The 144,179-nt window shown below is 41.0% G+C and overlaps 5 protein-coding genes and 2 pseudogenes across 13 annotated transcripts; 1 reads left to right on the forward strand and 6 right to left on the reverse strand.

Moving 5' to 3' along the window:
- Positions 1 to 26,049: 26,049 nt before the first annotated feature.
- On the reverse strand, positions 26,050 to 34,773 carry LOC103714506 (annotated as a pseudogene).
- Positions 34,774 to 37,930: 3,157 nt separating this feature from the next.
- LOC120112574 lies at positions 37,931 to 39,277 on the reverse strand. Its single transcript, XM_039132156.1, has one exon. It carries the CDS (start codon positions 39,275 to 39,277, stop codon positions 37,931 to 37,933), a length of 1,347 nt encoding a protein of 448 aa, XP_038988084.1.
- Positions 39,278 to 44,057: 4,780 nt separating this feature from the next.
- Positions 44,058 to 46,479, reverse strand: LOC103724248 (agamous-like MADS-box protein AGL61). The gene has a single exon (XM_008815445.4). The coding sequence runs from the start codon at positions 45,028 to 45,030 to the stop codon at positions 44,212 to 44,214; it is 819 nt and encodes a 272-aa protein (XP_008813667.2). The 5' UTR covers positions 45,031 to 46,479; the 3' UTR covers positions 44,058 to 44,211.
- An 83-nt stretch (positions 46,480 to 46,562) lies between these two features.
- On the reverse strand, positions 46,563 to 87,183 carry LOC103724243 (nuclear pore complex protein NUP1-like). Of its 8 annotated transcripts, none has more exons than XM_008815442.4 (11): positions 86,814 to 87,182; positions 74,665 to 74,711; positions 67,195 to 67,346; positions 66,387 to 66,648; positions 64,457 to 64,753; positions 64,218 to 64,304; positions 60,910 to 61,668; positions 60,351 to 60,790; positions 48,089 to 48,765; positions 47,759 to 47,896; positions 46,563 to 47,659 (listed from the first exon to the last, which is right to left on the reverse strand). In XM_008815442.4, the coding sequence occupies exons 1-11, from the start codon at positions 87,076 to 87,078 to the stop codon at positions 46,983 to 46,985; spliced, it is 3,801 nt and encodes a 1,266-aa protein (XP_008813664.2). In that variant the 5' UTR covers positions 87,079 to 87,182; the 3' UTR covers positions 46,563 to 46,982. The 8 variants fall into 8 exon arrangements, with proteins under 8 accessions (XP_008813664.2, XP_026656224.2, XP_038987965.1 ...); XM_026800423.2 differs by having other exon boundaries at positions 48,029 to 48,765; XM_039132037.1 differs by having other exon boundaries at positions 46,563 to 48,028; positions 48,125 to 48,765; positions 86,814 to 87,183.
- On the forward strand, positions 48,751 to 54,586 carry LOC120112497. Of its 2 annotated transcripts, none has more exons than XR_005514153.1 (2): positions 48,751 to 54,158; positions 54,235 to 54,586. XR_005514153.1 is itself a non-coding variant. In XM_039132038.1 (2 exons), the coding sequence occupies exons 1-2, from the start codon at positions 53,909 to 53,911 to the stop codon at positions 54,519 to 54,521; spliced, it is 537 nt and encodes a 178-aa protein (XP_038987966.1). In that variant the 5' UTR covers positions 52,112 to 53,908; the 3' UTR covers positions 54,522 to 54,586. The 2 variants fall into 2 exon arrangements, 1 of the variants encoding a protein (XP_038987966.1); XM_039132038.1 differs by having other exon boundaries at positions 52,112 to 54,158.
- LOC120112498 lies at positions 78,800 to 86,807 on the reverse strand (annotated as a pseudogene).
- Positions 87,184 to 89,109: 1,926 nt separating the features above from the next.
- On the reverse strand, positions 89,110 to 89,551 carry LOC120112607 (copper transporter 3-like). Its single transcript, XM_039132188.1, has one exon. It carries the CDS (start codon positions 89,509 to 89,511, stop codon positions 89,125 to 89,127), a length of 387 nt encoding a protein of 128 aa, XP_038988116.1. The 5' UTR covers positions 89,512 to 89,551; the 3' UTR covers positions 89,110 to 89,124.
- Positions 89,552 to 144,179: the final 54,628 nt, after the last annotated feature.

Raw genomic sequence — 144,179 nt, forward strand, 5'->3', positions numbered from 1 at the left:
ATATGCAATGGTTCATTTTCCATTTTTCAGAAGATCAAAAGGAGTTTTCATAAAAAATAGATCTAATAGAAATCATATGTATGACAAGCAGTGATGATAGCTTTTAAAAATTATTTAAGTAGATGACTATCATACACAATTGTCTTTTTCATTTCTTCAAGAATTCTATTAACCCTATTTTACTTAAGGTGTCCTTGGTGCTGAAATAATTAATTTCTGTATAAACTTTATCAGGATTTTGGTTTTCAACACTGTGCCATGATACCTTCACAGTTTGGAAACCTTTATCATTTGAAACACTTTTACAAGATTTAGCAAATACAGAAAATATTTCAATTTTATTTGCCAAGAACAAATCCAATGTAAGCTTTTGAAAACTTAGTGATGGAAACAACATCTTTAGATTTAGAAATTGATTCTTGTTTGTTTCCTTAGTTAACATGCATAGCAAACTTTGACCTTTCAGAAGATAATCTAAGTAAGGCAATGGCAAGGTCTTTTGAGATTAAGTACATACTAGCATGAGTTGATTTTATATGCCAAAGATGGTTTCTTTAATCTTGGTATTCATAGTGCATATATTCAAAAGCATACCAAGTACACATTATCATATCTTTGATCAATAAACAATAATGCCATGGATAAAAACTCTCAATCAAGCATATAGAGAATTCATAGAGTTATTCTTAATAAATTGATTAATCATTTAGCAACTTATCCAATAGTGAGTAAAGCATAGTATAAAATGAAGTGATTTGATTATATTTCCAAAAGTATTTTTTATATCACAAAATTGATCAATACTTGCAATTCAGATTTTAATCAAATACTAAAGCAAAATAATGATGAGATGCAAGGATTACTGATTTCATTATTATTATTTTTTTTTATTTAAAATTACTTTTCATAAGTATATTTTAAGTTTCATTTTTGACGTGTGTCTAGAGCACCCATTTGTATGAAAGTTCTATTTGTTCCATGTGTATCTTGGTACACCTATGTCTACATCCTCATAATTTCATTTTGGGTACCCAAGCTTGCTTGGGTCCTTGAGAGTTAGGACATATGGTTCCTTTTGGAACCCAAATCTGTTTAATAGTAATAACTTTACCATTTGATTTAATTGTGTTAGAACGATGGAAAAAGTTGTTATGCCCATTCTTTTCATGTTTGAAATAAGTTATCTTATTTAATGGTTTGCTTGATGCATTAATAACCTTTTTCTCTAGAGATTTATTGTTAAGTAAAGGAGTCAAGCCAAGTTTTGATTTATCATAAGCAACATATTGGCTTTCAAACATCAATTTTAATCGTTCTGAACTTACAGTGAATTTGTTAATAAGAGATTTTGATTGGTTAATTTCTTCACTTAAGTTTTGATTTTCTTTAATTAAATTCTGATTTTTCTGAATCAATTGTTCTGAATTTAACCTTAAGCTTTCATTTTCAGAATTCAGTTTGTCATATATTTTAGCAATAGAATTTCTTTCTTTTGAGATTTCCAGATTTAGCTTTTTAAGATTTTTATTTTTGATAGCTAATTTTCTACATTCATCATACAAATCATGAAGAGCATTTAATAGTTCATCATAAGAATATTCTTCATAAAATTTATTTGGTGTAAAATTAGATTCAGATTCTACTTTATCTTCTAATGCCATAAAACATAAGTTAGTTACCTCTTGTAGTTCATTGTTGCTTCTAGCTTTCAATTTTTTGCTTGACTCTTCTTGGTCAAGGCTTTCTTGCTTTTTATCTCTTTCTTCCTTTCTTCTTGCTTCCTCTTCTTCTTTGTCTTTAGGAAGCTTTTGAATCTTTCGGTGTTCGGAAATGGATCCTTGTTTCCATCACCGTACTCTTTATTTTTTGAACTAATCTGCCTCTGAGTCGACTCGGGCCTTGTTGGAGTCGACTCGGCTATTGTGGAGGATTCTGCAATCTCATTGTTAGTACGCAATTGAAGCACATGTGAGCTAATTTGAGATTTGTCATAAATAATTGTTAAAGTATCCCAGATTTCTTTAGCAGATAAGCATGCAGAAATCTTATGAAATATGGATTCATGGATAGCACAATAAAGAAAGTTCATAGCATTAGCATTCAATTATGCTAAGTCTTTTTCATTGACATTTTGAGAAAGTGTGTGAGGTCCATTTATAATAATATTCCACATTTTATAGTTTTGTGATTGAACAAAAATTTTCATTCTAGCTTTCCATTGAATATAGTAAGTTCCATCAAACAGTGGAGGTCTGTTTATGGAAAGTCCCTCGGCAAATAATATGTTATGTGGGGTTGTCATAATCTTTAGCTCTAGTCGGTTAAGACTATAATCAATAGAAGAGCACCTGCTCTGATACCACTTGTTGCCCAGTGGATACAACCCAAGAGGGGGGGTGAATTGGGTCTTTTAAAACTTTTAGGCTACTTCTAACACTTTTCAATTAATTATGCTAAGTTGTATAGATGCACAGTGGAATTTAAACTTAGCAACAGTTTGATTTATTGAGTGAGACTTGATTAAGTAAATTGAATATGCTTGCAACTAAAGGATGCGCGGATAAGAGTTAAGCAAGCAATTTATCTAAGTAAGTAAGTGAGCAAGTTAGACAATCACAAACACAACAAACATATAATGGTTCAGTGCACCCCAGCACCTACATCCACTCCCCAAGACCTCTTGGGAATTTCACTATAATCCTCCAGATTACAGTCCGGTAGTTTTGCGAGTGCACTACCCAACTCGTTGTTTTACACCGGGCTAACAACGAACCCTACAATCCGGTAGTTTTTCGAGTGAACTACCCAACTCGTTGTTTTACCCCGGGATAACAACGAACCCTACAATCCAGTAGTTTTTCGAGTGAACTACCCAACTCGTTGTTTTACCCCGGGCTAACAACGAACCCTACAATCCGGTAGTTTTTCGAGGGAACTACCCAACTCGTTGTTTTACCCCGGGCTAACAACGAACCCTACAATCCGGTAGTTTTTCGAGTGAACTACCCAACTCGTTGTTTTACCCCGGGCTAACAACGAACCCTAAAACCCCCAATTTAACCTAGGCTTGGGACGCCTTTCCCTTGTTCCAAGTCCCTTGACTGGAACAAGCACAATGTTAGAAGAGTTTTACAAACAATTGGAAAGCTCTAAATAAGCAAATATGACAATGATAAACAATAGAACCCGAAAGAATCCTTTTGCCGTTGGAAGCGTGGGAAATGGTGATTCTTCCGATGTGGATCGCGTAAGTTTGAGTGTGAGCTTTGAATGCACGAGCGGAAGAGAGTAGTTGAGTTTGAAATCACTTGAGAAGCTTGAAAGCACTTGATTTCTTCACTTGAATGCACTAACTCCCTTGAACCTCTTTTTCTTTCTTCTCTCTTGAATGATTTTGCTTTGAGTTGGTTTGAAGTTGTTGAGAAGCACTTAAGAGGTCCCTTTTATAGCCCAAAAAGCAAATATAGCCGTTAGACACAAAGATATGACCGTTTGAAATTCAAATCTACCTGAAAAAGTTGTCAGTCGCGTCCCAGGCGCTCCGGGGACGTCTCCGCGCTTTACGGGGACGTCTCCGCTTGTTTGCGCTTTTTGCATGGGGACGACTCCGCTGCTTCGGGGACGACTCCGCGCTCCGGGGACGTCTCCGCGCTTTACGGGGACGTCTCCGCTTGTTTGCGCTTTTTGCATGGGGACGACTCCGCTGCTTCGGGGACGACTCCGCCGTTATATCTCCGAAAAATAGGTCTTCTGGAATTCTCTGAGAGAGTCGACTCCGCTTTTTCAGGGGACGTCTCCGGACGTGCCAGTTCTTTCTGTTTGTGCCAGAGACGTCTCTGAGACAACCCGGAGACGTCTCGGCTGTCCCTGATCTGTTTTCTTCAGCTCAAAAATTCTTCAATAAATTCTTGAAAAATATGAGAACTTGCCTAGACATTTCTTAACAATACTCTTAATTAACCAATTAAAATCCTCAAATAACTTGTTAAGATAAAGGAAATTATGCTCTAGTGTTTTGTATTCATCAAAATCCATTAGAGGGTCAACAAAACCAATATCTAAAATTGGATCGAGTGGTGATGCCTCTCGTAAATTTATGGATCATCAGCATAGTCATGAGGCATATCAGCTTACCCATCTAACCAAGCAATGTTGTAGTTTTGTACGTTCATCCCATAAGGAACACATGTCGGGTTATAAGTACTCTCGGATCTCTTACTGAAGCTCTAGCTCTGAGATGTGTCTTCTGGCTAATAATACAGTTGTGGAAAGGCCCATCCGAATATGCCAGTTGGTCTATAAAAAGGATATCGTGTTATACTATATTAATTATAGAAGATACCAGTTAACTTACATATGTCACTTAATTTAACTTACCTCTTCTAGACATGGGATCACGACTTCTAATTTCGCTCTATCTTATAAATCACATTACGCAGAGTGGCTAGAAGTTTGTCATCCTAGGTACGCTGTACTGAAATCGAGAGTTCAAGTAGTATGCTGCACATAGAGTTCATTATTGTCTTAGTAAAATTGCTTACTTGAGCAACCTAATTTTTAATGTTCTTACTTATTTGCTAGATGCAAGTTGCTACCTATATGGTAGTCCCACCGCCACTCAATTATGTTGATATACTCGTGGGCATGCATCGGATCTGCCTCCATGATCTGAGTTTTTGCCCTCTCCATCATATAATACAGGAAGCCCATTTGGGGTTACCTCTTGCTGTCCATGGAACAAAGCACTTCAAACAATGGTTTGATAGCCTTCACTATCATAGTGGCCCGCTGCTAGAAGTTTGCCTAGTCACCAAGTTTACGATGCTGCTCCTTGCAGTGTCGACCTCGAATATCTACTCTTTTGCCACTCGGAACTCACAAACATATGACATAGGGCTACTTTCTTCTCAAAAAAGCTACCAAGTATAACGTAGTTAGTAGCAAATCATATGACTTCTGGTCTCAAAATGTCTCCTCCTACATATCTCCTTATTAGTAAAAGGACTAACGTATGGTTATAAATATACCTGGTGATGGTTTGGGCTATCTCCACTATCTGCTACACTTTACAAATCTTTGCAATGTATAGTGGAAATGGCAGATCTATAGTACATATTATCTGCCACATTTACTGAAATGTGGCTAAAATGGAATCAAGATCCAATAACTTACCACATATTTTTCTTCTTATCCTTCTTTAGCATTGAGTCAATCGTCTACTGCTTCGAATCTCTGTTGGGAAGACATGTAGATCTCAATCATGGATTGCTGCTTCTGATGGAATCTCTCTAGATGACTTCTTTTTGCTACTAAAAGCTCCTAGCATAGATGCAATATAGCCACCACCTCTGCTGATGCCCTTCCTCACTGAGGAGGTCATCTTCAACTCTGGATCTGCCCTGTTGCTCATAGAACCGAAGTCTGACTTGTAGTACAAAAGCGCAAATTAAGCCTTACGCCTGGCCACCTCATCCTAGTGGCACTGATCATCCAGGCTCGCCTGCATGGTAGCCTGGATCTGTGCCTCCTCATCAGCTGGAGTAGATGTCTTCTCTGACTTTCTAGAGTGATAGAAAGGTGGCTCTGTCGTTCGGCTGTCCAACTCTACCTTCTTTTTGGCAACCCTTTTCTTTACTACTCTGAAATCAGCAAAGTGCTTCTTCATCAGTTATCGAACCTCCTATGTGCATTTCCGACATATATATATGTCGGAGTAACCACCAGCTAAGTGCTCCTTCAACTTGGCTACCCCTCCTCCTTTAAACTATGTGTTGCACTAGTTACACTTCCAATAGTGCCGATCCGAGAGCATTTGCCTATGATCGCATCCAATATCACACTCTCGGTCCTTCTTTTTTCTTGGTAGCTCTATTCCTACAGATTTATCAAGTACATTTGTTTATCAATTATTTAAAGATAATAAAATTTTATTATGATGAAGATAATTTTTTTACTTCAAAAAATATATCTGATGTATCTAATACATAATGCTAATTTTGCATATTTTTTTTATTTTTTATATATTTTTCAATAATTTTTAAAATTAAAAATATGTTTAAATATTATAAATTCAGAAAAATAAGATTTCTATCTTAAAATTATTTCTGAATTATGTAATACATATTGCTAATTTTCATAATTTTTAGTATTATTTATATATTTATAATTATTACTTAAATTTAACAATCATATTTAAATATTAATATTTTAAGAAAATAATTTAGATTACATCTATATAAAATCCAATAATGGATGTTATATATATTTTTCTAACTCCTTAGGCATGCAACAAAAGCTACTTATTTCTTAATTATTATCAAATTTTAGTCTAGACCTCTATGCACATGATCGCATTGAAACTTGAATAAATAGACACCAAATATTTTTATAGAGAGTAGGTTACATACCCCTAAATATATTTCTTTTTTTATTTTTTTATTTTTATTAATTTTATAAAAAAATTTATTTTTAATTTAAAAATATATTTTAAATTTTTAAAAATTATATATAATTCAAAAATTAAAATTTTTATGTCATCATATAGATCGTCTATTGATCTACAATATATAATAAAATTGAGCCCAAATTAAAACTTTTGGCATGATTTCTTTTTATTTTGTAATTTTTGAGTTATTTTTTGAAGTCCAAAAAAATTAAGGAAATGAGATGGGAGAGAGAAAGTACACCTGATTTTGGCTTGAATCTTCCTTCTGAGTTGCTAAATCGACGAGTTTTTTGATTGTTTGGAAAGAGAAAGCAGTGAAAATCCCTCCACCACTTTCATTTGCTACTGGAAAGGCCTTCTCGGGCCTTTCCAGCAACAATCTGATGCTTTAAAAGTATCATATTAGTCCACAGTGACAACTTAGTTTAGAATCAGATTGACTCGGTGCAAACTGACTAGCAATATGATGCTTTAAAAGCGTCAGATTAGTCCATATGACAACCAAGTTTGGAACCGAATTGACTCAGTGCAAACTAGCCAGTTCACACCAAGTCTGCACCGAACCGATTGGTTCCGTCTAGTTCGGACCCTTTGCGATCAGTTTGGAATCGGTTTTGGCCAGTTCGGTAAGGGTTCCAACTAATATAAGGCCGGAATCGAAAATAGAAGGCGAAGCGATTCGGTTTCGTACCGAGTTGGCTTGGCACTGCTCGAATCGGGTAATTCAGCCTGGTTTGGCAAACTCTATGCGTGACTAGCGGTTATGATCTTGAATCAATTCAGCTTGGTTAGGAGTAGTCAGATGTATCTTTGCCTTCGGGAGGGAACGAAAGTTGTTCCACCTACAAACCGCGAGGAGGGTTTGTGATTGGTCAGCTGAGGAGGGTGAGGATGATAGTGTTATTTTGATGATTAACAAGCAATTATCTAGAGTATGCTATAAGTTAAATTGATACTTCATTTATAAGTTCATTACTCTCAGTATATTTGGTTAATTGAAAATAGATACATGACCTTGTTCATTTGAATGAATCTAACCTTGAGAATGCAGCAAAGTGTGGATTGAGTCGACCCAAAGGTTGATTGGGTCAACCCCGGCACATCAAGAAATCATTTGGCACACTCCTGCAAAAATGGCACAAATGAACAGTGAGTTGGGTCGACCCAAGGTAAGCATGAGTCGACCCAACCTTGAAGAACCTCAAAAACATAACTGAAGAATGCTCTCTGGATTTACTGAGAGGGTCGACCCAAACAGTGGTTGAGTCGACCCAAGCTTGAGTCGACCCAAACCCTGAGAGGGTCGACCCAAAGGCAAGACAGAAAGACAGACAGAAATTGGTTCTCTGGAATTACTGAGAGGGTCGACCCAAGAAGAGGTTGAGTCGACCCAAGTGGACTTTGAGTCGACCCAAAGAATGGTTGGGTCGACCCATGGGAAGGAAGGCTGAAATTGAGGTTTCTGTGGTTTCTGAGAGGGTCGACCCAAGGAATGTTTGAGTCGACCCAAGGCAAAGTTGGGTCGACCCAAGGACAGGTTGAGCCGACCCAAACACGGGCTGAACAGTAACGGCTAGTTCTGCAGATGTACTTTTTGTCCTTCCCAAGGTCAGTAACGGCTAGTTTTTGAATTCTAACCATTGGGGCTTGACCAAAGAAGGTGGGAAGCTATTTAAAGGGGCACTATTCATCAGAGAGAATAACTTTTGAGTTGAATATCAAAGAGTACCCAAGAATACAAAAGTGCCCTAATCTTCTTCATCAAGAGCTTCATTCAAGAATCAAAGAAAGGGATTGAGCAGATTCAAAGAGGCATCAAGAGCTCCATCCCCTTTAAAGAGTGAAGCATCCTTGACAAAGAAGAGCAAAGCGACTTCAAAGCGATAAATACTTTCTAACTCTTCCTTGTAGCTTATATTGTTTCATATGCTCATTTAGGAGTTTGAATCTTTCCTTTTGTTAATTAAACACTTTGTAAAGGTTCGTTGGTGAGCCCGCAAAACCAACAAAGGTTTTTGGTGAATCCGGAAAACCAAAGTGTAAAGGTTAGTTGGTGAGCCCGCAAAACCAACAAAGGTTTTTGGTGAACCCGGAAAACCAAGTGTATAGGTTCGTTGGTGAGCCCGTAAAACCAACAAAGGTTTTTGGATTGTGAGCCCGGAAAACAATCCAACTGTAATCCGCGGGATTATAGTGAATTTCCCAAGGGGACGCTTGGGGAGTGGATGTAGGTGCTAAGGAGAGCACCGAACCACTATATATTGTTGTGTTTGTGTTGTGCTTGTGTTTTCATTTACTCTTGCATCATCTTCTACTCTTGTGTTAGTTTAACTCACTCAAATAGCTTAAGAAAGCATCCACCGCACTTAATTAAGAAAACGTTTAAAGCATCAAAAAAAGAAGAAGAAACCAATTCACCCCCCCCCCCCTTGGCTTGTCACCTTGGGCAACAAGTGGTATCAGAGCGAGGTGCTCTAATAGTGCTCATTGATCTAACAATCAAGAGTTAAAGATCATGACAACCCAAGTGGGATGTGCAATGAGTGAGGGGCAATCCACAAATAGACCACCTCTATTTAATGGCACAAACTACACATATTGGAAAGCTAGAATGAGGATATTCATTCAAGCTTCGGACTATGAACTGTGGCAAATCATCACTAGAGGACCTCACATACCCACACTTAACATAGATGGCACTATCATACCCAAACCAGAAATGGATTGGAATGAAAGTGATAGAAGATTAGCACAGTTAAATGCAAAAGCTGTAAATACACTTTACTGCTCTTTAGATGTAAATGAATTTAATAGAATATCCACTTGCACCACCGCCAAAGAAATTTGGGATAGACTTGAGGTCACACATGAAGGGACCAATCAAGTTAAGGAGTCCAAGATAAACATATTAGTACACAAGTATGAACTGTTTAAAATGGAATCTACTGAGTCCATAACTGATATGTTTACTCGTTTTACTGATATTATAAATGGGCTTAAAAGTTTAGGAAAAGTCTTATTCTAACTCTGATTTGGTGCGTAAAATTCTCAGGTCTCTACCAAGGAATTGGGAGGCCAAGGTAACCGCTATTCAAGAGGCAAAGGACCTCAACACACTGCAGTTAGAGGAGCTCCTAGGATCTCTCATGACCCATGAGTTGACAATGAGGCAAAATTCAGAAGATGAGGTCAAGAGAAGAAAACCCATTGCCCTAAAGACTACCACCCCTAGACAACAAACTGAATCGGAAGATTCAGATGATGATGAAGATATTGATGAAGAAGGGATGGCAGTGCTTGGGAGAAAATTCAGAAGATTCATGAGAGGTAAGAATAAGTTCCATAAAAAGAAACCCTTTCTTAAAGGTAACTCAAGCAAAGAAAAGGTTAAGGATAAGGAAAAAGAAAAGGAGACTCCCATTTGCTATGAGTGTAACAAACCCGGGCATTATAAGATAGATTGCCCAGATTTGAAAAGGATGGCAAGAAAGTTGAAAAAGAAGAATTTTATGGCCGATTGGAGTGAAAGTGAGGAATCAAGTTCGGAGGACGAAGATCATCAAGACACGGCCCAAATATGTCATATGGCCAATGACGATGAGGTAGATTCTGAACTTGACTGTGATTTTACTGTTGATGAATTGCATGATGCATTCTTAGAACTCATGGAAGAACATAAGAAAGTAATTAATAAAAATAAAGCTCTAAAAGAAGAAAATCAATCTCTCATTAAAGATAAGATAAAACTGTCTCATAACTATGAAACATTAAGTAGGAAACTTGAAAATGAAACCAAAAATCTAATTGCTGAAAATGTCAAGCTAAAAGAAGATGCTGAAAAATATAAGTCTTTGGTAGAAAGATTTACTCTTAGTTCTACCAAATTAAACTTGATTCTTGATAGCCAAAAAGCTGTATATGATAAGGCCGGTTTAGGGTATAGAACAAATAGGAAACAAAAACTCTTAAAGAATATTTTTGTAAAAGCTAAAAGGGAAATTATTACTTGTTATTGTTGTAATAAGATAGGACATAGAGCATATGAATGTAATTTTAGAAAGTCTAGTCAAAACAGATCAAGTAATAATCAAAAGATAAAATTCAAGAAAGTTTGGGTTCCAAAAGGAACATGGAGTACTAACCCTAAAGGACCCAACTTAGCTTGGGTACCTTAAGGTTCTTCTTGATCTTGATTGCAGGTGTGTCTTGCAGCTGATAAAATGGAAAAATGATGGTATCTAGATAGTGGCTGTTCAAGACACATGACCGGTGACGAAGATCGATTTGTCACTTTGGAACCAAAGAAAGGTGGAGTAGTGACCTATGGAGACAATGGTAAAGGGTATATCATTGGAAAGGGTAAAATTTTCATTGCTCCATCTATTTTTATAGAAAATGTTTTATTAGTTAAGGGTTTGAAACATAACCTTCTTAGCATAAGTCAATTTTGTGATAAAGGATTTAAAGTTACATTTGAAGCATCTGTATGCATAATCACAAATCCTAAAGATAATAGCATTGTACTTGTAGGACAAAGGCAAAGAAATATTTACTTAGTAGATCTTCATGAGTTAGGCAAGAAAAATGGTTTATGCTTAATTACTAATGAAGAAAAGAAAATTGAAACTAGTTGGCTTTGGCATCGAAGATTAGGACATGCTAGTATGGAATTAATATCAAAACTAGTTAAGAAGGAATTAATAAAGGATGTGCCAAAATTGATTTTTGAAAAGGACAAAATATGTGGACCATGTTCATTGGGAAAACAAACTAAGTCATCTTTCAAATCGAAAAACGTAGTATCAACAACTAGACCATTTGAACTCATACACATGGATTTATTTGGACCTACTAGAACTACAAGTCTAGGAGGAAAGAAATATGGACTAGTTATTGTTGATGATTTTTCAAGGTATACATGGGTTTCATTTTTGGCACATAAGAATGAAGCATTTTCAGAATTTTTGAAACTATATAATAAAATCATAAATGAAAAGAAACTCACCTTAGTAGCCATTCGAAGTGATCATGGTACTGAATTTGAAAATCAACACTTCGAGGAATTTTGCACTAAAAATGGAATATCACATCAATTTTCAGCACCTAGAACGCCTCAACAAAATGGGGTTGTTGAAAGGAAAAAATAGGACATTGGCAGAAATGGCACGCACAATGTTGTGCGAGTCAAATCTTCCAAAGTACTTTTGGGCTGAAGCTATAAACACCTCTTGCCATATTCTAAATCGAGTTTTAATACGACCTATAACTAAGAAAACTCCTTATGAACTTTGGAAGAATAAGAAACCAACTGCAAAATATTTTAAAGTGTTTGGATGTAGATGTTTTATCTTAAATAATGGCAAGGAGGACTTAAGTAAATTTGATGCCAAGTCAGATGAAGGTATCTTCTTAGGATACTCCACATCTAGCAAGGCATACAGAGTATTCAACAAAAGAACCTTAGTAGTAGAAGAGTCAGTCAATATTATATTTGATGAGTCTGATAGTGAGTTTGCTAGGAAAGAAAATACTATTGATGATGATACAGGAATTATCGACTTTGAAAAGTTGAAAATTGATGACGTGCCAAATCAAGATAAGGGAGATGATTGCGTGCCACCACAACCCCAAGACGTGCCAAAAGAATGGAGGTATGCACATGGACATCCTAAAGATTTAATCATTGGTGATCCATCTCAAGGGGTAAGAACTCGATCATCTCTTAGAAATTTAAATGATTATCTTGCTTTTGTTTCACAATTAGAACCTAAAACTTATGAAGAGGCTGAAAAAGATACTAACTGGATAAATGCCATGCAAGAGGAATTAAATCAATTTAAAAGAAGTAATGTATGGACATTAACTGAAAGACCAAAGCATAATTCAGTAATTAGAACAAAATGGGTATTTAGAAATAAATTAGATGAAAATGGATTAGTTATAAGGAATAAGGCTAGACTTGTAGCTAAGGAATACAATCAAGAAGAAGGAATAGATTTTGATGAGACATTTGCTCCTGTAGCTAGATTAGAGGCTATTAGATTGCTTCTGGCATTTGCATGTTTCATGGATTTTAAATTATATCAAATGGATGTGAAGAGTGCATTCTTAAATGGTATTATTGAGGAGGAAGTATATGTAGAACAACCTCCAGAATTTGAAAATCATGAATTGCCAAATCATGTGTTTAAACTACATAAGGCATTATATGGATTAAAGCAAGCACCTAGGGCTTGGTATGATCGACTAAGTAAATTTCTGCTTGAAAATGATTTTTGTAGAGGAAATGTAGATAAAACTTTATTCATCAAAAGAAAGGACAAAAATCTATTAGTGGTGCAAATATATGTAGATGACATAATCTTTGGTGCCACTAATGATACTCTATGCAAAGAATTCGCTGATTTAATGCATGGAGAATTTGAGATGAGTTTGATGGGAGAACTAAGCTTCTTTCTAGGATTACAAATCAAACAAACCAAAGAAGGCATTTTCATTCATCAAACTAAGTATACAAAGGAAATACTGAAGAAGTTTGGGAATGAAAATCATAAGGAAATTGACACTCCAATGAATCCTACTAGTAAGCTAGACAAAGATGAAAAAGGGAAAAGTGTTGATATTAAGCTCTATAGAGGACTAATTGGATCCTTGCTCTATCTTACTGCTAGTAGACCCGACATTGTATTTAGTGTAGGGATATGTGCTAGATACCAATCGGATCCTAAGGAGTCACATTTAAGTGCTGTTAAGAGAATCCTTAGATACTTAAGAGGAACTACCACCATTGGATTATGGTACTCGAGAGACTCCTGTCTAGATTTGCTTGCATATTCAGATGCTGACTTTGCTGGATGCAAGTTAGATAGGAAGAGCACAAGTGGCACATGTCAATTCTTAGGAAAATAACTTAGTATCATGGTTTAGTAAGAAGCAGAACTCAGTGGCACTGTCCACAGCTGAAGCTGAATACATAGCTGCTGGTAGTTGTTGTGCTCAAGTATTATGGCTCAAGCAACAACTAGAGGACTATGGAGTCAAACTAGATAATATTCCTATTAAGTGTGATAATACTAGTGCTATCAATCTCACTAAAAATCCAGTTCAGCACTCTAAAGCCAAACACATAGAAATAAGGTACCATTTTATTAGGGATCATGTGCAAAATGGAAATGTATGTATTGAGCATATATGCACGGAAAAACAATTGGCCGACATATTTACCAAACCATTGAGTGAAGATAGATTCTGTATGCTCAGGAGGGAATTAGGCATATGTGATCCTTTTTATTAAAGAAATATAAAAGGGAGATAGTAGTCTCATGATACATTCCTCTAATTTCAAAAATTCCATGAAACATGAGTCAAATTTGTTATCTATAGATTTCTTACTCATGTATCATTGTTCCATAAAGAGTTTATAAGGATTGGAAGCAAGGAAAACTTTTTAGAAGCAAAAAGGAAGAGAAAAGAATGGACCAATTTCTGCACATGGGTCGACCCAACCCAGAACATGGGTCGACCCAACGTTGAGTCGACCCAAGAAAAATCTTGAGTCGACCCAACGTCGGGACCCCACTGTTAAAAGGGGGCCCGAGAGCACATCTAGGGCACTGTTTGCCCTTTGTCTTCTTCCGAAAAACCTACTCCCCACTCTCCAATCTCCACTAAACTCCTCCAAACAGTAGATTTCCTAAAGATCTAGGAGAAATGGGACCCAAACGAGCCGTGGCCAAGAGATCCGGAAGAGTGACTCGGATCCAACGGGAGGAAAGGCAACCTACCGAACCATCTCCCGTGTCTCCACGACGTGAGGCACGTGCGGAGGCCCCTCCTCCTCCTTCCCCCTCAGTGATTCTTGCTAGATTTGCGGGGAGGCCGGTTACAACGGGGAAGAAGGATCCATTCCGAGTTTTTCAATCAAGAAGGGTTTCGATTTTGGGAATGGATCCAAAGACAAGGTTGGGAGTATCTTTGCTCCCTAGATGTGGTCATCTACCCCGGGTTGGTACAAGAGTTCTATGCCTTCCTCAAGACTGGTATGGGAGGGCTTGTTTCAGAAGTTCGAGGGGTTCGGATCCATGTATCCGAGGAGAGCTTGAGTGATTTACTACATCTACCCTGCATAGGAGCCACTCCGGAGAGGCCAGAAGACAAAATGAGAGCTCTGCAATTGATCATGGAAAACGAGAACTTCGATTTTTCTCAGAAGGTAATAGCTAGTTCTCTTTCCGCTGAGATGAGGTTATTGCTCAATATGATAAATAGGATTTTATTTCCGAAGACCGGGAGATTTGATCTCATCTCAGAGCGAGATCTAGCAGTTATGGAGTGCATGATTCGAGGGACTCCTCTAAATCTTTCCGGCTATGATATTAAGGCAGATGAGGAAGGTGATGTGCAGCAACAGGGTATCACTACCTTATGGTATGATACTCACTTTGATATTTAGACAGCACGGTTTACCTCTCGAGGAGGAGGCATCCAAGAGTCTGCATCACACTGACACGTACACTGCACGGACACTTATACGCATGGGATATGAGAAAGTGAACGGGCAGTGGATTCACACAGGTGCAGGCATTCAGGGTGAGGCACCAGAGGGAGATGCACCAGAGGATGAGGATGAGGAGCCTATGGATCATCCTACTGTACCCTCAGAGGCTGGACCATCGTCATCCGCTTCTCCGACAGATACGGATGACTTCTGGAGCAGGATGACAGAGCTCATGACAGCTCAGGCGAGGACTATTACTGACGGGCTCACGAGCCGATTGGACGCCCGGTTGGATGTCATGTCTGCTGAGATCAGTGATCTGAGGCAGCAGATAGGAGCACTCCGGAGAGAGAGAGAGACACATGGACCATCTGTGCCACAGGCTGCTGAGTCAGAGATATCGGCATAGAGTCATCCAGCTCGTCGTGCTCCACGCCAGACACAGTCTCACCAGGCTCGACCTCCCCTCGCCACGTATGCTAGGAGGATGAGGACTAGATCCCAGCCATTAGATTCTCCCTAGGCTAATCTTAGCGTCTATGTTTAGAGCCTAGGCTAGATATCTAGTTCTCACATGTATCTTGCTTTTCTCCTATGTATCTTGTTTTTATCTTATGTATCTTTAAATCTTGATTAAGGAACATTGAATCTGTCTTTGTTTTTGACATGAATGTATGAAAATGTTCCTATTTTGATCAATGAAGTTTGAAGTTTATTATTTATTGCATCTTTTCCCAAATATATATTTTTGATGATAACAAAAAGGGGGAGAAGAAAAGAAAGAGTATTTAAGAAAAGAAAGAGTATTCAATTTAAGTAAAGAAAGAGTATTTTATTTAAGAAGTAAAGAAAGAGTATTAATTTTGGAAGAAGTAAAGAAATATAACAAAAAGGGGAGAAATAAAGATAAAAGTTATGTAAAGAAAAGAGAAATAAATGGGCAAACAAATTGAAAATCATATAAGAAAGCTTATACATCTAAGGGGGAGCAATTTGTAACAATGAAATTGACTAAATCAAAAATTTCCATCAAAGCTCAGAATTTGGCACGCACCTCTCGCACCCCGATACATAACCTGAAACTCAGAGTTTATCTCCAATTTTTGAAGTTTCATTGCTAATGAATTATAAATGAAAGGGGAAGCAATTCAAAAAGTCAAATTGGCAACATTTGAATGATATAGGGGGAGATTTCACAAGTATATATGAAAAGCTGAAATTCAGCAATTTAATCCCTTTTATAAACTGATTTTAAAGACAAGTATCAATAGACTTATACTCTTTATTTTGTAATCATCAAAAAGGGGGAGATTGAGGATGATAGTGTTATTTTGATGATTAACAAGCAATTATCTAGAGTATGCTATAAGTTAAATTGATACTTCATTTATAAGTTCATTACTCTCAGTATATTTGGTTAATTGAAAATAGATACATGACCTTGTTCATTTGAATGAATCTAACCTTGAGAATGCAGCAAAGTGTGGATTGAGTCGACCCAAAGGTTGATTGGGTCAACCCCGGCACATCAAGAAATCATTTGGCACACTCCTGCAAAAATGGCACAAATGAACAGTGAGTTGGGTCGACCCAAGGTAAGCATGAGTCGACCCAACCTTGAAGAACCTCAAAAACATAACTGAAGAATGCTCTCTGGATTTACTGAGAGGGTCGACCCAAACAGTGGTTGAGTCGACCCAAGCTTGAGTCGACCCAAACCCTGAGAGGGTCGACCCAAAGGCAAGACAGAAAGACAGACAGAAATTGGTTCTCTGGAATTACTGAGAGGGTCGACCCAAGAAGAGGTTGAGTCGACCCAAGTGGACTTTGAGTCGACCCAAAGAATGGTTGGGTCGACCCATGGGAAGGAAGGCTGAAATTGAGGTTTCTGAGAGGGTCGACCCAAGGAATGTTTGAGTCGACCCAAGGCAAAGTTGGGTCGACCCAAGGACAGGTTGAGCCGACCCAAACACGGGCTGAACAGTAACGGCTAGTTCTGCAGATGTACTTTTTGTCCTTCCCAAGGTCAGTAACGGCTAGTTTTTGAATTCTAACCATTGGGGCTTGACCAAAGAAGGTGGGAAGCTATTTAAAGGGGCACTATTCATCAGAGAGAATAACTTTTGAGTTGAATATCAAAGAGTACCCAAGAATACAAAAGTGCCCTAATCTTCTTCATCAAGAGCTTCATTCAAGAATCAAAGAAAGGGATTGAACAGATTCAAAGAGGCATCAAGAGCTCCATCCCCTTTAAAGAGTGAAGCATCCTTGACAAAGAAGAGCAAAGCGACTTCAAAGCGATAAATACTTTCTAACTCTTCCTTGTAGCTTATATTGTTTCATATGCTCATTTAGGAGTTTAAATCTTTCCTTTTGTTAATTAAACACTTTGTAAAGGTTCGTTGGTGAGCCCGCAAAACCAACAAAGGTTTTTGGTGAATCCGGAAAACCAAAGTGTAAAGGTTAGTTGGTGAGCCCGCAAAACCAACAAAGGTTTTTGGTGAACCCGGAAAACCAAGTGTATAGGTTCGTTGGTGAGCCCGTAAAACCAACAAAGGTTTTTGGATTGTGAGCCCGGAAAACAATCCAACTGTAATCCGCGGGATTATAGTGAATTCCCAAGGGGACGCTTGGGGAGTGGATGTAGGTGCTAAGGAGAGCACCGAACCACTATATATTGTTGTGTTTGTGTTGTGCTTGTGTTTTCATTTACTCTTGCATCATCTTCTACTCTTGCGTTAGTTTAACTCACTCAAATAGCTTAAGAAAGCATCCACCGCACTTAATTAAGAAAACGTTTAAAGCATCAAAAAAAGAAGAAGAAACCAATTCACCCCCCCCTCTTGGCTTGTCACCTTGGGCAACAGAGGGCAATCTCCACGTGCTGAGTCAATGGTGCTGACATCAAACTGGGCTATGATGGCGATTACTTTCTCAAAGTGGATTTTCATAACATAGGCTTCCCACTAATCTACAAATTTTTTTCTTGATAGACTGAGAGTAGAAGGGGACAAGATTGAGCTGGTGAGCAAAAAAGTTAGGAGCATAATGCTCGATTCGAGGTCGAGACCAAAGTTGTTGATCCTCAAGGGCTATCGAGCCTTGCTCTATTGTACCTATCCAAAGTAGAGATTGAAGTTGTCGATCCTTAGGGGCCATTGGGCCCTTTTGGTGGGCCAATGGGCTTTTATCCTCGGTCCTTGGTGATGTCTAGTCGAGGTGGACTATAGTCCATCCGAGGTTGGGCATCGATCCTCTATGGTGGCTAACAGACCTATGATTGGTTGGGTTCATATGGAGAAATAACACCTAGGTGATCATATTGGATGTGCCTCCTTGCATCTAAGCCTACACTAACCTAAACTTTTCAAACAGAGGATACTTACCTTCAAGGTCTGTAGTTCTCGTGAAACGTGTATGGCCCATAGTATTTTATCTCTTTGGGCTAATCTTTGGAGAGAAACTAAAATACAATTTTATTAATGCTTAGTAATAAAGGACAAAAAATCCAATGTCATGAATCTTTCTAAATATGTACCATGAGAATGTTAGAGTTTTCATATTCGAGGGGCTAGTACACCTTCGAGCTTCTTGAGCTCGATTATTTGGCATGAGTTTCTCTTGCTTTGTGGCTTTATCCTCTCATAGGATTGGTTCTTCAGCCTGGACTATCTGATCATTGTTGAAGGGATGGATCTCTCGGTGATGAGTCCTCTAGAGATAGTGGCAATTATCATAGCAAGTGGCCAATTCTCATCCTGCCCTTCATAAGTTTGCCTGTCCCAATCGGTGTTCTTCTGATCGTCCACGTATCGGCTAAGGTACCCTTGTTGGATGAGGGTTTCGGTATCCTCTTTCAGCTATAGTTACTCCTCGGTGTCGCGCCCATACTCTTTATGGAACTAGAAGTACTTGCACATGTCCCTCTTCTTGGCAGGAGTTCTCATCTTTGAAGGCCAGCGTAGATAGCCCTCATCCTACATCTCCATCAAGATTTGTGTCCTTGAAGCATTGAGAGGGTTGTACCTCTTGATCCTCCAACGTGGACTCCAAGATAGCATGGCACTTCTTTCTTCTCAGCCATACTTTCTCCTCATGGCTATTGCACTTCTTGCTACTTTTTTTTATTGTCTCTCTTTGAGTAGCTATGGCTTCCTCAGCACAGATGTATTTATTTGCTCGGGATAGAAGCTCAGCCAAGTCCTTGAAAGGCCTCTTCTCTAGCAAAAAGCTGAAGTGAGAGCTCTTCATCCTGTTTATCGTTGTGGCTACTACGATGGAGTGATCAGCTTGAACTAGCTGATACATGGCTTCGGGGGGCCTCATCTTTCCTCTGCTTGACGGCTAATAGGTTGGTTGAAGTCTTCCTCCACCTCCTATTGTTAATGAAGTGGCTGGTCGAAGAAGCTAATTAAGCCTGATTGAAGGCTTGAATACCAGAGTCAAGTGGCTTTCCTTAGAGTAGTTGGGAAAGCCCAACATATCTTGGCATCATTGGCTTCTAGGAGGAGCACGAAAGCTTTGAAGCTCTCAAGATGGTCCACCAAATCTATGATACCATTATAGTGCTCAAACTATAGCATCTTGAATTTCTTCAGAAGAGGTTCCTCTATGATTGATTTGGTGAAAGGAGGCTCACTCATCATCTCCAGATCATCTCTTGCTTCGGCCTTCTACCCTGCAGGGCCTTAATCTAGTTGTGTATCTCCTTGATCTTGCAGTGGGGGTTAGTGTTGGGAATTGTGCCATGAAAGACAATCATCAGCCTATTAATGATTGAATTGTATATGAATTAATGAAATTAATAAAAGTTATTTGGCAATGTTTTATTACATATTTTGCATCTTCGTGAACTCAAGTAATGTAATGAAGTCCTTAGGACTCTATTAAACGATAAAGGAGGATTTATCTACAAGTTCTTAAACTAGTTTGCGACCAAACGATATGCTATCACTAGGACAATAGCATTATCAAAAATAGGTCGTTGTGTGCCATATACGTTGATTCTTCTCTTAACCAAAAAGTGTAGAGACACTGATATGTCACACAGGTGAAGTGGGGGTTAATGTTGGGAATTATGCCATGAAAGACAATCGTCAGCCTATTGATGATTGAATTGTATATAAATTAATGATATTAATAAAAGTTATTTGGTAATGTTTCATTACATATTTTGCATCTTCGTGAACTCAAGTAATGTAATGAAGTCCTTAGAACTCTATTAAACGATAAAGGAGGATTTATCTACAAGTTCTTAAACTAGTTCACGACTAAACGATATGCTATCACTAGGACGATAGTATTATCAAGAATAGGTCGTTGTGTGCCATATACATTGGTTCCTCTTAACCAAGAAGTGTAGAGACACTGATATGTTACACTGGTGAAGTGTAGGAGTACACTTCACTGAACATGATCAATTCTGGAATGTTCTGCTGTCAAGAGATGATCCGAGTGGATATGGGTATAAGTATCCCTCAGACCTGAGATCACCACGGTGACTTGTAAGCAACTCACTATACTTTAGTACCAGACTATCTGAATTTCTAATTCAGTGATGGAAGGCTACTGGGTGTAGTCAAGTACCTGCGAAGTCAGTGCGTGAGTCAAGATGGAATTGACCCCTCCTAGGGACAGGAGATAATGCCCTTAGGTTCAATTTAGCAAAACCTTGCCCAGGGTAATCCTTATGAGGAGTCACAGATTTGTAAAGTTGAAACACATTTTGGATGCACTGATTAAAGAGTTGACAGAACTCTGGAGTCATCCTAGGCATTTGGAGTCATAGGGATTAATTATACGGTAACCATAGTCCAAGAGTTTCAGAATATTGCTTTATAATTATTTGGCCTATCTGAACATCGGGTACCATTGCTAGATGGTCACTTCAATTAGTACAGAAAGTCGTTTTAGTACTACCGGCTTAGGTTCGAACCTATGAGGTCACACACATAGAAGTTTCTAGGTTGATCAAATGGCTGATCGACGATTAAGAATCGTCTAGGGGTACATCGGTCAATTCGATTGACAAATTATCCTAAGTAAAAGTTGCAGTAAAATAATTATTGAATTATTGAAGGATTAATTAGCAATTATATTGCTAATGAACTCAATTGATTGAATGATTAAGCTTAGGTTAAGCAAAATTGAATAAGATTCAATTTGGGCTACATCAGGATTTGACCTAATTGGATTGGGTTCGATCCGAGTTGATTAGGCTCGACCCAATTAATCGAACTTGACCCAATTTTGGGCTTGACCCGAGCCTATTAAAAGTCCTTATTTGATAAGGATTTTAAGTTCAAAAATTCAGAAATTGATAAGAAGAACAATTCCTAAATTTTAGGATCCTAGCTTTCTTTCTTGGAGAAGGAAGATACCTTATCTTTATCCCTAAAATTAGTGGTGCCTATCTTCTTTATTTTTAGCCAATTTTTGGCATGAGGAAAGAAGAGGCGTGGGGCTATTTTTCAGAAAAAATATGGCGCCTCAAATCTTCCTAAAGAGATTGGAATCAAATCCCTAATTTGTAGGGACTGCATGGCACATGAAGCAAGGTAGTGTGCGGCTGAAGTTTGAGGCGCATGAATCCCCTAATTTTTAGGGATTCGTGGCACAAAATTAAAAGAGGATTTGTTCATCTCTTAGCTACCGATTCAATAGAATTTTTTAGGAATTTTATCAACCAAATTCGCTGGCCAAAATAGGTGTGAGGCGTGGGGGGTCTTTTGGCTATAGAAAGACCCCCACGCCTAGGGTTTAAATGATATGGTCTTTAGAAAGGATTCTAAATTCTGAAAAATTTCTGAGAGCCAGCCGCCTTCTCTCCTCCTTCTTCTCCTTCATCTCTATCCTTATCTTCTTGAAGAAGAATCAAAAGTTGAATGCTTCGAAGGAGAAAAATTCAGCCACTGTAGCATTTCTGTACGAGCTAGCACTCCTGCAGTTGTGGATCATCCTAGAACTTCACGTGGATTATCCGTAGAGGCCGGGCACGTGTCCGGCTACAGAAGGTGATCAAGGCATCATCAAAGTCCTCAAAGCAAAAAAGTATTAGATATCATCTTATTAGAAATTAGGATTAGAAATCAACTAGGTTGCTGAAATTCTACGTGACTACATGTTAGACATAGAATCATGCATACTTGTTTAGGATAAATATTTTGATGGTGTGCGTGCAGAGGGCTAAGCATGAATTTCAGAAAATTTTTATGCGGAACGAACGGGTTAAACATTTTAATCCAAAACATGCTTGATATTTTAGATATTTTGACTCTGGTACCAATCGAAGACAGTCTTCAACTGCACATCACATGTGGCGCGGGCTCAGTCCCAATACATAGGGTTACACCCGCGCGTGCCTATCAAAGCACTCATCATATGAGCCCCCGGGTGGAGAGCCACGCTTCATCACACGATCACGCGTGAGAGTTTTCGAGAATCGGATAGTCTCCACTAATCCTTTGCTTTGACACCAAATATCACAAAGCCCTCAGATTCCGAGGATTGTGTGATTCAAATAAATATGCATAAATCACAACTTCTTGTGATTTGAAGATTGAGATCATATCTCAACCGTAAAAGAGATCAGATCTCTTACCTTTAGAAGGGGGTTCCTTCAAGGATGCTTCGCAGCCGCACAAGCGTCCGACCTCGATGAATCGTCCACGCGAAGCTCCGGAATGATCAGCTTCCCGGAGAGTGCTAGCTCGCAGGGAGGTAGAAGGTTGGCTGAAAGGGAGAAGAAGGAAGAAGATGGACCTTCACAGCTCAAGAACTCCTTCTTGGGCTTTCACCTTTAGAGCTTCTCTCTCCTCTCACTCTCTTTCTCTGGTGCTCTTGATCTTTCAGAACAAGAATGAGGGGTGGCCTATTTATAGGCCAAGAAGAGGGTGAGGTGTTCCCATGAGGTGTTCGATGAGGTGTCCTGCCAGGACACATATCACACATGCAAGAAAAAGAGGTGTCCTGCTCCGCCATGTGTCACGCATGTAAAGGGGTGAGGTGGCCTGAAGGGCGATGTCATGGATGACCTCATGAGGCAGATGAGGTTATGGATGACATCAGGAGGAGTGTGAGGTGTCCAGGCCCGCCACATGTCACACATGCAAGCAAAAGAGGTGTCCTGCTCCGCCACATGTCACGCATGCAAGCAAAAGAGGTGTCCTGCTCCACCACGTGTCACGCATGCAAGTAAAAGAGGTGTCCTGCTCCGCCACATGTCATGCATGCAAAGGAGTGAGGTGGCCTGGAGGGCGATCGGGGTGTGGATCCCACATACAGTATGTGGGTCCCACCTAAGCAGGACATGGGTCCCACATACAGTATGTGGGTCCCACTTAGGCAGGACGTGGGTCCCACATCCAGTATATGGGTCCCACATAGGGAAGGAAGTCCTAGTCATACTAGGATCATAATTGATTTTAATCCAATTTGACTCAAGCCAAATCTGATTTGGTTGGGGGCAAATTAGATATTTTTACCAAACCAATTTTGGTGTCAATTACGGTTTTACCAATTTCAAATCATATTTGAATTTGGTCAAGCTCAATCTCTATTACTCAATCAAATTGAGTCTAATCAGTGATCCAATCACCAATTAACTTCTCCAAGCAGCAATTGCTTAGGGCAATCAGTCAATCACATTGACTATTTTACCTCTAGACGATTCTTAATCGTCAATCAGCCATTTGATCAATTCAGAAACTTCTAAGCGTGTGACCTCACATGTTCGAACCTAAGCCGGTAGTACAAGAATACTTCCTGTACTAATCGAAGTAACCATCTAGCAATGGGACCTGACGACCGGATAGGCTGAATAGATGCAAAGCAACATTCTAGAACCTATGGATTATGGTTACTGCATAATTCATCCTTTTGACCAGAAAAATGCCCAGGGTGGGTTCAGAGTCTGTCTACCTTGAAACGATCCATCCGAAAATATGTTTCAATTCAATAAGTCAAGTGATAGAGATTTGACTTTCCCTGGCCAGGGTACTACTTAATTGAAAACACAAGGCATTCACCCTTATTTCTAAGGGAGGTCAATCCCATCTTGATCTGCAACTGACTACCACAAGTACTTAACTGGACCCAGAAACTTTTCGTCGCTGGATTAGAAATCCAGGTAGTCCGGCACCAAAGTACAGTGAATTGCTTGCAAGCCACCGGTTGCAATCTCAGGTCTAAAGGATACATATACCCATATCCACTTGGAACAACTCTTGACAAGAGAGAGTCCATCAATTGGTCACGTTCAGTGAACGTACACTATCATTCACCTGTATACCATATTAGTATCTCTATACTCTTTGGTTTGAAAGACAACCAACAAATATGATACACAATGACCTATGCCCGATAATACTATCATCCTATTAATAGTATATCATACGATCATGAACATTTAAGGATATGTGTGACAAAATCATATTTCATTACACAAAGCAGTCCTAAGGACTTCATCACATCGGAGTTTATGAAGATGTTCTGGTGATGAATAAATACCATATTATTTATAAATGATTCAAATACATTTACAATCAACAATTGATTGAATTTAGGACACAATTCCCAACATGTTTAAAGTTCTGGATCTATTTTTGTTGTAGAGATATGATCTCTAGCATGCATAAAAATTTAATTCATGCTTTCGCTGTAAAAATTTTTAAAAATATATGCATGCGACCACTAGGGTTCCCAACAGTTAGCCACCCATCTGAAAATATTTTCCAATCAACACAGAAGAGTCATCAGAAATAGAACTTGCGTTAGAGGTAAAGCTAGAGCAATCATGCCTCTGGTCCCACTTAACGCTCTTAGGGCATGGATGGCTGCTACCTTATGTTGGACCATCTTGATGGTTTGGCTAACTAGCAAGGGTTACCAAGCTGCTATTGTAGGTTTTGCACCGCAGTTGCTAGAGCCTACACTTGCAGAGCTTGCAGGTTGAACATCTGGCATTGATAGCACCCATGATTGGTTAAGAGGGTTGGGGTCTTGGGGAGTTGTGCGAGGAGCTGGTTGGACAGCTTTTTAATGATTGCTCCTTCTAAGCTTCATAGCTTTTTCTCATCCATTTTCCACAGATAATGCTAATATGTTGCTACCAATCCTGGATCAATGATGTAGGGTGCTTTTGTGGATCTGCAAGACAACAAATGCAGTTAGAGAGCTCGTTGAATTAGCTCCAAGCGGGTCCTTCGATGCTTAAGTCAGAGAGAGTTTTTTGGTAGGAGATGAGAAAGAAGAAGAAAACAGAGAGAGATTGATATTCAGAAATGATTAATTGATTAAATTGTTACCTTTCACGAAGGGTCTCTAGGTTTATTTATAGTCGCAAGGTCCCGAATCTCCTACAAATCATATCTTAATAGCTTAGAGTTATGTTGTAACCATCTGAGAATACATTGTAACTACCTGAAGATTTGAAGTAACTGTTGGAGGCGATTACGGTAAACTTTGTCCTTAGCTTGATGGAGGAAATGCAATTCCGTGCATGAGGAAACTTGGCTACTCATATGAGAAGGTTCAGGTCAGCTTGGGGCAAACACCTAGCTGAAAAATATCTATTGAGTTGAGGTGCTTCTTATTGGACGAAATGTGCCTCGGGGGTCTTCTAAACTACTCGTCCTGCTTTTTGATTTGACCAAGGTGGACTTGAACCGATCATCTGGGATGCCATGTTAGTTCTGGGTCAATCTGGCCATACTATGTCATTAAGCTCATTTTGCATCGTAACAGTATGCATCCTCTGGAACTTTAGTTGCAGGAAATTCTTACAATAGGTGTATTTCCAATTCAACGAGCTTCCCATGGATTCTTATTTTCAGGTTCTTATGTTGGTTTAGCATTGGTTCTTGATAAAGGTATTCCTTAAAAACGGCAGGTTTACAGATGACAAAAGAAATGATGACAGGTCGATAAAGAGCATAATCACAAGACATTTAGGTTTTCAAGACAAGCATGCTTTTGGGTTGGTCATTAACACCCTTAGTATTTGAAACAATTCTTTTTGGATCGCAGATGTCCTGACCAAATGGACCCAAAAAAAAAAGAGGAAAGGGCAGGAAAAAGAAGAAGTCTGAGCACCAGTACGACACTTGCAGAACACTGATAAATTGGGGGTTAAATCACCGAACAAGATGAAACCACATCTATAAGCATGTTCGTAATCAGACCCATGCTTAAAATAACCCTTCTTACATCATGAATCAACTTTATTCCACAGGATAGGAGAAAGAAAAGGGACATTAACAAAAGCAAATATGCAATCCAACTTTCTCTCTCTCTCTTTTTTTTTTTTTTCTGTTGCCACACTTTTGCAACCTCTTCCTCTCCTTTCTGGTACCAACTTCTAAATAAAGGTTGGCAAACCAGGTAACACTTAAGAAGCTGGGGAGACATCTTTACCTAAGAATAAGTGCAGGCACTCAATTCTACTATCTTCCCCATCTACACCTAACTCAACACACCGCAAACTAACACATTTCATGTGTGCACACACGTACTTTACAACTATTTCTGTTCTTCATGCTCCTTTCAGGTATCCAATTAAAGAGCCTCCTTCAATTACACTTCACCTCACAAGCTCAAGATAATGGTTGAGCAGTGGGCGAACATATAGCTTCTACAGCCACACTTTTCATCACTTCGGGGCATGGATCCCCACCGAAATTGTTTGTGGATATTGTGACTGCACACCTCTGCAGACCGATGCACTTCTGTTCAAATAGATTAGGCATTCACAATCAGTTTCATAGACCAAATGTTATCAAATATTAATTTCTACGTTTAATACCTCCCTGTAAGTCCACACTATGCAAGACAGCATAAGTTATATGTATAGGCAACACAAGACTTAAAACAGTACTTTTTGTGCATTGATAGAGAGAAGTAGGTTTTGGTTTCTCAACAATTTCCCAAATCCACCCAAGAAATCATATGGTTTTTCAATGGAAGGCTCTTGCTCAATAACATCCCATGTGTAGCAACCAGCCACACTAACAGTTGTTGACATTGGGTCTTCAGGAATCTCACATAAATTAGGTATCATATTCAATGTTATTTGACTTATAAATGGCCTTGTCCTGTATTTTTTATCTATTTGCAGGAATAAACTCTCAGAGCAGTTTGAGAACTCTAAGACCAGAACACATACATAAACAACTAAGAAGATGGGCAGATACCAATAGATATGCATATGGCAGAAGATAGAAAGACGAAAGGGTAGTTTTGAGAACCTTTTCCAAGGTGCTGTGTGAATTTGGCGAGTGGCATGTTCCCTGCTGGAAATTTCCACAAGTTCCCAAGGGCGTGCCGAAGCTGGCAAACTTGATAGCTGAGATCGACTGTCCTGGTGCACATCGCAGGTGAATTTTTGGCTTATGGTACTCCTCAGGCTGGCCATAGCTCTGAATGTGCCTATTCTTTATTGTGGGATGCCACTCAGAAACGTCAGCACAAACACTGGACATAGACTTCTTCGCAAGAGAAATCTTTGTTGCATCACCTCCAAGTTCTTCGAATACTACTAATAGATTTTCAGTTGGCTGTAACCAGGACCTTGGCACATGATACCTGAGAATCCAATAATTAGTTTCAATCTGTTTAATCAAATGTAAAAGAAACAATAATTATTTGACTAGAATCTAAAGCCAGTTCAGTATCCCATGGAAATTCCATTAAGTAATATAATCTTCCTATGAAATCGCTTTGATGTATGGTGATCTAATAGAGCTTGATTATAATACAGCACCAGAACTACCATTTTTTTGATACAGACCAGTACTACCATTTGACAGTTGGATGATCAACCAAATTGGTGTCTTCAATAATGAAGCTTCCTTGTGACCCCACACTAGGTCACCTTATTTAGTTTAATTTAGTTGGCATCATCGATGCAGATAGAATCAACTGCAGTAATTCACAAAGATGCCATGAAATTCTCGTGAGCAGCTGACTTATCAACTGACTATCAACATGCAAATGACCTCATGATATTATCATCTTAGCATCACCAAAGAAGTGATATTTTTACATCCTACTTGAGTGCAAGAGAATTTAACAGTCCAACTGCTTCAACATGTATTGGCTCATTAGTAGTTATGAAAGGTCAGCTTTGTTTCTGAAGGATGATTAGAAATATAATGTGAAAAATATGTAAGACAGAAAATTGTTGACCTGTTCAAGTTTCTTACCAGCGTTGGGTTGGTTGACTACAACCAGTTTGACACTTTGGGGTCCGATATGTCCCTGCATAGTTGCATCCATTGCAATCCCCATTTGGCGCCCATAAGGTCCAGTATCTTCCAATGCTTTGTCCATTTAGCCATGCTTGACCCTTCCCCATACTGCCCATATCCAATGCCAGTGGGTCATCTCCAGCAGGAGCATCAAAGTAAGCCTGATAATGAAAGGCAAAATGTATGAACCAAGATGCTAGAACAACATAAACTTAATTATAAAACATGGCTAGGTTTCATTTCTTACCCTATACCATGTTAATGGCTGCTGCTTTTGAGATACTAGGGACTCCTTTATCCATTCAACTGAAGAAGTGCCCTCTAGAGTGTTTAGATTCATAGCTTCTCCTTTTAGGCCAACCTGCATATATAATCATGTAAACGACAATGTTTTACCAAATTACATCCATATAAATCGTTCTACTTAAAATGCACAGATCATGAGAAAAAGATTGACCTGGTATGACCATTTCTGCTAGGTTAAATCTCTTTTCCCTTCATCAACTCCATGCAGCACCACCGGACCTAGGACTCCAGTATTCCACAACTCATAATGCACCTTAACGTTCTTCACCCACAATGGACAACAAAGAGGTTTAAGTGTTCAGGTTGAGTCAAAAAGATAAAGACAACCAACGTCAGTAAATAATCAGAACAAGAAATGGAGAATGCAAGACAGTAACTAACCGGCAGTCCCACAGAAACACTTAGCAGTGCAATTCTGTTAGATCCAGCACGAAGATTGATACTGCCGGTATACGTGAATCTCCTATTTTCTCTGCTTCCATATGCAGAACCTACATAGCACGGTCACATTTTATTTTCTTGCTTGTTGGTGCTAAAAGAATTACTTCTGATAACATACCTGAGAGTCGACCATTAACAAAGACATGCAGGGCATGACCAGCCGACTGTACAGTGAGAACAGGAAGTTGACCCCCTCGTAGAAATCCTTCAGCAGGACTCGCATCAACACTGCAAAACACAAAAATAAGAGTTTTCTCATGGTAAAAGCTATTATATGTACACAAACATATTAGTGTTCATCTCCGAACATGTGATTTAACTAGAATTATATGCTAGTTTATGATTTACATAGCCAAAACCCATGCAAGCTGGTACTTCGGTATAGTTCAGTACACTGAGGGTTGCTCCAATAAGCATTCAATGGCATAATATCACTATAATGACCCAATATTTGTGATTCTATACTAACAACAGTGAAGTACTATAATGAATAATAATCTGGCAATAAGGAACAATAATTAGAGAGCAAAAGTGAGATATTCTAGATCTGCTTGGCATCTCTGATATGCAGATAAAAAAGGTTGATCCAATCTCACCTGGTAATGTACCATAGGTAATCACTGGCATCCCTGGTAACATTTATCTGCTCTAAAAGGCCAGCTGCGGTGGTCGGTGTGTTATCTTCCAATGAAGCAACATCCTCATCATATGTTTCCCACATAAGAGACTGGCTGTTAGCAGGCAACATTTGCATTTGAGATGTTTGAACGCCAACCTGTGATGAAAATAGAAAGAGCTTTTATCTTGGGCAGCACCAACTTAGCTTTGTCTTTGAGCTTTGAGTATACTTGCAACATGCAACTTTTAATAATTTAATCATAAACTCAAATATAGGGTATGGAAGTATCCAGCAAAGCAGAAATGGCTGTTCCTGCATATCATGGTTATTTAATGACATGAAACAACATTGACAAACACAGATAAGAAAAATTGAAACAGATTTATGTTTCACTTACTTTTGCAGTATTAAATAATATATTTCTGCAGTCAGGAAGGATGCTAATTGACCAAGGAGGCAGGTTGTAGTGCATGTTATTGAACATTACTCTTGCAAAAGAATTAGGGTTGTAGTTTGCAAGGAAAGCTGCACAACCTCCTGATTCAGAACTGAAGACATGAGCCTAAAATGCCAAAACATAGTTAGTTAAACTAAAGTAAGAATTCATCTTGATATTCAAGAAAAAAAAGATTGTGCGACAAATATACATTCGACTGCTTAGAGAAAGGAAATGTAACATACCTCTTCATAACTACCAAGAGAAGTAACAGTTGGATCAGCAGAAACTAAAGCTGGTTCGCATAACTTAATAGCCTTGTGGAGCTCTTTCAGATGTCCATATTTTGGTTCCCTGATAAGTCCTGCCAATTTGCCACAAGGGATAATATTACCAGAAGTCCAAATTGTGGGGTGAAAAAAGTGACATGCATAATGGATCTCAACCAAAAATAAGAATTAAATTTTGCCATATTTATTTTACTATAGCAAGGAAAAAAGTATAAGGTACAGAAGTGGAGATTGGGAAATGTAAACTAGGTGTTTTGGCTAAATTCCTGTAGAACAGCTCATCACCTTCAAACTGCAGAGTAGAATCTCAGAGAACTAGATCAAATCATGTTACAGATACAGAAAGCATGTTAATAAATCTCCTCAGAGTTATTAACAAAACTAGAAGGTATAAAAGAAACCCAGTATAGGACGAAAGGGGACTGCTATAACAATAAAAATAACACATTATCAGATTTCTAATCAGACCAGGTCAAAGCATAGCATTTCTATAAAGTGACAATCTGACATATGTCACATGCCATCTCTGTCAGGGACTCAGCAGTGATAAGTTAACCTCGATACATTCAACAATAGCAAATCATTTCACCTGAAGTCCAAGTCAAGTTTTGCAACGACTAAAAGAGTATTACCACCAACATACTGGAATTTTTTTTTAGAGGGAGTAAAATTTGAGGGCAGTAATTACAAATATTACAAATGTTCAAACAGTGAATGCTGATCATGAAGGATCTGGATTATGTTCAGTCCATTAGCATCTTCACTTATGAAGCTGAGTTGACCTTCCACTGGTACAGAGCTGTTAGAAGAAGCAGCAGAACTACAGATTCTGATTATATTTTCTGACAGCAACATAGTTTGCATGCATCACTAACTAGATCCAGAGCCACTAAGTGTCACCAATAAAGCAAACTTAAACATTTAGTCTGAAATTTCTTTTCATCAACATTTAAGAATGATGAGAGCCAGTTTTGACTGATTATTATTGATAAGAGTAAGCATTTAGTCTGAAATTTCTTTTCATCCCCATCTAAGTATGATAAGTGCTAATTTTGACTGATTAACAACCACAGTTAAGATATTTGTCCATTATAGCTAAAAAGCACAGAATTATTTTACAAAAATTTGAACCCATGACCTTTACCATACATTGTGAAATTTTAAAACATGAAGAAAATCTAGAAGGAATTACAGTAGTCATACAAAGGACTGTGGAATATGGTCCTTTCTCTTACCATATTCATCAATAGGAGCATCGTAATCATAGCTGGTTGTAATGAAGGGACCTCCAGCTGTACGGCCAAAATTAGTTCCTCCATGGTACTGTAGGAAAAAAGCATAGCATAGTGCCTTTTTACTGATACATGTTTCCACACAACAAGCACAAAATAGCCACAGAGCAACTGATCTGTTCTAACCATGTAATAATTGATGAAGGAGCCACCCTTTTGTATAAAGCGTGCAACAGCAAATGCCAGATCCTCAACTGGTCGCTGGCGAACAGTGCCCCCAAACTCTGTAAACCTGCAATTGTTATGAAACAAAAAGAGAAGAAACTTGCATTCAGCTTGAAGTAACAAGAATTCATTTCCTTTCAATTTGTCTTTATAGCATCAAAAACCTATTCCAATAAATGTAAATGATGATCTATAAATATATAGTGGAACTTTCATTCCTTAAACCTGTGTCCAAAATCAAGTCTCAATGGCCTGTGACTCAAAGTTGAGCCTGTCATAACTATAATTGTAGAAACAACTTACCAGCCACTCCAAGCTTCAGTCCACATTGTAGGCTTGTAAGGCTTGTTGGGAGTAAAAGCATCACAATAGAAACCATTGCATGCATTGATCTGTTGCCAAAATATAAAGAATAAATAGAAATCACGACAAGAGCCTTGAATATTTCATCTAAGAAAACAAAAACAAGATCTAACACAATGTCAATCAGCAACAATTCTGATTATAAGAAAGCCTGAAAGATATCACATCAGTTCATCACCAATCTTAGACTACCATGCATATGCATTTTCACATAGCATAAACAAAGAAAGAAAGAAAGAAATATTAGATTTACTAGAAAGTTCAGCTTTTTAATTAACATTTCAAACTCCACTGCAAGATTGTTACAGAATCATCTCTCTAGTCTACACTGGTACAGTTATAATCTGAAACAATTACATGAATGACAAAAAAATTTACACCAAAAATATTTCCCAGCCCATGTACATGTAATTACTTAGTTTGGGAGATGTGGCATAGGCATGCATAGTTCTTTATGATGAAAAGAAAAAGAAACAGTGAGTACAGAGCCTCCCATTTCTCTGTATATACACTAAATAGATGTGACTTGTTGAAAATGCAGCACACAATATCATGTGAAAGGAATAGTGAGCACAGGAGCATGAGCAACTAAATGAGAAACACCTCCCTATGACCACAGAGAAGAAGACCATGAAACCACCTTAATTAGTCATCAGAGATAGAGGACCCCAACTTCAGTACAACAAAACTTTCTTTTGAGATAGATATAGGCAAAAAAAATGCAGATAAAGAAGAACAAATCATCCTACCACTGGATCTGGGGCATCATCCTCCTTGCACATCACCCAGGGGACACCTGTTCCCAATCCAACCGCCATTTTAGCCGCCCAGTTCACGTATGCATTACCAGCAGCCCCAAATGCCTTACTTTCCGGTCCATACTCATTCTCAATCTGCACTACATGATACTCTAGATCAGCCAAACACTATCTTTTTTACTAAAAAAAAAAAAATCTTTCTTCCATTGTTTTACAACAGGACTAAAACTCCCAGAATCGATGGCTAAAAATAAATGAAAGTAGTCTTCAGGGGACCTAAAATTCCTTTATAAGAAGAAAGAGAAGAAGAAAAATCATGCCTGTGAGAGTATAATTGGGCCACCCTGCGACGCAAACAGTGATTCACTCTTCATCATCTGCACAATCTTTTGGGTGAATCCTTGCATCGCCATCTGCGACACCAAACACGCATAAATATACCAATGCAGAATCAATTTAGAAAACAAAGAAGGCCTAAATTAAATAAATTCTATTCTCATTCTTTTCACCGGCGCAAGAAAATGAGGAAAGAATGGAAATGCAGAGGCAAAAAAAAAGAGAAAGAAATGGACCTTGAAAGGCTCGTTGTCTGTTCTGAAGCTGATGCCTGGGGCATACTTCAACCAGACTGGAAATCCTCTGCACATCAAAAAGAGCAAAAAAGAAAAAAAAAACAAAGAAAGAAAGAAAGGAGCTCATCATCTTGTCCTCAAAGATCTAACAAGAAATAGGTGTGTAAGCAGAGATGTACCCAAAATTCCACTCGCCACAAATGTAAGGCCCAATGCGGAGGTGGACGTAGAGCCCCACCTTATGCACCGTCTTTATAAACCTCACCAAATCATACCTCCCCTCGAAATTATACTGCAATCCCAAACAAATGCACTCCCATTAAAGATCCCACCATAACAAAAAATCCAGAATACAGCACACTAAGTCTTATTAAAAAAATAATAAAATAAGGAAGAAGAGCCACAATAGCAGCAGAAAGAATACATTTCCAGGAGAAGGCGCATGACCGTTCCAGAACACATATGTCTGTATCACATCCAGCCCACCATCCTTGGCCTTTTGCAGCAGTCCTTCCCACATCTATCCCAAAATTTGACAAAAAATAAAAAAAAAAGAACATAAATTATAAAATGAAATGCCTGTTATATATAATGCTAGGAAAAAATAGAAGACAAAAAAAAAGAGAGAGTAAAATAAGGAAAGCAAAGAGATGGTGGTACATCTGGTGTGCTCCGGGGGTAGTGAATGGAGCCAGAGATGAGAATCCTCCTCTGGCCGTTGATTATGATGGCCTTGCGGTCATAGCTGACTCCGCATTGCGCGGGAGGAAGGATAAGGAGCAAACACAGCAGCAGGGAGATGGGTTTCTGAGCTCCCATTGCCTGGTGGCAACCGCACTTCGCCTCGATCTCCCACCCCTTGCCCTCTCCCCTCTCCCCTCTCTTTTCTTCCTAGAGAGGGAAAGTTTTAGTACTGGAGGGAAAGCCGAGCAGTGCGCACCGCCGTATCGCGTCCGTGTGGGTGTGGGTGTGGGTGTGGGTGTGTCTCTGGAGAGAGAGAGAGAGAGAGAGAGAGCATTCTGGTCCGCCAACAGTCCCACTGCTGTCGCTTTTGGATGGAGTGCGTTCGTTACATACATTGTGGGCAGATGCAGAAAAAGTGCAGCCGATCATGCCATGCTTTTCTTGCGCTCCTGGTCCCCGTTTGCATTCCCAGTTTAGGGTTAGGGTTAGGGCTTGGATCAGGGTTACAATTGTTTTGCTTGGTAGGAAATTGCACCACTTCTCTTCTCCAGGCAAAACAAAGTAGCTAGGATGGTTGCATCAGCTGTTGTCGTGGCAACTGAGATGGTTTATTCCCGGTGATAGGACATTCTAATAACAAACAATCATTCCTGGTTTATTCTTGTTTGGGCTCTTCTTTATAACTAATCCGGACAAACTGGTGGGAAGAGAAAAAAAAGCGCCACGCCAATCATTTATCCCGATTTCTATACACCTTATAAATTTCATTCATCAAGTACTTGATGTATCGGCGTAGAAACGAATAATTATGGTTGGCGGCGCGCGGTCATGTGGTGCACATAGTATTAAAAGAAGAAATATCACCATGATGAGCGCAGCATAATTGTGCCACTATGTTTCCGAATCAGAAAATGTTATCACAAAAGCCTTAGGGAGCCCTGTGCCCATGACCCAGTGCAAGTCTCGGACGCTCCCGTTACCCGTGATGCAAGTTGTCCCATGCTCGGGCGCTTTTTTTTTTTTGGGTTAAAAACGGCAATTCATATAGCTCTAACTTGAGTACATCCTGCCAAATCAAAAAAAAGCAAAAGATACAGATCGGGCGGGAGCTCTGCTGTGGATAACCAGCATAACTCCCTGGAATGCCGTGCAGCATAGGAGGCGACCCAGTCTGCTGCCCTGTTCGCCTCCCGGAAAACATGTACTGCTTCAAACTCCTCCATCTCCATAGCCAGCCTGCGGGTCTCCCGAATAAGTGGGTGACCATCTCCATACCTATCCGCCCCCCGGATCCAATCTATCACAATAGAAGAGTCCCCCTCAAGATACACCCGCCCGGCCCTGAGCACCTGCCTCACATAGGATATGCCGACCCATGCTGCCCATAGTTCTGCTCCCGCAACCGTGAGACCTGTCGTGCCCCGGCCACCCGCTGCAATCAACCTCCCAAGGTGGTCTCTGATAACAAAACCAACCCCTCCTGACCTCCCATTCCTCGCCACACTGCCATCAAAATTCACTTTGAGATAACCAAGGGGTGGGGGTACCCAAGAAACAACAGCAAACCTCGGCGCTGAAACAGCACTACGGATACCCCAGATGTCCCTAGTCGTCCCAAGTGAAGACGAGGCCGTGCAAGAAAGGACCTCCTCAGCCTGAAGCACAGCTCTCTCCACCACCATCATCGCCGAGAGCCTCCTGCCCTCAAACAGTCGTGCATTCCGGTCCAACCAAATATGGTAAGCCAGATATGCTCTAAGTATCCCAGCCTCCGCGAACATAGGGCTCCGCACCGAGGCTCGCAGCAAGTGCAACAAATCCTGTGTCGTCTCTACCGAGTGGTGAATAGGAACGGGAGACCGCCTCCAAATCTCCCTAGCAGAACATGTCGAATAGTCTCCTCTGTATCCGGACACACCTCGCACCCCTGAGGGACCCGAACACCCCGCCTGACTAGCATACTCCTAGTGGGGAGGCATCCCCAAGCCACCTTCCATATAAACAGTGCCACCCTCGGGTGAATCCTCATCCGCCAGATCCATCCTCCCTCAATCTGTCTCGCTAGCTCCCCACTAAACAGAGCCTGTAGGTCCCTGGCTCGCACCTGTGATCGGCCCGATGGCGCCCAGACCAACCTGTCAGTCTCCCCCTGAAATGGCACCGGGAGGCCCAAAATCGTCTCAGCCAACTGTACCCCAAACGCCTCTCGAATCAACCCCTCCCTCCACCTACCCTCCTCTGGATCCAACAGATCGCTGACCCTCCGGCCTGCTAAGCGCACCGAGTCCACCATGGTCAGCATACGGCTGATCGGCACTGCAGTCACCCAACAGTCCTCCAAGATATCAATGGAGCGTCCGTCACCAATAGCCCATCTGATCTCAGATAGGACCACCCCTGCTCTGGCACACATCTCCCTCCACACCGGAGAGTGGTAGCGGGCCGCTCTCACTCCGGGCACCAGAGCGCCATACTTGGCCCTCATCAGTGAGGACCACATACTGTCGGGCTCCATAACATATCTAGCAGCATGGCGGGCCGCTAGAGCCTCCCTCCGCACCAACAGAGACTGCACCCCCAGGCCACCACATCTGGTAGGCTGGCACACCACCTCCCATGCCAACAGATGAATACCACCTCTACCGCCTTGCCTTCCCCAAATAAAGTTCCTAACTAGCTGCTCAATATTCCTCAGGATCGACACTGGAATAATAGAGTGGGAAAGTAAATAAACAGGGATCGAGGAGAGAACTGACCGAACCAGAGTAATCCTCCCCATCATAGATAGAGAACGCATCTGCCAACCCTCCATCCTCTGCCTGATGCTAGCCTCCAAATAGGAACAATCACTCCCACGTAAGCGCCGGCCAGAAAGCGGAACCCCCAAGTATCTCATCGTGCCATCCTGCTCACCTATCCCCAAGATCTCCCTAATAGAATGTCTCGCCTCCTGTCTGGTCGACGGGCTAAAGCACACTGCAGATTTCGAAAAATTAACCCGTTGACCAGACATAGCACAGTAGTCCTGAAGGACTCTAGTAAGAACCAAAGCATCCCGGCGAGTCGCTCGGGCTAGCAGCAAACAATCATCCGCAAAGAGCAAATGCGAGATCGATGGGGCATCCAACGCTGGCCTGTAAATCTCCAGCTCCTGGGCGAGCACAGTCTGATGCAGAGCTCTGGATAGTGCATCCGCACAGACAATAAACAGATAAGGGGATAGGGGACACCCCTGTCGTAGCCCTCCCGTAGACACAAAATAGCTAGAAGGCACACATTCACCAGGATGGCAAAAGAAGGAGCCCTGACACAGCCCATGATCCACTGAATCCATGCCCCAGGAAAACCAAACCCCAGCAGAGACTGATATACAAACTCCCATCGCATCCTATCATAGGCCCGCTCCATATCTAGCTTGACTCCCATCAAGCTTCTCCTCATCGGAGCCCTCTCCAAATCAAACATGAACTCTTGGGCTATCATCACATTGTCGGATATACTTCGACCACCTATGAAAGCACCCTACTTCGGACTAATCAATCTCGGCAGAACATCCCGCAACCTGACGGCTAGATCTTCGCCGTAGCCTTGTACAGAGTGGTACACAGGCTAATCGGTCGAAAGTGACCCAGCTCAGAGGCATCCAGCCGTTTCGGTATCAGGGTAATGAAAGTCCGCTGCCAATCCGAGGACATCACTGCCATAGTAAAAAACTGCTGTATGGCCACCGTCACATCCTGTCCCACTATCCTCCAGTACCTCCGAAAGAAAAATGGTGGAAAGCCATCCGGTCCTGGCGCCTTGTCCCCCTCAAGAGACTAGACCGCCTCCCGAATCTCCTCCACCGAGACCGGCCTGATCAACACAGCAGCCTCCTCCACCAACACCCTCACTCCCGGCACCGGCAGCTCCACTCGGCCCCCCTCTCCACTCTGCTCCGTCCACCTCGCTCTGAAGAAACACTCCACAATCCTCCGGATCACAACCGGGTCATCTGATAACTGGCCATCCTCACCCTTGATAGCTCTGATCCTGTTCTGGTTCCTCCTGATCACCGTCGACTGGTGAAAGAACTTGGTATTTCGGTCCCCCTCCAAAATCCACTGTACCCTGGACTTCTGTCTCCATAGTGTTTCCTGCCGTCTGAGAAGGGAATCATGCAATGCCAAGTGAGATCTAAGCTCCCCCATCTGCTCCTCCGATAATCCTCCCCTCTGTGCCTCCTGAACCTGTAATCTAGAGATGGCCTCCTCTTCTTCCTCTGTCCTCCTGAAAATGTTCCCCACTTCCTCCCGATTCCACCTTCTCAACCTCCGCCTAGTCAACTCCAACCTTCGGGATACCCGATACATAGCATCACCCCTAACCGGGGAGCACCATGCCTCCCTCACCATCTCCGAAGAACGTGGATAGCTCAGCCAGAATTTCTCGAATCTGAAAGGGGAGCGAACAGGGGTGTGTATCTCAGTACTCACCAGCAATGGATGATGATCCGAGGCAATCCTCGGCAAGTGTCTGACACGATGATTCGGAAAGCACTGAACCCACCCAGCTGTAGCACAGACTCTGTCCAATCTCTCCCAGACTCGGGCCCGCCCCTGCTGATTATTGCACCATGTATACCTAGACCCTGAGAAGCCCAAATCAATCAATCCATTGGCAGTGAGAAAATTCTGAAACTCCTTGATCTTCCTATTGAGAGTGAAAGGGTTCCCCCCCATCTTTTTCGAAGCATCCACAATACAATTGAAATCTCCTGCCACCAACATAGGGTGACCATGACTTATCAGCTGCATAGCCTCCTCCCATAGTGTCCTCCTGACCCTATAATCAGTGCTAGCATAAACTGCTGAGAGAACCCAAGGACACCTATTGCCCTCCGAAATCACCAAGATCACCTCTTGAGAGCAAACATTAAAACACTCCAATGTACATCGACCCAAACCCCATGTGACAATTATACCTCCCGACAATCCTCGAGAATCCACAGCATAGAACCCCCACGATCTCGGAATCACCCTTCTCACCTTCTGCAAGCTACTACCACAAAGCCGAGTCTCAAATAACACACAAATATCCGGGTTGTGCTGTTGCACCAACCTACCAAAAGCCGGAGCAAAGGAGGGTTTCCCCGCCTCCCGGCAGTTCCACAATAAGATCTTCATAAATCACCCAATGATCCCGCACAACTCTCAACTCCGGAGTTGTGGCTACCCCCTGCATCCTCATCCATACACCCTGCGCCTCCTAGTGAGTCACTTCGCACCCCCTTTGCCGAAGCCATTAGTTGAGCCAAAATTTGAAGATGCTGACTGTTGCTCTGTGCCATATGGCACAAACTGTCCACCGAGCCCGAGCCATTTGAGCCAGTCTCCCCCCCCCCTCCCTACACATTCAGAAAACTCCTTCCCTCCACCGTTAAGGTCCAACTTCTCTGCTTCAGAAACCACCACTTTCCCTTTCCCCTTTGAAGACTCTGATTCACTACACACCCGTGCCATTTGGCACGGACTGTTCATCTTCAAAGTCGATTGCCCCTCCGAGCCACTCCCAGCGCCACTAACTTCGCCGGTCATCTCCGTCAACACCTCCCCCGGAGCCATCTCCTGCGACGCCATCCGGCCTAGCTCCGTCAGATCCGCCGCCAGTGACAGCGAACGGGACAGTCGGCCACCTGTACTCGCGGCCGGCTCCAGCCGTTGGTCACCGCCCGCCGATTGCTGGTCCACTCGGGCTTTCGTGGCTGTTCTCCTTCGTCTCCGTACTTTAAAAATTTGCAAGAAAAAGCAGCAGCATAAAAAGAAATGGTAATATCGGCACTCCCCAATTCGTTACCCGAAACGGGCTCGCAATGAACAATTTTGGTCTCACATGAAGTCATGAACAGATTTGGTCTGTAAACAAATCATTCTGATTGCATTTATTTAATTTAAATTATCCTATGTAGTTTTGCTCACTTTCATGCTGCAAATTGTGAAATTGATTCATCTGGTGATTGAATGAGCTTGTTATCAAAGTTAAGCATAAAGGAGGCTTGATGTTTGTTTTTTTTTTTTTTTTTTTTTTTGTTGCTAAAAACGGGTACTTCATACAGTACGGGTACGAATACACCCAATAAAATCAAAATACAAGACCTCACGGAGTGCCAATGGCAGCTCCGCCTCCCCTGACCAGAGGGCATACCCCGAGTGGTGGGCCACATGGCTAGCCACCCAATCGGCTGCCCCATTGGCCTCCCTGAATACATGTTTGGCCAAAGTGGCCCCTCCCTCACTCATCATCACAATATCGCGAATCAAGGGATGGTCTGTGCTCTCACCCCCCAATCCCCTCTGAATCCAACGGACAACAGTGGCCGAGTCCCCCTCCAAAATAATCGAGCTGGCCCGCAGTACTACCCGCGCATGTCGAAGGCCTACCCAGGCTGCATGCAACTCTGCTCCAGGCACCGATGTATCAAACAACTGACAGCCACCTGCGGCCACTACCCTGAAGTGCGGGCCTCGTATGACAAAGCCTGCACCGCCTCGCGTGCCGCCATCCAGAACCGACCCATCGAAGTTGACCTTGAGGAAGCTCAAGGGTGGGGGCTCCCAGGTGAAAAACACCAACTGAGAAGCTGCCGAAGCAGGGGGGAACCCCAGGTGTCCCGAGCTGTCAAAGGTCTATCTGTAAGAAAGGCGGGTCTGATCTCCGAGGCCTGTGCTCGAGCGAGCTCTGCCACAAACCTCGGTGACACCCTACGCTCACCGAGAGTGCGGACATTCCTTGCCAGCCAGATCTGAAGTGCTGTGCAAGTAGCTCTAATGCCCTCCTCGCGGGTCCGTAAAAAGGCTAACCACTGTCGTGTCACCCTGAGAAACTGTAACCGCTCCCTCCGGGCCCCCCGCGGGATCCCAGCCCACTGCCATGTCGACCGCGTCCATGTACACTGGAAGAGCACATGGTCCGCTGACTCCTCAGCTCCGCACGTCCCGCACTCAGCTGGGACCTCCCACCCTCGCCTGCTCAGCTCTGCTCTCGTAGGAAGTCGGTTCCAGAACACCTTCCATAGAAAGAGAGCAACCCTCGGGTGAAGTCCGAGGGCATGAGCCAGGGCATAAGCCGGGGCCGGACTGCACTTGGATTTGGAGGTCCAGACTTCACCCGAAGGAGGCTTAATGTTGACTAGGCACCTTTAAGCCAAACCATAAAGGAGACTCGATATTGGCTTGTTTTCTAACCAAACAAGCTCAAAACACGTGTGCTATCAGGCTAGTTCTATAAGAGACGAACCAAAAACTCAAAATATATTAAAAGTTCAACAGGTAAACAAGTCTTGGTATCTTTCATGCCCCCGACATATATTCACTATTTGAGGGAGCGATCAACCACCGCATACAACGACTTTATAAGTATGTAATATATTCCATACCCCTGCAGATGTATTTATTAGAAATAACTAATAATTATACTTACATCCCAAACCATGCAATATTTAAAGCATTCATACATAATCCATAAATAGCACATTATTATATCAACTGATCCAAAGACTAATCTACCAACTACCGGTCAGTCTTGCGTATATATATATATATGTCCCAAAAGACTGTTACCCGCCCTCTCAAATTAGATCTTTAAATCTCAAATATATATATAAAGATTATGAGCTTCACAACTCAGTAAGTAACAAATCCACTTTATAGATTTAAATCATATTTATTTGATAATACAACTTATTCATACCATATAAATATAATATATGTGTACATGCGATTTTATAATAATCAGTTCTTGACAATTTTCATATACTAACATGATACATTTCATCTTTCAGTATTATACATAAAATGAATTAATCATTGAAATCAGAGTAAAATTATTCAAGTCTCAAGATTATACTATACAAGTTTTCAAATACAGATATATCAATTTATACGCATTCTTATACATGAGTACCTGATTTATAATTTTTGCTCTATAGTCAATGACTATGACCATATTTAACCCCTACAACATAGGTCACACTCGTGCTTACCCCCGTGGCTAGGGTTGCTACATTTAGCCCCTACGGTCAAGGTTCTCCATTAGAGTACTGATCACACGCTAAATTTAACTCATGTGACTTAGGTCACGCTATGATTACCCCTATGGCGGGGTCACTATATATATCCCCTCTAGTAGAGTCATGCTATGTTTACCCTCATTGTGGGGTTGCCACGTTTACCCCCTATGGCAAGGCATGTAATCAAGTCTAATTCCATACGTAGTCATGCTCAGAGCCAAACGATACATATATATATACATAATTTAAATCATTTCATTAATCTACCTTTGATCGGTTGGAATACTGAATCAGTAGGAAATATCATCTTAGGTTTTGGACTTCCACACTGGGCTAGCAGAAACTGAAGGATCTCTTCCTATTTGATGCGGAAGAAATGAAAAGAAAAAAGTCCTGCAAAAATAAAATAGTTCAAAGAAACACTGATTTCACTAGCAACCCAAGTGTGCTACCTCCCAAAAGATCTATGCTCAATGCCTCTCTTAGGGTTTATGCTTCTATGTATTATGTCCTGATGGCCAACCCTGACTATTTATAGCCACCACATAAAATCCTAGGCAATGATATGCGTGGGATCTTTAGAGATCTCTATTGTCGGCCGTAGGATCATCATTGAAAAACTATTTTTCAGAATTTCCTTTATATTCTTTTAATTCTAAATTTTGGGCTTCTACAAATTACAAAAATGTCCAACAACACTTTGCAATTGACCCTCGAGAAAAGAGATTATTTTAGTGGAATCTCTTTTGCTTACAATTTTTGTTTATCTATCCTTCCACCACACTATATTCCACGTAAACCAATAGGATCGAAAAAATATCACCGAAAAAATAGCTCTCTGCCGAAACTCCTGATGGACTCGTCCATCAGCTTAGGGTCAACCTTGACCTATTGTCTTCTTGTGCAAGCCAACTTACCCTGCCGCACCCAATCCCTTGTTGCTAAGCGCCTCCCTCCTCTTGCAATCCATATGGGCCCCCCTCTTACAAACCATTGCAACTCTTTTGAATTCAAATCCTATTAAAACTGTAGCTTCAGAAAAAACTATGAAATTGCAGATTGTACAAACAAAAGTATTAGAAGTATGCCCTAGATCCGGATATGTACAAAACTAACTAAAGTAGTATATATCTTTTAACTTCTATCAAAAAGGACGTATCCCTAGCATCTTCTGGTTCTTTAAAAGTCACAGTATTTTCTTTGTCCTTTTATTTGGTCTCTTCAAAACTTACTTGGTACACTCAAGAACATGGCATCCTAAGCAAGAACATGGTAAGCTATTGTTGTACCTGGGTTTGCAGAAGATTAGCACGAATTAATGTTATAGTGGGCATATTATAAATTACTTTTCCTTGTGGGGAATATAGAGTGGCCAATGTGTAACATATTTGGAATTGAAGTTCTTTAATTGTTATGTATGTAGGAGTTCCACACTTGTGCATCATAGTAAATCTCTTCTTGTTTTAACACAAGGTGCAATATCCAGTTATGTAATTGATAAATTGTACTTACATTCTTATCATATTATTGTAATATTATGCTAAAACTTAATCTAACAAAAGTCAAGAAAAATCAAGTTATACAGAATCTCCTATGATTTTCCTTCGCTGATAAAACCCTTGCCTTTCCTTTTTGAAACCTATACCTTTATTTGGTAATGTGGATCCATCCAATCAAATCAATAGTAAAATTAAAAGTGTATATAAACAGAAATAATGTCAAGTAATTTGTTGGATCTTTTTATGCACTTCTAATCAAATCTTCTATTTATACGTTCCTCTTATATTTTTCTCAACTCCTTCCTTGTGCATAAAAAACACACGAGCAAAACGTTTACGACACCAAAACACGATATAACGTTGTTACTTGCAGCCATAAAAAAGAAAAGCAATATGATGTTAGCAAAACGCATCTTAGTAGCGGCTGGGAAGCCTTCGATACCGGGAAACAGAAGAAGGCAATCCAAAGACTCATACTCTCACAACTCTGGAGCAATAAAAGAAAAGAAAACCAAAGAGAACTAAAAATAAAATAAAAAGAAGAAGCATACAATTATTTGTGATTCCATGAACATAGACTTAATGGCTTCTCTGCAAGGAGAAAACCAGCTCTGTCGCGAACTTTATCTCGTAGCTCCATGATAGACTTCTCCAGCTCCAGCAGCCCTTCCAATCTGAGATCATCTATTGGCTTGTTCCACCAGAACTGATCGCCTTCCAGTATTTCCTGTGCCTCTTCTCTAGTTTCCTTCTCTTCCTTTTCCTTTCCCACCTCCTGTTTTAGTGTCTCTTCTCTATTGTTATCCTTTCTCATCACCTCTTCTCTGGCTTCCTTCTCCTCCTCTTCCCTTCCCACGTCCTGCTTTACTGTCTCTTCTCTGTCGTTATCCGTTATCATCATCTCCTCATCATCACCACAATCTGATTCTCCGTCACTAACATCAAAACCGTCATCTGATTCGTCCTGACAGGAATTTCCATCATCACCAATGGCTGCATGGGTATTTTCTGGTTCCTTGTTAGACAATTGGTCGATAAGTGCTTCGTTGCCTAAGAATCGTCTAGATATGGCTTCAACACCGGGGTGAGCAAAAGTGAATAAATTGCCCACTGCGGAAAAGATGACGATGGCGATTGAGCAAGCACGGGAGGCGGCGCAGATGTCAGCAGCCTTCTTGAAGAGCCCCTTCCGCCGTTTGGAGAAGCAGACCTGCCGCTGCTGTGTCTCTGGGATCTTTTCAATGGCGATCTTACGCCGGCCCATGATGGATACCACAATAGTATTGCAGAAGAATAGCAGAAGAAGAGGGCGGAGTAGAAAAGAAGTAGGGGAAAGGAAGGAAGCTTGGGTTTTGCTAGATAGAATAAGCATGGAATATTTATGCTTTTTTGGTCCGCGAAGTCCGAGATAGCGATGGTTGGAGAACGAATTTTATTGAGTTCCTAATTTGGTAGCCTTCTTCTCTTAAGAGGACTTTGAGGCTCGTGAGGAGTCTAAAGACGTCAAGAAACGAAGATTAAGAAAAAGACGGTAATAGAATTAGGAGCCTAGCTGCCAATAGGTGCCCAGAAAAGAAAATAAAGAAGTCTCTATGATGGAAACTATCTCAACGCCATATTGTTCATAAAGCAACTACGTTGGAAACTCCATGCAGGAATCGAAAAACTAACCCATGCTAAACTTCTCTCAGATATTGCAATTCCACTAGAGGTGTATCTCCTAGATATTTAAACCATATTAAACTTCTATTAAAAAAAAATTCTCAGCCTACTCATGTGGTCAACGCTTTGGTTTAGTTTTTCGATTCAATAGAATGCTTAGAGTTTCTGGCGTAGTTGCTGATATATGAAAAATATGGCGTTGAGATGGTTTCCCAATATAGCAAGATCATTAGTGGTTGAATTTTCACTTTTAAATACAAAAATGATCATAAAAACATAGTGCAAATGTCGACTTTATCATAAAATTAGCGAAGAACATTGCAGAGATAATCGACGCACCGGTTCTGTTCTGATGCCCACAACAATCCCTGTGTAATAAAGAAGTCAACTAATTCTAGCAAGTAGCAATTAAATGGATTCTGGAAACATCACAAAAGCATGAATTACTTCTGATTGTTAACCCATCACGGAAGAAAAAAACATGTCTGCATATTATGTTCTTGTTTGCGCGCATGCAGCTTCTCTTTTTTGTGAGGGGAAAGGAGAGCCATCAACCACCATATTTATTGCCAAGAAGGAAAATTTAAAGAAATGAAGAACAAAAGCATACACGCTCATATAACTGGGATAGGGTTAATTAACTCCAAATCAGATGGTTTAAGTTTACAAGAACCTAACAAGCTCTCTAATTTGTGTACCTTCAACAATGGCAAGATCAAAGTTTAAGCAAAAAAAACTAATAATAACAAAAATAAATTAAAGGCTGATTTTAAATACCAATACCAAATCATATGCCCTCAATATAATCCAGAATCGGTACAGTCTGGCCAAATAATAAAAATAAACTTATCGCGTTAAAATCAATGAATAACCATTGACTGATCCCTATGGTACGTCAGTAGGCACCAATATAGGCCGGTACAAATCAATACTACCAGTATGCTAGTATAGATGGGTTCAACATCCTGGCACCTGTATTAGCATTGATTTTGCATCCATCTAGTATGGGATGACAATTCAGTACCATGCCTTTCCCGCAGTTTTTGAATCCATTGCCAAAAATTCTAAATAACCTTATTTTATGCATAGCAAGTAGATGATGCTGGGCTGGTGTTGATGTCTCAGTCAGAAGGGTTAGATTGAACAATTGTGCAAGCAACACTACAAACTGCCTTGTGTATAAAAAGCAGGTAAAAGTGATTCCAAAATGAGCTTCAGAGGAAAATAAAACCACATATCATATGTTGAAGAAAAGCAGTAATATGACCCAGCTTACATTCAAGCAGTTATATAAAGAGAGATCTATGTTACAAGTACATCCAAACCAGCAGCATTGAGTGCCAGTCCTTGGGACCATACCAAAATGCAAAAATATCTGCATAAACCAAAATTGCAACAACAGAGCCCAAAGGCAACCAAAAAGAACAAATAAGGCATAAAAATAAAGCAAGCATAACATCAAACTGCTAACCAGCTTCTGAGGGCCAGGAGAGGCCGGCTTGCCTCCATACCAGAAAATCGAGCATTAACAAGAGAAACAACAGATGATTTTTACCTCTTTCCTTCAAAATATTCGGCAATGTAATGGCAATAAAAATAAGTTTCCTTCCAGTGCAATATCTACCAGAGCATCTAAAAATGATCCATTGAAATTTTCTTGTCCTACTTTTTCCTATGTTTATCTCGTCTAACTCTTATGTACTTGCGGCCAGACTTGTCACCACCACCACTTCCCAAAGAAAAGCTGCCTCCAGCAGCGAACTCTAGACTGCCAGCCGCTTGAAATGAAGAGGGGTTCTGCGGAATGGAAGTATTCTGCTGGCTCCCACTTTGAAAGACTGATGGCCCACCGGATGGAGCAGCTGGAGAGCTGAACATAAAGCTTGGGTTGGCAGTTAAATTTGTCTGTTGACCAACTGTCGGAACCACGGGAGCAGAAGCCTGGTTGGTGTCATCAGCCATGCTATCCTCAACATTCATCTGATCATTTCCGGGAGCTCCTGAACTGAAACTAACTGCCGGATTTTGTACTCCGCAAGGCGAGGGAGAGGTGGTTGCAGTGGTTCCAGCTGAAGTGTATGAGAATGCTGGCCCAGATGATGTGCCAAATCTAAAAGAACTAGCTGAAGAGGGGGCAGACAATCCAAATGAAAATCCTGTCGATGGTGAGGATGTGGTGGATCCAAAAGTGGAACAAAAAATGGACGATGTTGATGGCCGAGAAATGGAATTGAATGTATCTGCAGCTGTTGATGCAAAGGAATAGCTGCTGCCAGAGCTGGAAGAAGAACCAGCGCCAGTGAAAAAAGGGAAAACAGAACCTGAACCAAAAGATGTCGCTGGAGCAAACAAAGTCCTACCATCAGAGCTGGAAGAAGAAATGGTACCAGAGGAAGAAGAAATGGTACCAGAGGAAAAAGAAAAGCCAGAACTTGTACCAAAAGGTGCTGTTGATGCAAAGGACACACTGCTTGCAGAACTGGAAGAACTGCCACTGGTGGAAAAAGAAAAGATGGAACTTGTAGCAAAAGATCTGGTAGCAGGAGTTGCAGACCCAAATAGCGAGCAAGTCGAACCTGAAGAAGAAGAGCCAGTCAGCCCAAATACCGGCTGGGAGGTAAAGGAATCAAACTGACTTGAGGAGCTTTGTGAAAAATTTGAAACCCCATTTCCAGATTGAGTTGCCTGGGTGTTAAAAATGGATCCACCTGTGGCACCAAAAGAAGGCAAGGTCTGAGTACTGTTATTAGCAAAGGACAACTTCTCACCGCTAGAGTGCGCTGAAGCAGTGGTTGCAAAAAAACCATTGTCTGTAGAGACCGAAGATGTCGATAGAGCCATGGAACCACTGCCTGTGCTTGAAAATAATGGTGACTCTTGCACAACAGAGGAACTGCTTGTTCCCATGCTTGAAAATACAGATGATGTTGCTGAAGCAGAATTGTTGCTGCCTGTCCTTGAGAATGCAACCGCTGAATCAAGAGTGATGGAACTGCTTATGCCAAAAGAGGATGCCTTAACAGACTTTCCTTCCAAAACTTTAGAATCAGGTTGGTTTGGAGATGGTGTAACTGAGATGGAAGCACCTATAGAGGCACCAGAGCCAAACTGGAATGTTGGCATCGTGGAACATACAGTGACTGCAGATGAGATAGTAGGACTAACAGAACTGGTGCTAGTGACTATGCTAGAGGAGAAAACGGAGGTCACCAGACCATCAGAGAATGTCATGGCTGAGGCAGCAGAAATCATCAAGGCTGAAGACAGTGAACAATTGCTTAGCGTTGGTGTTGCAGAAGATCCAAAAGCAAACAGGGCTGGACTAGTTGAACAAGACAACCCCAAGGAAGCAGCATTTCCAAATAATTTGAACACACCTCCAGCATTCTGATTACCTTCTTTATCTGAATTTGAACCATCTGAACAAGTTGATGTAGCATCGTTGCTACAAAACATAGAAAGAACTGAAAGTCAGAAAGTCCACGAAATTCTGAAAAAAGCATCAAAGAAATGAAGTTGCTCGCAAATTTAGAACACCACATCAAATGCCATTAAGGCACTACTGTTTCAGATTTTCACTCTGAAAGATATAGCGACTGGAGGGTCGAAATTGAAAAAAGGTGATTCTGATAGATAAATAACATTTTCAGAAAGACAATAACTAGTTCCTAGAACTTTGACCGTTCATCAATGGCAAAAACGAACATAAGATGGTAACATTGAGAACACAGATTTTTTGATCCTAGCAAGGTTAGCCGAACTAGTACCGGAAACCATACCAGTCAGCTACCGGTTCTATACCATACCAACACACGGTACGCTGTGGCATGCCAATTCCGAACCGACAAACCATTTTTTTTTTTAATTTCTTTTAAGCTTTAATGAAAAGTAATCAAACTTCTTTTTAGTTTTTCAAATGATTTGAAGTCTAATTTGATATTTCTCAATGTTTTTTGATGTTTCTTAATGTTTTTTGATGTTTCTATCACCTCGATACACCTTATATAATGCTTATTGATGTTTTGAAGTGAATTTTCTACTTTTCCATGGCATTGCTCTAAAACAGTGCTATCTTGGAAAGGCAAAAATCTAGAAAACTTGTCATTGGGTTTGCCACCCCTAACTTTTTGCATTAGCGTCAGGCCAAAACCAAAATGCAAAGAAAAAAGCCAGCAATCCTAGCATTGCATGCTAGGAGAAGCAACATGAAATATCCCAAAATCAATTAGTGAGATACAAAATATAAAATAATACAATTAATTATATGTATTTAAAGCACAATATATATATACCAATATTTAGAATTTCGTCAAGTTGCAATGTCTCTTATAAATATTCAGATCGTTAGCATAATCAGAAGACACATCAGTCCACCCTTCTAGCGAAGCTGCGTTGTAATCTTGTATGATCATCCAACAAAGTACGCACTCTGGATCTGGATTGTAACTAATCTCGAATCTCTCATTGAACCTCTAGCTCTGAAAGTCCTCTAGTTAATAATATAGTTGTATAGAAGCTCATCCGAATATGCCGGCAGCAAAATCTGACCTGTAAGATACTCTGGATTGCATTGGGTAGTAGCTACTAAAAGACGATGCCTTAAATATACCATATCCATATTCGTATAGGTCATACACTGTCTATGGCTGTAGGTAATAGAATCTAACATACAACTCGAAACCTGATATATCTATGAATCCTACTCCACATACAAGATCTACAGCTGCATCGTGTCCTAAACGACCTCGAAAAGCCCATCTCTTATATGCAATCATATCCTCGCAAGCAGAGCATACACTATGATCCCTATACTATGGCATACGTAAACTAGAACTCGCTGGTGAATCAAAAACCATCCTGCGGCAATCTCATAAACGATAGTCTTAGGTCCTTCACTCCCTTCGTGGCCACCAAATTCATGATCACCAAACTGCCTTCGCTGCTCTTTCTGATCTTTAAATCTAAATGAACTAACTGCACTCTCTCTATCGAAACTATAACTATCTTTCCACTTCCTTTCAAGCTGTAGTGAGCAGCTACTTGCTTTCCCTTCGTGCCCTCCTGACTAAGTCGACCGGGTAGCGTGGTAGTCTCGTCTCAACAACTCTCTGTCATATCTCTACAAAGGTGTCTCAGATATGGAGTTATGCTATGATCGGCTCCCCAGTGATCCCTATAGCTATGGTTGATCAACTAGAAGCATATGTGGAATATTGCAATCTGCCTATTACTCTACATCCACCCTATCCTCGCTAGCTATGAACTGGCTGATCATGGAGGCAATCCTAGCTCATCAAGCTCTGGCCTCTGCTGCTGGTCCACAAACCATCCAATGATGGGATCATTCTCATCCTGAACAAAAGCATTGTCAATCGAATCCGTATACTTCCTCAGATTGCAGTGAACAGATACAAGGTCGTTAAGATATTTCCATGTCAGACAGTTACTCTTCATGCTGTGAATGAGAGAAAGGGTGGACCAGTTGCATTAACAGCCACAAGAGAAGACTCTCTGGAAGAGGATATGAATAGCTAGCCACTTAAGATGTCTCGCCGACAAGCCAAAATGAATCCATCATTCAGCTATAAAATTATTGAAAAAAATTACATATAAGCTAGTATCATATTAGTAACTAACATCAACTAATACTTATTGTTGATATCTAATATACTTCTTATTTACAATAATTATGGAGACTCCAAAGCTATTAGTGCCCTCCCTAAATATTTTTATTTGTGAAAAAGATGTGCTATAACATGTTAATGATTCAAGATACAAGTTAACTTACGCATACCACTTAACTTACCTTTCGTAAACACAGAACTGCAACTTCTGGATCAAGCTCCATCTTGTAGATTATATTACACAGAACGGTTAAAAGTTCATCCATATCAATCCCAGGTATGGTGTACTAGAACCTCAGGTTCAGCTAGTAAGCTACAGATCAAATTTATAATTATTTTAGTAAAATTGTATAGGACAGAAGTAGTCCAATTTTCAATATTCTTGCTTACCTATTAGATGCAAATCCCTATCTGTCTGAAAGTCCCACTACTGCTCAATAATATTGATGTACTCCTAAGCATGCTTCGGATTTGTCTTCCAAATCTGATTCTTTGCTCTCTCCATTATATGATATAAAAAGCCCATCTGGGGGTACCTGCCGCTATCAACGACTTGAAGCACTTTGTACAATAGCTTGATAGCCTTCACTATCTTCTCGGACTGTTGCCAAAATGTATGTCTCATCACCAAGTTCTCCACATGGCTCTCCTCAATGTCAGCCCATACAAATTTGCTTTCCTGCACTCAGCACTAACAAATATCTGACGCAGGCAGGGTCTGCTGAACCGACCTGTACCGGTCCGTTCAGCCCGTACCAGACCGGTACCGACTGGCACCGGTCCGGTACAGGGGTATAAAACGGTTTCGACCCAATATGGGTCGGAACCGTTTGGTTTGAGCTTCATACCTGTGCGAACCGGCTGGTTCGCACCGGTTCGCTGCTTAAATTTAGTGCCACAGCGCTGGCCAGAGGCACTTTCAAAGTGCCACAGTGGGGCACTTTCAAAGAAAGTGCACTTTGTGCGGCACTTCGAAAGTGCCGGTGTAGCATTTCGAAAGTGTCGCGCTGTGGCACTTTTCAAAGTGCCACAGTGCCTCAACGGTTGGCTATAAAAGCCGACCGAATGCTAAAGCCAAATCCGTCAGCTTAGGTGAAGGAAAGACAGAGAGAAAGGAGCAAAAGAAGAGAAAGGCAAAGAAAAAGGCGTGAAAAAAAAATTAGAAGGATCGGAGAGCGTCGTTTTTCTTGAAGAAAAATCCAGCAAAAACTAAATAAGGTAAAATTTCTTTTCCCTACATTGTTTTTTTAATATTTCATTTAAATTGCTTAAAAACATTAAGTCAAAAATTGCCAAAAAATAGGAAATGATTCAATAATTCCATTTCGTCTTGAATTTTTTATATGTTGTCGATATATGGACGATATTAATGGTGACATTAACTTTTGTTTTCACAGAATTTATATAATTTATAATTTAATTAAAAAATTTAAAAATTAATTTTTAATTACAAAAAAATAGAAATTGAAAAAAATTAATGTGGTTGTAGGAATGGAGCCATCAAGGAGAGGGCACCCCAAGAGCGTAATATTGGCTGGGAGCATGGGAAGATGCTCGGTAAACGGCACCAGTTTCAGTGCAATTATTGCCACAAGTGCTTCAAAGAATGAGTAACCAGATTAAAGCAGCACTTAGCCGGTAATTCTCGTGAGATATCTGCATGCTCGGAGTGCCCACCGAGCATCCGTCAGCTGATGAGAAAAAACCTCACTGAGATCAAAGCAGCCAAGAAGAGGGCTGCCAAGCAGAAAGCGGAGATGGAACGCCAAGCTGCAGAAGCACCTTCCTATCACTTGATGGAGTCACAGGAGGTCGAGGGTCCAGATGAGGAGGCACAGATCCAGGCTGCCATGCGGGCGAGTCTGGATAATCGGTGGCAGCAGGAGGAGGTGGCGAGGCATCGGGCTCGATTTGAACCCTCGTTTTTCGAGTCGGGCGTCGGTTCTAGTGAAAGCAAACAAGATCCAGAGTTTCAAAGGACAACCTCAATCAGGGATGGCGAGGGCAGAGGACATAGCCAAATTGCATCTATCCTGGATGGTTTTGGTGGCCGAAAGAAGTCTTCCGGAGGGATTCCACCAGGTGCGTCAATTCATGATGTAGATCCGCATTCCTTCCCCAGGAGAGATTCGAAGCAGCAAAAGGTAGACACAATGTGGAAGAAGGAGAAGAAGAAGGATATGTGGCGAGCTATTGGATCCTGGTTCCACTTCAGCCACATTCCAGCAAATGCTGCAGACAATACATACTACAAGTCTGCCATTTCTGCCATACAGTTTGCCGGTCCCAGTGTCGATCCTTCAGGCCCGAGGAACATCTACAGTGAGCTTCTTGACAACAATAAGGAGGAGCTAGAGAATTGGATTGGCTCATATAAGAGCAAGTGGCCCACATATGGGCTCACTCTGATGTGTGATAGTTGGACCGGTCCGACAAAGCGGACCATCATCAACTTTCTGACATACTGTGATACGAAGACCTTCTTTCACAAATCAGTTGATGCTTCGGATAAGGTGCACAACGCCTCGTACATCCTCAGACTTATGGAGGAGGTGATTGATCAGATTGGAGAGGAGAATATCGTGCAGGTCGTCACTGATAATGGGCCACAATATAAGTTGGCCGGGCAGGTCTTGATGGAGTGGCGACCACAAATTTTCTGGACCCCATGTGCTGCACATTGCATCGACCTCATCTTGATGGATATTGGAAAGATCCGTAGGGTGCAACATACGGTGAAGATAGCCCAACGCATCACCAGGTATATTTATAGCCATACTTGGGTTCTTTCTTTAATGAGAGTATACAGGGGAAGAAATTCTTAGACCAGGAGTCACACGGTTTGCTACAAATTACATTGCACTTGATAGCCTTATCGAGAAGAAAGAAGCCCTACGTCAGATATTTGTTAGTCCCGAGTGGCAGGAAAGTAGATATGCCCAGACCGGCACTGAAGGAAGCAGGATGGAAGACTTGGTAAGCAGGCAGTCATTCTGGCAGCGGGCCAATGCGATAGTCAAGGCTATCAAACCATTATATGAAGTGCTGCGGGCCATGGATAGCGAGAGGGACCCCCAGATGGGCGTATTGTATCACATGATGGAGAAGGCAAAGGCTCAGATCATGGAGGCAGATGTAGCCCATGCCCAGGAGTACATCGACATCATTGAGCGGCGGTGGGGAGCCCAAATGGGTAGGAAATTGCATCTAGCAGGTAAGCGATAATATTGATAATTATACCGATTGATATATTTGTATAATTATACTAAGATGGTGTCATCTATGTGCAGCATACTATCTGAATCCCCGGTTTCAGCACGAGAATGGAATTGGTATGGATGATGAACTTTTTCATGCTCTGCGTAATGTTATTTATAAGATGGAGCCTGATCCAGAAGTCGTCGCGTCATGTATAGAAGAGATAACTACAACAAGCTTCTTTCCACAGACCAAATTATTTAGAGAGGGCAGCCACAGCTTTGGACAGCGACTAGCTGTCGTGAGCAAGACAACTATGAATCCAGGTACAATACAAATCTGCAAGACACCTCTGCATCTGAATTATCTTCAACTATGAGGCCATCATATATGTAAAATGTAATTATCTTCAATATTTTTGCAGCTGAATGGTGGATTCATTTTGGCGGATCCGCAAAAAATCTTAAGCGGATAGCTATCCGAATCCTCTTCCAAACGGTCTTCTCGAGTGGTTGTGAGCGCAACTGGTCCACCTTCGGCCCCATCCACAGCAAACAGAGAAATCGTTTGACACAAAAGCGCCTCAACGACCTAGTTTATGTGCACTACAATCTGCAGTTGAGGCTAAAATGTATTCAGGAGGAAGTGGAGCTCAAGTATGCAGATCCCATCTATAGAACTTTTACAGATGATGATAATTCTATGCTCGACTGGCTTGCGGCCCAGCAGCAGGAGCCCGAGCTTGATGAGCCAGGATCGCCTCGACGACCAGCCAGCATCATAGCCACCGAGGCTATAGTCGATCCACAGCAATGGGCTGAGCGCAACATTCCACGCACTCCTACAGCTGATATGACGTGGCTAGAGGGGAACCAGTCACCGCATGACTAGTACGACGCTTCCATTCAGAGAGATGATCCTCTCATGCAAGGACGAGGACGCTCTAGTACCCAGTCGACTCGATCATGAGGGCATCAATCCCAGCAAAGAAGAAAAGGAAAGGGCCCCAATGGAAAGTGTCGAGGAGAAGACTTGGACCAGCAGCGATGAAGGTTCTGGTGGTGATGGATCTACTAGCCATGGAGGAAGTGGAGGACAGTATGGTACTACTTATGAGACAGCCGGAGGGAGGTTTTCGATACACCGGTGAGTCTCAGTTTACGCATGCTACACAAGATACGGACCACGGTAGGCCGTCTGATATAGGCCGGTCGGATACCATTGCATATCGAAGAAGAGCTCCTCAAGGTCGTTCAAGAGGCCAGGATGCAGCTGCAGATGACCTTCCATGTGGAGTCGGATCCATTAATGTATCAAGTTCCGAGTTTTCCTATTATCCGCAGCCTCAGCCAGCCTATGGATATGGTGCATCAGAGTCATCTTCCGGTGGCTACTACCCTACGCAGCTCGGAGGATCTTACGGGTCGGATTTTAGTGCCGGCATATTCGGTTGAGCCCCTTATCAAGATACCTCTCAGAGCCAGAGCTTCAGCGAGAGATCCGAAAGTTCTTATGACCCGACGCGCATTCCTCGAGGATTGAGCATACAAGACTACAATGCCGCTTGGTTAGAGGGATGGGTTGATCTGCCTCCATATTATGCTGATGATCCAGATATTGACGAGAAGCATCGCCACTCGATCCGATTTTAGATATCTAAGAGTGCTTTAAATGTATGTAATTGATTGCATCTTAATTTGAAAATATTTTATGTTCTTCATCTCATTATTTGAATCATTTGGAAGTAATAAGTTGCATCATCTAGTTTTAACCTTAAACCTAAACATAAAAACATCAAAAAAATATCCAAAAATGAAAGAACTCCAAAAAAAAAACGACGATGGGGTCGAAACCAGGCCGAATGTGCCCTATCGGTACGGTATCGGTTCGGTTCGGTTCGGCTCGGTTCGCCACCGATACCATACCGTTACGGAAGCCGACCGGTACGTCGGTACGATCGGTACCGCGAACCTTGGACGCAGGCCTACTTTCCTCTCAAGAACACTATGAAGTACAATGTAGTTAGTAGCAAACAGTGTTGAACATGATCTCAAGATCTCGCTGCATAGATCCTTGTCAATGATTGGTTCCACGTGTTGTTATTAATAAATCCAGTGATGAACTAGGTTGTCTCCACTATTTGTTGCACTCTACAAATTTTTCCAATCTCTATCAATGAGGTCAATATAATGTACAATATATGAAATTTAGAAAATATGTAGCCATTGCTACATCAAGCTCTCTGATGGCCTTATGCTACAGCCGGTTATCAGTGATGTTCTACACAACATTCTTCTCTCCTACCCGATCAATCACCTCCACCAATCTAAGGATATACATATCGTCGGGCGCCCCATCGAAAGTATTAACTGACTTATACAAAAAATCGTCAGAGTATGTCAAAAAGTTGATGCTCCGCCTAGTAGAGTCGTTCCAACCATGGTATGCTGAACCGGCCCGTACGGGCCAATTCAGCACATACCGAACCAGTGCGGTCCCTGACCAGTTCTAGGGCCGGAACCGACCATACAGTCATGTACCGATGCAAATCCAGGGTCTACTGAACCGGCCGGAACCAACCTGTTCAGCCTGTACCGTACCGATACCAGCCAGCACCGGTACAACCTAGTACCAGTGCAAACTGGTGCGGTTCGCACCGGTACAACCTGGTACCGATGCGAACCGGTGTGGAAAGAAGAGGAAAGAGATAAGAAAGAAGAGGAAGAAGAGAAAGAAGAGGAAGGGAAGAAGAGAAGAAGCCTACCTATCGCACCAGGCCTCGAGCCGACCTCCCTCGGGCCGACGAGGATCACCCGTCTTACTCGCGGTTCCAGCACCTTTGCTCACGGGAGAAGGGGGAAAGGGAGGAGAAGAGAGGAGAGGGGGAGAAAGGAGAGGAAAAGTTCGGAAAGGAGGAAGAAGAGAAGGAAAAAAAAAATCGTCCGCGAGCGGGCCAGCGCGCGGGGCATCCCGCCCTTGCGGGCGCGAGCGATAGCCCTGCGTGGGGCAGCGAGCCCACGCAGCACCGCGAACGAGTGCGAGCCCACATGGCACCGCGCACGAGTGCGAGCCCACGCGGTCCCGCGTGTGCATTTAATGCCACTCTGTGTCTAAAATGCGGACGCGCACGCGTCGCATTTTTTTTCGGTTGGCCAGTTTGGTACCGATTCCAACCGGTACTGGATTGGTACAGTTCTCCACCGGTACATTAGCTCGGTCGATTCCGCGTACTTTGTGCGAACCGGAGCTGTTCGCATCGGTGCGCGCGCTTGCACATGCTGCCAGTGCGATGCATGCGATTTTCCGCGCTGGGCAACACGGGGCGTGCTGGGAACCGCGCCAAAACATGCGATTCCCGCGCTAGAACACGTGCCCGTGCGCAGTTCCCTGCACTGGGCCGCGCTCCCGCACGCTAGGCAGCGCGCCCGCGTACTCCCGCGGCAAACCGGATCGAAACCGGTACAAACCGGTCCGAACCGGTACCGTAATGGTCCAATAGACGATCGATATGCCTACTGGTACCGGTACGGCATACCTTGGTTCCAACCATCACACCTGGGCCACTTGCTCCGGTACAAGGTTATCCACTTATGTAACTCTTTGTTATCAAGAAGCTCACGATAAATATTCTTCGATCCTCAAGGATCTACACCCAAACCCGCAAATTGTATGAAGAAAATAGCAAACCTCTAGTACATGCTACCAACCACATTAGCTAGGATATGGTTGAAGTAGAACTAGAATCCAATAGCTCATCATATATTCTTCTTATCCTTTTCAACAAGATGTCAACCCTCTGCTACTTCGAGTCGCTAGTGGGAAAGGCATGTAGATTTAAATCGTAGATGGAGCCTTCTAGTGGAATCTCTCCGGAAAGCTTCCTACTGCCAAAAGATCCCAGCATAAATGTAATATGGCCACCACCTTTACTGACGGCCTTTCTAACTAGAAAAGTTCTGAACTATGGATCTGTCCAATTGGGCGCAGAACCAAAGCCCGACTCATAGTCTGAAGGTCCAAATCGAGCTCTATGCCTAGCCATCTCATCATGCCACCACTGATCATCCAAGTTTGCCTAAATGGCAGCTTGGATATGTGACTCCACATTAGAGCGGAGGCCTCCTTTAACTCCCTAAAGTGATACGAAAGTAACTCTACTGCTTGGCGGTCCACTTCTGCCTTCTTAGCAACCCTCTCATTTGTTGTTCTAAAATCAACAAAATATTTCTTCATCAATTGTCGGATCTCCTGTGGAGATTTTTGGTATATAGACATCGGATAACCACAAGTTAGGTGTTTCAACCTGCTTACCCCTTCTAAACTCTGTATTGCACTAGTTGGACCTCCAGTAGTGCCGACACGAAAGTATTTGCCTAAGGTCCTCACCATCACGCTCTAGATCTTTTTTCCTCAATGGATCCATTTCTGCAAGTTTATCGAGTACATCAATTTATTAATTATTAAAAATAGTAAAATTTTATTACGATAAAAAAATATTTTCTACTTTAAAAATTACTTCTTAAATATCTAATGCATAGTAATAATTTTTCACACTTTTTATATTAGTTATATAATTTCTAAAACTTTTTAAATTTAAGAATAATTTTAAATATCATAAATTTAGAAAAATATGTTTTCTACTTTAAAAATACTAGTATGTAATACTAATTTTTTATTTTTTATTGATTACAAATGTTTAATATTTTCTTAAATTAAAAAATAAGTTTTAAATACAAAAATTTTAAAAAAATAATTTGAGCTTAAATCCATGTAGAACCCTACCATAGATGCTACATATATTTTTCTAATCCTGTGGGCATACATCAAAGGCTACTTATTTTTCAATTTTACTCAAATTTTGGCCTAGGCCACGTCTGATTGTATCCAAACTTAAATAAATTGACACCAAATTTTGGTCAAGAGTAGCTTGCATGCTCCTAAATAAACTTCTAATTTTACAGTTATTTTTAAAATTTTATTTTATTTTTTAATTTTTTAATCCAGAATTATTTTTTTAGTTTAAAAAATTATAGATTTAATAAAAATTAAAGATTTTAGTCTTACCGCATAGATTATTCATAGATCTACAACATATCATGAAATCATATCAAAGTCAAATTTTGGTATCACCTCCCTTTATTTTTCAATTTTTTTGGCATTTTTTTATGTTGGAAAAAAAAAAGAAACGAAAGAAATGAGGCAGAGAGCCGTCTTACCTTTCTATGGGTTAGATCCTCTTTTAATCGTCGAAACCACAGAGTTTTTGGCGAAATAGGGGGGAGGGTGTTCAAAACGAAAGGAAAGAAAGGCTTGAAAAGGCTTAGAGACCTTCTTAGGCCTCTTTATTATTGAAAGCGGCAGGAGGGGAGAGGGCCGAACCAGTTTAAACTAGTGCAAACCACCTAGTTCGGAGTGGTTTGGGGCTTTTTTTCGATTCTGCGCTGGTTTGATTCAGTATAGGGTGAACCGGCCACTTTGGCCTGGTTTAGCATACCATGATTCCTAGACATATAGCAAAAAACCAAAGCAAAAGGTAAAAACACCATGCTTTTCAAACAACAACAAACACTAGACCAACATAATTTGACAAAATTGAGGCAAGGGGGATGCAAGATCCTTACATGCCAATGTATAATATTCTGCCAAAACTAGATACAACCATCTAATTGCATATTATTGCAGAAAATGCCAAAAGTATATTGTTAGAAATCTAAGTTTTCTGAATTAAACAAAACAACTAAATTTATTTTACAATCATATCGCATTTTATAGGTAGACGAAAAACCTTCACAACATATGATGTTGGATATCCAAATCTTTACCCGCACTTGCATCCGCATTTTAATAATATATGCTCAGAATATCACTAAGACACACAACAAGATTTGTTGCATGTATTCTTTAAAGACAAGATTTCCATTCAAAGAGAAAAACAGATGGAAAAAATTATTCCCTACCAAACAAGTGTAAATTCTCAATATTCACGCAAATGATGGCTAATAAAGGGTCACTCAAATTTTGAATCTTTAATAGCATTTGCATCTAGACTTTAATTAACTTTCTCAGACTATCAAGATTATTTTCATAATGAGATTCCTTGGATGTAATTCTTTGAAGAGGTTTTCTGCTTAAAGATAACAGATCTATTGAACTATGCAAATTCTCAATATTCAAACAAAAGATAATTGAACTCTAATTAGAATCTGACCTTACACCAAAATTCTGGCTTGCTGGATTACTAACAGCAGTCATAGTTGAAGAGAATGTAGAAGATTGTGCCTCTTTAAAGCCAAATTTAAATGTAGGACCAGCAACGTCTTCCTTTTGCGGAGTTGATCTCTCAAGCAACGTGGTTGACATAGGTGGTGAAGGTGTCTGGGAAGAATTCTTGAATGGAGAAGCAGCACGAAAAAGAAAGGCATCATGTTTTTCACTTCCAGGCCTGTCAAATGCTTTTGCCTCAGATCCCCTGTCCAACATCAAGGTCGAATTAGGCATGCTTTTGGATGAAGATCCTGGAGACTTCTCCAAATTTCCAGAACCATCTTTCTTGCACTCTGATATCAATTCATATTTATCATCTCCAGTGGAAGCCAGACCAGAGGTATCTTTGACATAATAATTATAATTATCCAAATCCAAAGAATCCTTACAGAAAAGTGAGAAGCAGAAAATCAACATCATCATCCTCCACAATAATCAGATTACATAAAATAACAAAATAGTCGCATGAACAATTAAAAAGACTAAAATGCATGGCTATATACCTCAGGGGCACTCATCTGGAATGATGGTTTCTTTTGTGAAGGGACAGCAGCAGTAACTGAAAAGGCAAAATCTGCAGACCTCATACCAGGTTTGGCATCTGTAGCATACATAGCAGATTTTTTCACGCCAACGGCTTCAGATGTCAGTTGAGTTCCTGTAATGGCAGGCTTTAATGGGTCATTCTCTCCAGCCCTCTCTTGTTTTTGAGAAGTAGAACTTCCGAGGCTTTTCAGATGGGAACTGCTAGGAACATCCAAATTATCACTGACTTGCACTTTCAGAAACTTAGATGAATCTATATCTTCCATCCTCTTGAGAGCCCATCCATGTAACATATTTTGTGTCAACCTAGATGGCGTTTCATCCCTGTCGACAATTTTCAGTTCAGATGATTTCTCTTTTGGTGATGGCACTAGTTTATCAAGTTGTTGAAGTATTTTCCTGCCTGTCTCACTGGACTGGGAAGGAATGGGAACAACGCTTGCTGAAGGAATTCTATTATATCCATTTTCTGCGTCCTGTATTTCTGATGAACCATATTTTGGTTCATCTAAATGTAGAGACTCTCGATTTAAAGCTGTAGATCCTTGACTGGCACCTTTCCTGAGAGGGGATGAGGGAGTTGGAAGAAGATTTCCAGGAAGTGATGAGCATATGTTTCTTGATGGAGACATTAAATTAGATTTCTGACAAATCCTGCGCATAGGACCTAAAGAACCTACATCACTATGTAAGACTGAACTCCCCCGTTTTAGAGCCTGCTCAATGGTATCAAAAGAAGGTCCAATAGTCAGACAAGGTGGCAACCAAGAAATCGAGTGACAGAAGAAAGGAAAACGTTTTTGAATAATAGGTGAAAACAGAACCTTTAGATGACCTAAGACACCTCAGCAGTCATACATCCTGCTTATATAAACAGAAGGTCCATGGTTTGAGTCTTGAGGAGTGTTTCCTCACAATCTCACACCAAGTAATTATAATACAGGAGGTATTCCCCCGATGACAATATAACAGGTAGGACCCCCTGGGTGGGGCTCCCTCCTATTCTCAAAGGACAAAAAAAAAGCCCTCTAGGTGTACTCCTGTCCAAGTATGTGGGTATACAGTTGTTAAGCTATTGCTGCCTTAATGTTGGTTTATAATAGCCAAAAGGTCAGATAATAGGATCATGACATGTATTAGCCAATTACATGGTTCTGGTCAAAAGTTGCATGAAATCAAGGAAGCCACCCAAATTAGCAATAAATTAATCTTGAATGACCCTAGCCCCATGTAACATTTTGATTTGTTTATCTTGACTCCAGCTGCAATGATTTGCTTCCATTAATTTACTAACGAAGGACAAAAGATATAGCACTATCTGATTGCTAATATAATGGATTACATAGGAAAAAGTGAAGCAAAAAATTGCAACAGTTAAAAATGAAAAAATTCTATATTGGACAATGTTCACAAGCAAGGTCCGCCGTACCGGTACCGGTCGGCGTATCGGTGGCCGGCCGGACCGGTACGGTACCGGTCCGGTCCGGTCCGTACCGGCCGGTACCGGTGGTTTCAAAAACCACAGCGCGCGGCGCTGTGGTTCTAAAAAAAAAAAAAAAAAAAAAATCGTACCGGTGCGAACCGGCCAGTTCGCACCGGTACGAGGCCCGTACCGGCCGGTTCGCACCCGTACCGGCCGGTTCGGATAAAAAACCGGGAAATACCGGTTTTTTATCCGTTCCGGTACCGGTCTAGGACCGGACCGGTACGTACCGGCCCGTACCGGCCGGTACGGGCCGGTACGGCATTCCATGTTCACAAGGACAAACAGACAGAGAAGTGATGATGAACTGATTAAAAGCAGACCAAGGAAAACATGGTGGATGCAGAGGAGGGTTACGGATCTGATGTGAAAATAGTTAGAAAAGATAGACAAGCAATTTCCGTACAGCCAAAAGGGTGAGTAGGTAAGTTCACACACAAATGCACACGACAAGAAGCGATTCATACGTACGTATATATGTATGTGCACACACATCATACATACACAGGTACCTATATATCTATGTATATGCATGCATGTGTACCTGTGCATAGCCTAACATGGAGACCAACTGACAATATACTTAATAAAAAAAAACTTAGGGACTAAGTAATTTGTGGACTATGTAACTTGTTGGCCAAGTAACTTGAACACAAACATAGCAAACAAGTAACTTAAGAGTTTAAATAACTTAAGCGCAAGTAAACTAATGACCAAGACTCTAATTGAGTTTAAACAAATAGAAAATAGTTTTAATGTTCCAATATGCTCTATGGACAAGGGCATCATACATACGACAAAAATTGTGTCGCACAATCCAGGACCTTGACTTCATCAATAAGAAGCGCATATGCCAGCATCATGATAATTTACTTATGCACATTTTACTGAATTATTTAATAGGTCGTTCATTCGGATCTAGCCATAGCCAAACCCGACCTAGCAGCAATTTTTTACCAATTCTCAGGTCAAAGTTTGTGATCAAGTATGGTCCTAAATCAACTATTATTCACGGATCCAAAGATTTGATACATAAGCATAACATTGGGATTTCAACTCATATCTAAACTCATCAATATAGTCAAGAACGTAAATTTCAATCAGTTAAACTTTCAGGGCATGTCAGATTTCTGTAGGTCAAGTATGATTTTTACTACTTGGACCAAATTGTGGTTTTAACTCCCAATTCTGATACCCATAATAGCACCAACTTGTGTAGGTTGTACTAAGTGTCAGTACATTACATCCCTTCATATAAACAATCAGTATAAGAGGCAGACCAAGTACTGGTGCCCAGCTAAACAATACGGCATGCGCGGTATAGACCAATACAGTTTGCAACATGGTCAACCTCTCTCGATACCGAACCCCGTACCGGTGCCACCCAACAATTATGTTGGTATGCCCAATACAGAGGCCAATTTAGCATATTGAGTGTCGGTAGGCCCAATAATACCATGTACCAATTCCAAACCAGTACGGTACGGTACGTTCTGTACCATCCGGTTCGATACGTTCCGTACCATCCGGTTCGGTACAATATAGCGTCCATGGTTTTGGAACCTAAATCCTTAGACCAATCACCAGCCAAAGTTTGGACTGAATTTCAAAGAGGCAAACAACCCATAGTATATAGAGCCCATGTCTGGTCAAATTCAAAATAACCATCGCTCTGACATGCTTGCACCCTAAATTTATTAGAATAGTTAGATCAGTATCACTACCAATGGTTAATCTGTCAATTATATGGAGTGTACACCAGCAATAGAAAGAAAGGCATACCAATTTGCTTCCAGACTGCAAGATGTTTGTTGATGTCCATTGAGATGATGTTGAGGGACCAGAATAGCCATCCACAGGTCTGCCACCCTGAAGAGACAACAAGATTTCTAAATGAGAAGAATAAATGCACCAAAAAACACCTAAAAGCTTTCTCTCTGTGTGTATATATATATATATTTCCTTCATAAGAAGATAAAGAAAGAGATATGTTCGTTGACTCCAAGCACATTAGCATATACCCTGATGTTAGTCATTGGATGAGCCTTAAAATATGGAGAACGAGACATTCTGTATATTGCTGATCTGCCATGTGGTCTTGGGGTAGTATAGCCATTCTCCGTAAGATCAGGTATTCCAGAAAAGCGGACAACAAATCTTGGTGCAATTGCCATATTGAATGATTTTCTCGCATATGGAGCTGCATCTTCCTGAAAAATTTGGCTTCGCAGACTTAGAGTGGACAGAGATACTTTTGAAGATCTAGAACCCATATAAGTTTTAGCAATTTCTGCTGGTGAAGCAGTTTCCACAGGAATCTGTAAAAAATAAAGTGTAACAACTAAAATCAGTGATTACTAGCATAATATTGACCCCTTGGAATTCAACATCATTTTAAAAAAAATAATCCCGAGATTACTTAAGAATGCGATTTATTTCCATCGAGTACCCGGACATCAGCATTAATAATAATGAACAAGAATTATCTCATTAATGACGTGTCAGTTTAATAGATCAAGGTATACTCCATCAAAAAAGACTAAGATGATGGAAAAAAGAAAGAAAAAAGCTCTCACCATGAGGTCAGTCACCTAAAAATTTCTTTTGAAATCCCAGTGAAGGTAATTCTCAGAAATCTAATTGGTTACATGTTTAAAGATCAGGCAACCAGAGAGCAACACACCAAACCTCCCCATGCTTGGAATGAGTCTAGAGAACAGAAAGAATATATAGTTTACTAAGACATTGCATTAATCTCTCAGACACAATCCCATGGACAAGCATGCAAAGTGAGACAGCCAGTCATAGATGGAAGAGCAAGGCAGTATTTATCAGTTCTAAGTAATCAAAAAGTAAACATGTTTAAAGCTCAAGAAACCAGGGAAAACCATTCCAAACCTCCCCATGCTTGGAAGGAGTCTAGACAGAAAGAAGTCAAGCCTCAACAAAGGCCATTGCTTTCATCCATGGAATGCCGTACCGGTCCGTACCGGCCGGTACGGGCCGGTACGTACCGGTCCGGCCGTGGACCGGTACCGGAACGGATAAAAAACCGGTATTTCCCGGTTTTTTATCCGAACCGGCCGGTACGGGTGCGTACCGGCCGGTTCGGGCCCGTACCGGCCGGTTCGGAGCCCGTACCGGCCGGTACGCACCTCGTACCGGTGCGAACCGGCCGGTTCGCACCGGTACGATTTTTTTTTTTTTTTTTTAGAACCACAGCGCCGCGCGCTGTGGTTTTTGAAACCACCGTGTACCGGCCGGTACGGGACCGGTACCAGCCGGTATGTACCGGACCGGACCGGTACCGTACCGGTCCGGCCGGCCACCGGTACGCCGACCGGTACCGGTACGGCGGACCTTGCTTTCATCTCTTCAGCGAAAGTCCCATGTTTGTACACACAAAGTGAGATAACCAATCAGAGAGACTAGAGCAATCAGATATGAGCTTTAAAAGGATAAACTTCTTGATCCTTAACCACAATCCACCACCTAGTTGCTAAATCCAAATTAATCTGTTTCCTGATTTAAGAGTTGCTTGGCACAACAGATCATCGCAGTACACATACTGCTCCACTGCCTTACTAACATGTGACACTGGCACCGTACTGGTTGTAAGCAAGTATTTGATATGTTCCCGTGCCAAGAATACGAAGCACTGGCACAGCACAACACAGCCCAGCACAGGTACGTGCTATGACAGTGCCAGACCTGCATGAAATACTTCAAATGTTGGTCCATTATATTGCCAGTACACTTGAGGACTCAATTAGATAGCCAGGATGATGCTAGAATTATGTCAGTATTAAATAGTATAGGATTGAGAAAATAATGCAAATGTTTGCAGGAACCACCATAATATTAACAAAAATACTAGCTCTGACTTTCCAAAAGAACCATTTACATTAATTGTAAAATGAACTTAGGAGCAGCAGAGAACTGAATTCGTACCGCCAAACTGAATGGAGTTGTAACACTCCCATGTAATCTGAAGGATGCTACTGCTTCCTGCTCTGGAACATTTGCCTTTTCCTTTTGGTCATGAATGTCTGCCGGTTGTGATGTACTTGGTTCAGCAGTAGACACCTTGTTTTGAATTCCCTGCCCCGAAACATTTGCTTTTTCTTCATTCTCATGATTGACTGCTGGTTGTGATGTACTTGGTTCAATAGTTCGCAAACGCAATAATTCTGTCAAGCATTCAAGCTCAACCCTGTACAAATTAAATCTTTATTAGGGAGACAATACAAAATTTAAAGAGAGAGAGAGCCACATAAAAGGTAAAAAAGACTGAAGATGATAAGCAAAATAACTTCACAAAGAGGAGATGGGAAATGTACCCTCGAAAAACAAGGCTCTATCATGTCAGAACTACACAACCATAAATAATGCAGGTAAAAGAACCAACAGGTAAAATAGCTTCATAAATTAAAAAGGAATAATCATATAAACTTATCATATTACATGGAAGAAAATTACAAGCAAAACACATTGGAATAGTTTGAAAAAGAAATGCATGCAATAAATTACAATTTATACAACATTCAGCAGCAAGTAAATATAAAATTGATAATTAAACTTCTCAAAAAAATGATAATTAAACTGAAGGATGGTGCTAGTTTGCAGATGGTCATGATGAGTTTGGACATCCTGTATGGTGCATCATGACACACACGTGCGCAGTGGAAAATAGAATTTGCCAAACTGAATGCCAACAAATGATTCAATAAGTCACAAGCATCACATAGCAAATACTTTCCTTGTGAATGTTTTCTGCTTCAGTAGTTGTTCAAGTTCAGAAATTCCACCACTGTCCGGATTTATTTCTTGATGAGCCCCACCAGCATCATGATTATCTTTTGGGTTCCCTCCACCATGGCCATGCCGTTCTTGTACTTCAGATGATGAATTCTGTATTTCAAGATTCCAAATGTGCAGTACAGAAAAATATACATATTAAAAATAGCCAATAAAGAACTATAATCATAGTTTATGAAAAGAAATTAAATACTTTCCAAGTGAGCCAAGAGCAAAAAGAAACACTGAATGGATAGATCAACAATAAATGGGCACGGTCTGCACTTCTATGGTGAACACAACAACCACATACAGAAAACACCTTAAAGTGAGAAGTATTACGTAAAATATAGTTCACATATCATTAATTCATTACAAAATTATAACTAAAGCAGAACACAACTGTTGATGGATATTTACCTCTTAGCAAGCTAGATCATAAGCATTTCTTCTCCCAGATTCAGATTTGGGGATGGTATAGGAAAGGAAAGCGGAAGAAGTAGTAGTATATAAATAAAAAATGATAAATCAAAATTACTTGGTATGTTGAAATTTTGTTTTCAATTATTATATTCTACATGAATCCCAATACCCATCTAGCCTTTTCTCAACTATTTACGGTCAGCTTTATAAATCCTATTTAGGGCCACCTCATTCAATTGACTTAATCTTGGTTAGCAAGTTCATCATGTAGAATTAAAGAAGAACGTAGAGAATTGAATCCTAAATGGGTGTCATGATCTTGGTGGGATGACGTGAATAAAAGAATTTAAAAAGCAGCTTGATAAGATGGAGGTGACTAAACAGTAAGTTGTTTGACCTAGTTTACACTCGTGTTGAGGGGGGAAACAGGGTCATAAAAGATGAGAATTTTCCTTAAGAATGAACTGAAAGGGTGCTGAAAATTTTGAAATATGACCTGGTAAATGATTAAGCTATTTCAATTGGAAGGTTAAAGACTAATTGTGGGACGAGTTGGCGTTGTAATGAGAATTGTTTCAAGAGAAGAAAGAGCACTTCAAGAAGTACTGAGAATTTTTAGGTAAGGATATGAGCTTAGAGAAGCTAAGCAAACCATTTTTCTCACATCTTCATTACAAATTTAGAAAGATCATAGGGGAAAAATGGGCTTTAATTTTTATGTAGTGTTTGAAAGCACTTAAGGTATCCAATGAGTTCTAAGAAACCTAAAGCAGAGGACCAACAATAGATTAGAAAAGTCAAGTTAGCAAGCTGAAAGTTTCTGCGGCTCTCTAAGACCAGCAAAGATATCGAGAATTTGCAGCAGTTTCAAAGTCCTGCCTTGGCTGCAAGACTGGGCATGGAAAAAGGTGAAGCAAAAGATCTCAAGATTCTCAACATTTGAAGGGAATGAAAAGAAAAAGGTAAAGCAAGGACAACCTAAGAAAGATAAGAAAAACAGAGACCTGGGCATGGAAACCATAAGAAAAATGGCTCTTGTGAGAGACTATAGTTCATACAAAACGAGCTATAAAATTGATATTTTAGAAAACTGAGGAGCCATAAATAGCGTGGATATGTTACAATGCCCACCACAGGGAGAATTGGAAATGAGGGCCAAGAGGTGGTAACCAAAACTGCAGGAGAAGCCTGAAATGGACAACAAGAGACAAGGAGATGATTCATTTCACAAAGGACAAATGGCTGCTGAAGATGCCTCTTGATGTGACTCGACATGGAAGAAAATAGACAATTGCCTAGAGGTAAAACATATTACGGAAGATAGAGAATCGAATAATTGCAATCCATGGACACGGGGATGAAACCAGATTGGATACGGATCGGACACCAGTATATCCATATCCATATTTGTTTTATTTGACGAATACAGATACAGATATGCATGTTAGTCGCATGCAAAAATTTATATTCATATTTATTTTAAATGGATACAAATACAGATCGAATACTGAAAATATGGATATAAATATGGATATAAGTCAAATAATTAAACTTTATGACTATAGAATCAAAAATATTACTAATGGAAGGTAAATCAAGTTAATAACATGTTAATGTAGTCATTATTTTTCTCAAAAGTTCATGATTGCCATATAAAATTAAATAAAGTTACAAATAGAATCAGATATTTCGATATGTATCCGATAGTTGTCTATCCATATCCATATCCATTTTTCTTTGGCGAATATGGATATTAGTCAATTAGCTCAAATTTCTATCTATATCCAGATATATTCGAATACCAAAACGGATCTAGACAGATATTATCCAATCCACTTTCACCCCTACAGGGATATATGATCGATCAAGCATGCCACCCTATAAAAAGCCAGAACAAGGACATAATAATGCGTACGTTCCCCAAATGACAATGTTGTTGCCTGGACAATGTATGATGTGATTCTGGTGAAAAAAGGAAATGGTGGAAGATGAAAACATTTGGAAATAATTCCTGCCAAAGGCTGGAACATGACAAATAACCTCATAGAAAAGGGAGTAAATTTTTTTTTGTTGAGAAAAGCGATTGCAATTAGACATAGATGCCCTCAACACAATATCCAAGAAAAAGATGAGAGCCACTTACTTTCAAATGAAAGTAGTTAGGAATAGCAATGACAACTTCTTGAGAAATGGCCAAATACCATCCACAGTAAAAATATTGAAATAAGAAGGGCCAGCAGACTATAGAAATGAAGACAGAAACATGAATGATTTGCCTTTGAAGAGAAACTTATGGTAGATATGGAAATGCTAAAACAAGGTAAATTTCGGAACGAGTAAGCATGTTTGACAGGGGACACCATGTTAGGTGATAGAAAAGCGAATAATGGGAAGTTTAGTGAAGTGAAAGAACTTAGTGCTAAGAAACTAATACTTAGGGTATCGTACCAACCTTGGAGTTCATCCATGTACCTACTTCCAAAGCTTTTACTTTTCAATTTTTTTGAGAGATCCCCTTCCTGTACATGCATTTGAATCTAGTACACAACACATGCGCCCTCTTCATACCTTGGTCGAATGGATAAAGCTGATCAGAAGATTGGTTTCAACTACAAGAACCAATAAAATAACCAAAGAAGAGAACAAAAAGATGGCATGTGTTTTCTTTGATTGATTGACATTACTGACAAAAAACATCATTCACCTAATGCATATGATCAAACGATAATAGGTCATCTACTCATCTTCATGATGCCTGTAATCGTACACCTAGGTTTGTGATCCGCAAATGGACGACACTTGTCCGCAATCAAAGTTGTTACTCATATTAGATGTTAATGTGTGGTCCCAGCTCTCTCACTCTTTAGGATCTGAATCCAATCCTACTAACTTAGATATTATCTGATCTTTTGTTTCTAATTACAAATTAGGAGACCACCCCTTCCCTCTCTAACTTTGAACCCTATGTAATCGTCGTTAAAGCAATGTATGCCCTAAAAGTCATTTGCAAGTAATTGTAAACATTTATTAGATTAATACATAGATTTTTCCTTTTCAATGATCACATGTAGTACAGGATATGTGCCACACATTAGCCATAGAACCAAGGAGTTTGCAAGTACTCTAGGGGATTTACCGATGTGCACAGAGTGTCTTCCGAAGGGAGGATTGGATACTTGAAATTTGTTCGGAGCTATAGGTAATGTTGTTCGCACATATAAGGTTTCTGAGGTGGAAAGTGATATCGTGGAGTTCCTCCTTCACTGAGGTCAGACTTTGCACTAACATTTGGGTATGCCATCACGTCTGCTTTTCGCAGCCTCAGCATCTCCTAAGAACATGAAGATCAACTCCAGAATCACCATCATGGGCAAGTATATCTTGTTTTGACACTTGTGTATGCTTCTTTATATGGTAATATCATGAAAAAAGGTCCTAATATTCCACTGCAAATACTTTGATGATCCCCAGAATTCCATCAATGGCCAGTCTTTCGCTCCTCACTCTAAGGGCATCTTTGGTATTAGTTCTACTTTTTAAATAGTTCCCACAAAAGGCGAAGCTAGAAGCTAGGTTTTCTAGATTCTCCTAAAAGCTCCCTTTCTAACTATTTTTTCTTGTAGATGCACTTACCCTATATTGTTACCAAACACATTTTTCTAAGAAACACTATTCTACATAAAGATTACAGAATTGCTTTCTAAAGCAACACCAAATAAGGCCTAAGCAACATTCTCGAGCCTCATTTCCTTTCTTCCTCACCCAAAACTAACAGCTTGTTGCCATGTACCATCATAGTCCATGTCCTTACCCTTTTCCGACTATGCATCTAGCCCATCATCCAACATCTATGCTTTGTCCTAGTACTTTAACCCTATATGCATATCTTCCCCTTCCATTGCCCTGCCCATCTACTCAACCTATATCTTCCCTATCTCAACTCCCTACCTTGCTTCAACCATGTTGTTCAAGGACTACAAAATCGACCCAAACCGCCTGGTTCAAGGCGAACATACCAAACCATTGCAAAACCTGGCTGATTTAGTGGTTCAGTACAAGAACCAGCTTGTACTAGTCCGTGCTGGGCCAAATAGAGCAGAATCATCTAATTCGGCTCTATACCAACCTATACCAACCAATTTCGGCTGGTACCATGATAAAGAATGAGAAAAAGAGACTAGCAGGCTGCTCGGTACAAGACACGTACATACTAGTACAATACTCAATACTAAGATTGCGGACCTTAGTGTTGTTAGTCAAAAGAGTTAGGAACGTGGTAGATGGAGACGAATGAGCATTGATAATAAGGTAGAAGGTAGTAATTGAGAAAGAGAAATAATAAAATGGAGGCTAGTAAATGGGGAGGAAAATGAGACAGTAGGTTGTGGTAGTCTCCCCTGATAGTTTTGCTCAAACTTTTGGTGTTTTAGTTGAAAAAAAGAAAAAGAGAATTTTTTGAAAATGAAAAGATAGAAAAAGAAAAAAAGAAAACATTATAGTGATTTTGCATTATATAGATTATTATTCATGCAGGTTCGATGGTTTCAGGATGAAGTTGGTATCATATATGAGTAAAATTCATAAACCATATCTGTTTTTTGTTCTGTGAACTTCAGTTGTTTGAAAATTTATCTTATTGATAGCACCCTCCCAAACCACATCACCAGGGAAGGAACAATTGTGGTGTGCCTCCATTTGAAAATTTATCTTATTAGCAATTCTTGAGTTCAGTGCCTAGTGTATAAGTCTTCTTCTTCAATATATTTTGGTATAACTACAAAACATATTGAATTTGGAATTTCTTTCTCGAATTTTGAAGGTTAAGTGGATATTTATAGATGCAAGTAGTTATAAAAAAATTATTCTATATAAAAAAAGTTTTTATTGTGAAAGACTACCTTGTATTTGTTTGTTGACATTAGTGTTTGTTAAGTACTGTAATAGGAGCCCTTCCTAGCTTATATACATGTCATCCATGAACAAATATCACCTCTTTTCACTTCAGAAAAAGAAAGAAAAAACACATATAACTGATGTTACATTATCTACTTAAAAACGAAGAAAGGACCAATATACCATAGAAAATACCAAAATAAAACTTTCAGAAGAAAGCATCCATGACTAATTTCAGTCAGTTTTGGCCATAACTAAATCAAAACTGGTTAATTTCAGCTAAAGCTGATCAAAACTGCCTAAACGTAGTGTCAAGGTCAGGTTCAGCTCACTTCCAAATTGATCTATTTTGACCGCTATGGATTGATTTTGGCCAAAACTTCCAAACCTTGGTATCAAGGTGAAATGATCAGGGTATAGGTTCATAATAGAATAACCTGGCCACCTAGAATAGAAATAATGATTGTTCAAGATGATTATGTTATAGGTTTATAATAGAAAAGTAGGATACAGCCCAATAATGTGATATATCGGCCTGTATTGATGCATATCAAAGCAATATGAACAGATACAGGCTGATATACATTAATGTAGAATTACTCACCCCTGCACCATAATGGTGACCCGCCCATGGGGCACCAACCATATCCACAATATAGCACATAGCATTAAATCCTTACCTCCATTATATCCTTACAAATGAATCTCTGTTGTTTATGAGAATTTGAATTCTACAAGATGCCACATTTTTTTACTTTCAGTTAGATTTTACTATATAAACCTATTTTATATTTTGAAACAACAAATGAATCATTGGTTTATTTACTCTATCAGCAAATCAAGATGCCCGTTGAGCACCATACAAGACATCAATTTTTTATATTTATGTGCTATAGGATTACTTGTGTTTGGTACATTAATTAAATATCCCCTCCATTTTCAGTATTAAAACAGATTCCTTTGAAAACTTAAAAAACATTTTTTGCCATGAAAAAGAAAAGCATATAATGTTCAATAGGGGAAAATAATTTTGTTTAAAAGCAGAGGTAGTTTATCCTGTAAATTGAAGTGGCAAGTGTACTTAAACTAGCACAACCCATACTCAGACATAAGAATAAATCAAAAAAAAAAAAGATTTAACGCATAAATTGAAAATATTAACACAAGAAATAATGACTCAGATGAGATACACCTCTCCTGATTTAATTTCTAGCAAGTGTCGAGCAAAAATAATCCAATTAATAATTTATATCTATAAAGGACATGAAGAGCAAATAGCTGAAAACCTTCTAAGTCAGTTCCTTCCTGAAATATACACAATCATTTTTTTTTAACAATCATAAACTTGGAAAATGCCACTGTCTGCTTGGCCAATTGGTTAGGGCATAAGCACTCTGCTCCCCTGAGGAATGAGTAAACAGTTCTGAACTAGGGTTTCCACAATCAAAAAAGATAGAATTTTGAAATTTACTCAAGTAAAAAGGAAAACAATATAATAATTACATCAAAAATTGGTATCAATCAATTATATATATATAATGGTCAATATGTAAGTTTCGGAGCTCGTGCTGGAGGTATACCACTCAAAAAGAGACTACTAAAATCCCAGGTGCAGAGTTGTTGAAACTTGATAACATCATCATGGCACAAAAATGAAGTTTCAGGAATTGTCATGCATTCCAAGTGTCACAGAATTACAGATAATTGATAATAAATACAAAGAAATAAAATCAAGAAACCATGGATACAGTATCAATTAAATATTTTCATTGTAATCGATCAATCAACAAGTATCATATGGTTAATATGCAAGCCCAAAATCCATTTTCTGAAAATAAGTCTTTAATACAATAATATTTGGCAATTTTGTCAATCATTTCTCAAGGATCATAACATTAATCTACAAAGAAAAGAATGAAATTATCCATTAAGAATGAAATTATCCATTACAACTCAAAGTAATAAAGAGCTACAGATCAACCTAGAATCGAAGCCAACAACTCAAAGAAGCAGGACACAGAAAAAAAGAGAGATTTCAATTTTAAACAACAAAAATTAAAAAATATAGATAAATTAATACATATATAGAAATTATAATTCATTTAATGTTGCTTACAATAGAAGGCACCTCAGGAACTTCTTGTCTAGATTGATAGTTTCCCTCTGCACATATAACAAAGTTGGAAACATACAGTAGCTTAGAAAGAAAATGTCGATGTTTCATCAACAAACAACAGGTAGCCGAACAGAGATACATCAACGGTGAGAAAACAAAGAAATAGGATCAGCTTACCATATGAGCACCACTTAGAAAAGGTAAGAATCACAAAGAATATGAAGAAGACAGATTGCTATTAAAAGAAGTGTGAGAATATCAATCAGATAACAGAATATATAAAGAACAATATATGGTGATTACAACTGATCTTCTCAAGGCACAATTACATGGAGTGATTAAGTAACTAAAAGCATAGATAAAGGCAGCTGTGGTATGCGGGCAGCCAAGGGCGCATTTATAGCGCACATGCAATATGCGGATGCGTATGCAATTATAAAAATACAATAATCACAATGATAACAGTAACAACATTAATAACAACAATAACAAATAACATCATTACTGACTATATATATTTAATAGCGAATAGCAATAACTATAAGATTTTTAACAAATTATTAGCAACACCTGCATCTATCCTAACCATAACCCGTTAATAGTCACCTACCAACTAAATCCACACGTTCCCATGGACTGCGTAAAAGTGGGCCCCATAACACTAAGCCAAGTCACATATGACATATGGAGCTGCACAAGGCTAGGTGGACCATGTTTTGGCCTATAAGCAGCGCAGCCACATACAGTAACCACCAAGGTTTTCAGACTTCATAAAGGACTTGTACAGTAACCCCAGTAGCTCAAAAATACAGGTCAGGTTGTTCAACACTCTCCAGTACTAACACATGGTATACTGCTGGAGGCAAGTCAGAAATTGTACATATGTTAGCACGATTCTATATCAAGCCCTCATGGTACTCTTTGTACTAGGTAGTGCAGGTCAATTCAGAAACCTTGATAACCACATACAGGGAATATGGTGGGGTCCGAAGACCACATCAACATATGTGGCCACGCAAGATGATTTTCAAACCAATGAATAAAAACTAACCAACAATCAAGATTTTTCAAGAATCAAATGACTAGCCCTAAGAAAATGGTAGCACCATACCAATGCTACTATGAAGCATACCTTCTACATGTCTTCAACATCCTTGACTCCAAATACCTCTACAGGATTAATGCTCAGGTATTTAAGAAGAATAACAACACTAGGACCGTTGAACCATCCGTACCGAGCAATTCAAGGCATATTAAACCAGACTGAATGGTTACCAAGATGGTTCGGCCAATCAATCCAATTACCCCCTCCCCTTTTTTCACAAAATCCTCTGCCCTCCAATCCTCTCCCTCTCTTTCAATCTCTCAATTCCCCTCTCCCCCTATCTCTCTCTCTCTCGATTCTACTCTCGAGATCTTCCTCTCCCCTCGGCTATCTCTCTCGATGTTCCACTGCTAACAACTCCACAACAATGACGACTCTAAGGTACACCGCTCGGAGCTCTCTCTCCCTCCCTCCCTCTACTTTACTCTCGAGAGCTCTCACTCCCCTCCCTCCTCTCTCTTGATTCTCCATCGATGACGACAACTCCACAAAAACGATACCGACTAAGTTAGAGTTCCGCAACAATGAGGTATACCTCTCTCCCCCACCCTCTCTCCCTCTCTCTCTCTCCCTCTCTCTCTCTCTCTCCCTCTCTCTCCTCCTCCCCCCTCTCCCTCTCCCTCCCCCTCCTCTTGGTTCCCACATACCTCTGCTTAGTATAGTATGTACCAGTACCATATTGAACCGGTCACCAACCAATACATTCCCAATATCGGTTCAACGAACGTTAATAATACCATACAGAATTTACAATCTTTAAACAATATGGGAATGTTTAGTTGCATTCCATCATTTGCCAAGTACTAGAGTTTGATGTTTTATGAGTTATCTAAACCATATGTATTGAATTGTTGATGAAGTTGGAAAATAATACAATAGTTTCAAAAAAAAAAAACTGGCATTATAATAATTATAAGACTACTAAGAGCAAAGAACTGTTGAACTACAGAATTGGTTAGAAGAGTAACAGAAACAAATATTGAGATTAAGTGATATGCATGGTAGATCCATGGGGTAAAACTGCTGTGAATTTTGATACATGAACCATAACAGTCATTGCACTAGAATGGATGGTTTTGTGATCGAATATGAATCAAAGGAAAGGGCAGAGGGAGAGAGTCAAATAAATATTGCTTTGTTGTGTTATCATGGAGTACGCAAGCCATCACAACACGACACCACTAAAACTACAGGGCCTAGTGGCATAAGCAAGTTTTAGGTATGGTTTTCTACCGCCTAAATGAAAAGATAATTACATCAACTTTCTAATAAGCAATTACAACAAAGAGAATAACTAACCTAACAGTTTGAACTGAAGCATACCTATCTCGCTTCCTTTGACGACTACCTTCTAACTTAATTCATTTCTCAATCCGGCAGTTCAGTTGCGAAGGACGTCGACTATAAATATAAAGAAAGGGGAAAAAAGCCTTGAATCTTCGGGGAATTAGGGAGGATCCACTTCACAGAGTAAACCATAGACCCATGACATATTGATAAAGTCAAAGCCTTGAATCATGCGGCAAAATTCTATGGAGGTCCTCCGAAACTTTGGAGTTGCTCTGCTGGTCGCAGAACTAGAGCCCGACTCGTAGTGTAAGGGCCTAAATAGAGCTCTATGTCTATCCACCTCATCCTGCTGCCACTGATCATCCAGGCTCACCTGCATGGTAGCCTAATCTGTGCCTCATCATTATCTAGATCAGACACTTCTTCTACCTCCCTGAAGTAAGGTCAGCGGAGCCGTCCCGAACCGCCCGGTTCGGGGTGTCCTAAGCCGTACTGGCTATGGATCGGAATGGTTCTGACAACGAAAACGAGACCAATGCCGAAGAGGAAGAAGACAAAAAAAGAGGAAAAAAGAGAGAGCAGGGAGGAAGGGAGAGGGAGAGAAAGAGAGAGAAAGGTCGAGGCCAGCTAGCAGAGGCCGAAGAGCTACCGCGCGGAGGAGGCAGCCGCGGAAGAGGGGCTCGCTCTGGTCTCATGTGTCGTTCGAAACAGGGGCTGGAGGGCTCCTTTTACTTTTGGAGTTTTTAAATAAAAGAAAGATGAAGACAGCTTTGCCGACTTTCACTTAAAACTTCCAAAAATAAAAGGGCCCCCTCCAGCCGTTGTTTCAAACAAAATAGAAGGCTGGAGTGGAGCCCTTCTGCGGCTTTCCGGCGGCTCTTTGGCCTCTGCCTCCTCCGCACAACAACTCTCCGGCCTCCGCCTACTCCACGCAGCAGCTCTTCGACCCTCCGATGACTCTCCATCAACCTCCCTTGGCCTCCTCTCTCGTTCTTTCTCTCCCCCACCTCTTCTATTGTGTCGGTACAGGCTTAACACAGCACAGTGTGGGACCGTACCGACTCGTGCAGCCGGACAACCGATATGGTGCTCCGTACCAGTTCCACCGACCCTGTCCTGAAGCGATATGAAGGTGGCAGAGCCACTCGGCGATCAACCTCTGCCTCTCTTATCGACTCTCTGCTTCATTGTTCTAAAATCAACGAAGTACTTCATCAGCTAATGTATCTCCTATGAGTATTTTCGCAGGATAATCACCTGCAGATATTGCTTCAACCTTGGTACCACTCTTTTGAACTATGTGTTGCACCAGTTGCATCTCTAGTGGTTCCGACCAAAAAGCATTTACCCATGATGCTAATCAATCTCACACCCTAAATCCTTTTTCCTCGATGGTTCCATTTTTATAGTATTTTATCTAGCACGTTAGTTTATTAATTATTTAAAAATAGTAAAATTTATTAAAATAAAAAAATATATTTCTACTTCAAAAAATACTTCTGACTAATCTAATACATAGCACTAATTTTTTATTTTTTAGATTAATTATATATTTTTAGTAATTTTAAATTAAAAAAATGTTTAGATATCATAAATTCAGAAAAATATTTTCCTACCTCAAAAAAATAATTCTAAATTTTATAATACGTAGTACTAATTTTTTATTTTTTATATTAATTATATATTTTTAATTATATTTAAATTAAAGATAATTTTTGAATATAAATTTTTGAGAAAATTAATTTAAGCTTAGATCCATGTATAACCCTACCATAGATGCTATATATATTTTTCTAAGCCCATGGACATACATCAAAGGCTACTTATTTCTTAATTTTTTTTAAATTAGATCTAGGCCACTATGCGCATGATCGCATTAAAACTGGAATAAATGAATAACAATTTAAGCCAAGAGTAGCTTGCATACCCCTAAATAAGCTTTTAGTTTTATAGTTATTTTTTGAATTTTTAATTTTTAATCCAAAAATATAATTTTAATTCAAAAAATTATATATTTAACAAAAGTTAAAGATTTTATTGGGATTGTGTAGATCATCCGTAGATCTATAACATTATATATTCCCTGACTCTCCCCCTTACTCTCTTCCTCCCTCTCTCTCTTCCTCTCTCCTTTTCTCCCTCTCCCCCTCCCCTTCTGGCTCTCCTTATGTTGGAATGCTCCAAAACTGCATGGTATAGACTTGCATGCACTATGTCGAACCGATTGCTAGCTGGTATCCCCTCCAATATTGGTTCGTCGAACCTTGGTTAGTATACTAACGGCCTTGGTACCTATACACGGTATAAGAGACATACCTAGTACATGTACGTCCCGATATGGCCAGTTATGCCCTACACTGGTTGTTTGATTCGGTCTAGTAGACCATGATTGACATGCCCAGAAACTTGGAAAAAAGGGTTGTTCAAGTAAGATGGCATGCAACAAAACAACTACCAAAGAAAGATGGACAACTTTCCTAATGTCTAGATATCCCAATTTTTAAACATATTCTATTCAGTCAAAAATGCTTCCCCTTGTACCACTGCCTTCTTAAAGTCAACACAGCAGCCTCTAGTTGGGGATATATCTTTCCCAGATTACCAAATGGTCCAGGTCCGACCTCACCCTTGGTATAACAACTCTTGACCATGACAACTGAATAGTATGTATCTGTTTATGCATGTACTTACTACTTAAGACATAATTAGTGACTGACTTGACTTTTACTGTAATTCACTAAGTAACAAAAGAAACTATATCCCAAAAAATAGTAGGAAACACATAGAGACATGTCATATTATTTGTGTGAGTGAATTCAAAAAATAAAATAAAAGTACTCTAGCTCTAGCTCCTGCACCACAGCATCCATAAACATAAAAACACAAAAATATATGCAAAAGCACCTGTACAATCGAATTATAACGACAGCCAAGGGTAGCAAGTAGCAACAACATCAACTCCACTAGAAATTAAGTTACTCTCAAAATCCATCACCTAGGAGAATGATAATCACACAAGACAAAAAATGTGTGACTAATACAACAAAAAACAGCAATAGAATAATATACCAGCAACCTGTCTAGCTGCAAGTAAGCAAATCCAGCCTGCTCACAGCTACCAACAAGCTGCAAACATGCACTTTTCTTCTTTTTTTTTGGTACAACGGTAGTTCATGTCAGCCTAGCATGAACACTACCCTCAGCATCAAAAGAAAAAAAGGCGACATAAAGAAAAAGGAACAAAATCGAGCTCCCCCCCGAATGGTGAGCAGCGAAGAAGGCGATCCAGTCTGCAGCCCTGTTCGCCTTCCAAAACACATGGCAACATGGATCGAACGGCAGCACGCTACCAACCTCTGGATGTCCCTGAGTATAGGGTGGTCGTCTCCCCGGCGCCCGACATTACGAATCCACCCGGTCACCATAGTAGAGTCTTCCTCCAAGATGATGCAATCCGCCCCTAGGATCCTCCTCACGTAGGTGACTCCCACTCATGCAGCCCTGAGCTCGGCTCCAATAGCCGTCATGTCACAAGTGCGTCGCCCGCCTGCCGCGACTAGTCTGAAATTGTGATTCCGATTCACAAATCCAATCCCTCCTCTGTCTCCTCCTACCAAGGCACTGCCGTCAAAGTTTACCTTGAGGTGGCCAGAAGGTGGGAGTTTCCAAGAGACAAAGGTCACTCGGGGCGCTGTGGCAGCGAAGTGGGAATCCCAGATGTCCCTAGCCAACCCCGGAGGAGATGCCCGGTCAGTGGCGACGATTTCAGCCGCCTGACGAATGGCTCTGTCCACCACGACCCTCGGAGGGGTCCTATCCTCAAAGATGCGAGCATTCCAATCTAGCCAAATGTGGCACGCCATATAAACACATATGATGCCTCTCTCCACGGTGCCCGGTGAGCCTGCCAACTGCCTCAAGCGGTCCAAAAGATCCTTCGCCGACTCCACATCCCGCAGTAAGAAAAAGGGCGCCCGCTGCCAGGCCTGCACAGCTCGAGGACATCCAAGCAATGCATGGCTGATAGTCTCCTCTCGATCCGTGCACTCCTCGCACATCGAGAAAACCCTGACTCTCCTACTAGCCAACACACCCCGAGTTGGTAGAAGCCACCTTCCATATAAACAGAGCCACTCAGAGGTGCACCCGCATCCTCCAAATCCACCTACCCTCAATCTGTCGAGTAGCCTCTCTGCCTATCAGCGCCTGCAGGTCTCCAGCGCTCACCCTTGCCCTCTCCATCGGAGCCCACAACAGCCTATCTCTTGACTCCTCGCCTGGAATCGAAATAATCAGTATCCTCTCAACCAACTACTCCCCAAATACCTCCCGAATCATCGCCTTGTTCCACCTACCCCTGCCCGGACTAATCAGATCACTGACTCTATACCCAAACAATCTCGTCTAGTCCACCATCGTCGGGATCCTCTCTAGCGGCTGATCGGTCACCCGGGCATCTTGAAGAATATCTATCGATCACCCATCACCAATCGCCCATCCGATCACTGGCAGGACTACTAGGGCGTAGGTACAAATCTCCTTCCGGATGAACGAGATGGGGCGTCCCATCCGAAAATCACCCACTGCCGAACATATACCATACTTGCCCCTCAGGATAGCACTCCATAAACTGTCACGCTCCAGAATATACCTCGCCTCATGCCTCGCTGCTAGAATCTCCCATCGTACCAATAGAGAGTACACCCCAGTCATCCTGCCCTAATCGGCTGGCATATCACCTCCCACGCCATCAGATGCATACCATCTCTGCCCTGTTTCCTACTCCAGATGAAATTCCGAAGCAACAGTTCCATGCTCTCAACGCCACCACCGGCACAATAGTGTTCGACAGCAAGTATCGGCATGGAACTGAGAACTGAATGCACCAGTGTCACTCTGCCCATCATAGAAAGAGTCTCCACCTGCCAACCCTCCAATCTATGTCTGACCTTCTACTCAATGTCATAACAGTCACTGCGTCGTAGATGACGCTCGGTGATTGGAACCCCTAAATACTTTAGTGAGCCCTCCTGCTCACCCACTCTCAGAATCTGCTTAATTGAAGTCTTCACCTGGAGCTTAGTTTTTGGACTAAAATATATGGCTGACTTGGCTAAGTTGACCCATTGGCCCGAGGCCATACAATAATCTCCTAGCATCTGCTGAATGACAACCGTCGCCTGCCTTGAGGCCCGAGCCAGGATCATACAATCATCAGCAAATAAAAGATGTGATATCTGAATGGAATTCGGTCTGGGTCTATATACCTCCAAAGTCTGCATTTTCACGACATGACGAAGGGCTCTGGACAATGCATCTGCACATAGGATAAATAACATCGAAAATAACAGGCAACCCCGTCGAAAGCTAATAGTGGAGGTGAAAAAGTGGGATGGCGTGCCATTCACCAGTATAGCAAAGGAGGGCGTGCTGATGCATCCTATCATCCAACTGATCCACTACTCATGGAATTCAAAACTCACCAGCATGCTCCTTAAGAATCTCCATCTCATCCTATCATAGGCTCTTTCCATATCCAACTTGATCTCCATCAGACTCCTCCGTGTCGGGGCTTTTTATAGATGACACATGAACTCCTGTGCAATAAGTACATTATCGAAGATGATTCAACCCCCAACAAAGGCACCCTGCTCCGAATTGATTATCCTTGGAAAAATGCTCCTCACTCTGGCTACCAAGATCTTTGTCGTGGCTTTATACAGGGTCGTGCAGAGGCTAATCGGGTGAAAATGGCCTGCCTCCGTAGCATCTAATCTCTTCGGAATCAAGGTCACATAGATTTGCTTCCAGTCCTCTGCCATCACTACTGTAATGAATAAGAGTCGTATTGCCTCGAAAACATCTTGACGGACCACCTCCCAAAATCTCCTGAAGAAACCAGGAGGAAAGCCATCCGGCCCCTAAGTCTTATCCACGGCTAAGGACCAAAAAGCCTCCTTGATTTCTTCATTGGTAATCGGTCTGATCAGGGTTGCATTCTCCTCTGACACTGAAGCCACAGGCGTTGACATCATGGGAGGCCTCTCACTATCTATCTGCTCTATCCATCTAGCCTTGAAGAACTACTCTAAAACCCCTCTGATGGTATTTGGGTCCTCTGTCATCTGCCTATTGGTGCCTCTAATCGCTCTGATCCTGTTCCTCTACCTCCGGATGATTGTTGACTGATAAAAAAACTGGTGTTCCTGTCCCTCTCTGTGATCCACTGAACTCGAGATTTCTGCCTCCATAAGATCTCCTGTTGCCGAAGAAGAGAATCGTGAATGGCAAACTAAAATCTGAGCTCCCCCAGCTTCTCTGCTGACAATCCTCCAATCTGCTCCTCTTGGGCCTGAAGAGCCCCTATGGTGGCTTCAACATCCTCAAGCCTCCTGAAGATGTTCCCCACTTCTTCACGTTCCAGTGCCTCAATCTTAGCTAGGTGAGCTTCAATTTATGGAACACCATGTACATAGCGTCTCCCCTGACTGGCACCCTCCATGCCTCCCGCACAATCACCCCCGCTCGAAGGTATGATGACCAAAACTTCTCAAATCAAAAAAAACATTGATAAGACGAGGAGTTAGAGGTATTGACCAAGATTGGACAATGGTCCGAGGCTATCCGGGGCAGATGGCTCACGCAGACGCCCGGATGGTCCTGCATCCAACTGACTGTGGCAAAGGCTCTGTCCAGTCTCTCCCAAACTTAGGAGTGGAAAAATATGACCCGATCCGCCAACCCGACCCATATTCGACCCGCCATAAACAGGTTCGGATTTGGCCTAAACAGGTTTGGATCGTAAACCGGTTAGCCCGTTTAACCTGTTTATTAATTGAGTCGGATACATATTTTAGATGTCTGACCCATTTAACCCGTTTAATATATGAGTCGGGTTGAATCAGATAACCGTTTACCCGGTGATTAGGATTAGAATTTTCTCCGGTGAGTGACCTCTTTCCTCCTCAAAGATCTAGGGTTTGAGGGCAAGGAAGAAGAGGCTGCAGGAGAGGCGGGAGAGGGCAAGGGCGAGGGCATGGTTGATGGGGAGGGGGAGGGGGAAGGGGAGGGGAAGGGGTCGAAGCTCGTCGAGGAGGTTCGCGAAGAGAGGGTAGGAGAGGCTGTAGAGAAAGCGCTACCGAGCATCACGGGCGGCGGGGTCCATGGACCAGATGCAGTCCGAGTTCAGAATAGAGAAGAAGGCGGCGGAGGAGGAGGACGAGGGAGATCGGCGGGGGCAAGGAGGGGGAGAAGGAGAAGAAGAGGAGGAACTTGCGTCGTCCTCATCTTCGTCGGAGTAGGAGGAGAAGGAACGGCCGCGGCGGCGTTTGTGCCACCGGCGGAGGGAGGAGGAGGCGTAAGAGAGGACAGAGGCGATGGCGAAGAAGAGGAGAGGGGCAGCTGAGGAGGAGGCGGTGGCGGCGATGGCGAAGGAGGACGAGGGAGGAGGGGAGCAGTCGGAGAAGAGGGAGGAGGTGGGGTCGGGGTAGTATTGGAGGTGGAAGAGGTTGGAGAGCATCAGCAACAAGGATGGATCCATCGTCGCCTCCTCTCTCTCTCTCTCCCTTCTCTATGCGAAGGGCGGAGTGAGTGGATGGGAGCGTAGGGAAGAGAAGTTTATTTGTGTGCTCTGCCGCCGCCGAGGTCACCGCCATCGTGGCATCGATATAATTTTGATACTTGCCAGGCTACAACAATTAAATTGTCTCCTAAGTTGCTGTAATTAATTGATACTATGATTGTCTTAAGATATGATAGCGGCGCACAATGAGATACAATTTTTTTAAGCATTTTGAAAATATGATATGTAGCCTTGGATTAAGGCCTAAGAGGTTACCTATTTATTAAACAGATTAAACAGGTTGGGTTGGGCAGGTTAAATAGGTTGGGTTGGGCTCAGGATGGGTTGGGCTAAATAGGTTAAACAGGTCGGATCGGGTTGGACAAATAGGTTAAACAGGTCGGATCAGGATGGGTTGGACTAAACAGGTTAAACAGGTCGGATCGAGTTGGGCAAATAGGTTAAATAGGTCGGATCAGGATGGATTGGACTAAACAGGTTAAACAGGTCGGATCGGATTGGGCAAACAGGTTGCATGTTTATTAAACAGGTTAAACGGGTCGGGTCGGATTACCTATTTATTAAACATGACAGATTCAGATTGTAGTTTTTGACATGTTTAATAAACAGGTCGGATTCGGATTTATGATTTTTTGACCCGACCTGCTTATGTCCGACCCGACCCGATTGCCACCCCTACCCAAACTCTCGCACCTTCTTGTCTATGGTTGCACCAAGTAAATCTCAGGCCCGTGAAACCAAGGTCAACCAGTCCATTTGCCATTATGAAGTCCTGGAACTCCCTGACTTCCCTCTTGTATGTGAATGCCTTCCCTTCTAGCTTCTCCTGCGGACGCTCAATGCAATTGAAGTCCCCCGCTACCACCATGGGGAGGCCCTGCTGGATCAATGTTGCCGCCTCATTCCACACAATCCTCCGTTTTCGGTACTTCGTGCTTGCATACACTGCCGCTAGGATCCATGGCCCCCCACTCCCTTCAAAAATCACCATGATGATCTGTTGATCACAAACATTAAAACTGTCAATCCTACACCCTTCTTGTCTCCAGGTAGCTATGATGCCACCTGACAATCCGTGAGATTCCACTGCATAGAAACCTCAGGACCTCGATATAGCCTGTCTTGCTCGCTGGAGACTCCTACCGGACCGTCGGATCTCAAATAACACACAAACATCTGGCCTGTGTAAGTGGACCAATCTACGAAAGGCTGGGGCAAATAATGGTTTTCCAACCTCCCTACAATTCCAAAGTAGCATCTTCATTCTGTAGCCAAGGTTGAGTCTTGGACCATACCCCATGATCCAGTAGTTCCACTCTCCTCTGGGCCATCCCTTCCCTGTGCCTCCCGCAAACTCCCCTCCCTTAAGGCTTTCTTAAGATGTTGGATAAGAAGCCTTGGCCTCCCCCCTTGAGATCCTCCTTCTATGGCCGACGTCATACCCAAGGCAACACCAGAAGCTTTGAAAAGTACCCATGTCTCCTTCCCGTCCCCATCGTTGGCCCCCAATCCACTTCCACCGCACTTCCCCTCCGCTTCCTTATGGAGGATACAAAGCTCATGGACCTCACCCTCCATGGTTTCTCCTTCCTTGGAATGTCTGCTCTCCCGAAGCACCCCCATGAACTTCAGGATATACCAACACCTCCTTCCCCTTCCCTCCGGTGATCCCGTGTCCTCTCTCACCCCCCTTCCTCTCCACACCACCTCTACCAGCTGAGAACCCCTCCCATGGATTGGGCTCCGTCCGGCCGACCGGCGAGCTTTGCGGACTTTCTTTAAAAATACAAACTTTGAGATCACATAAACAGAAAAAATTTCTACAAATAGTTCTAGCAGAAACCGCTTCTAAAATCCTAGAAAGCCTATATGAGAACTTAAACAGCATCTTGTCTTTAGAAAATTCCTACTTTTCCTATCACAAACATGATCTTCAGGTTCCAAGATAAGAATAATTCAAGGGATTGCATTCCTCTTTCAAAATTAGTTTCAAAATACAACATGTGTCGTTAATCCCAGGGACAAAAGGCACTCTTTTGCTATCGAAGACACTGAATATAACCAGTAAAAAGGCAAGAGATTAGACGAAAACCCTAAAAATTGAAAACCAAGGTAGACCGAGCAACTGTACAAGCAATACACAATAGCCAAGAAAGGGACAAGGAATTCAACCTGGGGCTGCCGGGGGATCGGCGAGGCGCTTGCGGGAGACGGAGGAGAGGAGGCGGGAGGCGCTCCGGGCGATGATCCGGGAGGCGGGATCGAGGAGCTTGGACAACCAGCCGCTCCCCCCTGACTCCGCCGCAGCCGCGTGGCGGCCCCGGAGGAGGCCTCGGGCCGCGGCCGGGGGACGGTTATAGGGCGTCGCGGGGGACCAGCGGGAGGAGCGCTTCGGGAACTTTCCCCCGCCGCCACCCTCGTACGCCACCACCGACATGGGGGAAATCGAAGGCGGAAGAGAAAAGAGAGGAGAGAAGATAGAGAGAGCAGAGACGGACGCGAGAGAGAGCTGGCCCGGAGACGGAGAATGAGGAAAGATCAAAAATCCGAGCTCTGGTTTCTGTATTTATAGACCTAAGATAGGGGGTGAGGACCCAGGGTTGGAACCGCCTACGGCGCCGCGAGGCCGTACGGATACGGATTTGCGGATCTTTCAATGCACTCGTCAAACCCAAGAGTAAAAAGAGACGACACGGACCCTAACAAGAGTTACAAGATCCTCCATCCTAGTGCTTCAAAAAAATATTAAAAAATTATATATATATATATATATATGAAAAAAAACATAACATCCGTTTGGTTTGCGAGAAACATTTTTCTTCCTATGAATATGATTTCTGCAAAGTAGATTTCTGAGAAAAGAATACCTAAAAAAATACTTTTGGCATGTTTGATTAACAATGACAAAGTGACGGATTTCTAAAGTGCTTATGTTTGGTTGACCATCCACTTTTCTCAAAAAGTTATGTGTAATTCCTATTATACGCTTAATAAAAATTAGATTTTTAATACCTCTTTAATACTGAAGGGCTTTTTTGGAAAAAAATAAAAATAAAGTGATTCTCAGCTCACGGGAAAGAAACTTTTCCATGTTTCTCATGGAAAAAACTTTCCCATAAAACATGGAAATTATATTCTCATGGAAATACAATTTTTCCGTCTTTCTTCTTTAAAAACTCCAACCAAACAAGAGGTATCTGATTACTTTTCCATTAACCACATTTTTTTCCCTTCTCTTCCTGCGAACAAAACGAGCCCATAGGGCTATCCGTATGTCTTCATTTTTTTTTTTCCTCATCATATTATTTTTTTTATCCGTCCATGAAGTTTTCCTCCCCTCGCAAGATTCCTTTTTTCTTTTTTGAATCTCTTTTTATTGTAGAAATTTTGCACATAAGAGGATAAAATTTAAGGAATGATATATATATGTAGCTTCATACGTTAGTCAAAGCTAGAAAGTTCTCATCATCATTCTCTATTGTTATTTTTTTCTCCTCTTTATTTCTATAAATTATGCTAGAGAAAAGTTGAAAGACTCAAGAGATGATACTTCAAATCCTAACACAAACAATCCTATTTAGGATGTTGAGCTCCCCGAACCAAAAACTATAGTGCTAGTTGAATTAGCTTTTGATATGGCGAAAAATAAAAATGATAAGATGGCATGATCGGTTTTGTTCGGATTTGTTCAACTCAAGGTTGATGTGGCATTCTGAATGGTAAAGCCAAATCTACCACATCTGATTTGAAAGTAGGGACGAGCATATTACAAACAACTGACCTCTGAGGTCACACATCATCCAACCCAAAGCCTCATAGGTCGGACAAGCACCCATGCAACTCGGCATATATCTCTGATCGATTTAAGCCCTTTCACCTTGGGCGATGACCCCACACTCTATAAAGAAGTGCGCTCATTTAATAATGACAACAATTAAAGATTACCATAATGGTCCCACATAGTTACACCATATCTTAAGGTAATTGTACTGCGATCATGGACGGTTACAGCATGATTCTAATTTGTTACAACATAATCTCCAAAAGATTTCAGACCCCATGGCTACATATAGACCTAGAATCTCTTCATGAAAGGTAGGTCAACAACAACAAGTACTACTACCATTACTAGTCTGAACTGTCTCTTCTCCTACATATCACTACAAAAAATTATGGTTTTGCCGACTCTTCCCCGCCGACGCTATCAAAAAGCGTCGGCGAAAACCGAGCGGGGTCGAAACTCGACGACGCTTTGTTTTAGCGTCGGGTGAAATTTAGATACGACGACGCTTTAAAGCGTCGTCGGAGGCCAAAAGGGGCCCAACTCCCCCGATCCCTCCTTCACCCAGCCGCTCCCCCGATCTTAGAGACGACGACGCTTTAAAGCGTCGTCAGAGGTCCCTCCTTCTTCACCCAGCCGCTCCCCCGATCCCTCCTTTTTCTGCCGCTCCATCCGCCCACCCCACCATCCGCCGTTCTTCTTTTAATCCCACACCGGAGACCCCACCCGTTCTCCCCTAATTTCTTTTAATCCGCCGCCGCCTGGGCTTCGAAGCAGGGGCACTCGAGGGCTCCTCCGGATCGCCGTCTGAACCAGCCCAGCCACCACACGGCTCCATCGAGGGCTGATCACCCGGCTGTAGTTGAACCACTCGAGGAGGACTGCGAGAACGAAGACGACGATGAGCGCAAGGGCGTATATGCCGCCCCTATCGCCCGGCCAACCGGAGAAGAGGATCTGGGCGTTCTTGCCCCAGGAGAAAGTCATGTGCATGTCGTCCATCCCGTGTCCCATGTCGCCCATGCCTTGTCCCATATCGCCCATGGGCGCCATACCATGATGTCCCATGTCGCCCATGCCGTCGTCCATGGCGGAAGATTTTGCCAGGGCTATACGAGGAAGGGTTTCGCCGTCGTCCATGGCGGCCATGACCTGGTTCCCCTCTTTCTGTTTTAATTTTTTTTAAAAAAAACAGGTTGCTAACGCCGACGCTTATAAGCGTCGGCGTTGAGTATTTTCCCGACGCTTTCATTAGCGTCGGGAAAGTCCTGTTTTTGCCGACGCTAAGAGAAAGCGTCGGCAAAAACCGGACCCACGCCCACCTGCCCGACGTTTGACCCACGCTTTGCGAAGCGTGGGCTGGGAATTCGCCGATGCTTATAAGCGTCGGTAGAGACAAAAAAAAAAGCGTCGGGAGTTCTTCCTTCTTTTGTAGTGTATTCACCTTTGACTCAAGCATCAAAGAGCTCATTCGGAGCCACTCCGACGAGTCCTCTAACATGTTGTTGTCTTGTAGATTAACGAAGGCTAATAAAGGTGTTGGGCATCAACAACCCAAAGATCGAACAACAATAGATTGGTGATATCTATGGAAATAAGATAGAGAAAGCCATGGTGATATCTATGGAAATAAGATAGAGAAAGCCATGGTACCCAGGAGAAACAACCACCAAGTATCTATCCAATCAGAGTATAATGGCTCCCTATGCAACCCTCAAAGACGTAGCGCCCTCAATCGACTTTGGGAGCCATCAATGTTGAGCAATTCAACCTACTCGTGCAATAGGTGTAAGCCCTCACTCCAGCAGTGTAGAACCTGCAGCAGTACGCCACTGGTCCCCCCTCAAGCCAACCGAACTCCCAAGGTCGCCCGGTGCAGGGCAGCGGCCACTGTTCTCTCAAGGAAAGCCAAAGGCATGATCGCTCTAACCCTTCCTCTGAAGTAGGCTCCATCAATCTTTCATCTCCAGGAGGGAGGCTAATCTCAATAGCATGATCCATAAAATGAACGACAAGATCGAGGCGTTGAGCAAAAAACCTGCTACAATAGGTGATGACCTGGAGTTGGTAAACGAGCCTCCTTTCACCAAGGAGAGTATGGAGGAGCCCTTGCCAAAAAGGTTCAAAATGAACCAATTTGAGCTCTACAATATTACCTCAAATTCAATGGACCATTTGTAAAGCTTCATGACTCTCCTGCTATTGTAAGGAGCTACCGACATGACAATGTGCCAAGCTTTTTCTGCTACCCTCAAACAAGTTGCTCGGCTTTGGTACTCGAGGATCCAACCTAGCCCAATTGGATCCTTCAACCAGCTTAGCCACCGGTTTGCTAGACACTTCATCAGGAATAAGAGACATAAGAAGACTTTGGCTAGCCTATTCTCTATCAAGAAAAAGGAAGATGAGTTCCTTTGAGACTATATTAGTCGGTTCAGCACTAAGATGCTGGAGGTCTACAAAGTGGATGAATCCATCATGGTGGCAGTAGTGATGAATGGGCTTAGAGAATCATGCTTCAGCTTTCCCCTGGAGAAAAGGCCTCCCAAAGATTTGACTGAACTCCTATCCCTAGTGGATAAGTATATCCATATCAAGGGCTATGGCTGCTCGAAAGGAGGCGGCAAAAGGAAAAAGTAGGAAGAAGCATAAGAGCCATGAAGAAAAGACAAGCTGAGGAGAAAACAAAGCCGAAAAGAAGGAAGTGTTGGACAATCAGGGAGCCTATCTTGAAAATTTGAGAGGTACACCTTGCTTAATACCCACAAGGGCCCAAATTCTAATGCAGATTCAGGTCAACGATTACTTATGCTAGCCCCAAAGGATCAAGACTTCTGGTCATAAAAAGGGACCTAGACAAATATTATTGATTCCATAAAGATCACAGGCATGACATCGAGGAATGACTATAATTATGTTAATGACCAAGGCGAAGGCATCTTGCAAGATATGTCAATGACCAATGAGGGGTTGCTGGTCGGGATAGACTAATCCCCAAGAGGCAATGTAACAACCGACCATTCATGGGGATAATCAACACAATCTTATGAGAGCGGGATCTACAATGAGGTGTAACTAGCGCCAAAATCACACTAACATCCAAGACCAACCTGGCGTGCAAGTCGGCACTAAGCTAAGAAAGCCTCCACAAAGTAACATGTTGGTGCTCTCCACCACAACACTGCTTGGTCCGAGAAATTTGATGGGGAATGTATACCCAAAGAATGGAGCTATAATAATCTCAAGGCCTATTGCTAATAAGAACTATATGTTCAGTTTTGTACTTATCATTTATTGACCCAATGGATTGATTTTGATGGCTACAAAATAATTGAGTATGATACTAATAATTTTATGGAGTAGTCAATTTATTTTATAGGAGCTTCATAAGTTTGAAAAGTTAGAGAAGCATGAAAAAGCCTAGAAGAATAAATTTCAAAGTTAGAGAAATATTTGAAATATTTCGAAAAATTTTGTAGTGGAGGAGTTGACCCTAGATATTGGGAGTTCGTCTTGTACATCGACCACGACTCGCTGAAGTGCATCAACTCTCAAAAAAAGTTGAGTGGCGACATGCCAGATGGGTGGACATACTACAGTAGTTTACATTTGTGCTAAAGCATAAGCCGGGTGCAGAAAACCGTATTGCTGATGCCCTTAGTCGAAAATCTCATATTCTAACTCTCTTGAATGCAGAAGTAATGGGGTTTGATGATCTAAAACATTTGTGTCCATTTGATGTATATTTTCAACCCATCTATGTAGAAATTTCAGCAAGAAACAAGCGGCAACATTTAGATTTTTCTATTCATGATGGCTTGCTATTCCGTGGCACGTGTTTATGTGTCCCGAAATATTAGATGTATGCCCTAGAAGCCAATCTGGCTGACACATTGTTAATTCTAGGGACATAATTTTGTACTTGACTATTTATTATTGAATAAATAAAAGGCATCTTTTCATTCATATTATTTATGTGTCTATGAATCGTCCAAGAAATTAATAAGATGATGATGCATATTCTCAAGAGTTGAGAATTTGAGCCATGTATCATTGGTGATTAATTTCTAAATACTCCTGATCAATGGATCATCACGAGGACGGTGATCGATCCGATCAGTGCACAGATCACTTTCCTTCTGGATGGACGAGACTTGAGTCCACAGTGTAGGGACACTGAAGTGATAGTGCAGGTGCTTGTTAGAGAACAAGGGTACTGAGCGTGACCAAGACAAGAAGTCACTTGGATGTCTATCCATTCGTCAGTGACTTGCTTGATGTTGCAGTAGTATAACTGGTCATTTGACCTGCGGTGCTTCAGCTACTCACAGTGAGGTTATTGTAGTTTGACTACACGTATACATGGTCTCTAGTCATATGGGTCCTTGTAGTGTAGATTGGCTGCAGTAAGTTCACTGTAGGAGTAGGGTATGCACTCACATGGAATCTATCGACCTTGATAGAAGAGGAGTGATCCTATGTGATTTGTTAGACTGAGTTCTAAGACCTTGGCCAGGGCAGTAATATAAAGTGGAGAAAGAGTTTTCCACTAACGAACTCGAGTCGAATAAATCTTGACATATGACAGACGAAGGGGTTTGACGAGTTATCCATGACCTCCGTCCTGTAGGAATCCACGATAGTAGGACTGTATCACACGATAACTGCACCTAGAGGTTCATCATTCTATTCTACTGGGTAGCCACTACATGCTGCTAGGTGTCACTGGTGGATGGTGGATCACAGGGATTATCTCGATGATCGATAAACCCTAATGAGTAGAGTTGGAATCGTTCCAATCCATTGAAAGGAGTTTTCAATGATATTGTGATAGAGATCATAATATATCTCACTACCAGTCAGAGTAGAACCTATGGGGTCACACACACTAGAAGTATTGACCGATCCGATGGTTGAATCGTGATTAGGAATCACAAGTAATCAATTCGATTGATATTCAGTTGAAGAAGGAACAAAGGGAATTAATTAATTGGACTTAAACACAAATCCTACTTCGAGTAGGATTCCTAGAGTCCTAATTGGATTAGGACTGGAAATCCTAGTTGGAGTAGGACTGGGATTCCTACTTGGAATAGGATTCCTACAATCCTAATTAGATTAGAAATTTTGAATTAAAATTGGATTCCTACTTGGAGTAGGATTCCTAGAGTCCTAATCGGATTAGGACTTCGGATTCAAATTAGAGTCCTAATTGGATTAGGACTAAAATTAAATAAGTCCTAATTGGATTAGGGTTTTTTAAGTCCTAATTAATTATTAATCTAATGAATCAACATGACTCCTAATTGGGTTAGGATTGAAGAGTTCAATTGAGTCATGGTTCACTCAAGTTCTAATTGGATTAGGACTAGTATAGATTGAACCCAATTGATTCATGGTTTGGTTAAACCCTAATTGGATTAGGGCTAAACCACATTAGGGGCTCCCAATCCTCATTAGATGAGGATTAGGGCAACACAAGAAGGAGGGGCTCAAGCCCCTCCTCCTTTGCTTCATTGGTGCGGCAACACAAGAGGGGCCGGCGCCCCTCTTGGAAAAAAGTCTAGGGCTCCTAACTTGTAGGAGCCCTAGATGCTTTAAAAGGAGGTTAAAGGGGGCTGACGCCCTAATGCATGTGATGCTCTCCTCCTTCCAAGCCGTGGCCTCCCTCTCCCCTCTCCTTGATTCAGCCGCAAGCAAGAGCAAAAGAAGAAGAAGGGTGGCGGCCTCCTCCTCCTCTCTTCTTCCTTCCAACGTAGGGAGAATAAAAGAAGGCTGCAGGCTTCGTTCCGCTTCTCTCTATCCCTCCTTCTTCCTCCTCTCAAGCACAATCAAGGGTTGATTGAAAGAGAGGAAATCAGCCATCCAAAGTTGTCTCTGCAAGGGAGCTAGCACCCCGGGGAGATAAGGAAGCTTTGATCGGTTTCTGCTTCGTGTGGATACCTGTAGAGGCCGGGCACTTGAACGGCTTCAAGCGAACCTTCATCCTAAACCACGAACTTCAGTTTGCGGTGATCATCTCCCCGCACAAGGTGAAGATCTGATCTTCTAAAAGTTTTAAAAGTTTTTAATCCTTATCTATCTACGAACGGTTTTTGAACAACGTTCATGCGATGAACGGTTGATCTCGCGCATGCCTCTTCCGCTGCATCTGAATTTTTTAAAATTTCAGCGGCATGATCGAGATTTTCTAACAGTGGTATCAGAGCCTAGGCTTCGTAGATTAAGGTAAGGATTAATCATTAATAGGCTTATTAGATCTGAAAATTGAAAGATTATGCATGCTGAAAATTTTCTGCATGCAGATTTTTCTAGAGTGCTGATTTTTGCATGCTGATTTTTATGTGATAAGATGATGATTCTAATTACATTGTTAATGAGATTACAAAGTTTAGAATCATGATTAGCATGATCAGCAACCTATGTCATGAGATAATCAGTTAGTTTTCAAATCTGAAAATTATAATTGCTGCATATGGTGATGATCATAGGATTCAAACCCTTTTGGTATCAAATGTAATGACCTGCGATGTGATCTGTAATGTCATGTAATTTTTCAGATGCTTGCATGCATCTTATTTGATATTTTGAGAGGCCTGCGTGCCTCCTAAAAGAAGATGTAATTTATTATTATTTTTATTTTACATCTGGTTGTATTTCTGTGATATGATGTACGTCAACGATCAAGTTGAAGACAAGGCATGAGATGAACAGGGGTCTAAGCGGTTGATGGCGATTGGATCAAGAGTTGGTCAAGGATCGAATCAAAGAGGCTTAGAACCAATTCAAGAGTTGAAGACCAATTGATCGATTGACGTGCATGTGCTTGTAATACGACCTAATTAGAATCCATGATCATCACCTATTTAAAGTTTAGCTTTATTTCGATGCTGCGATTATAACTGCCTGTGATGTGCCGTTTGCATGTGATGTGAATGAAAGCCGGGTAGATAGGTTTACATGTGATGTAACAAACCCAATTGAGACCTAAATTAAAACCTCCTCAATTAAGTCGAGAGTGAACCAACATGAGCAAGTCATATTAGATTAATTGATCTAATTGGTGTCTAGGAAAGCATGAAAGGTGGTTACTTAATTAGGACCTTACTCTCTGAGTAAGGGGAGGCTCCCACCTGCTTACCTGGCCAATTGTTCGATTACCTCTTATGAAGAGCTCAAGTTGCAAACACTAAGACCTGATTAACCAATATTAAGTCAATAGGTCTTCCACTGTAGTAGAGCTGCTAAGGCCTTTCTGATGTTGATTTGTCTCGGCTGGATACAGTGGTCAAGTTGCATCGGGGGGCTGGACCTCTCTATAGACATGAGATGTTGTAGGGTAAAGGTGGGGTTGGGCACCAATAACTGTTAGGTGAGGACCCAATGACGACTTTATTCCTACGGTTATACGGTGGGTCTGACTTAACTAAGAAATAGGACCAATAACTGTTAGGTGAGGTTTTCATGGCTTAGAGACCAAGTTACACTGCAACATGCTTGAGAAGCATTGTACAAGAGTTGTACATTCATCAATCTATGTGTCACCAATAACTGTTAGGTGAGATGGCATGTAAATCGGTGGGACCGCACTACCCACTAGAAACCCTAGTCGTGTGGGATTTCCGTTTTTCTACCAGGGGAGTGTAAAGAATTCGAGAAAATAGTGGGAGTTACATTTGTTCTAAAAGACCTTAGAACAGATTAGGATCAAGTACAAAAGTCTAACTAGAATCTTTACTCTCTGAGGATTGTAAAGTCAGCTTCTAGACTCTTAACTCATATCCTATAGAACAACCGTTTGACCAAACCCAATTATAAAGATTGGCTCAGCAAATTTCAAAAAATAGTTTTGAATTGTGAGAAATTCGGGTATATGCTAGACCATGGAATCCCCGTGTTACTAATCCGTCCGATCACTGATCAGCGTAAGACGCTTGTTAAGTGGACGAATAATAACAATAAAGTTAGGTGCTGCACAATGGCATCCATGTCCAATGAATTACAATGCTAGCATGAGAACATGAGACTGCCAGGGACATATTAAATCACCTACAAGAGTTGTATGGTGATCAGAGTCGCGCAGCATGTTTTGAAGTGTCCAAGAGGCTCTTTAAGATAAAGATGCGTGAGGGACAGTCTGTCCACGATCATGGTTTGACCATGATAAAGGACTTGAAGAAGCTTGAGAAGCTCGGCATGACCATGCACAAGGAATTGCAAACGGATTTGATCTCGCAATCCCTTCCAGCTTCATATGAATAGTTTATAGTAAATTACCATATGAACAAGATTGTATGCACCAAAATAGAATTGTTGAATAAATTGGTAACTAACTTAGGGACCTTGCAGAAGACTAAGAAAACACCAAGTTAGGAAGTTCCAAGAAAAAGGCCAATTGCAAGGAAAAGTGTTTCCATTGCATAATGGACGGCCATTGAAAGAGGAACTGTCCTACATACATGGGAAGCATAAAGAACATGAAGGGTGACAGACCTTCGGAAGGTTTGTCAGATATGCTCAGGATACTTAGGGACTGTTACCTATTGCTAGCAGAAATTTGATTTCTGTATTTTATTTAGCACAGAAAGATTTTTATTTATTTGAAAATTAAATTGATTCAAAATGGTTTTATGATTGACAATCTCTATCACATACATATAGATGTATCTGTGAATATATCTGAGCAAACAGTGAATACCATAGGATCTAATAGATCCAAAAATGAGATAAATCTAAAGTATTTATGGTACCTCAGGCTTGGCCATATAGGAGAAGACAAAATAAACAAATTAGAGAAACATGAGCTTTTGGGCTTATTGACTTTCGAGTCATATTTGATTTGTGAATTCTTCCTTCAAGGAAAGATGGCCAAATTATCCTTTGTAGGACACAGGGAGGTCCACTGAAATACTTACCCTAGTACACACTAATGTGTGTGGCCCATTCGTTGTGCAGGCTAGGGGTTGTAATTTTTTACTTCATTTTACCGATGATTACTCACGGTATGGATATGTGTATGAGACACAAAAATGAAACTTTTGAAAGGTTCAAAAAGCTTAGATATGAAGTAGAAAAATAAGCACAAAAACTCATTAAGGTTCTTCGATCAGATCGAGGAAGTGAATACCTTAATGGAGAGTTCCGTGATTATCTCAAGGAGAATGGTATAGTTTCATAATGGACTCCTCCTGGTATACCTCAGCTCAATGGAGTGTCAGAGAGGAGGAATCGGACTCTATTGATATGGTCCAGTCCATGATGAGCTTCACTGATTTACCCTTATTTCTTTAGATAGATGCCTTATTTTCAGCTATTTACTTGTTGAATAGAGTTCCCTCTAAAGTCCATTCCTACCGCACCATATGAGATATGACATGGTAAGAAACCAAGTCTTGGTCATCTCAAGATTTGGGGATGTCCGGCCCACGTCAAGAGACTACAGGTAGACAAGCTAGAGGCTAGGACCATAAGTGCTCGTTTTATATGATATCCTAAAGAGTCATTAGGATACAATTTTTACGTCTCAGAGGATCACAATGTGTTTGTGAGCCGTCACGCCATCTTCTTGGAAAACCAGTTTATCCTTGATAGAGGCAGTGGGAGGAAAATTGAGCTTGAAGAGAAAGTCTCTGAAAAGCAACGAGTCATGAATCCTATCGAACCCATTCATACAGAGCCAGTACACGATGTCCCTCAACCACCTTGCAGATCTAGTAGGGTCTCTGAGGATGATAGTGTTATTTTGATGATTAACAAGCAATTATCTAGAGTATGCTATAAGTTAAATTGATACTTCATTTATAAGTTTATTACTCTCAGTATATTTGGTTAATTAAAAATAGATACATGACCTTGTTCATTTGAATGAATCTAACCTTGAGAATGCAGCAAAGTGTGGATTGAGTCGACCCAAAGGTTGATTGGGTCAACCCCGGCACATCAAGAAATCATTTGGCACACTCCTGCAAAAATGGCACAAATGAACAGTGAGTTGGGTCGACCCAAGGTAAGCATGAGTCGACCCAACCTTGAAGAACCTCAAAAACACAACTGAAGAATGCTCTCTGGATTTACTGAGAGGGTCGACCCAAACAGTGGTTGAGTCGACCCAAGCTTGAGTCGACCCAAACCCTGAGAGGGTCGACCCAAAGGCAAGACAGAAAGACAGATAGAAATTGGTTCTCTAGAATTACTGAGAGGGTCGACCCAAGAAGAAGTTGAGTCGACCCAAGTGGACTTTGAGTCGACCCAAAGAATGGTTGGGTCGACCCATGGGAAGGAAGGCTGAAATTAAAATTTCTGTGGTTTCTGAGAGGGTCGACCCAAGGAATGTTTGAGTCGACCCAAGGCAAAGTTGGGTCGACCCAAGGACAGGTTGAGCCGACCCAAACACGGGCTGAACAGTAACGGCTAGTTCTGCAACTGTACTTTTTGTCCTTCCCAAGGTGAGTAACGGCTAGTTTTTCAAATCTAACCATTGGGACTTGTCCTAAGAAGGTGGGAAGCTATTTAAAGGGGCACTATTCATCAGAGAGAATAACTTTTGAGTTGAATATCAAAGAGTACCCAAGAATACAAAAGTGCCCTAATCTTCTTCATCAAGAGCTTCATTCAAGAATCAAAGAAAGGGATTGAGCAGATTCAAAGAGGCATCAAGAGCTCCATCCCCTTTAAAGAGTGAAGCATCCTTGACAAAGAAGAGCAAAGCGACTTCAAAGCGATAAATACTTTCTAACTCTTCCTTGTAGCTTATATTGTTTCATATGCTCATTTAGGAGTTTGAATCTTTCCTTTTGTTAATTAAACACTTTGTAAAGGTTCGTTGGTGAGCCCGCAAAACCAACAAAGGTTTTTGGTGAACCCGAAAAACCAAAGTGTAAAGGTTAGTTGGTGAGCCCGCAAAACCAACAAAGGTTTTTGGTGAACCCGGAAAACCAAAGTGTATAGGTTCGTTGGTGAGCCCGTAAAACCAACAAAGGTTTTTGGATTGTGAGCCCGGAAAACAATCCAACTGTAATCTGCGAGATTATAGTGAATTCCCAAGGGGACGCTTGGGGAGTGGACGTAGGTGCTAAGGAGAGCACCGAACCACTATATATTGTTGTGTTTGTGTTGTGCTTGTGTTTTCATTTACTCTTGCATCATCTTCTACTCTTGCGTTAGTTTAACTCACTCAAATAGCTTAAGAAAGCATCCACCGCACTTAATTAAGAAAACGTTTAAAGCATCAAAATTTAGAAGAAACCAATTCACCCCCCCCCCCCCCTCTTGGCTTGTCACCTTGGGCAACAAGTGGTATCAGAGCTAGGTGCTCTAATAGTGCTCATTGATCTAACAATCAAGAGTTAAAGATCATGACAACCCAAGTGGGATGTGCAATGAGTGAGGGGCAATCCACAAATAGACCACCTCTATTTAATGGCACAAACTACACATATTGGAAAGCTAGAATGAGGATATTCATTCAAGCTTCGGACTATGAACTGTGGCAAATCATCACTAGAGGACCTCACATACCCACACTTAACATAGATGGCACTATCATACCCAAACCAGAAATGGATTGGAATGAAAGTGATAGAAGATTAGCACAGTTAAATGCAAAAGCTGTAAATACACTTTACTGCTCTTTAGATGTAAATGAATTTAATAGAATATCCACTTGCACCACCGCCAAAGAAATTTGGGATAGACTTGAGGTCACACATGAAGGGACTAATCAAGTTAAGGAGTCCAAGATAAACATATTAGTACACAAGTATGAACTGTTTAAAATAGAATCTACTGAGTCCATAACTGATATGTTTACTCGTTTTACTGATATTATAAATGGGCTTAAAAGTTTAGGAAAGTCTTATTCTAACTCTGATTTGGTGCGTAAAATTCTCAGGTCTCTACCAAGGAATTGGGAGGCCAAGGTAACCGCTATTCAAGAGGCAAAGGACCTCAACACACTGCAGTTAGAGGAGCTCCTAGGATCTCTCATGACCCATGAGTTGACAATGAGGCAAAATTCAGAGGATGAGGTCAAGAGAAGAAAACCCATTGCCCTAAAGACTACCACCCCTAGACAACAAACTGAATCGGAAGATTCAGATGATGATGAAGATATTGATGAAGAAAGGATGGCAGTGCTTGGGAGAAAATTCAGAAGATTCATGAGAGGTAAGAATAAGTTCCATAAAAAGAAACCCTTTCTTAAAGGTAACTCAAGCAAAGAAAAGGTTAAGGATAAGGAAAAAGAAAAGGAGACTCCCATTTGCTATGAGTGTAACAAACCCGGGCATTATAAGATAGATTGCCCAGATTTGAAGAGGATGGCAAGAAAGTTGAAAAAGAAGAATTTTATGGCCGATTGGAGTGAAAGTGAGGAATCAAGTTCGGAGGACGAAGATCATCAAGACACGGCCCAAATATGTCATATGGCCAATGACGATGAGGTAGATTCTGAACTTGACTGTGATTTTACTGTTGATGAATTGCATGATGCATTCTTAGAACTCATGGAAGAACATAAGAAAGTAATTAATAAAAATAAAGCTCTAAAAGAAGAAAATCAATCTCTCATTAAAGATAAGATAAAACTTGTTGCCCAAAGATGGTCACCCAAGAGGGGGGTGAATTGGGTGTTTTAAAAAACTTTTTGACTAATTTAAGATTAAAACACACAAATATATAAACTAAAGCAAGGATAAAGGGATAAGAGAAGACAACCACAAGCACACGGTTTTATAGTGGTTCGGAGCCTTCACTGCTCCTACATCCACTCCCCAAAGCGCCTTTGGGTATTTCCACTATAATCCAAGATTACAGTACGGTAGTTTTGCGAGTTCACTACCCAACTCGTTGTTTTACACCGGGCTCACAACAAACCCTAAACCCCCAATTTCTCTTAGGCTTGGGACGCCTTTCCCTTGTTCCAAGTCCCTTGACTTGAACAAGCACCACGATAAAAGAGTGTACAAAAGAATATAAAAGCTCTAGAAAGCAAATATAGCACTTATGAACAATGAAACCCGGAAGAATCTTTTTGCCGTTGGAAGCGTGGGAGATGTTGATTCTTCCAAGGTAGACCGCGTAGGGTTGAGTGTGAGCTTTGATTCCCGAGCGCGCGAGAGTGGTTGAGCTTGAAATCACTTGGGAGACTTGAAAGTACTTGATTTCCTTCCTTGGATGCACTCACTCCCTTGAGCTTTTCTTTCAAACTTCTCTCTTGAATGATTTTGCTTTGGGTTGGTGAAGAGTTGTTGAGAACCACTTAAGAGGTCCCTTTTATAGCCCAAAAAGCAAATATAGCCGTTAGAGACAAAAAGAGAAGGATTTGAAATTCAAAATCAAACCTGAAAAGCTGTCAGTTGCGTCCCAGGCGCTCCGGGGACGTCTCCGCTACAGCGAGAGACGTCTCACCTACAGGATTTTACTTTTTACTTTATCTGGGGTCGACTCGGCACTTTACGGGGACGTCTCGCCTTGTCTGTGCTTTTTGAGTGGGGACGACTCCGCTTCTTTGGGGACGACTCCGCTTCTTTGTCTCCGAAAAACTTGCCCTCTGGAATTCCCTGAGAGAGTCGTCTCCGCTCTTTCAGGGGACGTCTCCGCTTGTGTCCACTTTATGCGTGGGGACGACTCCGCTATCTCAGAGTCGACTCCGCTTCCTTATCACCGCAAAAACCATTCTCTGGAGAACCCTGAGAGAGCCGTCTCCGCCATCTTGGGGACGTCTCGGGGAGTCTCCTTTTTGCTTGCGGGGACGACTCCGCGTACAGCGGGGACGTCTCGCGCATATCCCTTGAGAAACGTCTTTCTGCCGCCACTGAGAGAGTCGACTCCGCTTCTGAGAGAGTCGACTCCGCTAACGCGGGGACGACTCGGCAGGTGCCGGGGACGACTCCAAGTGTGCCAGTTCTTCCTGTTTGTGCCAGAGACGTCTCTGAAACTATCAGGAGACGTCTCGGCTGTCCCTGAACTTTTTCTTTAGCTCAAAATATTCTTCAATAAATTCATAAAAATTGTGGGAACTTGCCTAGACATTTCTTAACAATTTTCTAAGTAAAACACATGAATTCCTCAATCGAATTGTTAAGATATAATGGAATTTTACTCTAGTGTTTTGTATTCATCAAAATCCATTAGGGGGTCAACAATCTCCCCCTTTTTGATGATGACAAAACACTGAGTATATGCAAAATTTGAAATTTAAACATATACACAGTATTGATCAGATATACAAGTATAATGTTTTGATTTGAACTAGATACGATGTGCATCACTTAAATTTCCTTGTGCATAGGATTGATCTTTATAGTTCTTAAATGATTTTATCATATGAACTGAATTTGAATCAAGTTAGAATGATATATTGATGCTGAAGATAATTTAAAAACTAGATTCTTTTTGACTCCCCCTTTCTTTTCCAGAAGGGCAATTATCTTAAAATTAATATTCTTCAATAACCATATTCAATATTCATTCTATACCCCCCTTTCAATATCCATATCTTTCAATATTCATATTTCAATATTCTATTCCCCCTTACAATATTCTACTCCCCCTTTTTGTCATCAACAATGAAGGAGACAAATGATACTCAAGGTGTGCTCCCCCTGTCCAATGAGTTCAGTCATTCATATTACTCCCCCTTTGTTTGTGGAATTCATTTCATACTCATCGTTTAGTTTAACATAGTTATCACAAGATGTGCTCCCCCTGTTTCTTTGTATCACACAATCAAACACATACACAGAATTGGCAATGTACACAAGATTTTAAAAAGAAATTGTATTCATTCATATGTCATTGTAAGTCTTTGAAGTTAGTACATAAGAGTATTGATTTCAAGTACAAAAGGAAGAGTCATAACAAGTATTGATTTCTAGTACAAAAGTGTTTCACAATGGCCTAGGATTTACAAAAAGAAGATCCTATAGGATATCCATCATCGGCGTCGTTGCTCATGGGGCATTGTACTTTGTGCATAAGCCTTACAGGCTGCATCTATGAAGCCATTGATAGAATCCATGAGAGTCTTAAAGTGATCTCCCTGTGACTTGTGGAAACCTGCCACAAGTGCTTCAAACTCTAAGGTTGCCATCTCAATTCTGCCTCTAAGTTGGGCAACTAGGGTGCCCACATTGCCATCTGGCTTTGTCAACTCTTTGAGACTCTCGGAAATGGCCTTCAAGCTGTCTTTGAGCTCTATCGATCTGAATGTTTGGGTGGCACCTACCCCAACTATTTGCTGCTCTGTGGCTTCAATTTGAGCTCTAATTTCCTTCAGCTCTTGTCGATGGGGGCCAGCTCTGCAGTCATCATGGATCTCATCTCCTCCCTCATCTGCTGACAAATAACAGATGCTAAAGTGTGCATCTGCTCCTCTGATAGGAAGGAGGTCCCACTGACTGGAGGAGGTTGTGGCATGGATGTGGAAGGTCCAGCTGAGCTGGAGGGAATATCAGGGATGTCCATGTGGCTAGGTGGAGGAGAGTGATGGTCAGGCTCATGATGTGGGATTTCAGGCTCTATGGTTTGTGCTTTTCTTTTTGGAACCTTGACCCACGACCCATCTATCTTGTGAAATTCCATTCTTCTCATTGAGCCCTCATTGTAATAATCGGTGTTTCTTAGGGCCTTTGCAGGTTCATTTGGTGGAATGGGAACCTTGAAGTGTTTAAATATTAAGGTAAAGATCATGCCATAGGGTATACTAAACCTAGAATACCTATGACATTGGGCAATGTAATTTAGCATGAGTCTAGGGAGGTTTAGGGGGATCCCTAGTAGGATATGGTGCATTATGACTAAATCACGCTCCGAAACAAAATCGAAGCGACCGGTTTTGGGGAATAGGACCCGATTGACAATGCTTAAAAGAAGTCTCATTTCTGCATTTAGGTCCTGGGAGTAGACAACATCAAGAGGGCCGCAGTCCTCTCTTCCTAGAATCAAGTTTAGGGCTATTTCCCTTTGGGGATGTGAGGTCGGTGCCTCACCGTCCTTAGGAATTTGTAGGACAGTGGATAGGACATCCTCATTAATTTCTACCAATGTCCCTCGGACATATGCAGTGTACCCTAAGTCCCCTAAGGCCATATCACTAAACATTTCTCTAACAAGGCCGGGGTAGGTCGAGATTTTGAGGGTGCAAAGGTGCTCCCACCCTTGGGCTCGGAGTCTCTCTCCAATAGAGAACCCCTCATGATCTAGAAAGGAAAAATCGATGTGCCTGCCAGTCGTGACTGTGCGATTTGCACAGGAAATCGTCGTGGTCGGCGGAGCAACCGGAGGAGAAGGCGCGGAGGGTTCTTCCCGCCGTTCCTCGCCGTCGCCCGCTACTCTAGGTCGCCTCCCACGGGTTGTCCTAGCTTTCTTTGGTGCCATGGATGCTAGGGTTTGCGATTTAGGGCAAATGGAAGCTAGGTTTTGAAGTGGAGAGCAAGTGGAGGCTAGGGCTTTCCGTTTTGGTCGGGAATGAGGGAGAAAGCTCGAGTCGGCTCGAGCGATTTCGACCTATTTAAAAAGCCCTCATTCGGTCCCCGAGACGTCTCCGCCACTAAGGCGAGACGTCTCCCCCTGGGGGGACGTCTCTGCGACTTGCCAGAGACGTCTCCGGCACAAAAAATTTCAGACTGCAGTTCCAGATTTTTGTTTAATCACCCTAATCAATCGTGATTTCTTTTGATAGACACAGAGTGAATTTGTTTGTGATCCTCCCCCTTAATAATACATCCTATAATGATTTGATAATGACTTTTAGATTATTAAGATTGAAATGAGGAATGTTTGACCAAATTTCGAATACCCATGTTATAGGCTCTGAAAATATCTCTATGAAGAGTCCAAGGGAGGGTAACCATCCTCCGGAAAGTCAAACAGTTCGTCATTTAGTTTAGATGAATTCATGTTTTCACATATGTTTGCCTTGAGGTGGGTTACTAGTTCGAGTAGCAAAGTAAAGCAATACAAGTTCACTTCATTTGCTAGGATCATACAAGCTCAACGCATTCCTTAAGAAATTGAATCTATCTTTACAAAGGGGCTTTGTAAAGATATCAGCTAATTGATTTTCAGTACATACATATTCAATCATCACATCATTTTTCATCACATGATCCCTAATAAAATGATGCCTAATCTCTATATGCTTTGACTTAGAGTGTTGAACAGGATTTTTTGTTAAGTTGATTGCACTTGTATTGTCACACTTAATTGGTATATTGTCCATTTTAATACCGAAGTCTTCAAGCTGTTGCTTAATCCAAAGAACTTGGGCACAACAGCTTCCAGCTGCAATGTACTCAGCTTCAGCTGTGGACAAGGCAACTGAATTTTGTTTCTTGCTAAACCAAGAAACCAAATTGGCACCCAAGAATTGACATGTCCCACTTGTGCTTTTTCTGTCGAGTTTGCACCCGGCAAAATCAGCATCGGAATAAGCAATTAAGTTTATGTCAGACTGTTTAGAGTACCATAAGCCTACATTAGATGTCCCTACTAGATATCTAAATATTCTTTTAACAGCTTGCAAGTGTGATTCCTTAGGACATGCTTGGTATCTAGCACACATACAAACACTGAATAATATATCTGGTCTACTAGCAGTAAGGTAAAGTAAAGAGCCTATCATACCTCTGTACAATTTGCAGTCTATACTTTTACCTTTTTCATCCTTATCAAGCTTGCAACTTGAGCCCATGGGTGTGCTGATTTCTTTTGCATCCTTCATCTTGAATTTCTCCAACATTTCTTTGATATACTTGGACTGACTGATGAATATGCCTTCCTCTGATTGTTTTATTTGCAGCCCAAGGAAGAAGTTGAGCTCACCCATCATGCTCATTTCAAATTCTCCCTGCATAAGCTTGGCAAACTCTTGACAAAGACTATCATTAGTAGCACCAAAAATTATATCATCCACATAAATTTGTACAAGCAATAAGTCATATCCTTTTCTTTTAATAAAGAGGGTTTTGTCTACATTTCCTCTCTTAAATTTGTTTTCAATTAGGAAATTACTTAATCTTTCATACCATGCCCTAGGAGCTTGCTTAAGTCCATACAATGCTTTATGCAATTTATACACATAATCTGGATGTAAGTGATTTTCAAAACCTGGAGGTTGTCCTACATAAACTTCCTCCATTATATAACCATTTAGAAATGCACTTTTTACATCCATTTGATAGAGTTTAAAGTCCATGAAGCATGCATATGCCAAAAGTAATCTAATAGCTTCTAATCTAGCAACAGGAGCAAAAGTTTCATCAAAATCTATTCCTTCCTCCTGATTATATCCTTTGGCCACTAGCCTAGCTTTGTTTCTTATTACTATTCCATCTTCATCTAGTTTATTTCTATACACCCACTTGGTGCCTATAATTGAAACATTTGGGGGTCTTTTCATTAGAGTCCAAACTTCATTTCTTTCAAATTGGTTTAATTCCTCTTGCATAGCGTTCATCCAATTATCATCTTTTTCAGCTTCTTCTAGTGATTTAGGCTCTATTTGTGAAACGAAAGCAAGATAATTACTAGTGTTTCTTAGAGAAGATCTAGTTCTTATACCTTGTGAAGGATCACCAAGGATTAGATCCTTTGGATGACCATGTGCATACCTCCATTCTTTAGGAAGATCTTGATTGTTTGATGGAGGTTGATCTTCTTCATCTTGCTGATTTGTATCTTCCTTAACCTCATCCTCATGTTGTTTGTCTTGTATGGAGAATTCCTTGATTCGGTCTTCAAGTATACCTGCATCAACATCTTCTTCTTTTCTAGAAGAATCTCCATTAGTTTCATCAAAAACAACATGAATGGATTCTTCAACAACGAGAGTTCTCTTGTTGAAGACCCTGTATGCTCTACTAGATGAGGAATAACCTAAGAAGATCCCCTCATCTGATTTGGCACTAAATTTACTGAGATTGTCCTTTCCATTGTTCAAAATAAAACATCGACAACCAAAAATATGAAAATAACTTATATTTGGTTTTTTGCCTTTTATCAATTCATATGGTGTTTTCTTTAAGATAGATCTAACTAAAGCACGATTTAAGATATAACATGAGGTACTTATTGCTTCAGCCCAAAAATACTTTGGTAGATCCGATTCGCACAACATGGTACGAGCCATATCTGCGAGTGTGCGATTCTTCCTTTCTACCACCCCCATTTTGTTGGGGTGTCCTAGGTGCCGAGAAATTGTGATTGATACCATTTTCGTCACAAAACTTTTCAAAGTGTTGATTTTCAAACTCGGTACCATGATCACTCCTAATTGCTTTTAGCTTAAGATTGAGTTCATTTGAAACTTTATTATGAAACTTGATAAAAGCGGGAAAGGACTCATCTTTGTGTGCAAGGAATGAAACTCATGTAAAACGTGAAAAATCATCAACAATGACAAGACCAAATTTCTTACCCCCTAGACTAGCAGTTCTAGTGGGTCCAAACAAATCCATGTGAATTAGTTCTAAGGGTTTTGACGTTGAGACTATGTTCTTAGACTTAAAAGAACTTCTTGTTTGTTTTCCTAATTGACATGCCGCACAAATTTTATTCTTTTCAAAGTCTATTTTCGGTAGTCCTTTGACTAGATCCTTTATAATCAATTTAGAAATTAAATCCATGCTAGCATGCCCTAACCTACGATGCCATAACCAACTAGTCTCATTGACTTTAGGATTCATGGCTACAAGACATTGGCCATCCTTCATGGTGAGATCATCAAGATCTACCATGTAAACATTTCCATGCCTATGTCCTGTGAGTATGATCTCATTATCAATTGGACTACTAATTATGCATAGTGACGATTCAAATGATACTTTAAAGCCCTTGTCACAAAATTGACTTATACTTAATAAATTATGTTTCAGTCCATTAACTAACAATACATTATCAATAAATGAGGAGGATGATATGGAGATTTTACCGACACCAATGATTCGGCCTTTAGCATTGTCTCCAAATGTGACTACTCCTCCTTCTTTTGATTCCAAGGTGACGAAGAGACTCTTGTCACCGGTCATATGCCTTGAGCAACCGCTATCAAGATACCACATTCTCTTTTTATTTTCGGCTGCAAGGCATACCTGCAAAATGATCATGTGAAGCTCTTAGGTACCCAAGTTTTCTTGGGTCCTTCGTGGTTAGTGTGGTTGGTTCCCTTAGGCACCCATACTTTAGTTATGTTTTTGGCTTTCACAAATGTACTCTTGTTAGTTTGGATTTTTCTTTGAATACAAGAGTAGACTTTATGTCCAGTCTTTCCACAATGAAAGCATGTAGGTTTTTCAGTTTTTACATCTTTCGCTTTTACAAAGAAATTCTTTAGATACTTTTGTTGTTTATTAGTTTTATAACCTAATCCGGCTTTATTAAAAACGGCTCTTTGATTTGAAAGAATGAGATTTAATTTTTCAGAACTTTGTGTGAATTTTTCAACAATTGGTTTGTACTTATGTACCTCATTCTTAAGATTCAAATTTTCTTTGACTAGTTCTTCCTTATCTTTTTTAAGAGATTCAACATTTTGTGCAAGTGAGGTATTAATATCGAATAGAGATTTTAATTTTAGATTTAATTCCTTAATTACTGTTTTTCCCTTTTCATTTTCAATACTAAGTTTTGAATTCTTAATTTCTAGGTTAGTAGTATTAATATTTTTAACGCTCTCCTTTTCAATTAATAGGTTTTCAATGTCTTCCTTTAGTTTTTGATTGGAGGCTTTTAATTCTTTATTTTTTGCTCCTAACATACTACAATCACCCATAAGTTCTTGAAAAGCTTCATACAATTCTTCTAGAGTAAAATTTATGGTTGGGTTTTGACATACCTCGTCGTCCTCGAACGCCATGAAGCATAAATTGGCGGTCTCTTCCTTCTCTTCCTCGGAGGATGATGTGTCACTATCATCCCATGTTGCCTTCAATGCCTTCTTCTTCTTCTTTCCAAAATACTTGTTTTGTTGAGGGCATTCGGAACGAATGTGTCCCGGTCTCTTGCAATCATAGCATATGATTGGATCTCTTTCTTTTTCCTTTTCTTTTTCCCAATCATTTCTACCTCCAAATTTCTTTCTTGGGAAGGGTTTCTTCCTTCTCATGAATTTCTTAAACTTCCTAACTATCAACCCCAAGTCCTCATCTTGGCTTTCTTCTTCACTCCCACTGCTCTCTTCTTCACACACACTTGAGGTAGCCTTGAGTGCGATTGTCTTTTTCTTCGGCAACTCTTCTTCATGTTGCTTCATCGTGAGCTCATGCGTCATCAATGAGCCCAAGAGTTGCTCTAGCCCCAAGGTGTTGAGGTCTTTGGCTTCTACGATCGCCGTGACCTTTGCTTCCCATGCTTTTGGCAAAGACCTGAGAATTTTACTCACAAGTTCCGGATTAGTGTAGGATTTACCCAAGCTTTTTAAACCATTAATTATATCTGTAAAGCGTGTAAACATGCATGTGATGGTTTCATTGGGTTCCATCTTAAACAACTCATATTTGTGAACTAGAATGTTCACTTTGGACTCCTTGACTTGATTTGTACCCTCGTGGGTAACTTCAAGCTTATTCCATATTTCCTTAGCGGAACTACATGTGGAGACTCTATTAAACTCATTTGCATCTAAAGAACAAAATAATGAGTTCATGGCTCTAGAATTGAGTTGAGCCATCCTATCATCATTCTCATCCCAATCCTCTTCAGGTTTGGAAACTCGAATGCCATTAACTATGTGTGATGGTTCTTGTGGTCCCTTGACTATAACCCTCCACAAGGCATAGTCTTGTGCTTGAATGAAGATTTTCATTCTAGTCTTCCAATAGGTATAATTTGTCCCATTGAAGAGTGGAGGTCTATTGGTTGCTTGCCCCTCGGCAGGAACATTGTTAAAGGGTGTTCCCATCTAGATCTTTGGCTAAGACGGTTAGGTCTTTCAAGAAATATAAGAGCACCTGCTCTGATACCACTTGTTGCCCAAAGATGGTCACCCAAGAGGGGGGTGAATTGGGTGTTTTAAAAAAACTTTTTGACTAATTTAAGATTAAAACACACAAATATATAAACTAAAGCAAGGATAAAGGGATAAGAGAAGACAACCACAAGCACACGGTTTTATAGTGGTTCGGAGCCTTCACTGCTCCTACATCCACTCCCCAAAGCGCCTTTGGGTATTTCCACTATAATCCAAGATTACAGTACGGTAGTTTTGCGAGTTCACTACCCAACTCGTTGTTTTACACCGGGCTCACAACAAACCCTAAACCCCCAATTTCTCTTAGGCTTGGGACGCCTTTCCCTTGTTCCAAGTCCCTTGACTTGAACAAGCACCACGATAAAAGAGTGTACAAAAGAATATAAAAGCTCTAGAAAGCAAATATAGCACTTATGAACAATGAAACCCAGAAGAATCTTTTTGCCGTTGGAAGCGTGGGAGATGTTGATTCTTCCAAGGTAGACCGCGTAGGGTTGAGTGTGAGCTTTGATTCCCGAGCGCGCGAGAGTGGTTGAGCTTGAAATCACTTGGGAGACTTGAAAGTACTTGATTTCCTTCCTTGGATGCACTCACTCCCTTGAGCTTTTCTTTCAAACTTCTCTCTTGAATGATTTTGCTTTGGGTTGGTGAAGAGTTGTTGAGAACCACTTAAGAGGTCCCTTTTATAGCCCAAAAAGCAAATATAGCCGTTAGAGACAAAAAGAGAAGGATTTGAAATTCAAAATCAAACCTGAAAAGCTGTCAGTCGCGTCCCAGGCGCTCCGGGGACGTCTCCGCTACAGCGAGAGACGTCTCACCTACAGGATTTTACTTTTTACTTTATCTGGGGTCGACTCGGCACTTTACGGGGACGTCTCGCCTTGTCTGTGCTTTTTGAGTGGGGACGACTCCGCTTCTTTGGGGACGACTCCGCTTCTTTGTCTCCGAAAAACTTGCCCTCTGAAATTCCCTGAGAGAGTCGTCTCCGCTCTTTCAGGGGACGTCTCCGCTTGTGTCCACTTTATGCGTGGGGACGACTCCGCTATCTCAGAGTCGACTCCGCTTCCTTATCACCGCAAAAACCATTCTCTGGAGAACCCTGAGAGAGCCGTCTCCGCCATCTTGGGGACGTCTCGGGGAGTCTCCTTTTTGCTTGCGGGGACGACTCCGCGTACAGCGGGGACGTCTCGCGCATATCCCTTGAGAAACGTCTTTCTGCCGCCACTGAGAGAGTCGACTCCGCTTCTGAGAGAGTCGACTCCGCTAACGCGGGGACGACTCGGCAGGTGCCGGGGACGACTCCAAGTGTGCCAGTTCTTCCTGTTTGTGCCAGAGACGTCTCTGAAACTATCAGGAGACGTCTCGGCTGTCCCTGAACTTTTTCTTTAGCTCAAAATATTCTTCAATAAATTCATAAAAATTGTGGGAACTTGCCTAGACATTTCTTAACAATTTTCTAAGTAAAACATATGAATTCCTCAATCGAATTGTTAAGATATAATGGAATTTTACTCTAGTGTTTTGTATTCATCAAAATCCATTAGGGGGTCAACAAAACTGTCTCATAACTATGAAACATTAAGTAGGAAACTTGAAAATGAAACCAAAAATCTAATTGCTGAAAATGTCAAGCTAAAAGAAGATGCTGAAAAATATAAATCTTTGGTAGATAGATTTACTCTTAGTTCTACCAAATTAAACTTGATTCTTGATAGCCAAAAAGCTGTATATGATAAGGCCGGTTTAGGGTATAGAACAAATAGGAAACAAAAACTCTTAAAGAATATTTTTGTAAAAGCTAAAAGGGAAAATATTACTTGTTATTGTTGTAATAAGATAGGACATAGAGCATATGAATGTAATTTTAGAAAGTCTAGTCAAAACAGATCAAGTAATAATCAAAAGATAAAATTCAAGAAAGTTTGGGTTCCAAAAGGAACATGGAGTACTAACCCTAAAGGACCCAACTTAGCTTGGGTACCTAAAGGTTCTTCTTGATCTTGATTGCAGGTGTGTCTTGCAGCTGATAAAATGGAAAAACGATGGTATCTAGATAGTGGCTGTTCAAGACACATGACCGGTGACGAAGATCAATTTGTCACCTTGGAACCAAAGAAAGGTGGAGTAGTGACCTATGGAGACAATGGTAAAGGGTATATCATTGGAAAGGGTAAAATTTTCATTGCTCCATCTATTTTTATAGAAAATGTTTTATTAGTTAAGGGTTTGAAACATAACCTTCTTAGCATAAGTCAATTTTGTGATAAAGGATTTAAAGTTACATTTGAAGCATCTGTATGCATAATCACAAATCCTAAAGATAATAGCATTGTACTTGTAGGACAAAGGCAAAGAAATATTTACTTAGTAGATCTTCATGAGTTAGGCAAGAAAAATGGTTTATGCTTAATTACTAATGAAGAAAAGAAAATTGAAACTAGTTGGCTTTGGCATCGAAGATTAGGACATGCTAGTATGGAATTAATATCAAAACTAGTTAAGAAGGAATTAATAAAGGATGTGCCAAAATTGATTTTTGAAAAGGACAAAATATGTGGACCATGTTCATTGGGAAAACAAACTAAGTCATCTTTCAAATCGAAAAACGTAGTATCAACAACTAGACCATTTGAACTCATACACATGGATTTATTTGGACCTACTAGAACTACAAGTCTAGGAGGAAAGAAATATGGACTAGTTATTGTTGACGATTTTTCAAGGTATACATGGGTTTCATTTTTGGCACATAAGAATGAAGCATTTTCAGAATTTTTGAAACTATATAATAAAATCATAAATGAAAAGAAACTCACCTTAGTAGCCATTCGAAGTGATCATGGTACTGAATTTGAAAATCAACACTTCGAGGAATTTTGCACTAAAAATGGAATATCACATCAATTTTCAGCACCTAGAACGCCTCAACAAAATGGGGTTGGTGAAAGGAAAAATAGGACATTGGCAGAAATGGCACGCACAATGTTGTGCGAGTCAAATCTTCCAAAGTACTTTTGGGCTGAAGCTATAAACACCTCTTGCCATATTCTAAATCGAGTTTTAATACGACCTATAACTAAGAAAACTCCTTATGAACTTTGGAAGAATAAGAAACCAACTGCAAAATATTTTAAAGTGTTTGGATGTAGATGTTTTATCTTAAATAATGGCAAGGAGGACTTAAGTAAATTTGATGCCAAGTCAGTTGAAGGTATCTTCTTAGGATACTCCACATCTAGCAAGGCATACAGAGTATTCAACAAAAGAACCTTAGTAGTAGAAGAGTCAGTCAATATTATATTTGATGAGTCTGATAGTGAGTCTGCTAGGAAAGAAAATACTATTGATGATGATACAGGAATTATCGACTTTGAAAAGTTGAAAATTGATGACGTGCCAAATCAAGATAAGGGAGATGATTGCGTGCCACCACAACCCCAAGACGTGCCAAAAGAATGGAGGTATGCACATGGACATCCTAAAGATTTAATCATTGGTGATCCATCTCAAGGGGTAAGAACTCGATCATCTCTTAGAAATTTAAATGATTATCTTGCTTTTGTTTCACAATTAGAACCTAAAACTTATGAAGAGGCTGAAAAAGATACTAACTGGATAAATGCCATGCAAGAGGAATTAAATCAATTTAAAAGAAGTAATGTATGGACATTAACTGAAAGACCAAAGCATAATTCAGTAATTGGAACAAAATGGGTATTTAGAAATAAACTAGATGAAAATGGAGTAGTTATAAGAAATAAGGCCAGACTCGTAGCTAAAGGATACAATCAGGAAGAAGGAATAGATTATGATGAGACATTTGCTCCTATAGCTAGATTAGAAGCTATTAGATTACTTCTAGCATTTGAATGTTTTATGGATTTTAAATTATATCAAATGGATGTGAAGAGTGCATTCTTAAATGGTATTATTGAGGAGGAAGTATATGTAGAACAACCTCCAGGATTTGAAAATCATGAATTGCCAAATCATGTGTTTAAACTACATAAGGCATTATATGGATTAAAGCAAGCACCTAGGGCTTGGTATGATCGACTAAGTAAATTTCTGCTTGAAAATGATTTTTGTAGAGGAAATGTAGATAAAACTTTATTCATCAAAAGAAAGGACAAAAATCTATTAGTGGTGCAAATATATGTAGATGACATAATCTTTGGTGCCACTAATGATACTCTATGCAAAGAATTCGCTGATTTAATGCATGGAGAATTTGAGATGAGTTTGATGGGAGAACTAAGCTTCTTTCTAGGATTACAAATCAAACAAACCAAAGAAGGCATTTTCATTCATCAAACTAAGTATACAAAGGAAATACTGAAGAAGTTTGGGAATGAAAATCATAAGGGAATTGGCACTCCAATGAATCCTACTAGTAAGCTAGACAAAGATGAAAAAGGAAAAAGTGTTGATATTAAGCTCTATAGAGGACTAATTGGATCCTTGCTCTATCTTACTGCTAGTAGACCCGACATTGTATTTAGTGTAGGGATATGTGCTAGATACCAATCGGATCCTAAGGAGTCACATTTAAGTGCTGTTAAGAGAATCCTTAGATACTTAAGAGGAACTACCACCATTGGATTATGGTACTCGAGAGACTCCTGTCTAGATTTGCTTGCATATTCAGATGCTGACTTTGCTGGATGCAAGTTAGATAGGAAGAGCACAAGTGGCACATGTCAATTCTTAGGAAATAACTTAGTATCATGGTTTAGTAAGAAGCAGAACTCAGTGGCACTGTCCACAGCTGAAGCTGAATACATAGCTGCCGGTAGTTGTTGTGCTCAAGTATTATGGCTCAAGCAACAACTAGAGGACTATGGAGTCAAACTAGATAATATTCCTATTAAGTGTGATAATACTAGTGCTATCAATCTCACTAAAAATCTAGTTCAGCACTCTAAAGCCAAACACATAGAAATAAGGTACCATTTTATTAGGGATCATGTGCAAAATGGAAATGTATGTATTGAGCATATATGCACGGAAAAACAATTGGCCGACATATTTACCAAACCATTGAGTGAAGATAGATTCTGTATGCTCAGGAGGAAATTAGGCATATGTGATCCTTTTTATTAAAGAAACATAAAAGGGAGATAGTAGTCTCATGATACATTCCTCTAATTTCAAAAATCCCATGAAACATGAGTCAAATTTGTTATCTATAGATTTCTTACTCATGTATCATTGTTCCATAAAGAGTTTATAAGGATTGGAAGCAAGGAAAACTTTTTAGAAGCAAAAAGGAAGAGAAAAGAAAATTTCTGCACTTGGGTCGACCCAACCCAGAACATGGGTCGACCCAACGTTGAGTCGACCCAAGAAAAATCTTGAGTCGACCCAACGTCGGGACCCCACTGTTAAAAGGGGGCCTGAGAGCACATCTAGGGCACTGTTTGCCCTTTGTCTTCTTCCGAAAAGACTAGCCCCCACTCTCCAATCTCCACTAAACTCCTCCAAACAGTAGATTTCCTAAGGATCTTGGAGAAATGGGACCCAAACGAGCCGTAGCCAAGAGATCCGGAAGAGTGACCCGGGTCCAACAAGAGGAAAGGCACCCTACCGAGCCTTCTCCCGTGTCTCCAAGACGTGAGGCACGTGCGGAGGTCCCTCCTCCTCCTTCCCCCTTAGTGATCCTTGCAAGATTTGCGGGGAGGCCGGTTACTACCGGAAGAAGGATCCATTCGGAGTTTTTCAATCAAGAAGGGTTTCGGATTTGGGAATGGATCCAAAGACAAGGTTGGGAGTATCTTTGCTCCCTAGATGTGGTCATCTACCCCGGGTTGGTACAAGAGTTCTATGCCTTCCTCAAGACTGGTATGGGAGGGCTTGTGTCGGAAGTTCGAGGGGTTCGGATCCGTGTATCCGAGGAGAGCTTGAGTGAGTTACTACACCTACCCTGCATAGGAGCCACTCCGGAGAGGCCAGAAGACAAAATGAGAGCTCTGCAATTGATCATGGAAAACGAGAACTTCGATTTTTCTCAGAAGGTAATAGCTAGTTCTCTTTCCGCTGAGATGAGGTTATTGCTCAATATGATAAATAGGATTTTATTTCCGAAGACCGGGAGATTTGATCTCATCTCAGAGCGAGATCTAGCAGTTATGGAGTGTATGATTCGGGGGACTCCTCTAAATCTTCCGGCTATGATATTAAGGCAGATGAGGAAGGTGATGTGCAGCAACAGGGTATCACTACCTTATGGTATGATACTTACATTGATCTTCCGTCAGCATGGTTTACCTCTTGAGGAGGAGGCATCCAAGAGTCTGCATCACACGGACACGTACACTGCACGGACACTCATACGCATGGGATATGCGAAAGTGAACGGGCAGTGGATTCACACCGGTGCAGGCATTCAGGGTAAGGCACAAGAGGGAGAGGCACCAGAGGATGAGGATGAGGAGCCTATGGATCATCCTACTGTACCCTCAGAGGCTGGACCATCGTCATCCGCTCCTCCGACAGATACGGATGACTTCTGGAGCAGGATGACAGAGCTCATGACAGCTCAGGCGAGGACTATTACTGACGGGCTCACGAGCCGATTGGACGCCCGGTTGGATGTCATGTCTGCTGAGATCAGTGATCTGAGGCAGCAGATAGGAGCACTCCGGAGAGAGAGAGAGACACATGGACCGTCTGTGCCACAGGCTGCTGAGTCAGAAATATCGGCACAGAGTCATCCCGCTCGTCGTGCTCCACGCCAGACACAGTCTCACCAGGCTCGACCTCCCCTCGCCACGTATGCTAGGAGGATGAGGACTAGATCCCAGCCATTAGATTCCCCCTAGGCTGATCTTAGCGTCTATGTTTAGAGCCTAGGCTAGATATCTAGTTCTCACATGTATCTTGCTTTTCTCCTATGTATCTTGTTTTTATCTTATGTATCTTTAAATCTTGATTAAGGAACATTGTATCTGTCTTTGTTTTTGACATGAATGTATGAAAATGTTCCTATTTTGATCAATGAAGTTTGAAGTTTATTATTTATTGCATCTTTTCCCATATATATATTTTTGATGATAACAAAAAGGGGGAGAAGAAAAGAAAGAGTATTTAAGAAAAGAAAGAGTATTAAGAAAAAAAGAGTATTCAATTTAAGTAAAGAAAGAGTATTTTATTTAAGAAGTAAAGAAAGAGTATTAATTTTGGGAGAAGTAAAGAAATATAACAAAAAGGGGAGAAATAAAGATAAAAGTTATGTAAAGAAAAGAGAAATAAATGGGCAAACAAATTGAAAATCATATAAGAAAGCTTATACATCTAAGGGGGAGCAATTTGTAACAATGAAATTGACTAAATCAAAAATTTCCATCAAAGTTCAGAATTTGGCACATATAAATTCAGAATTTGGCACGCACCTCTCGCACCCCGATACATAACCTGAAACTCAGAGTTTATCTCCAATTTTTGAAGTTTCATTGCTAATGAATTATAAATGAAAGGGGGAGCAATTCAAAAAGGTCAATTTGGCAACATTTGAATGATATAGGGGGAGATTTCACAAGTATATATGAAAAGCTGAAATTCAGCAATTTAATCCCTTTTATAAACTGATTTTAAAGACAAGTATCAATAGACTTATACTCTTTATTTTGTAATCATCAAAAAGGGGGAGATTGAGGATGATAGTGTTATTTTGATGATTAACAAGCAATTATCTAGAGTATGCTATAAGTTAAATTGATACTTCATTTATAAGTTCATTACTCTCAGTATATTTGGTTAATTGAAAATAGATACATGACCTTGTTCATTTGAATGAATCTAACCTTGAGAATGCAGCAAAGTGTGGATTGAGTCGACCCAAAGGTTGATTGGGTCAACCCCGGCACATCAAGAAATCATTTGGCACACTCCTGCAAAAATGGCACAAATGAACAGTGAGTTGGGTCGACCCAAGGTAAGCATGAGTCGACCCAACCTTGAAGAACCTCAAAAACACAACTGAAGAATGCTCTCTGGATTTACTGAGAGGGTCGACCCAAACAGTGGTTGAGTCGACCCAAGCTTGAGTCGACCCAAACCCTGAGAGGGTCGACCCAAAGGCAAGATAGAAAGACAGATAGAAATTGGTTCTCTGGAATTACTGAGAGGGTCGACCCAAGAAGAAGTTGAGTCGACCCAAGTGGACTTTGAGTCGACCCAAAGAATGGTTGGGTCGACCCATGGGAAGGAAGGCTGAAATTGAAGTTTCTGTGGTTTCTGAGAGGGTCGACCCAAGGAATGTTTGAGTCGACCCAAGGCAAAGTTGGGTCGACCCAAGGACAGGTTGAGCCGACCCAAACACGGGCTGAACAGTAACGGCTAGTTCTGCAACTGTACTTTTTGTCCTTCCCAAGGTGAGTAACGGCTAGTTTTTCAAATCTAACCATTGGGACTTGTCCTAAGAAGGTGGGAAGCTATTTAAAGGGGCACTATTCATCAGAGAGAATAACTTTTGAGTTGAATATCAAAGAGTACCCAAGAATACAAAAGTGCCCTAATCTTCTTCATCAAGAGCTTCATTCAAGAATCAAAGAAAGGGATTGAGCAGATTCAAAGAGGCATCAAGAGCTCCATCCCCTTTAAAGAGTGAAGCATCCTTGACAAAGAAGAGCAAAGCGACTTCAAAGCGATAAATACTTTCTAACTCTTTCTTGTAGCTTATATTGTTTCATATGCTCATTTAGGAGTTTGAATCTTTCCTTTTGTTAATTAAACACTTTGTAAAGGTTCGTTGGTGAGCCCGCAAAACCAACAAAGGTTTTTGGTGAACCCGGAAAATCAAAGTATAAAGGTTAGTTGGTGAGCCCGCAAAACCAACAAAGGTTTTTGGTGAACCCGGAAAACCAAAGTGTATAGGTTCGTTGGTGAGCCCGTAAAACCAACAAAGGTTTTTGGATTGTGAGCCCGGAAAACAATCCAACTGTAATCTGCGAGATTATAGTGAATTCCCAAGGGGACGCTTGGGGAGCGGACGTAGGTGCTAAGGAGAGCACCGAACCACTATATATTGTTGTATTTGTGTTGTGCTTGTGTTTTCATTTACTCTTGCATCATCTTCTACTCTTGCGTTAGTTTAACTCACTCAAATAGCTTAAGAAAGCATCCACCGCACTTAATTAAGAAAACGTTTAAAGCATCAAAATTTAGAAGAAACCAATTCACCCCCCCTCTTGGCTTGTCACCTTGGGCAACAGTCTCCCATCCTCCCGATAGATACTTAGGTATACTAGAAGAGGATACCAAGAAAATGTTCCTAGTGGGAGATAGGGATCACACGCAGGATCCCAAAACCTACGACGAGGCGATATCTGATATCGATTCCGAGAAATGGTTGGAAGCTATGAAGTCAGAGTTAGACTCCATGCATTCCAACCAAGTCTGGATCTTAGTAGATCCACCATAAGGTATTGTACCTATTGGATGCAAATGGATCTACAAAGAAAGATAGATTCGGATGGAGAGGTAGAGACCTATAAGGCAAGGCTTGTGGCGAAAGGGTATAGTCAGCGCGAGGGCATTGACTATCAGGAGACCTTTTCACCTGTAGCCATGCTGAAATCCATCCGAACATTGCTTGCCATTGCAGCATTTCATGATTATGAAATCTGGCAGATGGATGTGAAAACTGCTTTCCTGAATGGATATCTTGATGAAGATATCTATATGGAACAGCCTTTGGGTTTTACTTCCAGTGATGAAGATCACAAGGTCTGCAAGCTGCAAAGGTCCATCTATGGACTAAAGCAAGCATCTCGGAGTTGGAACACTCGTTTCGATGACGCAATCAAAATGTTTGATTTCATCAAAAACGAAGAGGAACCGTGTGTTTACAAAAGGGTTAGTAGGAGCGCTGTCGTATTTCTCGTACTGTACGTGGACGACATCCTCCTGATAGGGAATAATATTCCCATGCTAACCTCGGTCAAGGTCTGGTTGTCAAAAGAATTCTCCATGAAAGACCTTGGGGAAGCATCCTGTAGCCCAGATAGACAACCCAAGAGGAGGGGTGAATTGGGTTTTAAAATAATTTAGATAATTTAAAACGTTATGGATGATTAATTAAAAACTATTGCAAGTTATTTAATTAATTACTATGTGCTGTGAGTAATATGAAATGAGAAGAAGGAGAGACAATCAATCACAAACACAAGTTTTATAGTGGTTCGGAGCTAACCCTTGCTCCTACGTCCACTCCCCAAGTCTCACTTGGGAATTCACTATAATCCCCTTGGATTACAGCCGGTTGTTTTCCAAGCTCACAACCAAACTTGTTGTTTTACGAGCTCACAACGAACTCGGTCGGTTTTCCCAGGCTCACCGACTAGAACCACCCCTGATTGTTTTCCCGGGATCACAATCGAACCCTTACACACGTTGGTTTTAACTCGGCTCACCAACCAACCTCAATCCCCTTGATTCAATCCCCGATTGAACCAAGTAAATACAAGTTGTAGAAAGAAAACAGAAAATGAGCTTCTCAAAAAGCAGATGAAAACAATATGAACAATAAATGAAGTTAAGAAGCCTCAAACGCTTTTAGATTGGAGATGAGGAATGGCTTCTTAAACTTCTGGTCTCCTCTTGAAAGAGTAGTCGACTTGAATGCAGGAGAAGGAGGCTTTAATTGCTGGGAAGATGTAGTTGGAAGCAGTAAATGCAGATCTTCCTCTTTTTCGTTGAAGAGCACGTTGCAGAGCTTGAATGCTTGATTAGTTGGAGTGAAATAGTTGTTCTCACTCTTGCTACAGTCCTCTGTGGCTATTTAAGCCAACCCCCACGGAAACTAGCCGTTAGAGTGCTTTTTCTGCCCGTTCTGAACACTCTGCGCAGCCTGACAATATGACCGTTGGTGGGTTGGAGTCGACTCGTGCGATCAGGAGTCGACTCGGCTGTAGCGGGAGTCGACTCAAGCTTTTCCGGAGTCGACTCGGCAACTGTTCCAAATTTGAATTAAAGTTGCCTTCACGACTGGGAGTCGACTCGTCTTGACCTGGAGTCGACTCGTCAACTTCTGGAGCTGACTTGGCAATTTTGGAGTCGGCTCATCCACTGAAGTCCGTGGATCCAATTTTGAATTTTGTCCACTCGAGTCGACTCGACTGTCCTGGGAGTCGACTCGAATCTCAGAGCCCGAACTCCCGATCCTCTGTCTTTTGGCTCGTCCAGTCTTGGAGTCGACTCGAACTTCCTTGGAGTCGACTCGAACTTCCTTGGAGTCGACTCGGCTCTCAGTTTCCGAAAGATGGTCTTCTGCCTTTTGACGTGAAGCTGTCTTGGAGTCGACTCGAGCTGTCTGGGAGTCGACTCGAATCTCAGAGGCAGTAACTTGGTTTTCTGTCTGTCTTGGGGTCGCGGTGTCTTGGAGTCGACTCGCGTATTGCGGGAGTCGACTCGAATCTCAGAGTCCATAAAATGGTCTCTGACTTTCTTTGTGTACCGCTGAGAGTCGACTCTTGCTTTCTTTGGAGTCGACCTGTCAACCATCGGAGTCGACTCGCGTTCCACTGGAGTCGACTCGAATCTCAGACCCGAAAACTGCTCTCTGACTTTTCTGCCTGTGACTGCTTGAGTCGACTCTTACTTCCCTGGAGTCGACTTGGTGAACATTGGAGTCGACTCGCGCACTTCAGGAGTCGACTCGTTGACAGGTTCTGAGTTGATCCTTTTGTTCTTCTGTCTGTTCTCAGTCGGAGTCGACTCGTACTCATCTGGAGTCGACTCGAGCTCGTGCCAGTGAACTTGATACGCTTGGAGTCGACTCGTGATACTCGGGAGTCGACTCGAGTCTCAGACATTGGTTCAAATAGACTCCTTAACTTATCCAACAATTATGAACCAAGTCTTGGGACACTTAGACAGGATTTTCACTGAAACACTCAATTGAATTCATTAGTAATTAAAAGATATACTCAAATGCTTTGAGCTCATCAAAATCAAATGGGGTTTTAATCAATCACTCCACAATCTCCCCCTTTTTGATGATGACAAAACATTGAGTATATGTAAAATGAATTGCTCAATAAATAATGAAATAAAATCCATAAATGAATTCAAATGTCTGGTAATTCAATTTATCCAAGCTTGAAAGGAGTGAAACATTAAATTTCGGAGTTAAAGCTCCTCCTTTCATTTGGAATTATATAAGCCTTCATATTATGCAATCAATTGTTTGGCTTATATGTCATTAATGATTTAGTTTGATTAAAATTCAGATTCTCCCCCTCAACATATGCATTCAACTATGTTTTGATTCTCTGAATTTCCTTTTAATGCTTTGAAGTTTTTGAACTGAATTTTTTGGTTTTTAGAGGAAAAATCTGTCAATTTGTTCATGAGTAGGATTCAGCTAATCTCCGAATATTCCTTGAATAGATTCTGGAGATTACTCCATTAGGAGCCCCAAAAGAGAGATAATGAGCCTCGAGGTACCGAATCCACTTAGAACAAATTTGTGTGTGTTTTTAAGAGTTTATCTTTTTATTGATTTCTTTTACATATTTTATCCATGTTTCTCCCCTTTTACATATTTTATACATATTTCTCCCCCTTTTTGTCATCATATCAAAAAGGAGGTAATCACACACAATCAATGGCACAAATGGCACAACCAATCATCAAATGGCACAGAAATGAAGATAAGATGTCTACTCATTGTATTGATATGAATGTGAATACATTTGAGCATACAATAAGTAAAGCAAAACAATACAAAACAAAACAAAAAGAACATCTATGGTCTCCTCGAGGATGAAGATCCCCCCCTCGAGGATGTATCTCCCCCTCTCGATGAGGTGGCTCCTCCTCTCGAGGATGTGGCTCCTCCTCTCGAGGATGGTGCTCCTTCTCTCAATCGGCTCTGCTCCATAAGGAGGGTGACTGCATCTGTAACATGTCCGAGCTGCGTGATAATAGACGTAGTGGCTCTGCTATGTGTAGTGGAGAGCTCAGTCACCGACGTCTGAAGCCCAGTCACTGACGTCTGAAGTGCGTCCAGCTTGTCGATGAGTACATTCGACAAGCGCTCGGCCCCCTCGGTGGTGGTGTGCATGTCACGACCTATGTCCTCTCGCATCTGTCGAGTGGTGCTCGTGACCTCACTCATGCTCTGGAACTGGGCCTGGACCAAACTCCGGACATTGTAGATCTCTTTCCGTACATGAGCTGTCATGTCAGTCACGGCTATCAAGGAAGGGACCAACTGAGAAGATACGGGTGCAGGAGTGGGAGCAGGCACCGCACCTCGGAGCTCCCGAAGCAGCTCATCCCTCACTGTTGCCCAAGGTGACAAGCCATGAGGGGGGGGGGGGTGAATTGGTTTCTTCTAAATTTTGATGCTTTAAACGTTTTCTTAATTAAGTGCGGTGGATGCTTTCTTAAGCTATTTGAGTGAGTTAAACTAACGCAAGAGTAGAAGATGATGCAAGAGTAAATGAAAACACAAGCACAACACAAACACAACAATATATAGTAGTTCGGTGCTCTCCTTAGCACCTACGTCCACTCCCCAAGCGTCTCCTTGGGAATTCACTATAATCTCGCAGATTACAGTTGGATTGTTTTCCGGGCTCACAATCCAAAAACCTTTGTTGGTTTTACGGGCTCACCAACGAACCTATACACTTTGGTTTTCCGGGTTCACCAAAAACCTTTGTTGGTTTTGCGGGCTCACCAACTAACCTTTACACTTTGGTTTTCCGGGTTCACCAAAAACCTTTGTTGGTTTTGCGGGCTCACCAACGAACCTTTACAAAGTGTTTAATTAACAAAAGGAAAGATTCAAACTCCTAAATGAGCATATGAAACAATATAAGCTACAAGGAAGAGTTAGAAAGTATTTATCGCTTTGAAGTCGCTTTGCTCTTCTTTGTCAAGGATGCTTCACTCTTTAAAGGGGATGGAGCTCTTGATGCCTCTTTGAATCTGCTCAATCCCTTTCTTTGATTCTTGAATGAAGCTCTTGATGAAGAAGATTAGGGCACTTTTGTATTCTTGGGTACTCTTTGATATTCAACTCAAAAGTTATTCTCTCTGATGAATAGTGCCCCTTTAAATTGCTTCCCACCTTCTTAGGACAAGTCCCAATAGTTAGATTTGAAAAACTAGCCGTTACTCACCTTGGGAAGGACAAAAAGTACAGTTGCAGAACTAGCCGTTACTCACCTTGGGAAGGACAAAAAGTACAGTTGCAGAACTAGCCGTTACTGTTCAGCCCGTGTTTGGGTCGGCTCAACCTGTCCTTGGGTCGACCCAACTTTGCCTTAGGTCGACTCAAACATTCCTTGGGTCGACCCTCTCAGAAACCACAGAAACTTCAATTTCAGCCTTCCTTCCCATGGGTCGACCCAACCATTCTTTGGGTCGACTCAAAGTCCACTTGGGTCGACTCAACTTCTTCTTGGGTCGACCCTCTCAGTAATTCCAGAGAACCAATTTCTGTCTGTCTTTCTGTCTTGCCTTTGGGTCGACCCTCTCAGGGTTTGGGTCGACTCAAGCTTGGGTCGACTCAACCACTGTTTGGGTCGACCCTCTCAGTAAATCCAGAGAGCATTCTTCAGTTGTGTTTTTGAGGTTCTTCAAGGTTGGGTCGACTCATGCTTACCTTGGGTCGACCCAACTCACTGTTCATTTGTGCCATTTTTGCAGGAGTGTGCCAAATGATTTCTTGATGTGCCGGGGTTGACCCAATCAACCTTTGAGTCGACTCAATCCACACTTTGCTGCATTCTCAAGGTTAGATTCATTCAAATGAACAAGGTCATATATCTATTTTCAATTAACCAAATATACTGAGAGTAATGAACTTATAAATGAAGTATCAATTTAACTTATAGCATACTCTAGATAATTGCTTGTTAATCATTAAAATAACACTATCATCCTCAATCTCCCCCTTTTTGATGATTACAAAATAAAGAGTATAAGTCTATTGATACTTGTCTTTAAAATCAGTTTATAAAAGGGATTAAATTGCTGAATTTCAGCTTTTCATATATACTTGTGAAATCTCCCCCTATATCATTCAAATGTTGCCAAATTGACTTTTTGAATTGCTCCCCCTTTCATTTATAATTCATTAGCAATGAAACTTCAAAAATTGGAGATAAACTCTGAGTTTCAGGTTATGTATCGGGGTGCGAGAGGTGCGTGCCAAATTCTGAATTTATATGTGCCAAATTCTGAACTTTGATGGAAATTTTTGATTTAGTCAATTTCATTGTTACAAATTGCTCCCCCTTAGATATATAAGCTTTCTTATATGATTTTCAATTTGTTTGCCCATTTATTTCTCTTTTCGTTTCATAATTTCTTTACTCACTCTTTCTCACAAAGTTAATACTCTTTCTTTAAACACTATCTTTACTTCTCCCAAAATTAATACTCTTTCTTAACTTCTCAAATGAAATACTCTTTCTTTTCTTAAAGTGAATATTCTATCTTTTCTTCTCCCCCTTTATATACTCTTTCCTTCTCTTCTCCCCCTTTTTGTTATCATCAAAAACATATATATGGGAAAAGATGCAATTAAGAACAAACTTCAGACTTCATTGATCATAATAGGAACATTTTCATACATTAATGCCCAAAATAAAGATAAGTACAATGTTCCTCAATCGAGATTTAAAGATATAAGGGAAAAAACAAGATACATAGGAGAAAAGCAAGATACATGTGAGAACTAGATATCTAGCCTAGGCTCTAAACATAGACGCTAAGATCAGCCTAGCGGGAATCTAATGGCTGGGATCTAGTCCTCATCCTCCTAGCATACGTGGCGAGGGGAGGTCGAGCCTGGTGAGACTGTGTCTGGCGTGGAGCACGACGAGCGGGATGACTCTGTGCCGATATTTCTGACTCAGCAGCCTGTGGCACAGACGGTCCATGTGTCTCTCTCTCTCTCCGGAGTGCTCCTATCTGCTGCCTCAGATCACTGATCTCAGCAGACATGACATCCAACCGGGCGTCCAATCGGCTCATGAGCCCGTCAGTAATAGTCCTCGCCTGAGCTGTCATGAGCTCTGTCATCCTGCTCCAGAAGTCATCCGTATCTGTCGGAGGAGCGGATGACGATGGTCCAGCCTCTGAGGGTACAGTAGGATGATCCATAGGCTCCTCATCCTCATCCTCTGGTGCCTCTCCCTCTTGTGCCTCACCCTGAATGCCTGCACCGGTGTGAATCCACTGCCCGTTCACTTTCGCATATCCCATGCGTATGAGTGTCCGTGCAGTGTACGTGTCCGTGTGATGCAGACTCTTGGATGCCTCCTCCTCAAGAGGTAAACCATGCTGACGGAAGATCAATGTAAGTATCATACCATAAGGTAGTGATACCCTGTTGCTGCACATCACCTTCCTCATCTGCCTTAATATCATAGCCGGAAGATTTAGAGGAGTCCCCCGAATCATACACTCCATAACTGCTAGATCTCGCTCTGAGATGAGATCAAATCTTCCGGTCTTCGGAAATAAAATCCTATTTATCATATTGAGCAATAACCTCATCTCAGCGGAAAGAGAACTAGCTATTACCTTCTGAGAAAAATCGAAGTTCTCGTTTTCCATGATCAATTGCAGAGCTCTCATTTTGTCTTCTGGCCTCTCCGGAGTGGCTCCTATGCAGGGTAGGTGTAGTAACTCACTCAAGCTCTCCTCGGATACACGGATCCGAACCCCTCGAACTTCCGACACAAGCCCTCCCATACCAGTCTTGAGGAAGGCATAGAACTCTTGTACCAACCCGGGGTAGATGACCACATCTAGGGAGCAAAGATACTCCCAACCTTGTCTTTGGATCCATTCCCAAATCCGAAACCCTTCTTGATTGAAAAACTCCGAATGGATCCTTCTCCCGGTAGTAACCGGCCTCCCCGCAAATCTTGCAAGGATCACTGAGGGGGAAGGAGGAGGAGGGACCTCCGCACGTGCCTCACGTCTTGGAGACACGGGAGAAGGCTCGGTAGGGTGCCTTTCCTCTTGTTGGACCCGGGTCACTCTTCCGGATCTCTTGGCTACGGCTCGTTTGGGTCCCATTTCTCCAAGATCCTTAGAAAATCTACTGTTTGGAGGAGTTTAGTGGAGATTGGAGAGTGGGGGCTAGTCTTTTCGGAAGAAGACAAAGGGCAAACAGTGCCCTAGATGTGCTCTCGGGCCCCCTTTTAACAGTGGGGTCCCGACGTTGGGTCGACTCAAGATTTTTCTTGGGTCGACTCAACGTTGGGTCGACCCATGTTCTGGGTTGGGTCGACCCAAGTGCAGAAATTTTCTTTTCTCTTCCTTTTTGCTTCTAAAAAGTTTTCCTTGCTTCCAATCCTTATAAACTCTTTATGGAACAATGATACATGAGTAAGAAATCTATAGATAACAAATTTGACTCATGTTTCATGGGATTTTTGAAATTAGAGGAATGTATCATGAGACTACTATCTCCCTTTTATGTTTCTTTAATAAAAAGGATCACATATGCCTAATTCCCTCCTGAGCATACAGAATCTATCTTCACTCAATGGTTTGGTAAATATGTCGGCCAATTGTTTTTCCGTGCATATATGCTCAATACATACATTTCCATTTTGCACATGATCCCTAATAAAATGGTACCTTATTTCTATGTGTTTGGCTTTAGAGTGCTGAACTGGATTTTTAGTGAGATTGATAGCACTAGTATTATCACACTTAATAGGAATATTATCTAGTTTGACTCCATAGTCCTCTAGTTGTTGCTTGAGCCATAATACTTGAGCACAACAACTACCAGCAGCTATGTATTCAGCTTCAGCTGTGGACAGTGCCACTGAGTTCTGCTTCTTACTAAACCATGATACTAAGTTATTTCCTAAGAATTGACATGTGCCACTTGTGCTCTTCCTATCTAACTTGCATCCAGCAAAGTCAGCATCTGAATATGCAAGCAAATCTAGACAGGAGTCTCTCGAGTACCATAATCCAATGGTGGTAGTTCCTCTTAAGTATCTAAGGATTCTCTTAACAGCACTTAAATGTGACTCCTTAGGATCCGATTGGTATCTAGCACATATCCCTACACTAAATACAATGTCGGGTCTACTAGCAGTAAGATAGAGCAAGGATCCAATTAGTCCTCTATAGACCTTAATATCAACACTTTTCCCTTTTTCATCTTTGTCTAGCTTACTAGTAGGATTTATTGGAGTGCCAATTTCCTTATGATTTTCATTCCCAAACTTCTTCAGTATTTCCTTTGTATACTTAGTTTGATGAATGAAAATGCCTTCTTTGGTTTGTTTGATTTGTAATCTTAGAAAGAAGCTTAGTTCTCCCATCAAACTCATCTCAAATTCTCCATGCATTAAATCAGCAAACTCTTTGCATAGAGTATCATTAGTGGCACCAAAGATTATGTCATCTACATATATTTGCACCACTAATAGATTTTTGTCCTTTCTTTTGATGAATAAAGTTTTATCTACATTTCCTCTACAAAAATCATTTTCAAGCAGAAATTTACTTAGTCGATCATACCAAGCCCTAGGTGCTTGCTTTAATCCATATAATGCCTTATATAGTTTAAACACATGATTTGGCAATTCATGATTTTCAAATCCTGGAGGTTGTTCTACATATACTTCCTCCTCAATAATACCATTTAAGAATGCACTCTTCACATCCATTTGATATAATTTAAAATTCATAAAACATGCAAATGCTAGAAGTAATCTAATAGCTTCTAATCTAGCTACAGGAGCAAATGTCTCATTATAATCTATTCCTTCTTCCTGATTGTATCCTTTAGCTACGAGTCTGGCCTTATTTCTTATAACTACTCCATTTTCATCTAGTTTATTTCTAAATACCCATTTTGTTCCAATTACTGAATTATGCTTTGGTCTTTCAGTTAATGTCCATACATTACTTCTTTTAAATTGATTTAATTCCTCTTGCATGGCATTTATCCAGTTAGTATCTTTTTCAGCCTCTTCATAAGTTTTAGGTTCTAATTGTGAAACAAAAGCAAGATAATCATTTAAATTTCTAAGAGATGATCGAGTTCTTACCCCTTGAGATGGATCACCAATGATTAAATCTTTAGGATGTCCATGTGCATACCTCCATTCTTTTGGCACGTCTTGGGGTTGTGGTGGCACGCAATCATCTCCCTTATCTTGATTTGGCACGTCATCAATTTTCAACTTTTCAAAGTCGATAATTCCTGTATCATCATCAATAGTATTTTCTTTCCTAGCAGACTCACTATCAGACTCATCAAATATAATATTGACCGACTCTTCTACTACTAAGGTTCTTTTGTTGAATACTCTGTATGCCTTGCTAGATGTGGAGTATCCTAAGAAGATACCTTCATCTGACTTGGCATCAAATTTACTTAAGTCCTCCTTGCCATTATTTAAGATAAAACATCTACATCCAAACATTTAAAATATTTTGCAGTTGGTTTCTTATTCTTCCAAAGTTCATAAGGAGTTTTCTTAGTTATAGGTCGTATTAAAACTCGATTTAGAATATGGCAAGAGGTGTTTATAGCTTCAGCCCAAAAGTACTTTGGAAGATTTGACTCGCACAACATTGTGCGTGCCATTTCTGCCAATGTCCTATTTTTCCTTTCAACAACCCCATTTTGTTGAGGCGTTCTAGGTGCTGAAAATTGATGTGATATTCCATTTTTAGTGTAAAATTTCTCGAAGTGTTGATTTTCAAATTCAGTACCATGATCACTTCGAATGGCTACTAAGGTGAGTTTCTTTTCATTTATGATTTTATTATATAGTTTCAAAAATTCTGAAAATGCTTCATTCTTATGTGCCAAAAATGAAACCCATGTATACCTTGAAAAATCATCAACAATAACTAGTCCATATTTCTTTCCTCCTAGACTTGTAGTTCTAGTAGGTCCAAATAAATCCATGTGTATGAGTTCAAATGGTCTAGTTGTTGATACTACGTTTTTCGATTTGAAAGATGACTTAGTTTGTTTTCCCAATGAACATGGTCCACATATTTTGTCCTTTTCAAAAATCAATTTTGGCACATCCTTTATTAATTCCTTCTTAACTAGTTTTGATATTAATTCCATACTAGCATGTCCTAATCTTCGATGCCAAAGCCAACTAGTTTCAATTTTCTTTTCTTCATTAGTAATTAAGCATAAACCATTTTTCTTGCCTAACTCATGAAGATCTACTAAGTAAATATTTCTTTGCCTTTGTCCTACAAGTACAATGCTATTATCTTTAGGATTTGTGATTATGCATACAGATGCTTCAAATGTAACTTTAAATCCTTTATCACAAAATTGACTTATGCTAAGAAGGTTATGTTTCAAACCCTTAACTAATAAAACATTTTCTATAAAAATAGATGGAGCAATGAAAATTTTACCCTTTCCAATGATATACCCTTTACCATTGTCTCCATAGGTCACTACTCCACCTTTCTTTGGTTCCAAGGTGACAAATTGATCTTCGTCACCGGTCATGTGTCTTGAACAGCCACTATCTAGATACCATCGTTTTTTCATTTTATCAGCTGCAAGACACACCTGCAATCAAGATCAAGAAGAACTTTTAGGTACCCAAGCTAAGTTGGGTCCTTTAGGGTTAGTACTCCATGTTCCTTTTGGAACCCAAACTTTCTTGAATTTTATCTTTTGATTATTACTTGATCTGTTTTGACTAGACTTTCTAAAATTACATTCATATGCTCTATGTCCTATCTTATTACAATAATAACAAGTAATATTTTCCCTTTTAGCTTTTACAAAAATATTCTTTAAGAGTTTTTGTTTCCTATTTGTTCTATATCCTAAACCGGCCTTATCATATACAGCTTTTTGGCTATCAAGAATCAAGTTTAATTTGGTAGAACTAAGAGTAAATCTATCTACCAAAGATTTATATTTTTCAGCATCTTCTTTTAGCTTGACATTTTCAGCAATTAGATTTTTGGTTTCATTTTCAAGTTTCCTACTTAATGTTTCATAGTTATGAGACAGTTTTATCTTATCTTTAATGAGAGATTGATTTTTTTCTTTTAGAGCTTTATTTTTATTAATTACTTTCTTATGTTCTTCCATGAGTTCTAAGAATGCATCATGCAATTCATCAACAGTAAAATCACAGTCAAGTTCAGAATCTACCTCATCGTCATTGGCCATATGACATATTTGGGCCGTGTCTTGATGATCTTCGTCCTCCGAACTTGATTCCTCACTTTCACTCCAATCGGCCATAAAATTCTTCTTTTTCAACTTTCTTGCCATCCTCTTCAAATCTGGGCAATCTATCTTATAATGCCCGGGTTTGTTACACTCATAGCAAATGGGAGTCTCCTTTTCTTTTTCCTTATCCTTAACCTTTTCTTTGCTTGAGTTACCTTTAAAAAAGGGTTTCTTTTTATGGAACTTATTCTTACCTCTCATGAATCTTCTGAATTTTCTCCCAAGCACTGCCATCCCTTCTTCATCAATATCTTCATCATCATCTGAATCTTCCGATTCAGTTTGTTGTCTAGGGGTGGTAGTCTTTAGGGCAATGGGTTTTCTTCTCTTGACCTCATCCTCTGAATTTTGCCTCATTGTCAACTCATGGGTCATGAGAGATCCTAGGAGCTCCTCTAACTGCAGTGTGTTGAGGTCCTTTGCCTCTTGAATAGCGGTTACCTTGGCCTCCCAATTCCTTGGTAGAGACCTGAGAATTTTACGCACCAAATCAGAGTTAGAATAAGACATTCCTAAACTTTTAAGCCCATTTATAATATCAGTAAAACGAGTAAACATATCAGTTATGGACTCAGTAGATTTTATTTTAAACAGTTCATACTTGTGTACTAATATGTTTATCTTGGACTCCTTAACTTGATTGGTCCCTTCATGTGTGACCTCAAGTCTATCCCAAATTTCTTTGGCGGTGGTGCAAGTGGATATTCTATTAAATTCATTTACATCTAAAGAGCAGTAAAGTGTATTTACAGCTTTTGCATTTAACTGTGCTAATCTTCTATCACTTTCATTCCAATCCATTTCTGGTTTGGGTATGATAGTGCCATCTATGTTAAGTGTGGGTATGTGAGGTCCTCTAGTGATGATTTGCCACAGTTCATAGTCCGAAGCTTGAATGAATATCCTCATTCTAGCTTTCCAATATGTGTAGTTTGTGCCATTAAATAGAGGTGGTCTATTTGTGGATTGCCCCTCACTCATTGCACATCCCACTTGGGTTGTCATGATCTTTAACTCTTGATTGTTAGATCAATGAGCACTATTAGAGCACCTAGCTCTGATACCACTTGTTGCCCAAGGTGACAAGCCAAGAGGGGGGGGGGTGAATTGGTTTCTTCTAAATTTTGATGCTTTAAACGTTTTCTTAATTAAGTGCGGTGGATGCTTTCTTAAGCTATTTGAGTGAGTTAAACTAACGCAAGAGTAGAAGATGATGCAAGAGTAAATGAAAACACAAGCACAACACAAACACAACAATATATAGTGGTTCGGTGCTCTCCTTAGCACCTACGTCCACTCCCCAAGCGTCCCCTTGGGAATTCACTATAATCTCGCAGATTACAGTTGGATTGTTTTCCGGGCTCACAATCCAAAAACCTTTGTTGGTTTTACGGGCTCACCAACGAACCTATACACTTTGGTTTTCCGGGTTCACCAAAAACCTTTGTTGGTTTTGCGGGCTCACCAACTAACCTTTACACTTTGGTTTTTCGGGTTCACCAAAAACCTTTGTTGGTTTTGCGGGCTCACCAACGAACCTTTACAAAGTGTTTAATTAACAAAAGGAAAGATTCAAACTCCTAAATGAGCATATGAAACAATATAAGCTACAAGGAAGAGTTAGAAAGTATTTATCGCTTTGAAGTCGCTTTGCTCTTCTTTGTCAAGGATGCTTCACTCTTTAAAGGGGATGGAGCTCTTGATGCCTCTTTGAATCTGCTCAATCCCTTTCCTTGATTCTTGAATGAAGCTCTTGATGAAGAAGATTAGGGCACTTTTGTATTCTTGGGTACTCTTTGATATTCAACTCAAAAGTTATTCTCTCTGATGAATAGTGCCCCTTTAAATAGCTTCCCACCTTCTTAGGACAAGTCCCAATGGTTAGATTTGAAAAACTAGCCGTTACTCACCTTGGGAAGGACAAAAAGTACAGTTGCAGAACTAGCCGTTACTGTTCAGCCCGTGTTTGGGTCGGCTCAACCTGTCCTTGGGTCGACCCAACTTTGCCTTAGGTCGACTCAAACATTCCTTGGGTCGACCCTCTCAGAAACCACAGAAACTTCAATTTCAGCCTTCCTTCCCATGGGTCGACCCAACCATTCTTTGGGTCGACTCAAAGTCCACTTGGGTCGACTCAACTTCTTCTTGGGTCGACCCTCTCAGTAATTCCAGAGAACCAATTTCTGTCTGTCTTTCTGTCTTGCCTTTGGGTCGACCCTCTCAGGGTTTGGGTCGACTCAAGCTTGGGTCGACTCAACCACTGTTTGGGTCGACCCTCTCAGTAAATCCAGAGAGCATTCTTCAGTTGTGTTTTTGAGGTTCTTCAAGGTTGGGTCGACTCATGCTTACCTTGGGTCGACCCAACTCACTGTTCATTTGTGCCATTTTTGCAGGAGTGTGCCAAATGATTTCTTGATGTGCCGGGGTTGACCCAATCAACCTTTGAGTCGACTCAATCCACACTTTGCTGCATTCTCAAGGTTAGATTCATTCAAATGAACAAGGTCATGTATCTATTTTCAATTAACCAAATATACTGAGAGTAATGAACTTATAAATGAAGTATCAATTTAACTTATAGCATACTCTAGATAATTGCTTGTTAATCATCAAAATAACACTATCATCCTCACTCACCTCTCTGACTATCTCCTGTCGCAGCTCCCGGAGCTGCTCAGGATCAATCCGGACCGCCATAGAGGGTGGTGCCGAGGAGGAAGGTCCGGCGGAGGTGGTAGGAGCAGGAGGAGTGGATGGAAGGTCTGGATGGTCTGGAAGGTCTGGGTAGTCTGAATCGGGCTCAGGACTGGGTGAAGGTCGGGTGGTCTGAGCGGTGAGGGTAGACTACCTAACCCATACCCCCTCTCTCTTCCGAAACCCCATCCTGTGTAGGGTCCCCGCACGCGTGCGATCAGTCCATCGCAAAGCGCGAAAGGGCTCCCCCTCAGGAATGGGAACCTCGTACTCCCTAAACAGAAGGGTGAATATCATGCCATATGGGAGGGTGAGCCTAGGTCTATCTAGGGGCTCACACATGTATCGATATATGAGTTTAGGGAAGTTGATTGGGGTGTCATGAAGCATATAGAACATAAGAGCTAGGTCCCTCTCATTTACAAAATCAAATCTCCCTGTCTTAGGGAAGATGGACCTAGACAGTATACTCAAGAGGATCCGCATCTCAATCGGTAGTGAGCTGGCGGATACCTCGTCTACGGGTGACTGGGGTGGATGCCCGAGAACGGCCGTAAGGGCCTCAACTCTGTCCTCGGGATGTGTGGGAGCCACCCCTACTAGTGAAAGGTGGAGGATGTGGCCAATAAGATCCTCCGTGACAAACACAGGGACACCGGCTACTGTGCCCTCGATACCCCCATCTCCCCGATGGACGGTACCGTAAAACTCTCTAACGAGCCCTGGATATGTGGGGAGGTCCAATGTAAGGAAGAACTCTAATCCCTGGACCCTAAGTCTTTCACCTATGGTGAACCCTTCCCGGGAGAGGAAGTCGAAATCGACATACCTCCCGGTGGAGACGACCTTCCCGGCCAATGGCCTCGCGGGAACCGCCCTAGGCGGGGAACGAGCCGGAGGTGGTTGCCTCGCGGGATCGTGCCGCGCCTTGGAGCGCCGCTCGGGACCGGCCTCGGGACGGGACCTCTTCCTAACCACGGTCTTACGTGGCATTTTGACCTAAAATGGAATGAAGAACCTAAAGGACGGAGAAGGGTCGACGGAGGAAGCTTGGGACGGACCGGAGACGACATAGGAACGGACGAAAACCCTAAGAACCGGTGAAAAATCGACGGAAAAAGGGTTGGAGACGATCGGGGACGACCTAGGAGTCGGCTCTAAGGCTTTTTGAACAGTGGCGGCTTGAGAGAAAAGTGTTTTCGAAACGACAAATCTAGGGTTAAAAAGTCGGATCCCGACTGCGAGTCGACTCCACTGAGTCGCGAGTCGACTCGACCTCGAGTCGACTCCAGAATATGCGCGAGTCGACTCTCCTTATGCGCCTGTAGGCCTCGAGTCGACTCCCGACAATATGCGAGTCGACTCCCCCTCTGCTGCCATCTTTGCGAGTCGACTCCCGCCAATGCGCGAGTCGACTCCCCCTTAGGAGCCGGCTCTGTAACTTACTCGAGTCGTCTCTAACCTTGGCACGCACCTAAAAATCATGCTATAATCGTGCCAAATGAGGGAAAATCACCTAATTAAGATCTGATTTGATGATCATTGAAAAGGAACTCTATTTTAACCACATTGTAATCATCAAAATCAATGAATCTAGTGGAAACTACCACTAGGATGGATCAATCACTCCTAATCCCCTCCTAAGCACACTAAACCTCTCTTCACTTAGGGGTTTTGTAAAAATATCTGCTAATTGATTATCAGTACAAACAAATTGGAGTGTCACATCACCATTCAATACATGATCTCTTATGAAGTGATGTCTTATCTCAATGTGTTTAGTTCTTGAATGTTGAATTGGATTTTTAGTTAGATTTATGGCACTTGTATTATCACAATTAATGGGAATTTTATCTTGTTTAATGCCATAATCTTCTAACTGTTGTTTAATCCATAAGATTTGAGCACAACAACTCCCGGCTGCAACATATTCAGCTTCTGCAGTGGATAATGCAACCGAGTTTTGTTTCTTGCTAAACCATGAGATAAGGTTTTCTCCTAGAAATTGACACGACCCGCTGGTACTTTTTCTATCAAGCTTACATCCAGCGAAGTCTGAATCTGTGTATCCTATTAAGTTTAGGCTAGATTCTTTAGAGTACCATAGCCCTATGTTCTTAGTTCCTATTAAGTATTTAAAAATTCTCTTAACTGCAGCTAGGTGTGTTTCTTTAGGATTAGCCTGATATCTAGCACACATGCACACACTAAACATAATATCAGGTCTACTTGCAGTAAGATACAGTAAAGATCCTATCATAACTCTATAAAATTTTTGATCTACAGATTTACCTGATTCATCTTGGTCTAATTTGCATGATGAGCTCATGGGGGTGCTGATTGATTTGTTTCCCTCCATATCAAACTTCTTGAGCATCTCCTTGATATATTTAGCTTGATTGATAAAGATGCCTCCTTCAGACTGTTTGATTTGAAGCCCGAGGAAGTAGTTCAGCTCTCCCATCATGCTCATCTCAAACTCACTCTGCATCAAATCAGCAAACTCTTCGCAGAGGCGATTGTTAGTAGCACCGAAAATGATATCATCAACATAAATCTGTACTAATAACATATCCTTATTTTGCTTTTTCAGAAATAATGTTGTATCTACATTTCCCCTAGAGAATTCATGTTCTAATAGGAATTTGCTAAGCCTCTCATACCATGCTCTAGGTGCTTGTTTTAAACCATAAAGTGCTTTGTTTAGTTTATATACATGATTGGGATATTGATGATTTTCAAAACCAGGAGGTTGTTCTACATATACCTCCTCATTAATATACCCATTTAAAAAAGCACTTTTTACATCCATTTGATATAGTTTGAAGTCCTTAGAGCATGCATATGCTAATAATAATCTAATAGCCTCAAGTCTAGCTACGGGAGCAAAGGTTTCATCAAAAATCTATGCCTTCTTCTTGATTATAACCCTTTGCTACTAGTCTAGCCTTATTCCTTATAACAATTCCATTTTCATCTAGCTTATTTTTATATATCCATTTAGTACCTATAATTGGATATTCAGAAGGTCTCTCTACTAGATTCCACACTTTGTTTCTAGTAAATTGGTTTAGTTCTTCTTGCATTGCATTTATCCAATTTACATCATTTTCGGCTTCTTCTATATGTTTGGGCTCAAAGTGTGAAACAAAAGCTAGATGGTTATTCAAATTCCTAAGGGATGCTCTAGTCCTAACGGGTTGAGATGGATCATCTAGAATTAGTTCCTTAGGATGCCCATGAGCATACCTCCAAGCTTTAGTTAGCCCATGATCCACAATACCCTCTTGGCTTGATGATTCTCCTTCAATCAACTTTTGATTATTATCTTGAAATCCCATCTCATCTATCTTTTCTTCAAGTATTTCAACATCATCATCAAAATTAATCTTCTTATTAGACGAGATGTCACTAGAGTCATCAAAAACAACATGTATAGATTCTTCTATAACTAAGGTTCTTTTATTAAAGACTCTATAGGCTTTACTAGTTGTAGAATAACCTAAGAATATTCCTTCATCCGATTTAGAGTCAAATTTACCTAGATTATCTTTTCCATTATTATGAACAAAACACCTACATCCAAAAACATGAAAGTAATTAACTTTTGGTTTTCTATTTTTCCAAAGTTCATAAGGTGTTTTCTTTATAATGGGTCTTAACAAAACTCTATTTAATATATGGCAAGAAGTATTAATGGCTTCTCCCCAAAAGTACTTAGGGAGGTTACTTTCACATAACATAGTTCTAGCCATTTCTTCTAGTGTTCTATTTTTCCTTTCCACAACTCCATTTTGTTGTGGTGTCCTAGGTGCTGAAAAATTATGGGTTATCCCCTTTTTACTACAAAACTCCTCAAATGACTGATTTTCGAATTCGGTACCATGGTCACTTCTAATAGCTATTACTGAGTTATCTCTAGCATTGGTTACTTCTTTATGGAATTTCTTAAAGACAGAAAATGCTTGATCCTTATGTGCTAGGAACATGACCCATGTGTACCTAGAATAATCATCTACAATGACTAGACCATATTTATTTCCACCTAGGCTTGTTGTTCTAGTTGGACCGAATAGATCCATGTGTAATAATTCTAGAGGTCTAGAAGTAGAGACACATTTTATGGATTTAAATGAGTTCCTAGATTGTTTGCCAAATTGACATGCTTCACATATTTTGTTCTTTTCAAATTTTAATTTTGGCAAACCTATCACGGAGTCTCTTTTAACTAGTTTAGTTATTGTGTCCATGCTTGCATGACCTAACTTACGGTGCCATAACCAACTAGCATCATTTTCTTTAGTTTCATTAACAACTAAACATTGGTTATGTTTTGCAAGATCTTCTAGGTCTACAACATATACATTACCACGCCTAATCCCTTTAAAAACTAAACTATTATCATTAGGATTTGTTATAATGCATAGTGATGGTTTAAACATAACATCATATCCTTTATCACATAATTGACTAATGCTTAACAAGTTATGCTTAAGACCATCAACATATCTAACATTATCTATAAAAGTAGAAGGGGTGATTTGAACTTTACCAATACCAATGATGTGACCTTGGTTGTTGTCTCCAAAAGTCACAGCACCTCCCTTCTTAGCTTCGAGGGTGAAGAATTGATCTTTATCACCCGTTATGTGCCTTGAGCAGCCACTATCCAAATACCAGCAGTTTTTGTTGACCTTGGCTGCAAGACACTCCTACACAAGCAAATCATGTCATCTTAGGTACCCAAGTTTTCTTGGGTCCTTCATGGTTAGTCAAGTTGGTTCCTTTTGGAACCCATACCCTTTTTATTTTCCTTTTTGTTTTACTTTTCCTATAGTCACATACATTTACCTTATGTCCGATAGTTCCACAACAAAAGCAGGTTATTTTCTTAGTTTTAGTTTCCCCAGCTTTAACAAAGAAGTTACTAAGAAGTTTTTGTTTATTTCTTGGTTTATATCCTAACCCCGCTTTATTAAATACGGCTCGTTGACTATTAAGTATCATGTTTAACTTTTCAGAACTATAGGTAAATTTTTCAACTAAGGGTTTGTATTTGTTAAGTTCTTTAGTTAGTGTTTGATTTTCTGCTTTTAGATCATTAAGTTCTTTTGTGAGATCTTTGTTTAGGATTTGTTTATGGTTTTTGGGTTCTAATGTTTCTTTATTTAGCCTTTCATTTTCTTTAGTTAAGGTATTAGTCTTTTGAGTTAAAAGTTTATTGCTTGTCTTAAGTTCCATATTTTCTTTGGTGATTAAGTCCTTATCCTTAACTAATTTATCGTACTTAAGTATGTATGATTGATTAGCTATTTTTAGTTCTTTATTCTTCAGATTTATTGCCTTATATTCTATCATTAATTCATTAAAAGCATCATAAAGCTCATCAAAAGTAAAATCTAAAGGTGATTCGGATGTTACCTCACTTTCATTGGCCATGAAGCAGAGATTGACCTTTTCCTCTTGTTCCTCATCCGATGAAGAGGATGATGAGTCGGAGTCGGATAGAGTCGTGATAAGAGCCTTCTTCTTTTTGTACTTGCTCCCCTTTTTCAGTAAAGGGCATTCAGCTCTTATGTGACCCGGCTTCTTGCACTCGTAACACCCAATCCCCTCGTTTTCCCTTTCCTTACCTTTGTCCTTGCGGTAGAAATTTGAGGGGCCTCTCTTTTGATGATAGGACTTCTTGTGGTTGATGAATCTCTTGAACTTGCGCACAAGAAGAGCCTCACCATCATCTTCCTCATCCTCTTCTTCGTCACTGCTGTTACTGCAAGATAAGTCCTTGTTAGATGAAGTAGATTTTAGAGCTATTACCTTTTTCTTATGGGAGGACTCTTCCTCGTTGTGTTGCTTCATGGTTAGCTCGTGCGTCATTAGGGATCCAAGAAGCTCCTCTAGTGGTAACTTGTTCAAGTCCTTGGCTTCTTGGATTGCCGTCACTTTAGCTTCCCACGACCTAGGTAGACACCGAAGGATTTTCCTGACAAGATCACTGTTAGTATAGCTCTTGCCAAGGCTTTTTAGGCCATTGACAATGTCTGTAAACCTAGTGAACATGCTAGTGATTGTCTCATTAGAATCCATTCTAAATAGTTCATACTTATGAACCAGTATATTTATTTTGGATTCTTTAACTTGATTTGTGCCCTCATGGGTCACTTCAAGTCTATCCCAAATCTCTTTTGCAGAGTTGCAAGTAGAGACCCTATTGAATTCATTTCTATCAAGGCACAATAAAACACATTCATAGCTTTAGAGTTTAGTTGTGCCTTCCTCATGTCATGTTCATCCCAATCCGTTTCTAGTTTGGGTACCTTGACACCATCTACATATATGGATGGGATGTATGGCCCATTTACTACAATAGTCCACATCTCATAGTCTTGGGCTTGGATGAATATTCTCATCCTAGCCTTCCAATATGAGTAGTCAGACCCATTAAAGAATGGGGGTCTTTGGGTGGACTGACCCTTAATGTGGGAAGATCCAAATGGGGTTGTCATTTCGATCTTTTACTCTTGGGTGGAAGAGTTTAGGCTCTGATACCACTTGTTGCCCAGATAGACAACCCAAGAGGGAGGGGTGAATTGGGTTTTAAAATAATTTAGATAATTTAAAACGTTATGGATGATTAATTAAAAACTATTGCAAGTTATTTAATTAATTACTATGTGCTGTGAGTAATATGAAATGAGAAGAAGGAGAGACAATCAATCACAAACACAAGTTTTATAGTGGTTCGGAGCTAACCCTTGCCCCTACGTCCACTCCCCAAGTCTCACTTGGGAATTCACTATAATCCTCTTGGATTACAGCCGGTTGTTTTCCAAGCTCACAACCAAACTTGTTGTTTTACGAGCTCACAACGAACTCGGTCGGTTTTTCCAGGCTCACCGACTAGAACCACCCCCGATTGTTTTTCCGGGATCACAATCGAACCCTTACACACGTTGGTTTTAACTCGGCTCACCAACCAACCTCAATCCCCTTGATTCAATCCCCGATTGAACCAAGTAAATACAAGTTGTAGAAAGAAAACAGAAAATGAGCTTCTCAAAAAGCAGATGAAAACAATATGAACAATAAATGAAGTTAAGAAGCCTCAAACGCTTTTAGATTGGAGATGAGGAATGGCTTCTTAAACTTCTGGTCTCCTCTTGAAAGAGTAGTCGACTTGAATGCAGGAGAAGGAGGCTTTAATTGCTGGGAAGATGTAGTTGGAAGCAGTAAATGCAGATCTTCCTCTTTTTCGTTGAAGAGCACGTTGCAGAGCTTGAATGCTTGATTAGTTGGAGTGAAATAGTTGTTCTCACTCTTGCTACAGTCCTCTGTGGCTATTTAAGCCAACCCCCACGGAAACTAGCCGTTAGAGTGCTTTTTCTGCCCGTTCTGAACACTCTGCGCAGCCTGACAATATGACCGTTGGTGGGTTGGAGTCGACTCGCGCGATCAGGAGTCGACTCGGCTGTAGCGGGAGTCGACTCAAGCTTTTCCGGAGTCGACTCGGCAACTGTTCCAAATTTGAATTAAAGTTGCCTTCACGACTGGGAGTCGACTCGTCTTGACCTGGAGTCGACTCGTCAACTTCTGGAGCTGACTTGGCAATTTTGGAGTCGGCTCATCCACTGAAGTCCGTGGATCCAATTTTGAATTTTGTCCACTCGAGTCGACTCGACTGTCCTGGGAGTCGACTCGAATCTCAGAGCCCGAACTCCCGATCCTCTGTCTTTTGGCTCGTCCAGTCTTGGAGTCGACTCGAACTTCCTTGGAGTCGACTCGGCTCTCAGTTTCCGAAAGATAGTCTTCTGCCTTTTGACGTGAAGCTGTCTTGGAGTCGACTCGAGCTGTCTGGGAGTCGACTCGAATCTCAGAGGCAGTAACTTGGTTTTCTGTCTGTCTTGGGGTCGCGGTGTCTTGGAGTCGACTCGCGTATTGCGGGAGTCGACTCGAATCTCAGAGTCCATAAAATGGTCTCTGACTTTCTTTGTGTACCGCTGAGAGTCGACTCTTGCTTTCTTTGGAGTCGACCTGTCAACCATCGGAGTCGACTCGCGTTCCACTGGAGTCGACTCGAATCTCAGACCCGAAAACTGCTCTCTGACTTTTCTGCCTGTGACTGCTTGGAGTCGACTCTTACTTCCCTGGAGTCGACTTGGTGAACATTGGAGTCGACTCGCGCACTTCAGGAGTCGACTCGTTGACAGGTTCTGAGTTGATCCTTTCTGTTCTTCTGTCTGTTCTCAGTCGGAGTCGACTCGTACTCATCTGGAGTCGACTCGAGCTCGTGCCAGTGAACTTGATACGCTTGGAGTCGACTCGTGATACTCGGGAGTCGACTCGAGTCTCAGACATTGGTTCAAATAGACTCCTTAACTTATCCAACAATTATGAACCAAGTCTTGGGACACTTAGACAGGATTTTCACTGAAACACTCAATTGAATTCATTAGTAATTAAAAGATATACTCAAATGCTTTGAGCTCATCAAAATCAAATGGGGTTTTAATCAATCACTCCACACATCCTATATTTTGGGAATAAAGGTCTATAGAGATAGATCTAAAAGGATGCTTGGCCTATCACAGAAGATGTACATAGAGGAAGTGCTGAAAAGGTTCAGCATGGAAAACTCTAAAAGGGGTCTCTTACCCCTAAGGCATGGAATTAATCTCTCCAAGAAGATGTGCCCCAACACATCTGAAGAGATTCAACGCATGAGCAAGATCCCCTATATATCAGCAATAGGGAGCCTCATGTATGCCATGCTATGTACATGACTTGATATAGTACATGCTATGAATGTCACGAGCATATGTCAATCAGATCCAGGCAAAAAGCACTGGATAGCTGTGAAGAACAGTCTTAAAGTACTTGAGAAGAACTAAGGACATGTTCTTGGTCTTTGGGAGAAGATCAGAGTTGAAGGTAGAAGGATGCACACATATTGATGATAGAAAGTCTACATCAGAATATGTGCAATGGTGGTTCAGTAAATTGGAAGAGTTCTAAACAACCGATCATTATAGATTCTACCTTAGAAGCTGAATGTTAAGCCGTATCTAAGGGTGCAGTGGAAACCTTCTGGTTAAAAGTTCATTGCAGAGTTAGGTGTAATGTCATTAGATGCCATAACACTTTACTGCGATAACATTGGCACCATAGCACTAGCTATGGAGCCAAGGTCTCATCAGAAGTCCAAGCACATAGAGCGGCGCTTCCACCTCATACGCGACTATGTTGAGAAGAAATATGTAGAGGTGCAGAGAGTAGACTCCGCGGATAACGTGGCAGACCCGTTCACTAAGCAGCTAAGTCAGCAAAAGACTGAAGCCCACCTTGAGAAGATGGGGCTTAGATATATGACTGATTGGCTTTAGTGCAAGTGGGAGATTGTTAGATGTATGCCCTAGAAGCCAATCTGGCTGACACATTGTTAATTCTAGGAACATAATTTTGTACTTGACTATTTATTATTGAATAAATAAAAGGTATCTTTTCATTCATATTATTTATGTGTCTATGAATCATCCAAGAAATTAATAAGATGATGATGCATATTCTTAAGAGTTGAGAATTTGAGCCATGTATCATTGGTGATTAATTTCTAAATGCTCATGATCAATGGATCATCACGAGGACGGTGATCGATCCGATCAGTGTACAGATCACTTTCCTTCTGGATGGACGAGACTTGAGTCCACAGTGTAGGGACACTGAAGTGATAGTGCAGGTGCTTGTTAGAGAACAAGGGTACTGAGCGTGACCAAGACAAGAAGTCACTTGGATGTCTATCCATTCGTCAGTGACTTGCTTGATGTTGCAGTAGTATGACTGGTCCTTTGACCTGCGGTGCTTCAGCTACTCACA

Source organism: Phoenix dactylifera, chromosome 11, assembly GCF_009389715.1.
Source record: "Phoenix dactylifera cultivar Barhee BC4 chromosome 11, palm_55x_up_171113_PBpolish2nd_filt_p, whole genome shotgun sequence".
Taxonomy (NCBI): Eukaryota; Viridiplantae; Streptophyta; class Magnoliopsida; order Arecales; family Arecaceae; genus Phoenix; species Phoenix dactylifera.

Coding starts and splice junctions, on each gene's coding strand:
- LOC120112574 (XM_039132156.1), bottom strand. CDS start 39,277: ATGAAGATCTTATTGTGGAACTGCCGGGAGGCGGGGAAACCCTCCTTT.
- LOC103724248 (XM_008815445.4), bottom strand. CDS start 45,030: ATGCTTATTCTATCTAGCAAAACCCAAGCTTCCTTCCTTTCCCCTACT.
- LOC120112497 (XM_039132038.1), top strand. CDS start 53,909: ATGGAAGACTTGGTAAGCAGGCAGTCATTCTGGCAGCGGGCCAATGCG. Junction 54,159..54,234: donor TAGGAAATTGCATCTAGCAG/GTAAGCGATAAT, acceptor ATCTATGTGCAG/CATACTATCTGAATCCCCGG.
- LOC103724243 (XM_008815439.4), bottom strand. CDS start 87,078: ATGTCGGTGGTGGCGTACGAGGGTGGCGGCGGGGGAAAGTTCCCGAAG. Junction 74,712..86,813: donor CGATCCCCCGGCAGCCCCAG/GTTGAATTCCTT, acceptor TTATATGTGCAG/AGGGAAACTATCAATCTAGA. Junction 60,791..60,909: donor TCCAGATGAGTGCCCCTGAG/GTATATAGCCAT, acceptor CTTTTCTGTAAG/GATTCTTTGGATTTGGATAA.
- LOC120112607 (XM_039132188.1), bottom strand. CDS start 89,511: ATGGACGACGGCATGGGCGACATGGGACATCATGGTATGGCGCCCATG.